This window comes from Neofelis nebulosa, chromosome 4, assembly GCF_028018385.1.
Source record: "Neofelis nebulosa isolate mNeoNeb1 chromosome 4, mNeoNeb1.pri, whole genome shotgun sequence".
In the NCBI taxonomy this organism is placed as follows: Eukaryota; Metazoa; Chordata; class Mammalia; order Carnivora; family Felidae; genus Neofelis; species Neofelis nebulosa.
Genome location: NC_080785.1, coordinates 110,168,032 through 110,311,800, shown reverse-complemented (window position 1 = coordinate 110,311,800; position 143,769 = coordinate 110,168,032). Strand labels below are relative to the sequence as shown.

The window sequence follows — 143,769 nt, the reverse complement described above, 5'->3', positions numbered from 1 at the left end:
TCTGGCCTCCATCTCTGTGCGGCTGCTCTTCTGTGCCTTTTCCCATATATACCTGCCTGGGATCATGAATGTGGATAGTCCATCTGCTTCCTTCAGCTTCAGAGTCACAACAAGACTTTTCCCCTAAGTTCCAGAAAGCAGCAATTCCACTCCTAGAAATGCACTCAAGAGAAGTGTGGGAATATACTCACTGAAAAGCAGACACTGGAATGCTTATACCAGTGCTATCCCCAATAGCCCCTGGCAGGTGCCCCTCAATGGTTTAAGTGGGTAAATAAACTGGCTTATTTACCCAGTGGAATACTATACAGTGGTGAGAATGGGCGGCATAGATTGCTCACCTGATGTTGCATGGAAGAAGCCGGACACACAGGATTATCTGCCATGTGATTCCACATGGGACATAGAGTCCCAAAGCAGGCAAAATGAACCTGTGATGCCAGAAATCAAGAAAGGGATTTTCCTTGGAGGTGGGTGGGAGACCAGGAGGGCTCTGGGGGCTTGTAATGTTTGATTTGTTGATCTGAGTGATGGTTATGTGGGAATGTTCATGTAAGACCCATCCACTTAAGGGATGTTCATTTTCTGTGTGCATATTGCGTGCCAAAAAGTGAAAAAAAGAAAAAGGTCTGTGCCCTGGGAAGGCCTCAGAGTGGGAGATGGTACCTCACAAAGATAAGCCTGCTAGTCCCTTCATGTCCTCTAATTATCCAAGTACTGGTGGGGGGCCCAGAGCGGATGCAGTCTTTCCAAGAACCACAAAGGCATTTCTCCCCTCCAGTTGTCTTTAGACCCTGGAGTTACTGGGCAGGAAGGACCACATCCTGGGAGACAGCCCTTTTGAGTTCTGGACAAAATGCTTTTGGCTGCAGTTCTGGAGGCCTCTCTGGAACCATGAGCTGTATTGTCTACAGGCAGACAGGAAAGAGAGGAGAGAACGAAGCTCAGAGTGAGGACGATGTGGTGAAGAAGTGTGTCCAGCACAAGAAAGACAGGGCTGGGAGAAGACAGGGATGTGGTTGAGAGGAGGGGGCAGCACTCTGGTCCCTCAGGCCACCCTTGACTGATGGGAGAGTGGAGACCTATCCTGGTACAGGGTAATAATCTGGGCTCTGGCAGGCGGGCGGGAGTGGCAACTGGGGGCACTGGCTGAACTCCTCCCTGGAGCCAATCCCAGGTTTCCGGGCTTCTGTGTCCCCATTTGCAGCAGGACAAAGCTTGCTGTCCTTTTTTTCTCTGGGAGGGTGGCCATGAGCAGGACTTTTGCCAAGACAGCAGGATCCTCTTACCATACAAATTAGACAAGGCAACACGGCCAAGTCCTGCTGTAAGGCTTCACAATCTCAGACCCAAGTGTGACTCCATCCTGGAAAGTTGGGGGGCTCTGTGAAGCCCCAGAGGTGTGGGAGGAAAGCTGGGGTCAGGGGTGATGGCAGGTGCCTGTGGATTCAAAGATTCCTGGTCTGTGCTGGGGGTGGCTCTGTGCACCCTCGCTTTTTCTGGTTAACTCATTTTGGATCAGATAATATGTTTACATGGTTCAAAAATCTAAATGATAAAAAAAGTTTACTGCTAAAAATTTGCTCTTCTATCTGGGTCTACCCTGCTCTTCTGTGCCCCCTGTAGGCACTTGATGAGCTCTCTGTATATCTAGTGCAAGTTTATGACTATGTGAAATGCAAGCATATAGAATATATAGTTTATTCCGTACCTTTCTCATTGTTCTTTGCCTCACTTAAAAAAAATTTAATAGCGTGTTCTAGAAGTCTCCCCCTATGCATGCATGGGGAACTTCTTTTTTTCTTTCTGAGAGCTTTGCTGTGCTCCAGCGTCTTTTTAACCAGAACCCAATTGATAGGATGTTGGTGTGCATGTGTGACATTTTGCACCAATGCAGACATGTCTGTAGGAGTCTTTCCAGCTTTTATCATCCAGACCTAATCCCGCACTGACTCCCAAGGCCCCTGTGGCTATGTACCAGCCCCAGCTATCTGGGATGTTGCCAGGACCGTAAGTCATGTGATCCTGATTTCTAAGTTTTCCTATTCTCTCTGTCTCCACCTGCATAAAACTCCAGTTTAGGGAAGATTTGACATAGCCTGACCCACTTCCATGGATGGCCCCTTTGATAGGACCCAGTGTGGGCCTCTGGTTCCTAAGGACCAAGCCATAGAAGGCTCAGAGTGATTCCTCCAGTCCTGTTGACCCCCAGGAGCTGTGAGGATCTTCTGAAAGTCTTAGGCAGTGAGCCCAAAGATGTGATGGGCCCTTGGCCTGGTGTGTTGCCCCCAAGGCCTCATGGATTGGAGTCTGGTGTGGGAGCTGGGCTGTGAGCCAGAGGCCCAGGCCAGTGTTGAGAGAGGTGGGCTAAATGAGTTCAGGAGGTGGACCTGCCCACAGGACTACAGACCTGGGGCTCTCTGGACATGAAGGAGGATTAGCGCAGGGTACCAGTGAGCCTGGGCAAGGACATGGAAGGGAGACAAAGTGACTTCTGGCTGCCAGGCCTCCATCTGAGAATGAAACCAGAGCAGGCTCCCAGGGTCAGTCAGGATGGGCACTTGGCCTTTCCCAATGGCTTCTGGAAGGTTCGTGGCTTGAGGCAGAGCATCAGAGAAGTCCAGAGCTTACTCAGGGGTCTTCTCCATGGGACAAATCATGACATTAGAGGGACTGTGCCAACAAGAAGGGGGTAATGGACATCAGGAAGATGCATGATCTCAGGTTAGTGATGATCACAGAAGGAAGGACGGTCTACTTCCTGCACTGTGCCTTGCCTTAAAGCCGAGACTGAGAATTTTGTCCCAGGCTTGTGTTGAAGCCAGGACTCCAGGCCCACATGACAGGTTAATATCCTAAGCTGGTAGGTAAGCTCTGTGTCCCAAATATGTACCTGCAACCTGAGTGTGAAGCCCATTTTCTAGTTTCACGTGAAATCCAGGTCCTAGACCCATGGTTAATGTTATTCATTATGTCCACATTCAATAAATATTGATCAAACCCTGTGGCAGACTGTGTTATTTTCACATGGGAGGGCTATGCTTCCCAGCCCCGTTGACTAGTCTTAATCAGTGAGATGCAAGTAGTAGCAGAAGCTTTAATGCCATCATGTAATTTCATTATGGCTTTCTTCTCTGCCATCAGACTGGCATGGCCTGGTAGGGGCTGCCACTTTAGCCTTGATGCTGGAGCCAAGGTGACATAGAACAGAGACCCAGCTAAGCTGAGAATGACTTAAATACAATTGAGGAATAAACCTTTGTTGTCCTAAGTTACTAGGATTTGGAGTCATTTGTTACTGCAGCATAACAGCTTCAGCTGGCCAATACAAGAACCTACTCTATGCCAAGCCACGCACTGTGCAGGGGGATATAGCCATGAACAGGACTGTGGGAACATGAGAGTCTGAGGAATAACTCTGGCATGACAGGAAAGATTGGGGAAAAGCAGGTTTATGGAAGAGATCAATAGTTCTGTTTTCAGTATACTAACTGAAGTGTCTATAAGATATCCAAGTGGAATTGCCAAGTATGTGGTTGGATGTAAGAATCTGCAGCTCAGAAGAGAGCTTTGGGATATAAACTTGGGCCTTGTTGGAACCTAGATTGTCAGGAGCCAGGCACCGTCAAGAAAGCAGGTAGCTCACACAGTCTTGAGAAAACAGAAGTGTTCTGGAGAGCAACAAAAGTATTAGTAAGGGTAAGGCAGAGAGCGTAAGAAGAGTCTTGCCCTAATGCATGGAATGGGGATTCAGGCTGCATGTTTTTTAAATTAATGAAAGAGAGATCCTTGATAATTAGAAGACTCGGGGACATCCAGGCTGGCGGCATTTAAGGTCATATCACACACACCTTAGAGCAGTATTTCCAAAACCAGATCTGCATATCACTGGTGCTACCCAAGCTGGTGTTAGGGAAGATTAAATTATATATTATATTACATTTGTTATTCTACAGTTGTGTTATTATTTTCAGGTATCTTCTATTTATGGTATTTGATAGTGGTTTTACGTTTTCAGTGATGACATACACATACTTTGTGAAAATATATTTAAACAAAGATATAATTTGATTTAAAGAACATTTTTAAGGGGTGCCTGGGTGGCTCAATTGGTTAAGCATCCAACTTCGGCTCAGGTCATGATCTCGAAGTTCTTGACTTTGAGCCCCATGTTGGGTTCTGTGCTGACAGCTCACAGCCTGGAGCCTGCTTCAGATTCTGTGTCTCCCTCTCTCTCTGCCTCTCCCCTGCTTGTGTTCAGTCTTTCTCTCTCAAAAATAAAATAAAAAATTTAAAAATTAAAAAAAAAATAAAGAACATTTTAAATTATTGTACATATAGTATACCAATATGCCACAAAAACCAAGTGAGTTGGGTTAGAGAAACCCATAAAGGTAAATCACCTGACAGATGAGAAAGGATGCTCAGCAAAGTGAAATACAAAGTGAAATAACGCGGCAGATCTCCCCACTAGGCAATAGTGCAGCTGGGGCTCAGACCAAGTCTGGCATGATGGGCCGCCCCTCTGAGGCCAGGAGGGGAGGGACTGGGCCCAGATCCCAGGGTTCCCCTCAGTGGCTGGTACTGCTCAGCCTTTCGGTCTCCATTGGCCCCGCATCCACCGAGGGGGACATCCTCCTGGCTTGTGCCCTCCTCCTGGGCAGGATAGCCCTTAGAATTCTTCAGCAGCTCATTTTCCAATGTGGCCAACAAGCACTTTGGCCTCTCTTGGAAACGTCTCTGGCCTAACTGACTCTAATTATTAGCAAAGAGCCAAATTGTGTACTTGAGTCCTCTAGTGGGGAGGTGAGCGGGGTGGTGGCTTAAAAGTCTGACTTCCAAGTAGGAAACCATGCCTTGGGAATCTTGACAGTTTAGGAAAGATTACAATCAGAATGGAGAAATGTATGAAAATGAAACCATGGCCAAATTGGTTTTTTTGTCAAAATGCCGAATGATAAAATTATTTCAAAAATAAGACCTGGCCAACATTTTATGAGAACCAGATGCCTGAGGACCTTCCAAGGGCTCTCTACAGCTCAGACCCTGGACCAGGGTTGGGCAGAGGGGCTCAACAGGGAATGGGGAAGGCCTGAACCAGCAGAGAAAATCTAGTTGGTGAACAAACACCTGCCTTCTCTTGGTGGCCTGGAGATCTGGTGAGCTGGTGGCTCTTGAGTACATGAGGCAGTATCTACAGAACCCTGGCTCAGACCTAGATTGCAGTATTCTATCTGTCATTCACTCACTGTGACATTGATTAATCATTTTCTTCTCTGCACCTCATTTTTTTCATCTGCAAAACGGGGGCAACAATCCCTGCTTCATAAGGTTGTTGTGTAAAGACAGTGGAATATTTTAGTGTCTCTGGGCCACAAGGCCTGGCATGTGTCACTCCCCAGTTTTCCAGGAGTCTTACCTTGTTGCTACCATTAACAGCTGAAACAGTATTTGGCTGATTGGAGAAAGAGTCAGATAGAAATTTGAGTAGCTCACAGAATCAAAAAGTGAAAAATCAATTTCTCAGGACACTAACAAAGGCAGTTCCCACAAAAAAAAAAAAAAAACACTTGATAACACTTTTCTCAGGGAGCAGCAATAGAGACACAGTGGGTCAGTTGTTTTCCATCTTTGCATTACCCTGCTCAAGATTCAGATTCCTTGGTGAGCCTGTTTCATTGGCTTGTGCCATGGGCCCTTGGCCAAGAAATGTTTTCACTGTTTTCTCACAATAATGGAATGCAATATGCACCTGTGTTTTCCCGAAGCAAAATTGCTGTTATTGGAAGTGAGACTGGATATGGGGAATGCCGGAGAAAGGGGTGGGGTGGAGAGGGAGTGCAACCATAAGGTCCTTCCACCGAATGTTAGACCTCTCAGCTCCATCTTCTCTTCTGAGCCACTCCCTTCATCCTGTGTCTCCTGGTCCCAGGCACTCTCTGAGGAGTGTTAAAGCTAATGCAACTACTTGATAATGTTCAGCATCAAAGACACATCTTTACATTCCCCAAATCCACTCTCTCTCTGGCTCTTCACAGCACACTTTTGAGCTGACAAGGCAGGGAATCAACCCTCCCCCTCCCCATTTTCAGAAGGCTCTGCAGAGAATCAGAAGGGAGAAGTGAGAGGGAGTGGCTGATCCCAGGTCATAAACCTGTATCACTTAATAGTAATAGTTTGTCAGTTTATTCTCTTAGGTGTTCTGTGGATATATCTGAAAATAGTTATAGTTCATTTCTTCTAATAACTAAATATTTTATTTTGTTTTTATTTCTTTACATTATGCCAAAATTTACAATAAAAATGACCACTGAAACTCCTATTTCCTAAATTTAATGAGTATGCTGATCATCTCCATTAAGCATGATGTTGGTTGATGTGTAAAGTACTTAAAATAGTATTTGGCATACAGTAAGTGCTACATAAGTGTTATAGAGTAATTATCATCATTCTTTAATATGATCACTACAAATTCTGTGCCTGTCTGCCTCACAAGCATAGGCAATATCTCCTTTACCCCTTCCTTGCCTTGGACTTGGGTGTAGCTAGAGAGTGCATTGGGTTGTAAGGCCAGATACTTACATATATAGTATAAACTCAATGAATATGCATGCCTGAATGAATCAGTTGAAGGAGTTCTAGTAACTCTTATCTGGGATATGCTGGGCATGAATACAGTAGAACAACAGGATGGTCCTTAAAGTCTGAGGTACAGATGGCCATCATCAATTCTTTCCCCTCTGCATGCATCCAATGTGCCTTACACCAAGAGGTGGACTCTTACCTTATCCCTAGAATCTGGCCTGGCCTTAATGACTGGAAGTAACTTTCTTGAACTTCTGAAGCTAGGCCAATGATAGGCCTTGCAGCTTCTCTTAATGCACTAACTCTTGGAATACTCATTCTTAGAATGTTCCCTCATGAAATTGAACTGTTATTCTGTGAGAAGCCCAAGCCATATGAAGATGCCATATGTGAGTGTTCCAGTCAAGAGCCCCAGCTCAGATTCCAAGTGACAGTTAACATTAACTTCTAGCTATGTGACAGAGCCATCTTAGGTGTCCTTCCCAGCTGAACTTTCAGATGACTTGTAGCCTGAGCCAACAACTGACTATGACCACATAAGAAACCCCAAGAAAGAACTACTGAACCCAGACAATCCACAGGGCACACACTGCTTCCCCTCTCAGGATCCAGCAGCAAACCCCCAATTCATTGACCAAAACCTGATGTCCACAGGGTGGAGAAGTATAGTCTTCCCTCAAAAAGGGTAGCAAGTATTCAGGAGCAATAGTAAGAAAATAAAGGAAAGTGGCTGGATACAAGATAAACACAACTATAAGTTGCATTTGTATATACTAGCAAGTAACCCTTTATAAAGTGAGTAAGGAACCCATTCACAGTCATAGCAACAAAAACAAAATATCTAGAAACAACAGTAATGCCTTGGATACATCTGTTTTTTGGTACAATTCCCCAGGGACACTGCAAGAGGTTTTGTAATGAGCTCATTACCAGAGATTGCATATTGGGAAATTTCCAGTGAATTTGCAAATAGGCATACTGCTTCTGCCAAATGACTAAAAATGTTCTTCTGAACTGTTAAAATTTTACTGTGTATGTGCTGAGGTTGAGATAAAATGGTAAAGTAGGGAAGCTGGTCCTATTGGACTATAATTGAGAAATTCTTTCAAGTACGTGCCAACTATAGAAAAACATGAAGTCAGCTGCAAGTGTGGGACTCATTAGGCCTGTGTGTCAGCTCCCATGAGCACAGCTGACCCTGCTGAGCCCTCTCCCTCTCTGGGTGCTCAGCCCAGATCTGGGTGGATGACCCCCCAAGAAGAGGCAAGCAGCCTTCAGGGCAGAGTTCCTGACACAAGGCTTGGCAAGTGCCTCTGATCATCCCTTCTTCCAGAAAGGGATGTTCTTTAATAAACTGTTAAATATTCTTAGATATTCTTTGATAAACCATTACATTCATAAGCAACATGGAGTAAACACCCCAAGATTCTTAACCTTTGGGGGTGAGACTGTAACTAAAGCTGCAAATCTCTCTAGAAGAAGATCCCACTGTGCATAGTACACACAAAATCCTGCATAGTACTCTAGTGGTTGCTGATTCTATGAATCTTGTCCCATAGCTACATAATGAGAAGAGCCTGTAAATTCTAGTGGTTTGTATGACAAGGGGAAGGAAGTGACAGTAGTGAGACAAAGGTGAAAGAGGAATTTTTGACATGGAAGAAGCTTAAGCATGCCTTCATGGTGTTGGGCAATAATCAGTGGAGGGTGGTGAAGTGGGGAAAAAAAAGTCAACTATGAAGGAAGGAGGCTCCTGAGGCTTCTGAGAGGATGGGATCTAGAGCCCCGGGAGCTGGGAAGCCCCTGGGAGATGGAGGACATCTCTCCTGTGGAACAAAAAGGAAGGAGAGAAGGAGGGAGTGGTGGGGCTTCCTTGGTCTAGCCATAGCTAACCTTGTGTATACACTGGCCCTCACAGGCACAGGTTCTTAGGGATGAGTGTCAGAGTGTAGGATGCCATTGCTTCACATGCCATTTACTGAGCATTTACTGTGTGCTAGGTACTATTCTAAGACATGGTCCCTGCTCTCAAAGAGTTTGGATAGGACATATAAGCGAGTAAAGTTATGTCAACAAACAGGACAATTTCAGGCACTGCTCAGTGCTGGAAGGAATGGAAAAAAAGAGGGTGGGGAAATCACTTCTAGTTAGTGCCTGGATGAAGCAAGGAGGTTGCCCAAGAGAAGAGCACCACATGGGGCAGACAGTGAGCACAAAAGCCCTGAAAGTGGTTGGGCTCTATGTCTCCAGAGACTATGAGTTCTCCTTGCTGGGTAACTCCTCCCTGACTACCATGGGCCTCATACAGAGTTGGTGCTAAGAGCCATTAATGAATAAATGAATGAAGAAAGGATGATGTGTGCTCCATGGGCCTCTGTGATCTGGGCCCTGGATACACCCTGATTCTCATTTACCCCATGTGCACCCTTGTTCACTCAGAAGCTAACGAGACATACTTCTTCCCCAGAGCCTATGTTCAGTTGGCCCTTCCCATAGATGTGCCCTTCCCCCAGGTGTATCTTTCCCCTGGGGCGTCCCCTTTCCCAGAAGCACATTGCTCCCTCACCTGCCTTAGGTCTCTGCTCAGCCATCACTCTATCATGAAGCTTCCCTCCACTCCCACCCTGTTTAAAAGGCAACCTCTCCAGTGCTCCTCTTCCTCTACATAATTTCCCCCACCTCATATACCCTGTAATCTCCATGTGTTTTTTGTTTGTTTGTTTGTTTGTTTGTTTATTGTCCATTCCCAACCATCAGGTGTAAGCGCCATGAAAGTATGGTATATTTTTAAGAACTGTTCTTTGCTGTATCCCTAGTCTGACTATCTGACACATGGCTGGTACTCAGTGCATACTTATCAAGAGAAAGAATGGATTTTGACATATCTGTCTCCCTTCCCTGACTTTGAACTTCAGGAATGATGGAAACTTGCCTTTTTATCAGAGTCAACACACAGTGGGCACTTGTTTAAATGTTGTTTGAAGTCAGTGGCCCATCTGCTGCTGCGTGGAGATACCAATAATTTCATGAAGCTTCAGAAAAACCCTTACAGGAAACTCCCTGCACCAATCGCAAAGCCTCATTCATGCCCCATTAGCAGCATTTCATTAGATGACCTCACTGGGGCTTACTCACTTTGAGCAACAAAAAATTTCACAAGCACACAGTGTCTTCTGTCATGGAACTATCATGGGGAGCTTAAAAATACAGGAAATTGGGAGCAGCCCTTCCTTGTCCAAACCCCCAGCAACAGGGAACCAAATGCTTTAATCAAGCTCATCGGTAAACCTAGAAGTAGAGAGATGTCTGTCTGTGATCTTAACCAGACCTGGTCTGACAAGGCAGCTTGCCAGAGGACTTGTGAGACCAGGAACACGGTGCCTATGTTCCTGTTTGTTTGCTGTGGGACTTTGTATGTGCAATACTAGTTGCTCCAACAAAGGCCATTGGGGCCCGCATCTGGAACTGAAACCAGAGCCTGCAATCCCTGTGTCTTCTTCCTTTCCTTCCTGACCCATGTTCCTGTTTCCTGGGCCAGCAGGGCCTGCCACGGGTGGCTCTCCTGGTCCTGCCTGGCCTGGCCCTTCTGTGGCCTATGAATGCCCCTTTCCCCTCCTGGTGTGTGGTTGCTTTCAGGGTCTGGAAGTGGGGGCCCAGCCTGGGTGCAGGCGGGGACTGCAATTAAACCACCCAGAAGGTAGGTCCTGAGGGCACAGATTCCTGTGTCCCTAGGGTCCCAGGGAGATATCCAAGGGTCTATTAATTAGTTCATTCTAAAACTTATTGAGCACTTCCTACTGCAGGCACTGTGTTGGGTGCTGGAGATATAACAGTGAGCTGGTGAACATCTATTTCTAGACTTTACAGTGTGTATGGAGACTCTTTAACTGATATGCCCACAAGTGCATGCTATTGGACAACTGAACACCTGCTCTTGCCTGCATCTCTCCTCCAGTCTATTGCCATGCCTCTCCAGGGTAGCTCTCTTGGAAGCAATGGCTCCAGGACCCTACTGCTGTGTTCTGTGACTCCATCACTCCTCTCCTGGGGGACAGGGAGCTAGAGAGTTGCATGCATGCTCTCAAATTCTTCAGTCTCCAAGTGATGTTTCTGTTCCCAGCCATTGGCTAGAAGAGTGGGGCTGACTTGGGGACGTGGGAGTTGCAAATGGGGATCTGGGGGTGGTGGTGCATAGATATTTGGAGAGTAGCAAATGTCTCAGGCACTACCTCTTCCTACAGAATAAATATTCCATAGCATGGGGGTTGGTGAGGAAGAAGGGTAGAGTTATACTTACCAGAGAAATTCTCAAAGGTGACGATGGGCTGCTCCCAAACAGTACCTGAGTCACCACGCCTGGGATGCCCTGAGGAAGAGCCCAAGGAGATAGACTGTCATTAGCCTCTGAGCCATCCACTGGTATGGCCAGCATGCTGTCCACAGACCTTCTAGCCAAGTAACTCCTTTGTGTGGGGTCAGGCCCCCCACCTGACCCCATACAACTGGCTGATTCCTTTCAGCATTCCAAGACCCCATAAATAGCAGTATATGTGGGGGGTGGGAGCCCTCAGTACCCGAGTAAGGTGTGCTTGTGCTAGACCTACCTGGGGTGAATTACTCTGCCCAGCACAGACTGTGGTGGCAATCAGCTAATGAGTGGGAATTGGGTGCATTGAGACCAGCTCTGCAAAGGGAGGGGACATGGTGCTGTGAGAGGGAGAGGTCAGAGAGGACCACTGTGACCTAAGAGTTTAACAGAAAAAGAGGGCAAGGGTAGTAGGAGAGCACACTCAAGGGACTGAGAGGAACATAAATTGAGGTTGTGTAGGCAACCAGAGCAAGTGAGTTGTTGTCGTGTCCTGGACACAGGCTCATGCAAGAGTCTTTGAATTGGGAATGTGACTGGCATGTGACTGAGAGACAAGCAGGGGACAGAAAGGAGAGAAAGCAGCAGAGCAAGCTTGCTTCTGGTTGCTTGATCCCATGGAACGTTCAGCAGTGCATCTCAGATTTGTCTTTCAGGGGAGGGGAATCAAGGGCTGCTTCATGGGACACGGAGAGCCCTCATGTCTGGATTGCCCACCAACCCTTAGCCAACTGTCTGGGAGCCCCCAGGTGGGAGGTGGGAGGTGTTGACAGCCTTTCCTGACTGCAATGCTGCCAGCACTCACAAAGAAACAAGAGGAGGCCACATCCAAATGGGCAAACATTGTGATGCTTGCTTAACAGAGCACCTTCTATTTCCTACTCTGACAAATATATTTCCAGAATGATCTGGAAGGCCAGGTTTGAGTGCAAGCTCTTAGGCACTCACAGCACCCCATGCCTTCAGGGGCCCTTAGGAGAAGCTTGGAGTTAGTTGATCTGCATGGAACTGGGCCAGTTCTGTGTGGACCTTTATTTTTACTTTCCTTTATTTTAACTTTTAAAAGAAGTTACAGAGGGTCGCCTGGGTGGCTCAGTTCATTAAGTGTCTGACTCGTGACTTCAGGGCAGGTCATGATCTCATGGTTTGTGAGATCAAGCCCAGCATTGGGCTCTGTGCTGAGTGCTGAGGGGGGAGCCTGCTTGAGATTCTCTCTCTCTCCTCTCTGTCCCTCTCCTACTCATATGTGCATGTACACGCACGCTCTCTCTCTCTCTCTCTCAAAATAAATAAACCTAAATAAATAAATAAATAAATAAATAAATAAATAAAAGAAGTTACAGAGAACTTTGGTTGAAAGACATCCTTCAAATCCTTCTTCTCATTGGAGAACCCCTTTCACTGTTTTGGACATTGAACAGCCAGGCACCCACCTGGTGAAGGCATTCTCTGTTACTAGTATTGAACATAATTTGGCTGCTTGTATTTGATAATTATGTAAGTTTACTTTGATGCATTCATTACTTTTAATTGCTGTCTCTTTATCCCAACTGTAATTAGTGAACAATACCTTAATTCTCCAATATTTTTAGAATCTTCCTTGATTACACATTGAATTGGAATGTTCTCACCATCTCGTTCCACCCCATTGTTCTGTGTGGGGTTGAATAAACCTGCCAGAATCCTAGCCCACCTTCACAGTGCCTCCAGCGCTCCAGTGGGCATTGGGGGGCTCACAGGGTCTGTCAGGGGCATGCCCCTTCTAGGCCAGATGGGGTTGCTGTGGTCTCGGCCCACTGGGCCTGGGAGAGGCCAGAACCTCTCAGAACTTTTGCATGATGGGGGTAATGTCTTCTGTGACTGGGAGAAACACCATCTTTTCATCATACCTGTCCACTTTGTTCTGCAAAAACAAAAACTCATCTTCATGCATGTGTGTTACTATAAAGGAAATTTAGTGTAGGGAACCATGCACCCCATATCTTGTGCTGGACTGGGGCAAAACGGGGGACTACTTTGGACTCGAGGAAAGGGGAAAAAGAGGGTCTTGAGGACACCTTCTGCTTAAGGGGCTACCTCTAGGGGGGGTCTCCATTCCTATATGTGGGGTAAGGAAGCACCAAAGTTAGCCTGAATCTGCCTTTGGAGATTTTCTAGTTCCTTGGTAAAAAACAGATTCAGAGATTCAGGAATGCCTCTCAGCATTCCTGCTGAGGAACTGGCAACCAGCAAGGCTATGAATAATGCCCTTGGTTGCTGTAGCAACAGAGATTTCCCAGAAGCATAATCGGCAAGAGTGAGGTCGGGTTTGCTTTGTTGTCCAAAGCAGGTAACAGAACAACCTGCTTCTGCTGCACGCCGGGTCACATCTACCTGGTGGCCTCACCTCAGCTCCTGCCTGGACTCTGTCCTTGCCTTCCCTTCATCTTCACCTGCATGTGGCATTAGATCATTTGAAAACACTGCAACCAGTGTTTTTAAACCAAGGAGTTTCTCTACTCCAGTCAAGAAAAGGCTGGGCAAATAGCCCAGAGCTCAATGCCGTGGTCAGGGATCCTGCTCTGGCACCCCAGGCAGGCGCCCTGTCCCTCCTGGTGGACAGAGAACAATGGAATTGCAGGCACAAGCTGGGATCAGGGACAGGATGTGGGCGGTCCTTTCCAAGGACATTTGTCACATCCCACCTGACCGAGTCCCACAGACACTTGAATGGCACGGGAGGAGGGAAATCCTGTATTTTACTTTTCTTGTCCCTGTAGAAGAGAGAAGTAAGAAAGAAAGCAAGTAAGAATGAGTGTTAAGTGAGCCAGCCTAGAGTTTCTGACACAATTATTAACGCTTGTTTTTATAGAAACAATACGTGGACAGAATTAAACATTCAAATTGCACTAAAAGCATGTGACTGACAAAAATGACCAGCCCATCACACCACACCTGTCCACTTGCTGGCTCGGCTTTATGGAGGCACTCACATCCCCTTCTTCAGGGGCTAGCTTTGCTCGCCCTCATGGCCCAGTGCCTAGAACAGTGTCTGCCACATGGTAGGCATTTTACAAACTATGAGTTGAATACTGAGTTGATCAAGATTTCCAAATAATATGCTTATACTATTACTACTCCATGAGACATTTTTGACATGAGCTGTTGAGAGTCTGTATGACAGATAAGGATTTAGTCCTTATCCGTGACCCCCGTTTCACTCTCTGTATTTTCCCTCTCTCTCAACCTCCACCCCCTCCCCATCTCTCCACTTGGGTTTAGAAAAATTTGGGTAAAACTAATAGTCTGTTATAAAATTAATAATTTGCTATGGCTATGGCTATGGCTATGTAATGTTATGCACTGCAGAGGCAATAGCAGTATACTGTGGGGTTTTTTTTCTGGTCCTACTTTTGTTATTCTTTTTTTTTTTTTCAACATTTTTTATTTATTTTTGGGACAGAGAGAGACAGAGCATGAACGGGGGAGGGGCAGAGAGAGAGGGAGACACAGAATCGGAAACAGGCTCCAGGCTCCGAGCCATCAGCCCAGAGCCTGACGCGGGGCTCGAACTCACGGACCGCGAGATTGTGACCTGGCTGAAGTCGGACGCTTAACCGACTGCGCCACCCAGGCGCCCCCCTTCTTTTGTTATTCTTAAAGTTGGCTTTAAAAATTTGCTTCATTGTCCATGTACAGTAGTCCCCAATTATCTGTGGTGCCGCTTTCCACAGTTTCAGTCACCTCCTGCCCCGTCAATTGTGGTTCAAGAAGGTCAGTAGTAGCCTAATGCTACATCACATGTCTATGTCATTCACCTCAGTCCATCTCACCACATGGGTATTTTATCATCTCACTTCATCACAAGAACAAGAAGAGTGAGTATGGTATAGTATAGTAAGGTATTTTGAGAGGGAGAACATATTCACATATCTTTTATTGTAGTACATTGTTATAACTGTTTTATTTTATTATTTGTTATTGTTGTCAGTCTCTTGCTGTGTCTAATTTATGAATTAAAGTTAATCATAGGCATGTATGCATAGGAAAAACAAAGTATAAAGAAGATTCGGTAATATCTGTGGTTTCAGGCATCCACTGGGGGTCTTGGAGCATATCTTCCCCTAAGCGGGGAGGTCTATACCAATCCTTATTTTTTGTTTTTAAAAAATGCCCTATTAGACCTGTCAAATGCATAAAGACATTCTTTCTAAGGTGCTTCATCCCAGCAGAGAACCTGTCAGTTTCTGTCCTGGCACCTCCAGCTCATGCTTGTTGTCCAGGCTGGCCTGCCACATTGAGACCGACTTTAACCTATTTCTTGTACTGACCCCCCCCCGCTTCTTCCTTGATGCAAATATTGCTGTTTCTTGGTTTATTCTGTGTTTTCCTAGCTTACGAACATCAGTGGCTTCTAAAAAAGAATGTGGTGTGTGTGTGTGTGTGTGTGCACGTGTAAATTTGGTACAGGTCTTCAAAAGTGCTCCTTCCACTCTCTCCATGTGTTTCACTTTGAAGAGGGAATAAAATATGACTGAAAGAAATTTCTCCTCCTTGTTTTGAGCACAATCTTGTTAATCTCGCATTGGGAAGATTACTATATTTGCTCCCCCATTTCTTCATGTCTGACCTGTTTGGAGCTGGTTTTCAGTATGTCCTCTTTTTCCTGGGTTCTGAGGTTGTACAGTGCTTTCCATCTTGATGTCCTGGTCCTTCCATTCCTACATAGCAGTTGACCTTACCTTCTGAGGGTGAGAGGAGGTGCCATGATCTGAGACTTTCTCAAGTGATTTATTCTTCATAGGAATCTTGTTTCAGAACATAAGAGACTTTCTTATTTCTTGGCTGATATTGATTTATTATTTGGAGCTTTTTTGGGTCCTCTTCAATGTCTCTAACTTCTTCAAGGTGTGTGTGTGCATGTGTGCATGTGTAAAAGACACAACACAGGCAAAAGTTTAACTTTTATACTCAAAGGGCTTCTATAAATTGACAAAAAGAAGACAAAGAGAAAAAAGTAAAATGCAGGCAAATTACAGAAGAGGCATTCAGATCACCCATAAACTGTAAAAGATGATTATTTCCTGTGGTGGCCAGAGAACTGTGATCTCAAAACCACAGTAAGATTCAAGTTTCACAAGTCTGATGAGCAAAAATGAAAAAATCAGATAACATCCAGGGCTGGCAAGTCACTGCTTCCTTACACTGGGCTGTAAGGGTGGATGAAATGTTATATTTTACAAAAGCAGATTTGGTAATATCTATGAAGGGTGCCTGGGTGGCTCAGTCAGTTAAGCAATTCAACATTTGGAAGACTAGCCTGGAGAAGAAGTTCCAGCACAGAAAGGTATTTACTACAATGCTGTTGGCTGTTGGGAGGTGGGATTACTGAACTGGGGTGATGTGTGTCAGAATGACTGAATACTCCATGACACACCCATGAGCATTCCGTAGCAAATGAGCCCATGTCCCTCAGCTGTGAGCTTGTGTATAAATGATGGTGCACAAACTCAGTGAAGTTGTCTGCAGATACACAGAGGAATACTAAAAGAAAACATTAAAAGTATTTCAGTCATCAAATTGTCAGAGGTAGTGTCACTGCAGTTATTCCTTATATGGTTGTATGGTATTGTGGAATAAAGAAGTGCTCATGACAACGGGTGTCCTTGGGAACAGGATTTTCAGCAGAGGAAGAAAGTGATACAGATGTGAGATCAAAGGGGTTCAATAAAGTGTTGCAAACCTAAATTTGAATGGAAAGTTTCCGCATAAACTTTTGATAAATTCTATCTTCTTGAAAGTATTTCCTATGACTGTGCATATTGGGCACATATTAATTTTGTAATTTGACGGGTACAGGTCTCTTGAGAAATAGTTAATTCCTGGTCTGAGGTAAGGGATGTACAGAATGAACCTGTCACATCCTCTCATGTCAGAAAGCAAGGAACTTTCAAACACTCTGGGATGGCAGAGTTTCCACTGGCTGAGACAGGACATCTGAACAATAGGAAATAATGAAAAATAGCCAACCGCAAGAATAGGAGTACAGAAAATACCCCAATTCTGTGAGGTCATAACAGTGCGTAAGAAAAATTATTGGTCACCATTAGAGATGCTAGGGAACCTCATAAAATGAAATAACAGATCCTGTCTATCAACTTTGGTGACAACTAACATAAATAAAGAGACACAATCAGATATCACACATCTCTTATGAAAGTAGCAACACTACTTAAGAAGTTTTCTCAAAAAAAAAAGTTTTCTCACCAACAAACACATGAACAAATCAAACCTGAGTCTAATAGGGGTGCCTGGTGGCTCAGTCAGTTAGGCGTCTGACTTAGGCTCAGGACATGATCTCGGGTTTGTGAATTCAAGCCCCGTGTTGGGCTCTGTGCTGACAGCTCAGAACCTGGAACATGCTTCAGGTTCTGTGTCTTCCTCTCACTCTGTCCCTTTCCCACTCTCACTCTGTCTCTTTCTCTCAAAAATAAACATTAAAAAATTTAAAAACAAAACAAAACAAAACACCTGAGTCTGATAATGCTTCTAGCTCCAGCTACAGATTTACAGCAAAGGAATGCAACCCCCAAGTCCAGCAGAAAACCCTACAGGACAATCCACTCTGTTTCTTCAACAAGTAAACTGCAAAGAATTGACAGAATGGTGTTGGAGGGAGACAAGGAGAGGAAGGGAGGAAGAAGGAGAAAGAGGGAGGGAGAGGTTGAAAGGACGAAGGGGGAAGGGAAGAGGGAGAGAGAGGCTGAAAAGGACTTAAGAGACATATCAACAAATTGCAGCATGTGAACCTGACTCAGACCTACTAAATGTACTATATGTGACAACTGGGGGAATTTTAATACATACAGGATGTTTGATTACATCAAACAATTATTGTTAAATTTTAGGTGTGATATGATGTGGCTATTTCTTAAAAAGAATTTTATCTTTCAGAGAGACATACTGAAATATTATAAATGGCATGACATGATATCTGGGTTTTGCTTCAAAGTAAGCTAATGTTGGAGAGGAGAAAATGGGCACAAATGCACAAGATTGGCCATGAACTAATAATTTTGAAGTGGGATGATGGGAACATGAGATTTTATTACACTCTTTTCTCTATGTATATGTTTAGAATGTTTCATAATAAAAATTCAACCAAAAGGAGGTAAACACATGTAACATACATTTAATAAAAATTTCTAAAGCCAATACTTTTTTAACTATTGAATCTCCTCAAAACTAAGCCTTTTAAGAGTACTTGAAAAAGCAATACAGTAAGTAGCATTCTACAATATTTTTCTACAAATTCTGAATATATACATGATGGGCTTTTAAAAACCCATCAATGTGATGCAATGTGTTCTTGTAGCTTAAAAATTTTCTAGCGACATTGCAGATTTTAAAGCTGCTGTATTTCGCTCCGATTTGAAGATGATGAGCTCTGGAAGAACCTGTTAAGGACTAGACAATGGCCCTGTAATGATAATAAAGACACTCACACAGTATCCATAAAATTGTTTCATGGGGCAAAATTCAGTTAGATTCCCTACCTGCTCACTTCTAGGGACATCTGTAATGCATTTTTTTTTTTTTAATTTTTTTTTTTTTCCAACGTTTTTTATTTATTTTTGGGACAGAGAGAGACAGAGCATGAACGGGGGAGGGGCAGAGAGAGAGGGAGACACAGAATCGGAAGCAGGCTCCAGGCTCCGAGCCATCAGCCCAGAGCCTGACGCGGGGCTCGAACTCACGGACCGCGAGATCGTGACCTGGCTGAAGTCGGACGCTTAACCGACTGCGCCACCCAGGCGCCCCATGTAATGCATTTTTTTTTAATGAGAAGAAGCATTGTAGGGGAAAGGAGAACTCTCTTAGGCTGTTGGTAGGAATGCAAACTGGTATAGCCATTCTGGAAAACAGTATGGAGGTCCTTCCAAAAGTTAAAAATAGAAAACTACACTATGTATGATCCCACAATTGCACTACTAGGTATTTGCCCAAAGGACATAAAAATATAGATTTGAAGGGGTATATGCACCTCAATGTTCATAGCAGCATTACCAATAGCCAAGCTATGGAAAGAGCCCAAGTGTCCACCAACTGATGAATGGATAGAGACGATGTGGTATGTATGTGGAATATTACTCAGTTACAAATAACAATGAAATCTTGCCATTTGCAATGACATGGAGGGAGCTAGAGTAGATTAAGTGAAATAAGTCAGTAAAAGAAAAATACTATATGATTTCACTCATATGTGGCATTTAAGATACAAAACAGATGAGGGAAGAAAAAATAAAGGTAAAAACAGAGAGGGAGGCAAACCATAAGAGACTCTTAAATACAGAGAACAAACTAGAGGGTTGATGGAGGGAAGTAGGTGGGGGATGGGCTAAATAAGTGATGGGCATTAAGGAGGGCACTTATTGGGATGAGCACTAGGTGTTATATGTAAGTGATGAATCACTAAATTCTACTCCTGAAACCAATACTACACTATACATTAACTAACTAGAATTTAAATAAATATTTGGGGGAAAAAGAAAAGGAAGAGGCATTGCAGAGTAACAAACATAGTCACATGACTTCAATGTTGTTAAATAAATGATAGTAACATTAGGTATGTCAGGGAAGTCCAAGCGGGGTGGGTGTGTGCATAGGGGGAGGGTGGAATTATTCTTTAACCACCTCCCCCCCCTTTTAAAAAATGTTTATTTATTTTTGAAAGAGAGAGGGAGACAGAGTGTGAGCAGGGGATAGGCAGAGAGAGAGGGAGACACAGAATCTGAAGCAAGCTCCAGGCTCTGAGTTGTCAGCACAGAGCCAAATGTGGGGCTCAAACTCATGGACCATGAGATCATGACCTGGGCCAAAGTCAGATGCTTAAACAACTAAGCCATCCAGGCGCCCCTCCTTCCCTTTCATCCATAAGTCACAAACTGCTGTATAAACCTTTTATAAGTTCCTTAGTATTTTTCCTGTTGATGAAGATTTGGGTTGTGTCTTTTTCTAGGCTATCATGAATAAGACTGCTGTGAACACTGTACAAGTCTTTGTGTGGATGTGTGTTTTTCTCCTCTGGGGTAAAATATCTAGGAGTGAAATGGCTGGGTGACAGGGCATGTGATTAATTTTTAATAAAATAATTTAAATAATAAAGCTAGAAAGCTATAGCAATTAAAAAGCTTGGCTGCTGTCTCAGGAACAGGCAAACATCAATTACAGGGAATACAAAAATGGGGCTCTTTCAATTGCCAACCTCAAATGGGCCCTCACTGCCATAACCCAATGATGACACTTCCTTAGAACTATGGTCGCCTAGAACCCCTCCACTTCCAGAACCACTGATTCAAGCATCCCTCTCCTCCCATTCTCTGTCCACATGTTCTCTCACTCAGTCTTTGGCTCAGCTGCTCCAGGATGACCGTTCACTGACATAAATGAGAACTCTAGTTCACTGACATTTTTAATTTCCCCTACCCACTGGCATTTTCCTTGCCCAGCTTAGCTTCTGAAGTTCATTACTGCCCTTTGTTTTTCACTGAAATCATCTGGGCAAATTTCCAGGCTTGCATGAACCCAAAGACCTGTTTCCTTTTCCTTAAGGCCTACTTTTTGAGTAGCCTGGAGCTGCTGGCTGAGTGTCTCAAAACAATACAGATTGGTCCTATTTATGAACACTAACATCAAATAAGCTGTCAGCATTCCACCATTGCCTGAACCAACCCACTTTACTGTATCCCATGTCAGCAGATAGTTTCACCTTGTTCTTTACAGAGGGAAGGAAAGCTGTGAGGTGAGATCTACCATCTTATACTAACATGAAAGTCAATTCCACCATCCATCCACCCACCCACCCATCCATTCATCCATCTATCATCTATCCATTACGTTTCCCTCCCTGCCTGTCTCCTTCCCTAGATTTCATCTACCATCCATCCATTCATTCATCCATCCATCCTGCCTGCCTGCCTGCCTTGTTTCCCTCTGGTTATAGTGTCATTGAAGGCCACTCCATGAATATGTTTTTGGGTGCCTTCTCTTCCCATCTTTTCAGGAAATTCAGGCACTACAAATTATCTTCTTTCTTTCTTTCTTTCTTTCTTTGTTTGTTTCTTTCTCTTTCTAAAATGTCTATTTATTTTGAGAGAGAGAGAGAATGAAAGAGAGAGAGAGAGAGAGAGAGAGAATGCTATCAGGGCAGGGGCAGAGAGAGAGGAAGAGAAAGAATCCAAAGCAGGATCCACACTCAGTGCAGAGACCAGTGCCGGGCTGGATCCCACAACTGTGAGATCATGACCTGAGCTGACGCCTAACCGGCTGAACTACCCAGGCGCCCCAACTCTTTCTTTCTTTTTATTCAATTTTTCCTTCTCAGCTGAATCCTTCCCCCTGGATTTTTACACTAAGTCTATCTCATGAAAAACCTTTCCCTTGACTCCAGGTCTTTGTCCATCATGCCCTGTCTCATTATCTTTCCCTTCACAGTCAAACACTTAACAAGTGCTTGTCTCCATGTCTTCACTGTACTTTCACTTTTCCTTCCCTCCATGCTGGCTCTGTTCCTGTCACCCACACAGTCCTCACTGAGGTCACCAATGATTTTCATGTTGCCAACCTAATGCATATGCTTTCTTCCTCATCCTAACTTCTCCATAGCAGTCAGTACCCTTGGCCCCCTGTGTCAGCCATGTGCCTGGTTGCTCTCAGGTCTGTTCCTTGTGTCTTTCCCCTCTGCTCCACATTATAGGTGCCCAGGCTCAGCAACCACATTTCTCAGGCTCCCTTGCCAAGTGAATGGCTTCTGGTTCATTTGGGCATTGGGAAGCCCTTGGTGGTAGATGGGAAGAGAGTGAGCCAAAGCCAGGATATTTTCCCCTTTTCTGCTTCAGGCAACATCTCCAGGAGTAGCTGTGTCTCCTCCTTGATCCAAATCTCCTTGGGAAGCCGTGCCAGTCCCAGTTTCTGAGTGGTCCTCTTTTGTTTTTTTCCTCTGCTGAGAGACTCCAACTTCAGAGGTCTGTTATATAGAGCAGAACAGGACAAGGATTTTGAGCAACCAAGCACATGGACTGACATGGGGCCAGCAGCTTTGACTATAATGGAGAGGTCAAATGGGGAGAAAGTGTGTGCGTTAAGTTTGGCAACATGAAAGGCATTGGTGACCTCATCTTTCCTTTGTCCATCCATCTGGCTTTAGAGTGGTGTCAGCTTCCTGTCTGTTGCTAACCTCTGAGTTGTCTCATCATTTCTCATTTGCACTCTTAGCCCTTTTAACACTTTTGTAACCATATATTAAGTTCCTTCATTGAACTTGGATGAGCTGTCTCCTAACTGGGTGGTATTGATGAAGTTCTGGGGTGATGGTGGGGGATCAGGAGCTGACAGCCAAGAAAAAATTCTTGAACACATCTTTGGTGCAAAAAGGTGATTTTATTAAAGCACAGGGACAGGAACTGTGGGCAGGGAGAGCTGCACTGGGGTTGTGGAGTGTAACTGGTTATATACCATGTGATGAGGGAGCTTGGGGCAAGCTGAGGACAAAGTACAAGCTAGCACCACTTCCCCAGGGGGAATTTTTGTGACATTCCTCAGGCACTCCTGGCTGCCCAAGGACAAAGGAAAGGACAGAAAACAAATGGCTAACTGGTAGAGATCACAGTCATCCAGGACATGGGTCTCCATCAGTTTACAAATGTCTTGGCAAATTACAAGAAAAAGGCAATCGTATCAATAGCCTAATCTCCAGAAAGCTGTAGACTCAGTTTCCTGGAGCCCCAACATCATCCTCCCCTCCATAGTGATGTGGGGAACAAAGGCAAGAAGGAAATTGCAGGTAAAATTAAATTTCCTTATAACCTGCAGCCCATTGACAACTATTTGAGGCTGGCAGCGTAGTTTCTCCAGGAACTCTTTACTGTCCTAATGTTAATGCTTTGCTAGAGGGAAAAAAACAACATTAGCTTGACAATAGCTAGGCTTCCATTATCCTTTGAGTCTTCTTTAGCATATGAAAATCCCATTGGAAACTTCCCCTGGACTTTACCTCCCCCAACTCCCAAGCATGTAACCAGGGTCTCCTCAGGGTACCTGGGCAGTTCTTCCTGCCCATGGGTCCTGTTCTGGTGCTTTAATAAAATCACCTTTTTGCACCAAAGATGTCTTCAATAATTCTTTCCTGATCTTCGGCTCTAGACCCCACTAACTGCACCATCATCCCAATACCTCATCACCATGGACTTGGGGGAGGTGGAATCAAAAAAGAGAAGAGTGTTAATTCTCTAGGCTATGTTGGTGGCTGGCTTTGTCCTCGCCCAACGTCACTGTTCTCAAACAGTCCTCTCTCTACAGCACCCTCCTTTGAGTACAGTAAATATTCCCTGGCCCTCTCTCTCAACTCCTTAGGGCCTAGAGGTGGTAATGATGAGGTAGCAAGAGGTAAGCTGAGGGGCAAAGCACAAACTAGCACCGCCCCCCCAAGGTGGGACATGTATGATATTCCTTGGACATTCCTGGTTACCCCAAAATGGGAAAGGGCGAAAAACAAATGGTCAAACTGATGAGTCTCTACCAGTTTACCACAAAAAGACAATCCCATCATAGCCTAAAGTCCAGGAACTCCCTTCTGTCTTAATGTGAATACTTTGCTAAAGGGAAAACAACCTTAGCTTGACAACAGCTAGGCCTCCAGTAAGTCTTTAGAATGTGAAAGTCTCTTTGGAAACTCCCTCCCGACTTTATCTACCTTGTCTCCATAAAATGCTCACCTCCCACTGCCCATGGGTCCTGTCCCCATGCGTCAATAAAATCACTTTTTTGCACCAAAGACATCTTCAAGAATTCTTTCTTGGCCATTGCCTCTGGGCCCCACTAACCCCTCGTCACCCCAAAACTTCATCAGTAACACCTCTGCTGTCACTGGCCCTGGGCACCACTCGTGCTCCCTGGGGCCAGTGCCACATTCTTCTCACCTGGTCTACCTTATAGTCTCTCCACCTCTTTCTTGAACATGGACACTGCCGCTCCTTCAGCCAGAGGCTACTTCCCAAATGGCAGGCCTGGAACCAGCATAAGCTGAGCAGTTTCAAACAAGCCCTATTTTTCCAAGGCTTTTTGATGCTGACTGGCCTTTTTTTCTGAAATTAAGATGTCAATGGAAACTGACTTAAAAAAATTAATTGTGGTAAAATAACATAAAATTTACCTTTGTAAGCATTTTTAGGTGCCCCCTTCAGTGGCGTTAAGTACACTGATGCTGTGCAATCCCCACCATCCATCTCCAGAACTCTTTATCTTCCCAAACTGAAATTCCATCTCCATTAAACTCTAACTCCTTATCCCCCTCCCCCAGCCCCTGCAATCACCGCCCTAGCCCTACTTGCTGTCTCTAGGAATCTGTTGACTCTAGAGACTTCAGATAAGTGGAATCACACAGTATTTGTCTGTTTATGTCTGGCTTAACTGGCTGCATGGTGAGTTATCTTCCTCCTTGTTCCTTAGAAACTACTCACACTCACACTTCCACCTCCACGACCCCTGTATTCATTCTTACTTTTCTCTCTAGCTGGAATCTTTCTCATCTTTTCCCTTACTTATTCATCCCAGTCTGCCCTGGCTGTACTATCACATCATTTTCCCCACTTTCATTTCTGCTGGGTTTGCACATTCATGTCCTGTACTAGGCTACAAGCACCTGAAGGAGACTGCACCTGCCTCTCCCCCATTCTCATTCATTCTTGTGCCATGAGCTCCTGGGGCTATCTTCAGGCTAGAGGCTGTCCCAGGCACTGGGATACAACTCCAAAACAACCCCAAGGTTTGATTTAACACAGGAGTCAACAAGTTCTGCTGGAGGCTGGCAAGGTCCTCATAGGAGATGGCTGTGAACCTGCTGACCAATGGCTTAGCGCCACAGAAACATGTTTTTTGTAATTCTGGGTCCTCGGATGGGCCCTAGTTCAAGACCTGGAGTGGTATTAAAGCTAACTCATACTTTTACCTCTATATGTGATATGGTCTGAATGCTTGTGCCCCCCCCTATAAATTCATATGTTGATATTCCAACCCCCAAAGGAGGTAGGATTAGAAGGTGGGGCTTTGGAGGTGATCAGGTACTGAAGGTGGAGCCCCCATGGAGGGGATTAGTGCCTTTATGAAAGAGACTCCACAGAGCTGTCTGGCCCTTCCACCAGATTGCTGAGGACACAGCAAGAAGTCCCCCAAAAGAGGGCCCTCACCTGATCATGCTGGCATGATCTCAGACTTCCAACCTCCAGAGCTGTGAGAAATAAATTTCTTTTGTTTATAAGCCATTTGGTTTGTGGCATTGTGTTATAGCAGCTGGACCAGACCAAGACAATATGTAGTCACAGGCTGCCCATTTTAAGAGGGAATATTGAGGAAAACCCTCCTGAGTTCTCAGCTCCCACTGGGAAGAGATTCTAAGGGATCAGACATCAAGTGACACTATGAGCAATTCACAAGTTCTAAGAGGAGTGTGGAGTGGTCTTACTTTGCCTCTGAGTGGGAGGCCTCAGGAGTTCAGCAAAGGGCAGAACTGGCCCAGATTTGAAAAGAAAGTTCAGGACATACACCCTGCCTGCTTTGATTTCCAAGAGGCCATAGACCTTGGTAAGTTAATGTTTCCTTTGTAACATACACACAACACTCAGTTACTGAGTTCCCAGAAGATAAGCTGAATCATCGTTACACAACCAAAAGAGAATCCATGTCTGTATCTATCTGGTCACCTATCCATGTGGCCCTGAGCCAGACTCAGCCATCTTCTAAAGTGCGCCACTGAGGGACCTGCAGAAAGCTCAGGCAGAGGATCTCTCTGTTGGGACACACTCACACCCTGGTTCCTTTTCTGAGTGAGGTCCTGTGGAAGGCTTTGGGGTACACAGATGAAGTAGACCCTGTTCCTGCCCTCAGGAGTCTTAACATTTGAAAGACAGAGAGAGAAAGAGAGACAGAGAGACAAACATAAAAGAAATTATATTAGAGTGTGATCTGGGCTATGGGAATTCCCAAGGGAGGAGGGCTGGGGAGGGCTTCCCAAAAAAGATAACGCACAGACCAATCCCCAAGGCATAAGTGGGGGCTCAGAGATGAAGTGAAGGGGCATTCTTGGTACAGTGAACAGAACTGGCAGAGGTGGGCTGAGTATGACTCATTCAGAGAGTATCAACCTTCAAGGTTACAGAAGAGCTGGCTTTGCCACTCTGGACTCAGGCCCCACTTCCCTCTCTAGTCTATGAAGGGATAGATATAGAAGTCACATACTGTCACTTCCATACCCCTTGGGTATTTCATTTGTTAGAAGCAAGTCATTGAGTCCAGCCCAGAGTCCAGGGCTCAAGGAATGGTACTCCTCCTCTTGAATGCAAGGAGTGTCAAAGAGCTTTTAAACTATCACAGTCCACCCAGTGGCCACAGGTTATTTACTGACCTCTTGTATGCAAAACATATTCACCCTTCCAAACATCCCCTACCCAAAGTCCTATCCTACTGCAGAATCAGCTCAGAGCCCAGACTCTGTGTCTAAATCAGGTCCTGATGTGGAGGAGGCTCCTGGGGCATATTTCCTTTTAAGGAGCTCCTTGAGTACAGTCACTCTCTATCTGAAGAAGTGTGGATTCAAGGGACAAGCTATCTGTGCCCCTTCCCCCCTACCCAACCCAACATACAATGGCGGAACAGGTGCAGTATGACCACCATAGACATGCTGGTTCAAAGGCGGTAGGGATGGGAGGCACACAGGCATCTCCAAGACACACACTTCTGAACCCCAGTCCGGCAAATGTTGGAAGTTCTTTGATTAGTACTCAAGCCAACTTTGGTCTGAACGTGATTCTTCATGCTCTTGGTTCCACCCTTTGGACTCTTCAGTTTGCTCTCCAAGTTGTCCTTTTCTTCATTTTTTAAATGTTTATTAGTTTTTGAGAGAGAGAGAGAGAGAGAGAGAGAGAGAGAGTGAGCATGAGTGGGGGAGGGTTAGAGGGAGAGGGACAGAAAATCCAAAGAAGGCTCTGTGCTGACTGCAGTGAGCTCGATGCTCAGACTCAGGAATCACGAGATCACCACCTGAGATCATGGGTATGATGCTCAACTAACTGAGCCACTCAGGCACCCCTCCAAGTTGTCCTTTGGTTTCCCTGAAATATAGCCTATGTTTGCATCTGTGTGCTTTCTCTGGCTGCTTCTCGCCAGTAGAATTTGAGAGGAGGGGGTTCCAGAAGTCTTTTTTTCATGTAGTACTATCTCTGATCATTTCAATCCAAGCTGACAATGCTTTGTCAATGTAATTCTTTTGAAAACTTTGTGTATCCTCTGTGAATCTTATTGAGCTTTATTTTTTTAGCCAACTGGCAGCCCCATGGGCATGTCTTCAAGATAAGCCCTTCTCCACCTTGGGCTTCTGCTGAATGGCAATGTCAAGTTTCTTGGAAGGTCCTATTGTTTAACGGAATACTCTGTAGCACCACATTTGACATTTTTGAAGACTTAACAAAGAATTTTATAGCTACCCTGTGGCTTTGAGACCATCTTTTCCTAGCATGGCCCTGCATTACATCTTTACCTAAACTGTTAATTTTGGCATCATTTGGCATCTGTGGAAGCTGGAAAATTTCAAATTCAGCAAGCTCTTGTTACTTTTTATTTAACAGTCCTTCTTTTGGCTTATTTCTCTTCCCTCACATTTTCATCTGAGCAGCAAGAAGAAACCAGGAGGCACCTTCAACATTTCACCTGGAAGGCTTAGCCAGACCATCAGTTTCCTCTGGCACATTTTCCATTTCCCATGTTACTGCAGGTGGCAGTGCTGGAAACTTTCTGCATAAACTTCCCTCCTCTCCAGCTCCATACACTGCTAAAGCTATGGGCTCTTCTCTGATTTCCTGACACTTTTTAGGGTGTCCAATCTCAAAGCCATTTATTCAGGAGTTCCTGTCACCTATCGTCTGTCTTCTCTATTCTAGCCTCAAAGTTCTGCTCATGCTAGTTTCCCATTCCAGGCTCCTGACATCCAGTCATTAATTCCACAAATTTTATTAATCCTCTTCTATACACAAGGCACTAGGTGTTGGGGAATTCCTAGTCTTTACCCTCGTGTTCTGTTGGAGAGACATGTCACTCAAATAATCCCAGAAGCCGTGATAAAACTGCAACGGAGTGGGGTGCATGAAGGAAAATCAGTGGCCCTCTGAGGTCACACAGTGAGGGGATCTGTCCTAGTGAGTGCGTGGCTAGGGAAAGCTTCCCTGAGGATGTGACATGTACATAGGGAGTGGGTTCCCTTGAGAAAGAAGATGAACAGCACATGGTGAGCTCATTAGTCAAGATGGTCAGTGTATATGAGGGACAGGAAGGAGAACTGGAGGCGGGAGTGGAAAGAACAGGAGGACCCTTCCTGAGAATCGCCTAAGGGGCTCAATAGGGACAGGTCACCTCAATCCTGGGTCTTCATCCAGGCAGGTGAGCATTAAACCATTTGACAAACATTTAACATCTACTTTGTGCTAGCACTGTGTGCTGGGGATACAACGGTGAATGCATCACACAAGTTTCCTGCCCTCAAAGGGTTGTAGTAGCAGGAGAGACAGATTAATAAGCAAATAATGAACTAGAAAATGTCACATGTACAGTAAGTGTTGTGAAGGAAATAAAACAGGGTGAAGTGATGGGGACTGGCTGAGAGACTTCCTTAGGTTGTGTGACTTGGAAAAGCTTCTCTAAGGCTCTGCATCAGATACTGGATATATCAGGTACTATGTGAAGACAGGAGGAGGTGTGCCTCTGTAGTGTTTGAGAGAGGAATATTCTGGCAGAGGCCCTGAGGCTGGAGCATGCTTGAGGTGTCCAGGCACTGAGTAGAAGTCCAGGTAACTGTAGTTCAGGTAGAGACAGCCTCAGAAGTGAGGCTGGGAAGCAGAGTCCAGTGGCAGGAGTGGCAGGAAGGACATTCTTGGCAGCTTGTTCAGGATACACTGGACATAGGCTCACAGTCAGGAAACAATGTGCAGATTTATCTTCCTCTATTCATTTGTGCAGACTTACTTTGGCCCAGAGTGGAACAGATAACCCTGCCTGAGACAGGCTTGGTCAGGTGGGGAGCTAGGGGAGGGGTCAGCGGCACCCAGACTGGGTGGAAGGGAGCATGGAGAAGAGGAGTAGCCTAGGGGGAAGCCTGGGGTGGTAGAAGGCAGGAAGGGCACAGGCAGAAACCCCAATATTCATCTGGACACACTGTCACTGTCTCCTGCAGGCGACTGCGTTTGCAGAGGGTGAGGATCTTGTTTGGCTCTGCCCAGTGGATGGCACACGGTAGGAACTTGGCACATGATTCTTGGATGAATGAATGAGTGAGTGAGCGGGTGAGAGAGTGAAATGATCTGGTTGGCGAGTTTCCTCCTACCAACTCAGCCTTGCAGCAATGCCTAACCAGGGAGAGCCTGCGCCTTTTCAGAGCTCTGTGAATTCTGAAGGGTCTATCACAAGTCTTCTCGCCTATAAATGCAAGCAAGCCCAGAGAGGGTGAGTGACACACCCTGGCCACTGTCACACAGACATTGAGAGCTCTCCCCACCCCGCCCAGGGTGACTTTATGCCCGCCCCGCGCCCCCGCCCCTCTCGCCTCCGCCCGGCGCCCCTCCCTTCCCTGGCTCTGGCCTTGCTCGAGGCCCTGGGACTGGCAGAGGCGGGTCCCACCTCTCCGCCGCCCTGGGCCGGCCTGGGCCAGCCCCTTGTCCCCCGACCGACGCTTTCAGAGGTCCCTTCTGGCCCGCGACTCCTACGCCTCCTCCCGCGCTTGGTGAGTGCCCCTGAGCCCCGACGCTCCGAGGGAGGGAGCCTGTCCCAACTCGCGACTCCAGGGACTCTGAGCTCAGGTCCCTCAACTGGGCTCCCGGTGGACGCCGGAGCCTCGCCGCAGGGACGCCGGGTCTGGAGTCCGGATCCGCGATTACCCCTGGGGCAGGTGAGCCTCCAGTCTAGCTAGGGGTCCTCAGGCTAAAGGACCATGGTATGGGGGCGGGGCTCGCCGAAGGTGGGGCCGGACCCGGCGAACAGGGTGCTTTACCGAGCCAGCACAGCTCAGTGAGTGGAAGTTATCTGACCAGCTCACAGAAGAGAAAACTGAGGCTCCGAGAGAGAAAGGGACAAGCCGAAGGTGGTGACTGGGCCGGTCCGTGGTGGAGGGGCAGTCTGCCTCCGGGGCTAAGTCCCTCACCCCATTCGGGTGTGGAAAAGATCCCCCCTGATTGGCCAAATCTGGGGGCCGTGCACAAGGACCTCTTGTGATTGGAGAGCTCCCCTGGTGTAGCGGGGCACTGACCCCTGGGCTCCAGCTTGACCCCAACCCCGGGTTCCCAGGGTGGCGCTACTTGGAACCCAGCACCCCCCCCCCCCCCCTCGCACCTGTGCAGGCCCCTCGTTTGTCACCTCCCTAGAAAAGGCAAGAATCTCCCTCAGGTGCAGATGGAGACAGAATTTAATATTCTCACACACTGGGTTAAGAGTATGGGCTTGGCGTCAGGTGACTGTTTTCTCCCCACTCCCTCACTTCTCAGTGACCTTGGGCAAGTTTCTGGAACTCTGACTCCGTTTCTTTGGCTAAAATTGGGGTGGGGGGATAAATACTAACAGTACCTTACCTGCTAAGATTGTTTCAGGATGGCATGAGTTTATGCACTAAGGCCCTAGGCCCTCTGTGAATGTTGGCCACTCTCCCCCCTATGAGGATCAACCTTCACGACAATGTTGGGAGACAATCCTGTGACATTTTGGAGACAAGAATTTAAGCCTTAGAGATGCAAGTGATTAGCTAAGGTTGAATACAGGTCTACAGGCTCAAGTGGTCTAGGGGGCCTGCCCGTGTGCCCAGGATAGTGAGAAAGCGGATGAAACATGAACCCCCGCGTACCCTGGCTGTGGAACCGACAAGCATCTGCCCTGCCAGTGGCCGAATGGAACAGACTGACTGCAGGAGAGGAATCAGCTCCCCCCCCCCCCCACCCCTGCCATCATCCCCGAAGGGCAGCTGGTGGAACAGGATGCCTTGTGGCTGTGCCCTGCAACTTGGCTGAGCCTCTGCCCTCTCCTAGAGTTGCATTCTTTTGTGGGTCTCCAGACCAAAGCAGGAAAACAGATGGCCCAGAGCTGCTGTCCCTGCCCTGGGCTGCCCCTCTTGAGCAGGATCTGATAGCTGGGTCCTGGGGAGCCAGGTCTGGGCTGGGTGCTTGGGGTGGGAGGCCTGGGAGGCTCTGACAGCTCTACAGCTGTACCCACGCACTGCCGGGAACAGGGGCGCACGCCCCTGCCAACACAGGAAGGAGGTGGAGGCTTGCAGGCTGCCCACTCAGCCAGCCCAGCTGCAGCAGCCCACGTGGGGCTCTGTACTCCCTTCCCCGGCTCCACTCCCCGCCCCCTGCGCTTCCTGATCTTTCTGCTGGCCAAAGGTCAAGATTGGCTGAGGCCCCGCCCAGCGCACCTGTCCCTGCCACACTCAGCTTCCCTGGACTGTGACCACAGCCTTCCTGGTGGCTACCCTGACCCTGCCTCCCTGCTTCCAAAGGGATCTTGTTTGTATTGCTTTCTTTTCCCACAAGTAATATGTGCTCAGTATAGAAAAAGCCAGAACATTCAGGTAAGAAAAAGATAATTACTGATAATCATTGAATATACATACCCCAAATCCAAAAAACTCTTCTCAGTAACTTTTAACATTTCTGTGGGAATCCTCCCAGGTTTTTACACTGCAGGTGCACAAACATACACACACCCACAGCACTTTTAAAAATTACAGTGGTTTGGGGCGCCTGGGTGGCGCAGTCGGTTAAGCGTCCGACTTCAGCCAGGTCACGATCTCGCGGTCCGTGAGTTCGAGCCCCGCGTCAGGCTCTGGGCTGATGGCTCGGAGCCTGGAGCCTGTTTCCGATTCTGTGTCTCCCTCTCTCTCTGCCCCTCCCCCGTTCATGCTCTGTCTCTCTCTGTCCCAAAAATAAATAAAAAACGTTGAAAAAAAAATTAAAAAAAAAAAAATTACAGTGGTTTGTCACCTGTGGGGGTGTTTTGACCTACATATTCCAGGTAGTGAAACAGCGTGTTGCCACTTCTAACTGACTGCGCTGGGTTTACCCAGTGTGAATGTATCATAATTTTACAACACTCATGCCTCTATTTGCTCATCCAAATAGAATTTAGAAGTGAAAATGCTGAGTCAGAATTTTCTAGGATTTTGGTATTTATTGCCAAATTTTCCTCCAGAGAATTGGTACCAATTTGTTGTCCCATTAGTGCTACAGGAGCGCAGCTGTTTTCTCATAATCTAGACAACAGCTGATATTTATATTGCTTAAGCCCCTTCCAATTTTAAAAGAGAAAAATAGTCCCTTGTTTTATTATGCATGAATTATTCGATTAATTGCAATTTGAACATTTTTATTTATCTATTGGCTCTAATTTTTTTTCTTTTGGCAAATTGCTTTCAGACACATGTAAAATCTTCCTGTATGAAAAGCCATCACATGCTTTCTTGTATATTTCTTCTTTAGTGTCAAGTTTCTAAGCCCCATACTTACTGGTATTTTCTTATACTTTGATGTTTTCTTCTTGTATTTGATTTTTTTAATACTTATTTTAATCCATTTGACCTGTATTTTGAAGTAAGATGTGAACGATACACCTAGATTTATTTATTTGTTTGTTTAAATTAGTTTTTAGAACAGTTTTAAGTTTATAGAAAAATTGAGCAGAGTACAAACAGCTCGCATATAGTCCCTCAGCCCCTGCCCCCTCCACTGTCACTTATTAGTAACACCTTGCATTATTAACATTAGCCTGATACATTTGTTACTCTTGATGAGTGGATACTGATACAACATTCTTTTTGTTTTTTTTTTTACTTTTACTTTTTTATTTTTTTAATGTTTATGTATTTTTGAGAGAGAATCAGAGAGAGACAGAGGTGAGTGGGGGAGGGGCAGAGAGAGAGGGAGACACAGAATCTAAAGCAGGCCCCAGGCTCTGAGCTGTCAGCACAGAGTCCAACACGGGGCTCAAACAAATGGACTGTGAGATCATGTTGGACACTTAACTGACGGAACCACCCAGAGACCCCCTGATACAATATTCTTAATTAAAGTCCATAGCTTACATCACTCTTTGTGTTGTATATTCAATGGGTTTTGACAAATGTATAAGGACCTGCATCTGACATGACAGTAGATAACTGTGAAAAAAATCTCCTGTGTTCCACCTGTTCATCCCATTCTCCCCTCCCCAAACCGTGTCAAACACTGATTCCCCCCCACCCCCACCCCATCTTCTTAGTTTTAAGACTCTCATAGTTAGAATAATACAGTATGTAGCCTTTTAAGACTGGCTTCTTTCACTTAGCAATATGCATTTATATTTCCACTGTATCTTTTCATGGCTTAATGGCTCATTTCTTCTTAGCATGGAATAAAATCCCATTGTCCAGATGTACACAGTTTATTTATCCATTCACCTACTGAAGAACATCTTGGTTGCTTCCAAGTTTAGGTAGTTATGAATAATGATGCTATAAACATCTGTGTGCAGGTTTTTGTGTGGACCTAAATTGCCAACTAATTTTGGTAAATGCCATGGAGTATGATTGCTGAATTGTATGGAGAGAATGTGTTTAGTTTTGTAAGAAACTGCAAAACAATTTTTCAAGGTGACTACCATTTTGCATTCCCACCCACAAGAATGAGAGTTCCTATTGCTCCCCATCTTCGCCAGCATTTTCATTGGTGGTGTTTTGGATTTTAGTCATTCTAATAGATTTGCAGTGGTATCTCATTATTGTTTTAATTTGCAATCCTTAGTGATATATGATGTTGAGCATCTTTTCAAATACTCATTTCCCGTCAGTATATCTTCTTTGCTGAGTCATCTGCTTAGGTCTTTCCCCCATTTTTTTATTTAAGTTGCTTTCTTATTGTTGAGTTTTAAGAATTTTTTGTATATTTTGGATACTAGTCCTTTATCAGATGTGTGTTTTGTAAATTTTTCTCCCTATCTGTGGCTTGTCTTTTGAAGAGCAGAAGTTTTCAATTCTAATAAAGTTCAGTTTATTACTTTTTTTCTTCCATGGTTTTGTTGTATTTAAAAAGACCATAGGCCATCTGGACTTTCTTCTATGTTATATTCTGTGAGTTTTATAGTTTTATCTAAATGTAGATTTTACATTGGAGCACCTGGGTGGCTTAGTCGGTTGAGTGTTCCACTTTGGCTCAGGTCATGATCTCACAGCTGGTGAGTTCGAGCCCCTCATGGAGCTCACTGCTGTCAGCACAGAGCCCACTTCAGATCTGTCCCTCTCTCTCTCTGCCCCTTCCCCACTTGTGCTTTCTCTCTCAAAAATAAATAAATAAATAAATAAATCTTTAAAAGAAAATGTAGATATTACATTTAGGTCTGTGATTGGTTTTTGAGGTTTTTTTTTTTTTTTTTTGCATGTGGAAATAGTTCAAGAATAATGTGTTGAACAGTCTATCCTTTCTCTACTGAATTGCCTTTACTGCTTTGTCAAAGATCAGTTGACTGTTTTTGTGTGAGTCTGTTTCTGGGTTCTCTATTCTGTCTATTGAAATATTTGTCTACTCTTTTGCCAGTATCACCCTGTCTTGATTTCTGTAGCTTCATAGTAAATCTTGAGGTTGGATAGTGTCAGTATTTTGACTTTGCTCCTCTCCTTCAATATTGTGTTGGATAATTCAGGTCTTTTGCCTTTAGTATAAATTTTAGAATCAGTTTGTTGATATGTGCAAAATAACTTGCTAGGATTTTCATTGAGATTGTGTTGAATCCAAAGATCAAATTGGAAAGAACTGATATCTTGACAATATTGAGTTTCCAATCCATGTATGTGCAATATCTCCATTTATTTAGGTTTTATTGGATTTCCTTCATTAGTCTTGTGGTTTTCCTTATATTGCTCTTTTACGTATTTTGTTATATTTACACATAAATAATTTCAGTTTTGGGTGATAATATAAATGGTATTGTGTTTTTAAAATTTTTTTAATGTTTGTTTATTTTGGAGAGAGAGAGAGAGAGAGAGAGAGAGAGAGCAAGCCTGGGAGGGGTGGAGAGAGAGGGAGACACAGAATCTGAAGCAGGCTCCAGACTCTGAGCCATCAGCACAGAGCCCAACATGGGACTCAAACTCAACAACCATGAGATTCTTTGACCTGAGCTGAAGTCAGGTGCTTAACTGACTGAGCCACCCAGGCACCCCTGTTTTTAATTTCAAACCCCAATTGTTTATTGACGGCATATTGACTTTTGCATATTAACCTTCTCTCTTGTAATCTTCTGATAATCATTAATTAGTTCCAAGAGTTTTTTGCTGATTTTTGGAGATTTTCTACTTGGACAATTATGTCATCTGTGAACAGTTTATTTCCCACTTTCCAATCTGTATACCTTTTATCTCCTTTTCTTGTGTTACTGCCTTGCTAGAATTTCCAGTAGGGTGTTGAATAGAAGTAATGAAAGGGAACACCCTTGACTTGTTCCTGATCTTAGTGGGAAAGTTTCTAGTTTCTCACCATTAAGTATGATGTTAGAGGGGCATCTGAGTGGCTCAGTTGGTTAAGCATCTGACTCTTGATCTCAACTCAGGTCTTGATCCCAGGGTGGTTAATTCAAGCCCCACATTGGGCTCCATGCTGAGTGTGGAGCCTACTTAAAAAAAATGTGATGTTATAATTTTTGAGTTTTTTTTTTTTGTAAATGTTCTTTACCAAGTTAACTTCCTCTCTATACCTACTTTGCTGAGAATATTTATCATGAATCGTTGTTGGATTTTGTCAAAATTGTTCTTTTAAAAACCTTTTTTGATTGATTTATTGTGTAATTTACATCAAAGTTAGTTACCTTCAGGAGTAGATTCCTTAATGCCCCCTACCCATTTACCCATCCCCCCTCCCACAACCCCTCCAGCAACCCTGTTTGTTCTCTATATTTAAGAGTCTTTTATGTTTTATTCCCCTCCCTGTTTTTATATTTTTTTGCTTCCTTTGCCTTAACTTCATCTGTTTTGTATCTTAAATTCTTCATATGAATGAAGTCATATATTTATCTTTCTCTGACTAATTTCGCTTAGCATAATACCCTCCAGTTCCATCCACGTAGTTGCAAATGGCAAGATTTCATTCTTTTTGATTGCCGAGTAATACTCCATTGTATATATATATACCACATCTTCTTTATCCATTCATCCATTGATGGACATTTGGACTCTTTCCATACTTTGCCTATTGTCAAAAGCACTGCTATAAACATTGGGGTGCATATGCCCCTTTGAAACAGCATACCTGTATCCCGTGGATAAATACCTAGTAGTGCAATTGCTGGGTTATAGGATAGTTCTGTTTTTAATTTTTGGAGGAACCTCCATATTGTTTTCCAGAGTGGCTGCACCAGTTTGCATTCCCATCAGCAGTGCAAAAGAGATCCTCTTTCTCTGCATTCTTGCCAACATCTGTTGTTGCCTGAGTTGTTAATGTTAGCCTTTCTGACAGGTGTGAGGTGTTATATCATTGTGGTTTTGATTTGTATTTCCCTGATGATGAGTGATGTTGAGCAGTTTTTCATGTGCCACTTGGCCATCTGGATGTCTTCTTTGGAGAAGTGTCTATTCATGTCTCTTGCCCATTTTTTCACTGGATCATTTGGTTTTTGGGTGTTGAGTTTGATAAGTTCTTTATAGATTTTGGATACTAACCCTTTATCTGATATGTTGTTTGCAAATATCTTCTCCCATTCCTTCGGTTGCCTTTTAGTTTTGCTGATTGTTTCCTTCACTGTGCAGAAGAGTCCCAATAGTTCATTTTTGCTTTTGTTTCCCTTGCCTCTGGAGACATGTTGAGCAAGAAGTTGCTGTGTCCAAGGTCAAAGAGGTTTTTGCCTGCTTTCTCCCCTATGATTTTGATGGCTTTCTGTCTTATGCTTAGGTCGTTCATCCATTTTGAGTTTATTTTTGTGTATGGTGTAAGAAAGTGGTCCAGGTTCATTTTTCTGCATGTCGCTGTCCAGTTTTCCCAGCACCACTTGCTGAAGAGACTGTCTTTATTCCATTGGATATTCTTTCCTGCTTTGTCAAAGATTAGTTGGCCATACGTTTGTGGGTCCATTTCTGGGTTCTCTATTCTGTTCCATTGATCTGAGTGTCTGTTCTTGTGCCAGTACCATACTGTCTTGATGATTACAACTTTGTAGCGTAGCCTGAAGTCTGGGATTGTGATGCCTCCTTCTTTGGTTTTCTTTTTCAAGATTGCTTTGGCTATTTGGGGTCTTTTCTGGTTCCATACATATTTTAGGATTATTTGCTCTAGCTCTGTGAAGAATGCTGGTGTTATTTTGATAGGGACTGCATTGAATATGTAGATTGCTTTGGGTAGTATTGACATTTAACAATATTTGTTCTTCCTATCCAGGAGCATGGAATCTTTTTCCATTTTTTGGTGTCTTCTTCAATTTCTTTCATAAGCTTTCTAGAGTTTTCAGTGTATAGATTTTTCACCTCTTTGGTTAGATTTATTCCTAGGTATTTTATGGTTTTTGGTGCAACTGTTAATGGGATCGATTCCTTGATTTCTCTTTCTGTGACTTCATTGTTGGTGTATAGGAATGCAACCGATTTCTGTGCACTGATTTTATATCCTGCAACTTTGCTGAATTCATGAATCAATTCTAGCAGTTTTTTGGTGGAATCTTTTTGGTTTTCCATATAGAGTATTATGTCATTTGTGAAGAGTGAAAATTTGACCTCCTCCTGGCCAATTTGGATGCCTTTTATTCCTTTGTGTTGTCTGATTGCAGAGGCTAAGACTTCCAATACTATGTTGAATAACAGTGGTGAGAGTGGACATCCCTGTCTTGTTCTTGACCTTAGGGGGAAAGTTGTCAGTGTTTCCCTATTGAGGATGATATTAGTGTTGGGTCGTTCATTATATGGCTTTTATGATCTCGAGGTATGCTCCTTCTATCCCTACTTTCTTGAGGGTTTTTATCAAGAAAGGATGCTGTATTTTGTCAAGTGCTTTCCCAGCATCTATTGAGAGGATCATATGGTTCTTGTCCTTTCTTTTATTGATGTGATGAATCATGTTAATTGTTTTGCAGGTATTCAACCAGCCCTGCATCCCAGGTATAAATCCCACTTGATCGTGGTGAACAATTTTTTTAATGTAATAATTTGGAGCTGTTTGGCTAATATCTTGTTGAGGATTTTTGCATCTATGTTCATCAGGGAACTTGGTCTATAGATTTCCTTTTTAGTAGGGTCTCTGTCTGGTTTTGGAATCAAGGTAATGCTGGCTTCATAGAATGAGTTTGGAAGTTTTCCTTCCATTTCTATTTTTTGGAGCAGTTTCAAGAGAATGGGTGTTAACTCTTCCTTAAATGTTTGGTAGAATTCCCCTGGAAAGCCATCTGACCCTGGACTCTTGTGTTTTGGCAGATTTTTGATTACTAATTCGATTTCCTTACTTGTTATGGGTCTGTTCTAATTTTCTATTTCTTCCTGTTTCAGTTTTGGTAGTGTATATGTTTCTAGGAATTTGTCCATTTCTTCCATATTACCCATTTTATTGGCATATAATTGGTCATAATATTCTTTTATTATTTTTTTTATTTCTGCTGTGTTGGTTGTGATCTCTCCTCTTCATTCTTCATTTTATTTATCTGGGTCCTTTCCTTTTTCTTTTTGATCAGACTGGCTAGTGGTTTATCAATTTTGTTAATTCTTTCAAAGAAGCAACTTCTGGTTTCATTGATCTGTTCTACTGTTTTTTTGGTTTCGATAGCATTAATTTCTGCTCTAATCTTTATTATTTCCTGTCTTCTGCTGGTTTTGGGTTTTATTTGCTGTTCTTTTTCCACTTCCTTAAGGTGTAAGGTTAGGTTGTGTATCTGAGATCTTCCTTCTTTAGAAAGGCCTGGATTGCTATATACTTTCCTCTTATGACTGCCTTTGCTGCGTCCCAGAGGTTTTGGGTTGTGGTGTTATCATTTTCATTGACTTCCATATACTTTTTAATTTCCTCTTTAACTGTTTGGTTAGCCCATTCATTCTTTAGTAGGATGTTCAGTCTCCAAGTATTTGTTACCTTTCCAAATTTTTTCTTGTGGTTGATTTTGAGTTTTGTAGCATTGTGGTCTGAAAATATGCACGGTATGATCTCGATCTTTTTGTACTTAATTAGGGCTGATTTGTGTCCCAGTATATGGTCTATTCTGGAGAATGTTCCATGTGCACTGGAGAAGAATGTATATTCTGCTGCTTTAGGATGAAATGTTCTGAATATATCTGTTAAGTCCATCTGGTCCAGTGTGTCATTCACAGCCATTGTTTCCTTGTTGATTTTTTGATGTGATGATCTGTCTACTGCGGTGAATGGGGTGTTGAAGCCTCCCACTATTATGGTATTACTGTTGGTGACTTTCTTTATGTTTGTGATTAATTGATGTATATATTTCGATGCTCTCACATTTGGTGCATAAATGTTTACAATTTTTAGGTCTTCTTGGTGGATGGACCCCTTGATTATGATATAATGCCCTTCTGCATCTCTTGATACAGTCTATTTTAAAGTCTAGATTGTCTGATATAAGTATGGCTACTCTGGCTTTCTTTTGTTGACCATTAGCATGATAAATGGTTCTCCATCCCCTTATTTTCAATATGAAGGTGTCTTTAGGTCTAAAGTGGGTCTCTTGTAAACAGCATATAGATGGATCTTGTTTTCTTATCCATTCTGTTACTCTCTGTCTTTTAATTAGAGCATTGAGTCCATTGACATTTAGAGTGAGTACTGAAAGATATGAATTTATTGCCATTATGATGCTTGTAGAGTTGGAGTTTCTGGTGGTGTTCTCTGGTCCTTCTTAATCTTTGTTGCTCTTGAGATATATATTTATCTTTTCTCCCCTCAGAGAGTCCCCCTTAAAATTTCTTGCAGGGCTGGTTTAGTGGTCACAAACTCCTTTAATTTTTGTTTGTCTGGGAAACTTTTTATCTCTCCTTCTATTTTGAATGACAGCCTTGCTAGATAAAGAATTCTTGGCTGCATATTTTTCTGATTCAGCACACTGAATATATCCCGCCACTCCTTTCTGGCCTGCCAAGTTTCTGTGGATAGGTCTGCTGCAAACCTGATCTGCCTTCCCTTGTAGGTTAGGGACTTTTTTTTCCCTTGCTGCTTTCATGATTCTCTCCTTACCTGAGTATTTTGTGAATTTGACTATTATATGCCTTGTTGATGGTCAGGTTTTGTTGAATCTAATGGGAGTCCTCTGTGCTTCCTGGATTTTGATGTCTGTGTCTTTCCCCAGGTTAGGAAAGTTTTCTGCTATGATTTGCTTATATAACCCTTCTACCCCTATTTCTCTCTCTTCCTCTTCTAGGACCCCTATGATTCTGATGTTATTCCTTTTTAATGAGTCACTGATTTCTCTAATTCTTAAATCATGCTCTTTTGCCTTAATCTCCCTCTTTTTTTCTGCTTCACTATTCTCTATAAGTTTGTCCTCTATATCACTGATTCTCTTTTCTGCGTCGTCCATCCTTGCCGCCGCTGCATCCATCCATGATTGCAGCTCAGTTATAGCATTTTTAATTTCATTCTGGCTATTTTTTACGTCTTTTATCCCTGCATAAAGGGATTCTAATCTATTTTCAACTCCAGCTAGTATTCTTATTATCGTGATTCTAAATTCTGGTTCAGACATCTTGCTTGTGTCTGTGTTGGTTAAATCCCTGGCTGTCATTTCTTCGTGCTTTCTTTTGCAGTGAATTCCTTTATTTTGTCATTTTGAAGGGAGAAAAGGAATTAATGAGGTAGAAAAATTAAAATTAAAAAAATTAAAATTAAAAAATTAACCCCCCCCCCCCCCCCACAAATCGAATAAATGATGCTAGATCCTAGGTGTGTTTTGGTCTGGGTGTTGAAAGTGGTTTGACAGATTAGAGAAAAAAGGGGAGGAAAAAGGGAAAAAAAAGGAAATCATTTGAGAATTTCAAAAAATGAATACACTGAAGTAGACTAAAATGAGATGATGGAAGTAAAATAAAATTTGAAAAAATATACACAGAAGTAAAGAATATAATAGAAAAAATTAAAGAAATATTTTTATTAAAAATTAAAAATAAAAATGAATTTTTTCTTTTTCTATATTCAAGAGAAAGAAAAGAAACAAAAAAAAGAAAAAGGAAAATAAAGGAAAAAAGGAAATCATTTGAAAATTTGAAAAAGTGAATACACTGTAGTAGACTAAAACAAAATGATGGAAGTAAAATAGAATTTGAAAAAATTTACATAAAGGCAAAAAATATAGTAAAAAATTAAAGAAAAATATTTTTAATAGAAATTGAAGGTAAAAATGAAGTTTTTCTCTTTCTGCTTTCAAGAAAAAGAAAAGAAACAAAAAAGAGTAAAAAAAGAAAAAGAAAAAAAGCAATTGTTTGAAAATTTGAAAAGATCAATACACTGAAGTAGACTAAAATAAAATGGAAGTAAAATAGAATTTGAAAAAATTTACACAAAAGTGAAAAATATAGTAATAAAAGTTAAAGAAAAATATTTTTAATAAAAATTTAAAATTAAAATAAATTTTTTCTCTTTCTGTATCCAAGAAAAAGAAGTGTAAAAGAGAAAAAAAAATTGAATAGATGGACCTGCTAACAGATTGAAATAGGACTGAAATTACTTTCTTTTCCCCTAAAAGTCAGTCTATGTAGTGCTTTATAGTCCATAAACTAAGCCAGCGGTGAGACTTGTGTTCCTGAAGAGTGAAGTTGGCCCAGTTGGGCAGGGCTCAGTGTAACGGCTCCGATTTCCACTAGATGGTGCTGGTAGCCTACTGGGGTGGATTGTTGTGGCGCTCATAGGTGCGTATGCGCATGGGCAGGGGTGGTGAAAATGGTTCCACCCAGCTACCCAGTCTGTTCTCCCAGATCAGCAATCACGCACCTGCCCTCTGTCTTCAGTTTTCATCCACTCCCTGCTTTTTCACTCTTTGTGACCAGGCCCCAGGCAGTACCTCTCTCCTGAGTTTTGTCTCAGATGCAGCTGCTTTCCCCAGCCCCTTACTTCCGAAAGACTGCGGCTTTGACCTGTCCTGCCCCTCTGCAGAAGGGTCTCACCAATCAATGGCCAAATGCTGGTTGCACCCAGGAACACCTGCTGGACCCTTCTGCTGCTGGTGCCCCGACACTGTGGCCAGGTGCTAGCCCACCCCAGAAAAAGTTCATGAGATAGTGTAGCAGCAGCATTTCAGGGATTATGGAAGATCACAACACACATCTGGCACTAGGCTTCACCCTTAATGACCTTGTTCCAGCACCAGCGAATGTGGCCATTTTCTGGGAACCTCTGGGACCAGGTGGCTTCAACAGTCTCTACCAAATGTCTTTCCAGCAGTGGAACCGCTTTTCCCCGTGTGGCCCAAGATCCTCCCTGATCCCACTCTGTTCCTGGGGATTTGCCCTTCCCTCCTGAGCACTGCCAGATATTGAGCTGTGGAGTTGCAGACTTTGCACTCTCCTTGTTTAGTCTTAATGGAATTTAAAACCCTCTCCTTTCTCCTTTCTCCCTTTTTAGTTTAGTCCCTACAGCTGTTTCCAATTTTCCACTTTATCTCCAGCTGCTTTTGGGGAGGGGTGCTTTTCCCATATTCTCTCCCCACTCCCCAGTCTCCATCCTCTCTCTGCTAGCAAAAGCACCTCCCTTCCTGCACCTCTTGCTCCCCAAGTTCACTTCTCTGTGCCACGTACCTACTGAATTCTGTGGTTCAGGTTGTGCAGATTGTTGTGTTAATCCTCCAGTCAGTTTTCTAAGTGTGTAGGATGATTTAGTGTTGGTCTGGCTGTATTTCATGGATGCGAGACACACAAAAAACTTCCATGCTGTTCTGCCATCTTGGCTCCTCCTCCATCCATAATTTCTTTATCCATTCATCAGTTGATGGACATTTAGGCTCTTTCCATAATTTGGCTATTGTTGAAAGTGCTGCTATAAACAACATGCTTAAACCTTGAAAACATTATGCTAAGTGGAATAAGCCAGGTACATGATTTCACTTACATGTGATACCATGTATGGGCAAATTTACAGAGACAGAAAGTAGATTGGAGGCCAACAGGGGCTTCTGGTGGCTAATGGAAAGTTACTGCTTAATGAACATAGAGTTTCTGTTTGGGGTGATGAAATAGTTGTGACACTTACACAATACTGTGAATGTAAAAGAGTTCCGAACTGCACATTCAGAAATTATTAAAATGGCAAATTCTCTATTACATATTTGTTACCATTATTACAAAACTTTTTAAGGTATAATAAACACAAAGATAGACAAACTGACAATGGAACAGAATACAGGCCCAGAGATAGATTTACTCATATGTGGTACTGGAAAAATATCTCTGGACTTCCACTTCCTGCTATACACAAAAAATTCTAGCAGAATTGCATGCAATGAAATATAAAATGTAAAACAATAAAGTTTTTTCTAATACCTCTCTTTTTAAAATTAACACTTTATTTTTTAGAGCAGTTTAAAGTTTGCTGGAAAATTAAAGGGAAGGTACAGAGATTTCTTACATCTCCACTGCCTTCTGCCACACACAGCACCCCCCCATCCCAACATCCCCCACCAGAGTGATACATTTGTTACAATTGATGAACCTACGCTCACACAGTGTCACCCAGAGTCCATAGTGTACATTGGGGTTTACTCTTGGTGTTGCATGTTATATGGGTTTGGACAAAAGCATAATATACGTACTCATCATTATGGGATCACACGGTGTTTCTGCTGCCCTGAACATCCTGTGCTCCACCAGTTCATCCCTTTCCTCTTCTCCAACTCCTGGTAGCCACTGATTTTTATTGTGTCCAATAAAAATTGGGGTTTTGCCTTTTCCAGAATATCATAAAGTTAGAGTCCTACATTATGTGGCCTTTTAAGAGTGACTTTTTTTCATTTGATAATATGCATTTAAGATTCCTCCATGTCTTTTCATGGCTTGATAGCTCGTTTCTTTTCAGTCCTATTGTCTGAATGTCCCACAGTTTATCAATCCATTCACCTACAGGAAGACACTTTGGTTGCTTCCAAGTTTTGGAAATGATGAATAAAGTTGCTATACATATCCATGTGCAGGTTTTCGTGTGTATGTAAGTTTACAACTCCTTTTGTAAAGACCAAAGAGTGTGGTTGCTAGATCATATGGTAATGGTATGTTTAGTTTTGTGAGAAACTGCCAAAATGCCTTCCAAAGTGACTGTGTCATTTTGCATTCCGTCAGCAATGTGCGAGAGTGCATCCATTGTTTACTTCACAAATCGTTCCTTCGATGTTGTATCTAAAACTCACTGTATAACCACGATGATGAAATTTTCTTCTGTGTTACCTTCTAGGAGTCAGAATTTTGCATTTCACATTTAGGTCTGTGATGTATTTTGAGTTAACATTTGAAAAGGGTGTAAGGTCTGTGCCTGGATTCACATTTTTGCATGTGGATGTCCAATTGTGCCAGCAACATTTGTTGAAAAGCTCTCTTTCCTCCATTGAGTAGACTTTGCTCCTTTGTCAAACAATAAAGATTTTAGAAGACAGAGAGAACTTCTTCATGAACTGGCAGTAGGCAACAATTTCTTAAGTAGAATACAAAACCCACTAATCATAAAGGGAAATTTTGATAAAGTGTACTATGTGAAGTTTAAGAACCTGTGTTCAGGGACGCTTGGGTGACTCAGTCAGTTAAGTGTCTGACTTCGGCTCAGGTCATGATCTTGCAGTTTGTGGGTTTGAACCCCATGTCGGGCTCTGTGCTGACAGCTCAGAGCCTGGAGCCTGCTTCAGATTCTGTGTCTCCCTATCTCTCTGCCCCTGCCCTGTTCTCTCTCTTTCTCTCAAAAATGAATACATATTTAAACAATTAAAAAATATATATCTCAGGGGACTCAACTCTCAGTGTTCCATGCCAACTTGGGAAGTTTCAAGGAGGAATCCCTAATTCTCCAATCTCCATGCAACTCACCTACTGTGGCATCTAAAATCCATCCCTTGCAGAACTTTCTCCTCTGGTCCCTTTCACAGTAGCGACTCCCTGCAGCATCCTGATACTCAGGGAGCCCCAGAGATAACCCCAAGTGGTTGAGGAGGGCAGGGTGGCCAAGGTGCTGTGCAGCTGCCCACTTGGACTAGGGTTGGCTCTCCGAGGCCAGTGAGCCCTGTCTAATGCTGCAGTCTTATTCCATCCCCAGATCCTTCTGACAGATCCCTGCTGCCATGAAGATCGCCGTGATTGGGCAGAGCCTGTTTGGCCAGGAAGTTTACTGTCACCTGCGGAAGGAGGGACATGAGGTCGTGGGCGTTTTCACTGTCCCAGACAAGGATGGAAAGGCGGATCCCCTGGGTGAGTGGGTGGCCCAAGAACAGGGAAAGGGGGTGCCTGGGCAGGCAGATAGCAATGGGTGGTGGGTGGGAGCAGAAGATTGCAGGGTCTTGTGTTGTTTGTGGGCATCCCTGGCTGGAGGCAGCTGTACATACTCCACCTTGAATCCTGCTCAGGCACCAACTGGCTGCTGGGATTTTCTGGAACAAAGTAAAAGTCCCTTCCCCACCTGATCATGGGGTGGGGGTTGTGTCCTGGAGAAGGGACATGGAGAAGCCTGGCCTGCTCCCAGGGCCCTGCTCTCTGACTATTCCAGGCTTCTCTGACCCCAGCATCAGGCTCTGAAAGGGCTGCTAGGTCAGTGTTCTCAGATATGAATGTGCACCATATCCCCGTCACTGGAGTGCCTGTTATGCCCAGTCCTGAGCCCTGCCCTGGGAGTTTGTTTAGAGAGATGGGTGGGGTCTGAGAATCTGCATTTCTAACAAGTTCCCAGGTGAGGCTGAGCCTCTGGCTCTTGGAAGAGCCAGTTTGACAATCACTAGCCTCTGGGCTGGGAACATCAGCAGCACAGCAGGAACCCAGGGGAAGAAGGAGGGGTGCTCAGCTCAAATGAAAAGACCCTCCATGGACATTCATAAGTCCTTCTTGGGCCAGATGGATGCAGAATATAAAGTGGGGCTTAAAAATGGAAGGTCAGGGGCGCCTGGATGGCTCAGTCGGTTAGGCCTCCGACTTCAGCCCGGGTCACGATCTTGCGGTCCGTGGGTTCGAGCCCCGCATCGGGCTCTGGGCTGATGGCTCAGAGCCTGGAGCCTGCTTCTGATTCTGTGTCTCCCTCTCTCTCTGCCCCTCCCCCGTTCATGCTCTGTCTCTCTCTGTCTCAAAAATAAATAAACGTTAAAAAAAATTAAAAAAAAAAAATGGAAGGCCAGATTGGGAAAGGAGCCTTGTGGGGCTGGCCAGGCACAGGGGTATGGTTCATAGAAATAATCTCTAGACTGAAAAGCGTAGGCTGACCCGTGGAACCAGCTCCAGTATCATCCTGATGCTAGCCAGTGCACACTCTTGGACTTGACCCCAGTGTGATCTGTGATACAACCTGAACTCACCACAAAATGAACCCTGATACCAGCCACTAAGTGACCACTGATACCAGTCTATGAGTCTGGACCCAGATGGAGCCTGGGTGGGGCTGCTACTTGACCCTGACCTTGGATGTCTTGCAGAAGTATTCCTTGGTCATAGCGTGGACAGCTTTTGCAAGCACAGTCCAGTCGGCTCACTTTGATCCCACATTCCCTCAACGTCCCCAAATGCAGGGCAGAGGCAGAGGGGGCTACAGAGCGGGTCAGGTCTAGTCGGGGACCAGTTATCAGGATGGATGTTCTAACAGAGAACCCAGGATAGGGATGTGTTCATTACGTGCTGAAGAGGGGCAGGCAAAAGGGAACTCCAAGCTATCAGGGTAGTGAATGCAGCTGGCAGCTGCCACTTCCCAGGCTGGGGAAGTAGAAGGAAGCTGTGGCTTCTAAATCTCGGAAGCTTGGGGCTGGAATTCAGACCCATGAGGACTGCATGGTGCTCCTAGGTGTTGGTAACTGGGCAGGTGCAGGTAGGGATGCTTGCAAGCTGAGACCCAGACTTTGGAAGGCAGACATGGTGGGAGGAAAGTGTACGTTTGGGTAATTCTGCAGATGTTGGGAAAACGGCAAATTAATCCAGCTGCTCCTCTGGGAAAGCACTGCTGCAGCTGGGGTTAAGAAGTGAGGTGGCATGGTTGGGTGGGGCTCTCAGGACAGGAACCTGACAGAAAGGAGCAAACCCCACCTCCCTCACTTTCGCCTTCCCCTCAACCTTTTAGTGTCCCTCCATCACCCCTTATTGGCAGTGCTTGACAGGGAGTATTTGACGAAGCAGGAATGCAGTTTGTAGGGTCCCAGCTGCCATCCCAGAAAGTGGTTGAAGGGTGGAGGACAGAAGCTTGGGGACAGCATGGCGAGGCTTTGGGAGGGGTGAGGAGAAGAGCTTAGCCTTCAGGGGTCAGACAGGAACCTGGGAGAGCAGGGAGCTCAGATGCCTTGGTGGTCAGCAGAAGTGAGTCCAGGCAGAGCAGCCACTGCAACCTTGCCCTTGGCCAGTGCTGTCCCCTGGGTTGTGTTCCCTCTGTGCTGCCCAGTGGAGTCCCGCTGGGCAATGGGGAAGGGCGGGAGGGACAGGCTGGGAAAGAAGATGTAGGAGTCACTTTGCTGGGAAGGCAGTGGTGGCTGTGGGTGGATGGTTGCAGGGAGGGGCCGGTTTCTCACCTGCTGTTCCACAGGCCTGGAGGCCGAGAAGGATGGAGTGCCAGTGTTCAAGTTCCCCCGCTGGCGGGTGAAAGGACAGGCTCTGCCCGATGTGGTGGCGAAATACCAGGCTTTGGGTGCCGAGCTCAACGTCCTGCCCTTCTGCAGCCAGTTCATCCCCATGGAGGTCATCAATGCCCCCTGCCACGGCTCCATCATCTACCACCCAAGTCTGCTCCCCCGGCACCGAGGGGCCTCGGCCATCAACTGGTGAGACAGGACAAAAACACCCCCATCTGCCAAGAAGTCATCCTCCCCTAGCCCACAACTTTGCTCTGGGGCCACAGAACAGGCATCATGCAGGGGCCCCTCCTGTGCTGCCAGATGGCATCCACATGGCTGACTGGTGAGATGTTCTCAGTAGTGCCAAGAGTGCCAGAGAGAATCAGGGACAGACCTTGCTAAGTGCTCTGGGTTCCTACAGTCAACTGTGAAGTACACACATCAGTGGTCCCACCCTGGCAGGCAGGGTCACTGGGACAGAATGGGTTAAGGGACTCGCCCAAGGGTACCAACCCAGGCAGTGTGACCAGAGGCCTGCTTGAACCCACACCCACTGCCAGTACACAGCAGCGTCCTACTTGGAAAGGGATAGAGATGGAGTAAAAGGTCATCTGAACAAGATGGTTTGACATGGTAAGTGCTAAGGGGACAAATGGAACCATGTGACTGATGGTGCAGTTTAACTGGGTGATCAGCAAGGGGAGGCATCTGAGCTGGGAAGAGCAGGGGTTTGTAGCCAGACTGAGATTCAGGCTCACCGACCTCAGGGTCAGGCTCCCTGACCTCCTTGGTTATGTCTCTTCACTTCTTAGACCTTAGTTTCCTTATCTGTAAAAGGGGCATATAATGCCTGTGATACCTGTTGGGGTATTATGTCACATCAAGCATATAGGGCTTTTACCACAACACCTAGCAGGTGCTAGGTGCTCCCGGATTGCCCCCTAGACTCAGGCTTTAAAACTTGTGCTCCCTAGGACCCTTATTCATGGAGACAAGAAAGGGGGTTTTACCATCTTCTGGGCAGATGACGGTCTGGACACTGGGGACCTTCTTCTCCAGAAGGAGTGTGAGATCCTCCCGGATGACACCGTGAGCACTCTATACAACCGCTTCCTCTTTCCTGAAGGCATCAAAGGGATGGTAAGGGCTGGGAAGTGGCCATGCCATATGTGGGCCTCCCCTTACTGGTATCCAGGCCCAGCCTGCCCCCCAGGCTCTTTCCCCAGTTCCAGGATTCTAGAGGGAGAGAGCTCTCAAAGAGGCAGGATTAGGGCATACAATGTATTGTTGTTAGGCAAGACTCTTGCTTACAACTGACCGAACCCAATTCGGAAAGCTTATCCACAAAGGGAACATTTTTGGCTCATTTAATATAGAAGACAAAAGACAAGGATGGTGCCAAGCATGGCTGAGTCCAGAGGTAGAAGCCATGTCTTAGGATTCTGTATCTTTGCCTTCCTTCTGATTCTACTTTTCTCTCTTTGATGAGCTTCATCTTCAGGTGGGCTGCCCTCAAATGAGAGGAAAAGTAGTCACTGATGGCTCGAGGCTTTTGCCTCTGGATTCCAAAGGAAGAAAAACCCTCTTTCTCACAAAATTCCTGAATGAAAAATCAGAGAAGCCCAACTGTAGTCATATAGGTTAAGTTGTCTGCAGGAGACAGGGTTCTGTTATCAGAGCAAGACAGACAAGGACTGATGTCAGACACAATTGTGGTTGGTACAGCAGGCAGGCCCCATGGGACCTGACCCCTTAGGGACTGGTGTGTCTGTGTGGCTGCTGGTGGTGGAGCCAAAGGAAGCCAGCCAGAGTTGACCAAAAGGCAGAGACACACATGAACTTCTGGTTGGTTCCAGCAGCAGTCAGGAGTCAAAGAGGAGGCTATCTCAGAGAGGAGAACATTCCCTGTTTGGGAGTAGCGATAAGCAGAGCAATGATGTGAGAGTGCTCACTGCTGCCCAGATGTCAGCCATCTTTTATTTTTCGTGTATGTCAAACAAGATGCCTCTTGTTTTCCCTCCCATGGAGTCCACCTGCTTACAAAAATAGTGAACAAAGTAGACTTGCTGGAGATTTGATAGGAGAGACAGAGAAGGGGCTTATCTGACATATCCCACAGGAAACAACTTTAGTGGTTTAGAGCTAGCTGTGCCATCCAATATGACACCTGCTAGTCACATGCACCTATTAAATTCACTAAATTGAATTCTAATTAAAAATTGAGGTCCTCAGTTCCCATAGCTACCTTTCAAATCCCCAGTACAGGAACTACACTGGCTGATGGCCACTGTATTGGACAGTTCTGACACAGAACATGTCCCTCAACCAGAACGTTCTGCTGGGCAGTCCTGCTTTAGATGTTTCTGACATTCTCATCACTTCTTGGTTTGGGTATCTCTGGGGGTCCCCCCAGGACCCCCTCAGGATGGACCTAGGCTCCTTGTCTCTCCTGCCCACTTCCCTGATTCCTTCTTCGACAATCTCCCCTTTTCCTTCACAGAAAAACAGCTTCCTGCTTAATCTCAGACCTCCAAACACCTCATGGGGCTCATAATCCATTCCCCTTAACAGACAGGGAAGGTTTTAGATGAAAATATGGGAATTGTGTTTGTTACATCTGTATAGGGCTTTGTAGTTTATATAATCTAAGTTCTCAGAAGGTATAAGATCTTCTATGTAATCTTCTAAAACTGTGTTTGGTAGAGATGGCAGGGTTTTGTACTCCTCCTTCAGATTGGAATTAGATTCAGACTAACTGTACCCATTCCTATCAGGGATATTCCTTGGGTACCCATGGAGTACCTGGCATGGGGCCAGGCAAGTCTGGTCAGTGTGGGGCTGAGTTCAGGTTCATGGTGAACCCAGGGCCTGGGAGTGAGGGGAGGGTTGTAATGCTGGGGATGCCAACTGACCTGGTCTCCTCAGGTGCAGGCTGTGAGGCTGATCGCCGAAGGCAAAGCCTCCAGACTCCCCCAGCCTGAGGAAGGAGCCACCTACGAGGGCATTCAGAAGAAGGAAACAGCCAAGGTGAGTGCAGAGCCCTGCCCACCCCAAAGGCTGCCTGTGCATGTGCTGGGGTGCAGAGGGTGTTCCAGGGAAACTGGGGTTTAGGCTTACTAGCCAAGCTATAATTGTTTAAGGCCTGAAGAGAGAACAGCCCACGCAGGAGAAGTGTGAGCAAAGTTCCTGTGACACCTGGACAGGCAGGCAACAGGGTGTGTTCTGGGTTGTTCTCTGTTCCCCTTTAGGAAGAATGGACAGGCAGGGTCTCCAGGGAGAAGAGCTGAGGTGGGGCAGTGTGTAAAACATCAGCCACAGTGCTGGAAGTCTCTAAGATGAGATCCGAGAAGTAATTCAGTTTCTCAGAGCTACTGCAGCTTTGGGCATGGGGAAGCTTATGGGCTGTACCTCTGATCAGGGCTTATGGGGTGCATAGGGGTCTTTGTGAGCCCTGCAAGTGAGGAGAAGCTGTTGGGGGGCCTATGGGATGAGCCTGCACTCTGCTGGGGAGTCTGTGTCAGGCCTTGGCCACCTTAACTGAGTGTTATCTTCCCCAATCATCCTCCTAAAGTTTACACAACCAGTGAAAGGCTGGGGTCAGAGAGCACCCAGAGCTGGGGTACCAGAGAGAGGCCTGTTCCAGCTCAGGGACTCAGACCAGTGCTCAACAGGAAGCCAGATGTCCCAGCTCATTCCCCAGGGCTCCTCTCAGTCAGGGTTCATCAGGGTGCAGGACAGGTTGGGGAGGGTGGGAAGTGGGAGGTTGGAGGGTGGTGGGGAAGGGAAGGAGAGAACAAGTGTGTTGTCTGGATGGCCAAGGAGTGGGGAAGAGACTGGCTGAGCACACATGTCCTGCCCAACAGATCAACTGGGAGCAGTCAGCAGAGGCGATTCATAACTGGATCCGAGGGAACGACAAGGTGCCAGGCGCCTGGACAGAGGCCTGTGGGCAGGTGTGTTTGTACTTGGCTAAGATTGGGTTGGATGCACTCGTGTGCCCTACTATCAAAATATGTCTGAACTGGCTGTCAAAGAGTCACTGCCTACACCCCCAAACCCACCCAAGTGCCCCCAGTCACCTCAGTCCCTCTCCTAAGACCATTAGATCCGTCCACCATCTGGTGGCTGAAGGATAAAGTTCCAGCACAGCTCAAGGCCTCTGGATCCCTGCAACAGCTCTGGGTTCAAGCTATGTTGGTTGTAAAATATTTTGACTCCCACCCATGGGCTTGCAGAGATCCTAAGTCCAGCTGTGACCTTGACTTGGTCCCAGTGGGGCAGAGTACCATGCTCAGGCTAGGGCTTGGGCAGTGGGCAGTCCAGATACTGCAGATGGTGAGCCCTGGCACTCACAAGCTCTCAAGAGGTATGGGGATTTGGCAGGACCGTCATTGGGAACAATCTGCTCCCCACAGAGGGCAGTCTTGTTCTCCACAAAGCCTCAGACTGTCCAAACCCCTGACTGCTGACTAACTCCCCAGACTCCATCCATGAGTCTCTCTGCTCCCCCCATCACCACAAGATTCTATGCAATGTGACCAGTGCTTAGTGGCATCCCCAGGGTACTCTGTGATGCCTTGGGCAGATTTTCTCCTAGTGTGTGTCCACCTGAGGTCTGAGGCCAGCGGCCAATACATAGGATCCTAGGGACACATAGAACTTGAGGGCTCCCTGAGGACTCTGAGGCTCTTCCAGGTCTTGTTTGTGCTACTGGAGGCAGAGTCCTAGGGGTCGCCTAGGACTAGTCTTGTGTTGTGGCTGCCCTAGCTGCCTCTCTCCTCCCCCTAGCCATGCCCAGCTCCCTTTCATCCCCTTAGCCCTGTTCAACCTTGCCTGGAATGCCAGCAGTGGGGGCCTCTTTCATCTATCATCTTTTGGTTTTCCTGTCCTCAACAGAAGCTGACTTTCTTCAACTCAACACTAAACACTGAAGGCCTGGTGCCCGAGGGAGAAGCCTTGCCTATCCCAGGAGCCCATCAGCCGGGGATAGTAACCAAAGCGGGACTCATTCTTTTCGGGAATGATGACAGAATGGTAATGGTTCTGCTATGGGTCACATGTCTGTACTTTAGGCTCCAGGCGACACACACATGTCCAGGTGCTCAGCCCTGGCAGTTAGACCCCAGGCTACTCTGGAGAAAACATGGTAAAGTGAGACCGCAGGCTCCAGGAAAACCCCCGGAAAACCCCTTGCTTGCACCCAACCCACTTCCCTGTTCGGGGAAGGCTGGCCCCTTGCTCTTTGTGACCAGGTCCCCCAGCCAGAGTTGGGTGCCTTGTGAGAGTATCAGAATCAGGGAGAGGCTCTGTGCTGGGAGCCCTGAATTTGCAACCTCCTTTCAGTCCAGCAGAGTGTCCAGGTGCCGCTGGGTGTGGTGACTGAATCTCTGTGCCTCAGTTTCCTTCTTTCTGAACAGGGACATCATCATGAGAACCTCTGGAACCATGCCAGGCATACAACATGCCCTGACTCATGTTAGCAGACTCCACGACTCTGAGTAACAGCTACTATTTATGCAGTGCCTTCTGTGTGCCTTGGCACTATTTTAAAACAATTTAGATCTATTAAATTTGATTTTCCTAACAACTATATGAGATATGTATTAATATTATACCCATTTGCCAGCAGAGAAAACTGAAGCAAAGAGGTTTAAATAACCCTCCCAACATCACCAAGTTAATTTGTGGCAGAGTGGGGATTCAAGCCTTAAAATTCTGGCTCTGATGCCCAGGTTAATACTCCCTCTGTACAGTGGTTGGGCAGGTCTGGACTTTAAGATACTGGGGGCAGGGAAGGAGTACAAGCAGGGGTCTCCAAACACTGTGGAGATTTCAACAAATCTCATGGATATGGAATCATTGGCTGCATCAGTGTGTATAGACCAGATAGAATGTGGAACAGCTTTGCTGGGGATGGATGCGAGCTCACTCTGGGTGCCTATCTTGCTGTGTCTCGCCATTGGAGGGCCTGAGGATGCCATTAATGTCTGCAATGTATAGTGAGTGGCTGTTTTAGGTATTCGTGATGGATACATGCAGTTGAAAGATGCTATCTATCTTGGGTCAAGTTCCTTTGAAGCAGTGTCTGAGACAGGAGTTCTTGTGCATGTGACTTATTGAGGGAGTACTCTTGGAAAATCCCATACAATGTAGGGCTAGACTGGGGCAGAGGACAGTGCTAAGCAAAGATATAAGGGTTCTGGAGTCTGCCATCTTCTGTCTGATCCCAGGCACTGCAGTGTGAATTGCATCTGCTGATTATGCCCCCGCATACTCACATCGTTAAGTCCTCGGTTTCTGCTGCCCCTGGAGAAGGAGGGTGGCAATGAGGCATCAGCCCTGGGCCTCTCTATGCATGGCTGCACTTATCCGCCAAAAGCCATGGAGGAGGAAGGTACATGTAGATTGCTAATGACCTATACTGCAGCAGCTGGAGGATGGGAACACGGGCTAGGAGGAGCTCTGGGTAGGGGGCAACAACTGTGCCCTCTGTGATGTCCACAGGGACAGCAAAGCAAAGGAAGTAGCCTTGGCGGAACCCTTGGTTGAAGTATCTTTCAGGAACTTTTAGCTGGGTCTAGCTGGGCTTTAGCTCACAGAAAGCTCCAGAATATCTTCAAAAGTCAAGAGGGTGGAGGCCAAGCAGGGAATCTGGCTTCAGTTATGTCAGGGCATATAGAGAGTGCACCATTCTTATAATTTTTTTTTAATTTTTAATATTTATTTATTTATTATTTTATTTATTTATTATATATAATTTATTGTCAAATTGGTTTCCATACAACACCCAGTGCTCATCCCAACTAAAATTTTTTTTTAACGTTTATTTATTTTTGAGAGAGAGAGACAGACAGACAGAGTGTGAGTGGGGGAGGGCAGAGAGAGAAGGAGACACAGAATCCGAAGCAGGCTCCAGGCTCTGAGCTGTCAGCACAGAGCCCGACACAGGGCTCCAGCTCACAAACCAGGAGATCATGACCTGAGCTGAAGTCGGACGTGTAACATACTGAGCCACCCAGGCGCCCCTACCATTCTTGTAAACCACTCTTGTCAAACACAGACATCCGCGGGGCATCTGATGATCTTCACCAGAGCTTTCCATGGGGTTTCTAGGAGCTGGGCTACTGGGTGATAACTTTTCTTTTCTTTTTTTTATGTTTATTTATTTTTGAGAGAGAGAGAGCGCACAAGTAGGGAAGGGGCAGAGAGAGGGGGGGGGGGGAGACACAGAATCTGAAGCAGGCTCCAGGCTCCAAGCTGTCAGCTCAGAGCCCAATGTGGGGCCCGAACTCACAAATCATAAGATCATGACCTGAGCTGGAGTTGGATGCTTAACTGACAGCCACCCAGGCACCCCTAGTTGTTTTCTTGATTCATTTTCTGAGTAGTGCCTGAATTACTTTTGTCTAATAAGTAGGCATTTTTATGGAAATAATAAAATCATTACACTTAAAAAGAAGTGAGAAGGGGGGTGGGTGACGGAGAAGTGAGCTCTACAGTTTCCTCTGTGTTCCTGGAAGAGCAGTGTCTCCACTGTGAACGTCCCTCCTCATTAATCTTGTACCTTTCTTGTGGTGAGGGTTGGAGACGAAGTGTGTGGGGAGCCCAGCACAGTGCTCCCTGTGGAATTGCTCTCTTCCCTGCCATGCAGACAACCACAGGTACTGTGAAGCCTTCTTTTTGCAGCTTCTGGTGAAGAACATCCAGCTGGAGGATGGAAGGATGATCCCAGCCTCACGCTTCTTCAGCGGAGCAGACAGCAGTGTCCTTGAGCTGACAGAGGCAGAACTGGTCATGGCAGAGACTGTGCGGGTAAAAGCCCCCTTCAGGGATTCTGTCTGGTTTTGCAGATTGTGCACTGCATCTGTGTTTTTTGACTCACACTCCCTGGAGTTGGATGTGCACACCCTCTGTAGATGTATGTGCTGACCCTGGGCACTGTGTTGGTTCTATCATGTCTTGGGACTTTCTGATGCCCCCTTGCTCTTTTCCTCTGTCACTGGGACACTGGGATTTGGCCAGCTGGGTCTGACTCTTCTAGGGACTCACTGTCAAGAGTGGACAGATGAAGAAGCCCCTGGAATAGGTGGAAAAGGTTGGTGCCAAATCCATGGCCCTTTGATGAGAATGTGTGCAGTGTAACCTTCCAGAAAATCTCCCTGAGAGGGAGCATCCTGCACTGTGACCAGCCCGGGTGTCATAGTCAGGCAGACCTGGACTCCAGTCCAGCCGTCATGGATGATGCAGGATAGCACTTCACTCTCTGAGACTCAATCCCTTCCACTGCAAGCCCAGTCAGTGGTCACCTCCCAGACTTGTTCCTGGTCCTTCCTGCTCCCTCTGCCCACTTCCTTCTCCCTGGAAGGCATAGTATGGATGGTATTTAACCTTTATGAATGAAGGCTGTGGATGAATTTTCAAGCATTCACTCATTCAACCATGTAATCAATGACTTAAGAAATACATATGAGCTCCTATCAAATGCTGAGTGCTAAGCCAGCACTTCTCATGAAGTGTCCCTTTCCATGGGGAAAACAGCCACTGAACAGCCAAACAAATGAACAGATAATTTCAGGCCAATAACAGGTTGATGGGAACAAGGTCCTTGGAGGCTGGGGGACAACTTTAGAAGGAATAACCAGGGCAGGCTTCCTTGGGCAGGAGAAGGGGAGGGTTTGACCTGAGACCTGAGTGGAGAGAATTCTGGGGGAAGGAGGGCTGGATAAGAGGACATGGGCCAGTCGGGAGCCACAGTGGTGACTGTGGGTGTTGATGACAAGTGCTAAAGACAGGACCCAGCAGGGAAGGGACACGAGAAGCTTACTCTGCTCCAGAGGGCACCAAGCACTTCCTCAGTAGAAAGCTGAACTTTCTGAATGTCTGTAAAAGAGAGAGAGAGAGAGAGAGAGAGAGAGAGAGAGAGAGAGAGAGAAGCCTGTTCATTCAAAAATATTTTGGAGGAGCTGCTCTGGCCCCAGCCCCGTACTTGCCCTGGAGTTACAGGGCCAGCTGGACAAACTAGCCTTCTGGGGCTTACAGCTGAGTGGCCCTTGGGGTGAGATAAGGTTGTGTGTGTGTAGAGCTAGGCCTGAGTCAAATGCTGTTGTGACTGTGTCCTTCATCTGTGCACTTGAATAAACTGCATATCCATGGGTGTTGTGAGTGGTAGAGGAGAGGACACACATGGAAACAGGAAGTTTAACAGCACCTATAAGGACCTCAGTAAACGTGGGCAGGGAGCCTAAGGGTCATCAAAAGAAGCACATGCTTGCAGAGTGTGTACACTGTGCAGCAGTGTTCCAATCACTTCAGGAACAGTAGTGTGTTTAATTACTGTAACAACTATGAAGTAGGTGTTTCTATTACTTTCAGCTCCCAGCAGAGGAGCCCAAGGCCCAAGGTGTGGTCACAAGAGATGAGCACAGGCCTAGGCATGGAGCCCAGCTGGTGGGCCTGAATTCCTGGCCTCCACCACTATAATGCTATGCCACATGGCCTCTTGGTCATCCTTGGCATCATTATTATTACACCTGTTGGTCCTAGCTGGACTGGCCCTTTCAGAATGCATGGTCTGGAGGTGACTGGGGTGGAGCAGAAATGGCTGGGGAGGAGATGCCAGTGTCGGACTCTGGTGTTGGTGGAGAGAGCCTGGCAACGGAACAAAATTTGCATTGTTGTGGTCTTTCTGTACAACAGGTACTCTGCCTGCCTCGTGTGAGGAATTATCAGCCATTATCAGATCCTTTCACAGATGAGGAAACAGAGGCACTGAGAGACTCTCTGCATCTCCATGGCTTGTCAGGAGCCAAGCTATGGTGTGAACAGGCCATGTGGGTTTAGGGTCCACTGCCTTTCAGAGGTTCCACACACATCTGATGAGGGCCGGTGCATCCCATAGGCATCATGCTGGTGTCCACATACCAGCAGGTGACCTGTGGCCCTAGGCCACCTGAGTCTGAAGAGCAGGCAGAGCAGTCAGTGAAGGGTTCAGGGAAGAGGGGCCATGGCAGTTGGTCCTGGAGGATGCTTAGGATTTAAACATGAGCTGGAGGTCCAGAGAAGGACCTCACTGGTAGGCAAGGGCCCAGGCAGAGGTGTGGAGGACAGGCAGTAGTCAAGTGGGGACAGGGAATGGCTTAGCATGGCTGCTGATGGTCACAATGAGGATGGGAAGAGCAAAACCATGACACCTTTCAAAGAACAAAAGAAGGAGCCAGGGAGAGGTTGGGCCAGGTCCTAATTGGGCCTGACCACTTCCGTCTGGCCCAGTGACCATCCAAACACTGTCTGAAGCTCAGGCAGAGTGTGAGGCATCTTGATGCTCCTGTCCTCATAGGCCTGACTGGGAGCTCACCCAGAGAATAATTGTCCCATCCTGATCCACTGGACGGCCTTCTTAGAATTCTGGATGGTGTTGCCCACTCACACTGGCCTTTCCACACTCACCCACAAGGCTGGCTGGTGGACACTGCTGACTTTTGCAGGCCGTGGGACAGATGAGCACAGAACCAGCTGGCCTGTCTGTGAGAAAAAGACCCAGGCCTCCTGAACCCCATCAAAGTACCTTGTTTTCACCCTCAGAACTCCCACCCACTTTTCTTTCCTTTCTACACTGCAACACACCCAAACACCAGGATCACTCTGGGAACCTCACCCGGATGAGAGCACCAAGGTGAGGCTGGGTGTGAAGGGGGCTGGGGAGCAGCTGGTGCACAGCCAAGCCCTGAGCTCTGCATGTATACTCTTCCTGCTGCACTGAAATGGTGTAGGGATCCCAAAGGAGCTGAGGACAGCTGAACTCCCTGGGCTCCTACTTCCCCAAGGGCACAGTCACCCCAGGAGCCTGGGAGCAGCAGCACCGTGGAGTGGACAGAGCCCAGCCTGGCAGCAGGTGGGGCAAGCCCACAGCAGGGGCTGCTCTCACCCAGAAGACACATGCCCCCGGTTCCCCAGGGAGCCCTGTTCTCACCATGCCTGTTTTTCAGAGTGCCTGGAAACGGATTCTCCCCAGTGTCCTAGAGGTGGAAGACTCCACTGATTTCTTCAAGTCAGGGGCTGCATCGGTGGATGTTGTGAGGTAAGGCTGGGATTGGAGAGGTCTGGCCCCAGGTGTCAATGGCCATGTCACAAGCAATGCCAAGACTCAGTAGCAGGAAACAACCATCATTTCTTATGCTTTGGATCATTCAGGTCAGGGATTCATAAAAGACCTGCATGTGCAGGCCTCAGGGGATCATCTTGAATGGCAGTGGGTGAGTGGGCTGGTAGCAGCTGGAAGAGACAGGCAGGGATATCTTCCTCCAAGCTAGTCTCTCTGTCATGCGTGGTGCATGGGCCTGGAGGGCTGGTGGCTGCTGAGGTGTTACTGCCAACCAGGTACCTATGTGTTGAGGCCCCAAAGTGACTGCTTTGGGATTTGGACTTGTAAGTGGTGGCTTGTGGCTCTGAGAGTGCTGATGCCAGGAAACAAGGTAGATGTGGACCCAGCCTGGGGGACGCATGACATCAATGCCATTGACCTGATTGTTTTCAGCAGTCACAAGCCTGACCAGATTTGAGGGCAAGGGCTGGGCACTGAGACCCAGGCCTCAGTGGGAGGAGGATCAAAGACTGTGTGGCTCTGTTTTAAAACTGCTACAAGCCCCAACTCCCTCCAGTGAAAGCCAAGGTGTGTAGGGAAAGAAAACGGGCAGCTAGAGATCACCGCAGAGTAGGTTACCCATTCTTCAACCTCATATGTATTGTCCTGCTTTCCATTTAACAGCAGTAAGTTCTAATTTGTATAAAGGGAAGAATGTGGATATGGTAGAACATCTTTGCAAGCAACAGTAACTTAGTTCAGTCTGGTTTAAACAAAAAAGAACAACCAAGTCAAACGTTCCATGGTAGCTTTCTTTAGGCAGGGCTGGTTACTCCAAACACTCAAATTACATCGTTAACATTGTCATTGTCTGTTGCTTCATTTCGGGGGAGGATTTCTCCTCATAGTGACACATTGCCTGCACAGTAGTTCTTTTCTAATTTGTGTTATCAGCATTCCCAGTGAAAAGGTGGTTGTTCTCATGGCAGTCTCCACGTAAGTCCTAGACTTGAATTTGACAGGAGCTGGTGGAGTCATGTGCCCCAATAAGAACCAATCGCTGGCCAGGAGCAGGCATGCTCTGATTGGCCAAAGCTGGGTCATGTGCCTACCTCTGGCGTCAAGGGTTGAAAGGACTACATTCAACCCACATCTCTGGAAAGGGAGGAGAAAGTTGTTTCCTTGGAAAGTGTCAGTGCTATTGGTAGAGGCAGGAGAAGTGGGTGCTGTGAAGGCAGAAGCAGAGATGTATACCACATGTGGGGAGAGGATTCTTGTACTTGAAGAAGGTGCAAAGGAAACTCTGTGGAGCTCACTCAAGTAGAGAAAAATTCACATGGGAAATTAAGCAAAGCTGTGATATTGACAAGGTGTGCAGGAGAATGTCAGAGAAACACTCAACAGCCCTCTGCATTTTGGTTCCCTCGGTAAGGCTGTAGAGTGAGCAGTGCTGATCAGAGGAGGCACTGATAAGGGAAAGGGACCCAGGATGAAAAAGGATGTGTGAACTCTAGTCCCCCTGAACACAAGGGAAGACTTACATGTTTCCAAGACCTTTGGGGCAAAAACAGGGAGGAGACTAACCTCTGCACTATGGGGTGAGCCAAGAATGCAGCTGCTGTCTGACTCAATTGAAAAGTCCACCCAAGGCTGAATTGAGTATTGCCCAGTCATCCTGACAACAGGCCTCTCCTTTATTTTAAAATTGTTTTTAAAAAACATCATGTAAATAGTATTTGAGAAGGAGTTGCATGCCATCCACCTAGGGAAGGTTTTGGGGAGGGTTTGATTCAGAAGAGCAACTGTGAGATAATGAGAATTGGGGGTACATATTTTACCTGTTAATTTTTGCAGTGTATCAAAGCTTCCCAAAACATAGTGGCTTAAAACACCACTACTTTTTAGGTTCGTGGTTCTGTGGGTCAACAGTTTGGGCTGGGCTCAATTGATTTGGGCCACACTGATGTCAGCTGGAGTCACGTATTTTCAGTCAGTTACCAGGTCAGCTGGAGGGCTGGCTGGTCCAGGATGGCCAGTGCCATCAGAGGTCCAGTGCAGGTTTGTTCATATGGTCATGGTAGGGGCCTAGGAAGCAGAAGGTTCAAGTGAGCACATCATATCCACTACATGTATCAGCCAAATCAAGTCATGGAGTTGACCCTATTAAGGAAATGGACACCATCTCCCAATGGCAGGTGCTGCAGTCACATCTCAAGGCTGGGACTACAGAAGGGGGGTGGGAAGTCTTGTGGACAGTTTTTCAACCTACCACACATATAAAAGCTGAATTGAGCCTCTGTGCTTGGAAACCTTGGGCACTACAGGTGTCTTATACCTCACTCTGACTTGTGTGGGTGGTGAGTATGAATTATAAAATCAATGGTTTTTATTATGCTCAGAAGAAGAATCAGACATCTGAGAAAATGATGTCCTGAGGACAGCCCAGGGCTGTCTAGAGCTTCTGAACTGAGGTTGATGGAGGATGAAGATAAAGCTGACTTTTTGTTTTGAGAATACTTCAGACCATATATCCTTTTGTTTTTATTATGATAAAAAACATATGAATTCTACATTCTTAACAAATTTAAAAAAATTTTTTTAATGCTTATTTATATTTGAAAGAGATTGAGACAGAGACAGAGCTTGGGCAGGGGAGGGGAAGAGAGACAGACACAGAATCCAAATCAGGCCCCAAGCTGTGAGCTGTCAGCACAGAACCCGATGTGGGGCTCAAACTCACCAGCAGTGAGTTCATGACCTGAACCAAACTCGGATGCTTAACGGACTGAGCCACCTAGGCACCCCACAATTTTTTTTGATAAGAGCTGAGGGAGGAGACAGACTAATAATCAGCCAAAGAGTCGTTTTTTTTTAAATATGAAATTTATTGTCACATTGGTTTCCATACAACACCCAGTGCTCATCCCAAAAGGTGCCCTCCTCAGTGCTCATCAACCACTTTCACCTCCCTTCTACCCCCCAAAACCCTCAGTTTATTCTAAGTTCTTAAGAGTCTTTGATGGTTTGCCTCCTTCCCTCTCTATAACCTTTTCCCCTTCCCCTCCCCCATGGTGTTCTGTTAAGTTTCTCAGGATCCACGTAGGAGTGAAAACATATGGTATCTTTCTCTGTATGACTTACTTCACTTAGCCTAACACTCTCCAGTTCCATCCATGTTGCTACAAAGGGCCATATTTCATTCTTTCTCGTTGCCAAGTAGTATTCCATTATGTATATATAAACCACATTTTCTTTGGTGGACATTTAGGCTCTTTCCATAATTTGACTATTGTTGAAAGTGCTGCTGTAAACATTGGGGTACAAGTGCCCCTATGCATCAGCACTCCTGTATCCCTTGGGTAAATTCCTAGCAGTGCTATTGCTGGGTCATAGGGTAGATCTATTTTTAATTTTTTGAGGAACTTCCACACTGCTTTCCAGAGTGGCTGCATCAGTTTGCAATCTCACCAACAGTGCAAGAGGGTTCCCGTTTCTCCACATCCTCTCCAGCATCTATAGTCTCCTGATTTGTTCATTTTAGCCACTCTGATTGGGGTGACGTGGTATCTCAGTGTGGTTTATATTTGTATTTCCCTGATGAGGAGTGACATTGAGCGTCTTTTCATGTGCCTGTTGGCCATCAGGATGTCTTCTTTAGAGAAGTGACTATTCATGTCCTCTGCCCATTTCTTCACTGGATTATTTGTTTTTCAGGTGTGGAGTTTGGTGAGCTCTTTATAGATTTTGGATACTAGCTCTTTGTCCAATATGTCATTTGCAAATATCTTTTCCCATTTCTTGGTTGGCTTTTAGTTTTGTTGATTGTTTCCTTTGCAGTGCACAAGCGTTTTATCTTCATGAGGTCCCAATAGTTCACTTTTGCTTTTAATTCTCTTGCCTTTGGAGATGTGTCGAGTAAGAAATTGCCACAGCTGAGGTCAGAGAGGGTTTTTCCTGCTCTCTCCTCTAGGGTTTTGATGGTTTCCTGTCTCACATTCAGCTCCTTCATCCATTTTGAGTTTATTTTTGTGAATGGTGTAAGACAGTAGTCTAGTTTCATTCTTCTGCATGTGGCTGTCCAGTTCTCCTAGTACCACTTGTTAAAGAGACTGTTTTTTTCCCTTGGATATTCTTTCCTGCTTTGTCAAAGATTAGTTGGCCATACTTTTGTGGGTCCAATTCTGGAGTCTGTCTTCTATTCCATTGGTCTATGTGTCTGTTTTTGTGCCAATACCATGCTGCCTTGATGATTACAGCTTTGTAGTAGAGGCTAAAGTCTGGGATTGTGATGCCTCCCACTTTGGTCCTCTTCTTCAATATTACTTTGGCTATTCAGGGCCTTTTGTGGTTCTATACAATTTTTAGGATGGCTTGTTCTAGGTTTCAGAAGAATGCTGGTGCAATTTTGATTGGGATTGCATTGAATGTGTAGATTGCTTTGGGTAGCATTGACATTTTAACAATGTATTCTTCCAATCCATGAGTGCAGAATGTTTTTCCATTTCTTTGTATCTTCTTCAATTTCCTTCATAAGCTTTCTATAGTTTTCAGCATACAGATCTTTTACATCTTTGGTTAGGTTTATTCCTAGGTATTTTGTGATTCCTGGTGCAGTTGTGAATGGGATAAGTTTCTTTTATTCTCTTTCTGGTGCTTCATTGTTAGTGTATAAGAATGCAACTGATTTCTGTACATTAATTTTGTGTCCTGCGACTTTGCTGAATTCATGTATCAGTTCTAGCAGACTTTTGGTGGAGCCTATTGGGTTTTCCATGTATGATATCATGTCATCTGCAAAAAGTGAAAGCTTGAGTTCATCCATGCCAATTTTGATGCCTTTGATTTCCTTTTGTTGTCTGATTGCTGATGCCAGAACTTCCAATACTATGTTAAACAACAGCGGTGAGAGTGGACATTCCTGTCGTGTTCCTGATTTCAGGGGGAAAGCTCTCAGTTTTTCTCCATTGAGGATGATATTAGCTGTGGGCTTTTCATAAATGGCTTTTATGATGTTTAAGTATGTTCCTTCTAACCCGACTTTCTCGAGGGTCTTTATTAAGAAAGGATGCTGAATTTTGTCAAATGCTTTTTCTGCATCGATTGACAGGATTGACATGTTGTTATCTTTTCTTTTATTAATGTGATGTATCACATTGATTGATTTGTAAATATTGAACCAGGCCTGCAGCCCAGGAATGAATCCCACTTGATCATGGTGAATAATTCTTTTTTTACACTGTTGAATTTGATTTGCTAGTATTTTGTTGAGAACTTTGCATCCATATTCATTAGGCATATTGGCCTGTACTTCTCTTTTTTTTGCTGGGTCTTTGTCTGGTTTGGGAATCAAAGTAATGCTGGCTTCATAGAATGAGTCTGGAAGTTTTCTTTCCCTTTCTATTTTTGGGAACAGCTTGAGAAGGATAGGTATTATTTCTGCTTTAAATGTATGGCAGAATCCCCCAGAGAAGCCATCTGGTCTTAGACTCTTATTTATTGGGAGATTTGTGATAACTGATTCAATTTCTTCGCTGGTTATGGGTGTGTTCAAATATTCTGTTTCTTCCTTTTTGAGTTTTGGAAGTGTGTGGGTGCTTAGGAATTTGTCCATTTCTTCCAGGTTGTCCAGTTTGTTGGCATATAATTTTTCATAGTATTCCCTGATAATTGCTTGTATTTCTGAGGGATTGGTTGTCATAATTCCATTTTCCTTCATGACTTTATCTATTTGGGTCTTATCCCTTTTCTTTTTGAGAAGCCTGGCTAGAGGTTTATCAATTTTGTTTATTTTTTCAAAAGCCCGACTCTTGGTTTCATTGATCTGCTCTACAGTTTTTTTAGATTCTCTGTTGTTTATTTCTGTTCTGATCTTTATTATTTCTCTTCTTCTGCTGGTTTTGGGGTGTCTTTGCTGTTCTGCTTCTAGTTCCTTTAGGTATGCTGTTAGATTTTGCATTTGGGATTTTTCTTGTTTGTTGAGATAGTCCTGGATTGCAATGTATTTTCCTCTCCAGACTGCCTTTGCTGCATCCCAAAGCGTTTGGATTGTTGTCTTTTCATTTTCATTTGTTTCCATATAGTTTTTAATTTCTTCTCTAATTTCCTGGTTGACCATTCTTTCTTTCTTTCTTTTTTGAACTCTCGAGGGTTTTTATTAAGAAACGTTGCTGAATTTTGTCAAAGGCCTTTTCTGCATCGATTGACAGGATCATATGGTTCTTATCTTTTCTTTACTTAATGTGATCTGTCACATTGATTGATTTGCGAATGTTGAACCAGCCCTGCAGCCCAGGAATGAATCCCACTTGATCATGGTGAATAATTCTTTTTATATGCTGTTGAATTCGATTTGCTAGTATCTTACTGAGAATTTTTGCATCCATATTCATCAAGGATATTGGCTTGCAGTTCTCTTTTTTTACTGGGTCTCTGTCTGGTTTAGGAATCAAAGTAACACTGGCTTCATAGAATGAGTCTGGAAGTTTTCCTTCCCTATTTCTTGGAATAGCTTGAGAAGGATAGGTATTATCTCTGCTTTAAACGTCTGGTAGAACTCCCCTGGGAAGCCATCTGGTCCTGGACTCTTATTTGTTGGGAGATTTTTGATGACTGATTCAATTTCTTTGCTGGTTATGGGTCTGTTCGAGCTTTCTATTTCCTCCTGATTGAGTTTTGGAAGTGTGTGGGTGTTTAGGAATTTGTCCATTTCTTCCAGGTTGTCCAGTTTGTTGGCATACAATTTTTCATAGTATTCCCTGATCATTGCTTGTATCTCTGAAGGATTGGTTGTCTCAATTCCATTTTCATTCATGATTTTATCTATTTGGGTCATCTCCCTTTTCTTTCTGAGAAGCCTGGCTAGAGATTTATCAATTTTGTTTATGTTTTCAAAAAACCAACTCTTGGTTTCGTTGATCTGCTCTACAGTTTTTTTTAGATTCTATATTGTTTATTTCTGCTCTGATCTTTATCATTTCTCTTCTTCTGCTGGGATTAGGCTATCCTTGCTGTTCTGCTTCTATTTCCTTTAGGTGTGCTGTTAGATTTTGTATTTGGGATTTTTCTTGTTTCTTGAGATAGGCCTGGATTGCAATGTATTTTCCTCTCAGGACTGCCTTCGCTGCATCCCAAAGTGGTTGGATTGTTGTATTCTCATTTTCGTTTGTTTCCATATATTTTTAAATTTCTTCTCTAATTGCCTGGTTGACCCACTCATTCTTTAGTACGGTGTTCTTTAACCTCCATGCTTTTGGAGGTTTTCGAGACTTTTTCCTGTGGTTGATTTCAAGCTTCATAGCATTGTGGTCTGAAGGTATGCATGGTATGATTTCAATTCTTGTATACTTATGAAGGGCTGTTTGGTGACCCAGTATGTGATTTATCTTGGAGAACGTTCCATGTGCACTCGAGAAGAAAGTATATTCCGTTGCTTTGGGATGCAGAGTTCTAAATATATCTGTCAAGTCCATCTGATCCAATGTATCATTCAGGGCCCTTGTTTCTTTATTGACCGTGTGTCTAGATGATCTATCCATTTCTGTAAGTGGAGTGTTAAAGTCCCCTGCAATTATCACATTCTTATCAATAAGGTTGCTTATATTTATGAGTAATTGTTTTATATATTTGGGGACTTCCGTATTCGGTGCATAAACATTTATAATTGTTAGCTCTTCCTGCTGGATAGACCCTGTGATTATTATATTATGCCCTTCTTCATCTCTTGTTACAGCCTTTAATTGAAAGTCTAGTTTGTCTGATATAAATATGGCTACTCCAGCTTTCTTTTGATTTCCAGTGGCATGGTAAATAGTTCTCCATCCCCTCACTCTCAATCTGAAGGTGTCCTGAGGTCTAAAATGAGTCTCTTGTAGACAGCAAATAGATGGGTCTTGTTTTTTTACCCATTCTGATACCCTATGTCTTTTGGTTGGCGCATTTAGTCCATTTACATTCAGTGTTATTATAGAAACATATGGATTTAGAGTTATTGTGATGTCTGTAGGTTTCATGCTTGTAGCAATGTCTCTGGTACTTTGTCTCACAGGATCCCCCTTAGGATCTCTTGTAGGGCTGGTTTAGTGGTGCGAATTCCTTCAGTTTTTGTTTGTTTGGGAAAACCTTTATCTCTCCTTCTATTCTGAATGACAGACTTGCTGGATAAAGGATTCTTGGCTGCATATTTTTTTCTGTTCATCACATTGAAGATCTCCTGCCATTCCTTTCTGACCTGCCAAGTTTCAGTAGAGAGATCGGTCACAAGTGTTATAGGTCTCCCTTTATATGTTAGAGCACGTTTATTTCTAGCTGCTTTCAGAATTTTCTCTTTATCCTTGTATTTTGCCAGTTTCACTATGATATGTCCTGCAGATCAATTCAAGTTATGTCTGAACGAGTTCTCTTTGCCTCTTGGATTTCAATGCCTGTTTCCTTCCCCAGATCAGGGAAGTTCTCAGCTATTATTTCTTCAAGTACACCTTAAGCACCTTTTTTTCTCTCTTCTTCCTCTTGAATACCAATTATACGTATATTATTTCTCTTTAGTGCATCACTTAGTTCTCTAATTTTCACCTCATACTCCTGGATTTTTTTATCTCTCTTTTTCTCAGCTTCTTTTTCCATAATTTTGTCTTCTAGTTCATGTATTCTCTCCTCTGCCTCTTCAATCCGAGCTGTGGTTGTCTCCATTTTATTTTGCAGCTCATTGATAGCATTTTTTAGCTCCTCCTGGCTGTTCCTTAGTCCCTTGATCTCTGTAGCAATAGATTCTCTGCTCTCCTTTATACTGTTTTCAAGCCTAGCGATTAATTTTGACTCTTATTCTAAATTCACTTTCTGTTATATTGTTTAAATCATTTTTGATCAGTTTGTTAGCTGTTGTTATTTCCTGGAGATCCTTTGAGGGAAATTCTTCTGTTTGGTCATTTTGGATAGTCCCTGGAGTGGTGAGGACCTGCAGGGCACCTCCCCTGTGCTGTCCTGAATAACTTGCGTTGGTGGGCGGGGCCGCAGTCAGACCTGATGTCTGCTCCCAGCCCACCGCTGGGGCCACAGTCAGACTGGAGTGTGCTTTCTCTTCCCTTTTTTAGGGGCGGGATTCTTTGTGGGGTGGCATGGCCCATCTGGGCTACTTGCACACTGCCAGTCTTGTAGGGTGGGGATCTGGCCTATTAGCTGGGGTGGATCAGCATGGTGCACGGGGGCGTGAGGGGCAGGCTCAGCTCGCTTCTCCTTCCATGATCCGCTTTGGGAGGGGCCCTGTGGCAGCCGGAGGGAGTCAGACCCTCCTCTGGAGGGGTGGATCCACAGAAGCACAGCGTTGGGTGCGTGGTGCAAGCAAGTTCCCTGGCAGGAACTCGTTCCCTTTGGGATTTTGGCTGAGGGATGGGCGAGGGAGATGGTGCTGGTGAGCGCCTTTGTTCCCCGCCAAGCTGAGCTCTGTCCTCCAGGGCTCAACAACTCTCCCTTCTGTTGTCCTCCAGCCCTCCTGTTCTCCGAGAAGAGCTGTTAGCTTATAACCTTCCAGATGTCAAGTCCCGCTTGCTGTCTGAACACACTCCATCCGGCCCCTCTGCTTTTGCCAGCCAGACTCGGGGGCTCTGTTTGGCTGGCGGGCCGCCCCTCTGCCCTGGCTCCCTCCCGCCAATCCGTGTAGTGCGCACTGCCTCGCCGCCCTTCCTACCCTCTTCTGTGGGCCTCTCATCTGTGCTTGGCTCTGGAGACTCCATTCTGCTAGTCTTCTGACAGTTTTCTGGGTTATTTAGGCAGGTGTAGGTGGAATCTAAGTGATCAGTAGGACGTGCAGTGAGCCCAGCGTCCTCCTACACCGCCATCTTCCCTCGATGTCTAGTAATTCTATTTCTTCTGTTTTGTTAATGTTTGCTTTATAAATTTAAGTGGTCTGATGTTGATTCATATATATTTATAATTATTATATCTTCCTGGTGAATTGGGCCTTCTATCATTATATAATGTCCCTCCTTTTCTCTTGTGACAGTTTTTGCCTTAAAATTGATTCTGTTAATACAAGTATAGCCACCTTTGCTCTCCTTTAGTTACCATTTTCACAGACTACCTTTTTTCCATTCTTTCACTTTCAGCCTATGTGTGTCCTTGAACATGAAGTGAGTCTCTTCTAGACAGCATATTGTTGTATCTTGTTTTATCTTTTTTTAAAATCCATTCAGCCACTCTATCTTTTGATTAGGAAGTTTAATCCATTTTCACTTGAGGTAATTATTGATAGGGAAGGACTACTATTACCATTTTCATTAATTTTTTTTAATGTTTCTTTATTTTTGAGAAAGAGAGACAGAGCATGAGTGGAGGAGGAGCAGAGAGAAAGAGGGAGACACAGAATCTGAAGCAGCTCCAGGCTCTGAGCTGTCAGCACATAGCCCAATGTGGGGCTTGAACCCACAAGTTGTGAGATCATGATCTGAGCTGAAGTCGGACACTTAACTGACTGAGCCACCCAGGCGCTCCTAATATTACCATTTTTAAGAATTGATTTATGTCTTGTAGCTCTTTTGTCTCTTTTGTCATCTCTTCTTGTGTTTTATTGATTTTTTTTTGTAGCGAAATGCTTTGATTTTTCTCATTTTCTTTTGTGTATCTTCCATAAGTATTTTCTTTGGTTACCATGGGGTTTATATAAAACATTCTATTTTAAGCTGATAACAACTTAAGTTTAATTTTATACAAAAATTCCACTATTTTACCTCTCCCCCTCACACTTCGTTATTGATATTATAACTTACATCTTTTTATATTGTGTCCATTAACATATAGTTTTAAAAAATTATTTTGTCCTTTAATTTCTGTTCCAGAATTTAAAGTTGTTTATGTACTGTTACAGTATTACAGTGTTCTGTATTTGTCCATATACTTACCTTTACCAGTGAGCTTTATATCTCCATATGCTTTCATGTTGTTCTTTAGCATCTTTTAATTTCACCTGGAAGGACTCCCTTTAGCATTTCTTGTTACGAAGGTATCTTGGTGATGCACTTCCTTAGCTTTTGTTTTTTAGGGAAATATCTCTTCTTAATGTTTAAGGGACAGTTTTTGTGGATTTAGTATTCTTGGTTGGCAGTTTCTTTTTTTTTAGTACTTTGAAAGAAATACTCCTTGCTGTCTTGCAATGTTCTTGCTAGAAATCTACTGAGACTGTTATGGAGGTCCCCTCATATGTAACAAATTGCTTTTTTATTTCTGCTTTTCAAATTTTCTCTTTGGATTTGAGTTTTGACAATTTGATTATAAAGCTTTGTGTGGACTTCATTTAGTTCATCTTTTTTTTTTAATTTATTTTTAGAATGTACATCCAAGTTAGTTGGCATATAGTGCAACAGTGATTTCAGGAATAGAATCCTTAATGCCCCTTACCCATTTAGCCCATCCCTCCTCTCACAACTCCTCCAGTAACCCTCTGTTCTCCATATTTAAGAGTCTCTTATGTTTTGTCCCCCTTCCTGTTTTTTTTTTTTTTTCAACATTTTTTATTTATTTTTGGGACAGAGAGAGACAGAGCATGAACGGGGGAGGGGCAGAGAGAGAGGGAGACACAGAATCGGAAACAAGCTCCAGGCTCCGAGCCATCAGCCCAGAGCCTGACGCGGGGCTCGAACTCACGGACCGCGAGATCGTGACCTGGCTGAAGTCGGACGCCCAACCGACTGCGCCACCCAGGCGCCCCTCCCCCTTCCTGTTTTTATATTATTTTTGTTTCCCTTCCCTTATGTTCATCTGTTTTGTATCTTAAAGCCCCCATATGAGGGAAGTCCTATGATATTTGTTTTTCTCTGACTAATTTCACTTATCATAATATCCTCTACTTCCCTCCATGTAGTTGCAAATGGTTAAGATTTCATTCTTTTTGATTGCCAAGTAATACTCCATTGTATATATATACCACATCTTCTTTATCCATTCATCCATTGATGGACATTTGGGCTCTCTCCATACTTTGGCTCTTATTGGTAGTCCATTTAGTTCATCTTATTTGGAAATTATTTGGATTTAAATATGTCTGAATCTTTCCCTAGATTTGGGACATTTCTGGCCATTATTATTATTTTTTAAATGTTTATTTAGACAGAGGGAGACAAAGCATGAACAGGGGAGGGATAGAGAGAGAGGAAGACACAGAATCTAAAGCAGGCTCCAGGCTCTGAGCTGTCAGCACAGAGCCAGATGTGGGGCTTGAACTCGTCAACAACGAGATCATGACCTGAGCTGAATTTGGACACTCAACCGACAGAGCCACCCAGGCATCACTGGCCATTATTTTTTTAAAAATAACCTTTCTTCCCTTTCTCTCTTTCTTCTTCTGAAATTCTCACAATGTATATATTGGTCCATTGATGGTCTCCCATAAGCTTTTTAGTCTTTCTTCTCCCTTTTTATAATTTTTCTTTTTGCTTCACAGGCTTCATCATTTCAGATGACTTGTCTACAAGTTCACAGATTCTTTCTTCTGCTTGATCGAGTCTTTTGTTGAACGCTTCTGGTGAATTGTTCACTTTAGTCATTGCATTCTTCAGCCCCCAAATTTCTGCTTGGTTCTTTTTTTATATTTTCTATCTCTTTGTGGAATTCTCATTTTATTCATATATCATCTTCCTGAGTTTGTTGAGCATCTTAATGATGGTTATTGTGAATTCATTGTCAGGTAATTCATACATCTGTTTCTTCAGGGCCAATTTATGGAGTTTTATTTTATTCCTTCGATGGGGTGATTTCTTCATGTTTCTTGTAACTTTGGGTTTGTATTTGTGCATTTGAAAAAATAACCACCCCTCCAAGTCTTTACAGACTGACTTTGTACAGGGAAAGATCTTTACCCATAAGCCCGGCAAGAGATCCTGGAGGCCTCTCAAACATTTTCTGTGGATGTGTCTTCTTTGGACTTGTACATGTAAATTTCTAATTTGAGGAACTTGCTGAGTGTTTCTTGGTTTGTTTGTTCAGGAGCTCATAATCTTTTGCTCCCTCTGGTGTCTGTCTGTTGTATCACAAGTTCTATGAAGTAGAATGATGCCCAGCTCTTTTCTTGTTCCTAACAGACTTCAGGCATCTAGAGTATTTTGGGTCCTGTCACTACCCTAAGTCAGACTAGACAGAGACCAGCCCATTGAGTAACCCCCCAAAGTTGGAATACTGGATGCATATTCCACATTCCACTCTTCTCATCCCCCTTGAGGGAGGAGAGGCTGCTGAGCTGTGTTAGCCTTTGGCTCCTGTACCATGGCTCCTGTGGAGCAGCAGCACATCGCCCAGATGTTTTGTTTTCCAATGGTTGCCAGGCATCTGGAATATGCCAGGTCCCATCTGTACTCTGAGACTGGTAAGACAGAAACCAGACCCTTGAGCAGCCCTTCTGAAAGATCAGAACATTGGACATGTGGTCCATGCTTGTCTTTCCCTCCCCAGTACGAAGCTGGGAGCTTGGAATTTCCTCCCAATCACATAGTGCTGTACCAGGGGACAGACAGTATGGCAAGAGGGTGCCACAAATTTCCTAATGGCTTCAATTCAGCTGGTTTTACACTTGTCAGAGGTATAGGAGCCTTTTAACTGGTTTTCTCTGGATTTCTCACAAAGGGGATTGGCTCATGTATTATTGAGTTAGTGTTTTTTTGGGAGGAAGAAGGATCTGGGTCTTTCTATTCTGTCATTTTCTTGATGTTACTTCAAGAGCATTAAGAACTCTGATTCTTTACCTTTGTTTCTGCTTCCAACTTTTCCATCCACACACAGATCCTCTTGTTGGGGACAGAGACCCAACTAATGAGTCAGATTCTCCTAATGCTCAACTAATGACCTTATTCTGAACTAGCTGAGTTTGGTCTGTGATTCTGGGATTGAATACTGGGAAATATCCTAATTCAAAAATAAGAAGAAGGGACAGGATGAGGCAGAGGAGGAGGAGAAAGAGAGGAAAGAGGACAGAGAAGAGAAAGAGGAAAAGAAAGAGAAGAATGAAAAGGAGACAAAGTATTTTATTCAATTTGTGGACCAAGGAGCTTGTGGGACTCTTTGTCATGCTTCTTAAATACAGCATTAAGAACAGAGGCAATAACAACAACAGCAACGACAACAACAACACAACAAAAAATCAGAAGCAACAAACTTAAGCTCTTCCTCATTTCTTCCTTGAGCAGTGTCTCTAGGCAGGCAGCTTAGGAGATGTCAGAGACCCAGTGTGTTAGCCAAGGCCCCACAGGACACAGATGGCACAATATAGATGGACAACTGAGGAGAGTTTAATGAGGGGTCTATATACAAGGGTTGGGACAGGGAGGATCAATAAAGAATGTCATGGCACCTTGAGACTCACAAGAGTTGGGAGGCTGAGCCTACAGAGGCAAGAAGAAGGAACCTGGCAGTTTGCAGCTTTAGAGAGGGTTTCATGATAGGAGCTGTGACCATTGGAATACAAACACAGTCCTCCCAACCTGTGGGCCAGCAGTGAGGAAGCAAGAGGATAAATACTGTAATCTCTTTCTTCTTAACCTCCAGTCTCCTACCAAAATCTTCTATTGGCCAAATAAAACCAGAGGTCCAAAGGCGAGTGACTTTACAGTATAAATGACTTTAATATAGTCCACGAAATCTAGCCTGCTAGGACACAAGATAGAGAAGAATGAAAAGGGATTCTGGAGAAGTAGAGGGAAAACACACATCTCACTGTGAGAGCTGGACTGCAACAGGCTTATGAAAAAAAATACCTTGGCTTTCTTACATCCAAAATGCAGAATTAAGAATTAAAGATCCACCACAGAATGAATAATACTACCGAAAGCATATACAATAATAGAGAGATACCAGCATCTGCCCAAAGCTCACTTGTGTGTTCTTGGCTCTGTCCTTTACACTAGGCTATTCAACACTGCTACATATGTGTGCTATACAGCCAACTGATACCTCTTAGGAATGCAGTAAAGCTGGGAGGATGGGAACACACTGGCTGAAAAATCAGGGTGTAAAGGCCCTTTGTGGAGCTGGACTCTTGTCACCTTGAAACCAGATGAAATATATCAAAAACAAATGTAAGGTCCTCTTTGGAGCTCAGAAAACTCAAATACCTGCTAGAAGTGGAGGATGGAGGTTGTGGCTCAGAATTTGTGTTAATGAGAACCACAATGTGAGGTCATGTATTCATTAGTGGCATCAACAAATTGAGCACTTAGTAGGCATTGTGCTGGAGTTATGATTTTAGTAGGGGACAAAACAGATATAATTCCGAGACTGTAAGTGCTTTGGGGAAGACAAAGTAAACATACAATTAAAATTACACTAGTCTCTCATTCAAGTACTAACCAGGCCTGACCCTGCTTATCTTCCAAGATCATATAAGATCAGATGTGATCAAGGTGGTATGCACCGCCTGGGTTCCATTTTCAGTAACAGCTCCTGTGGAAGTGCAGAGTATCTTGGGGAAGCCATCCCTCACCATCCTTGTCTCCCCAAGGCTGACCAAGGTGGCCAAGCTTTTTTTTCAGGAAGTCCACTCTCCCATTCATGACTACAGTGTTGGAGTCCCCAGAATTCTCAGAATCTCCTCAGGCTACCAGTAGCATAATGATATGTGACTTGGCTCTGGAAACCATTAGGAAGCAGCTGTGTGGCCAGCTTGGCAATGCCTACACTGGGCTCCAGTCCTGAGTGGCCACCACCAGCCACCAGGCTTCAGGAAGCACATGGCTCATCAGAGCCCCTTTGCTTCCCTCCCTTCAGATAGGCAGGCTGCAGCAAGCAAAAGCAGTTGGGATCTTTTATATCGAAACAGCAAAACACCAAAAAGGAAGTTGAGAGAACCCCACTCTTTACTATCCAAGCCACACACAAGCCTTCCTGACATTCTGTAAGCATGTGTGCCTTGTACCAAGTGGAAAATAAACTCTAAGTAGCCAGTAAGTAATAATAATAATAATAATAATAATAAAAAATAAAAGTAATAAAACTACATTTAACTATTATTTATGAATTGTCCCATTTACTCATCACAAAGTAGTAGAGAACTATTATTTTTCATAAACTTTTTATTTTATAATAGTTTTAGATTTCCAAAACTTTGTGAAGATAATACAGAGCATTCCCACATACTCCATATCTAGTCACCTCATTATTAACATCCTTCATTAGTATGGTACATTTGTCACAATCAGGGATCCAATATTGCTACATTATTGATCATTAAAATTCATCTACTTTATTTGGATTTCCTTATTTTTCTGTGTAATGTCTCTGTGTACTGTCCCAGTACCCCATTGGGATGCCACATTACATTTAGTCATTAGGTCTCCTCTAGACTGTGATAATTTCTCAGACTTGCTTTGATTTTGATGATGTTAACAATTTTTAGGAATACTGGTCAGGTATTTTGTAATCTGTCCCTCAGTGGGACTCCTATGATTCAGGTGTTATTCCTTTTTAATAAATGAGTTCTCTAATTCTTGTACCACGCTCTTTCCCTTAGTTTCCATCTTTTTTTCTGTTTCATTATTCTCCATAATTTTGTCTTCTATATCACTGATTCACTGTTCTGCTTCGTCCAACCTTGCTGCTGTGGCATCCATTCAAAATTGTATCTTGTGGGGCACTTGGGTGGCTCAGTTGGTTGAGCGTCCAACTTCGGCTCAGGTCATGATCTCACAGTTCTTTGGATTCTCTGTCTCCCTCTCTCTATGCCCCTCCCCTGCCCTGGCTCTCTCTCTCTCTCTCTCTCTCCCTCTCTCTCTCTCTCTGCAAAAAATAAACATTGAAAAAAAATTTTTAATTAAAAAAAAAGATTGCATCTCAGCTATAGCATTTTTTATTTCATCCTGACTAGATTTTACTTCTTTTATCTCCACAGAAAGGGATTCTATGCTTTTTTCAACCCCCGCTAGTATTCTTGCTATGATGGTTCTAAATTCTATTTCAGACATCTTGCTTGTATCTGTGTTGATTTAAAACCCTGACTGTCAATTCTTCCTGTTATTTTTTTTGGGGGGGTGTGGTGAATTCCTTTGTTTTGTCATTTGGATAAATAAAAATAATTTATAAAATAAAGATTAAAAACTAAGAAATTAAAACAACAGAAAAAATTTTAAAAAGGGAGTTAGATCCTAGGTGTGTTTGGTCTGATTGTTGAAAGGAGTTTGGTAGGATAGAAAAGAAAGAGAAAGAAAAGAAAAAATGTAAGAAAAAGTTTAAAAACTTTAAAAATTATCGCAATAAAATAGAATTAAATGAAATAAAGAAAGCGAAATATAATAAATTTACCAAAAAAAGTAGCAAAAAGAATTAAAATTTTTTCAAAAAAGAAAAATAAAGACAAAATTTTCTCTTTCTCTATACAAGAAAAGAAAGGAGAAAAAGAGGAATAAAAAACAATTTAAACAAAAGCAAAAAACAAAAACAAAAACAAAAAAACAAACCCTGAATAGATGAACCAGCAAACAGAATGAAAGCTGAATGGAATTACATCCAGTTTCCCCAGAACTGAAACTATGAAGCACGCGATAGTTCATACACTAAGCAGGTGGAGAGACTTGTGGTGGTCCTCTAGGGTGTGTGCGTGGTGGGCGCAGCTGGGCAGGGCTTGGTGTTACAGCTCTGTTCTCCACTAGATGGTGCTGCTTAGCTTCCTGGGGTGGATGGCTCTGGTGTGTGAGCATGTGTATGAGCCTGTGTGGGAGAGGTGAAAATGGTGTCACCCAGTTTTCTAGTTTCTGGCACAGGAACTCTGCTCTCACTGACCTGCAATCCAGCACCCCTCTTTTTGTCTTAGGCTTCTGTCCATGTCCCACTTCTACAATGTCCATGTTCAAGCCATCAACCTGTGAGGCAGCACCTCCCTCCCAAATTTTATCTCAGATGAGGCTATGTTTCCAAATCCATCATTTCTGAGAACCCTGCAGCTTGGACCCAGTTTGACCCTCTGGGGGAGGGTCTTGCTGAGCAATGGCTGAGTGCTGGCTTGCCCATGAAAAAAGTTCGTGGGATCACACAGCAGCAAAGGTTTGGAGATTATGGCAAATCACAATACACAGCTGGTGCCAGGTTTTACCACACTCTGGTGTCTTTGTTTTAATATCAGCAAATGTGGCTGTTCTCTGGGGTCTGCTGGAACCTTTGCCTATGGAGAGTCAATATGGCTTCTACAAAATGACCTCCATGCAGGGGAAGGGCTCTTTCCCATGTGGTCCATGGGCCCCTTGGACCTCGCAGCCTGCTTCTGGGGTCTCACCTTGTTTCCTCACCAGAACACCACTGGGTATTGAGCTCCAGAATTTCAGACTCTGCACTCCCCTATTTATAGAGTCCTAATGGTATTGAAACCCTCTTCTTTCTCACTGTCAGTGGTTTTGGGAAACAGATTCTTATTCAGTCCCTTGTGACTGTTTCCACTCTTTCTCTTTCTCTCCAGCACTTTGGCAGGGAGTGCTTTGCCTGTACTCTCCCATTATACCACACTCTCCCCCTACCCTTCTCTGTCTTCTCTCTGCAGAAACAGCTCCCTACCCTCCATGGCTTCTCTCTCTTTCAGTTCACCTCTCTGGAGTGTGTACCTGCTGAATTCTGAGTTTCAAGTTATGCAGATTGTTGTGTTAATCCTCAGATCAATTTCCTAGGTGTGCAAAATGATTTGGAGCTGATCTAGCTGCATTTCAGAAGCTGAGAACTTCCATGGTGCTCAGCCATCTTGGCCCCCTTTAAAACTGTCCTTCAGTGGAGATTTATCTGATGTTTTCCCTCATAATTAGTAAGGGGTATAGGTTTGAGGAAATACAGAGATAAAGTGGCATTTTCCTCACATATAAAGGGAGCATGCTATCAACATGACGTATCACTGCTGATGTTGACCATAATCACCTGGCTGAGTTCATACTTGTCGGGTGTCTGTATTGTGAACTTACTCTTTTCCTCCCATTTCCTTATTGTATTCTTTGGAAGGAAGCTACTATATGCAGCCCGTGTTTAAGGCTCCTGAAAACAAGAGTATTTACCTAAATTATTTAAAATTCTTCTGCATGGAGAGTTGTCTCTCTTCCCCCATTTATTTATTTATTCAGTCATTTATTTATAACAGTATGGAGTTAGAGATATTTTTCTTATCCTTGGGTTAAATCCAATACTAATTTATTTTTTCCCTCAGATTGTTTAAGCTTTGTCTATTGAAAACTCTTTCAGTTGTATCTTGTATACATTTGACATGCCCCCATCCTTTTACAAACTCTTCCTTACTTTGTGGCACTACAAGATGTTCTTGTATATTCCCTGCCACAGCCCTGGAATCAGGCATTTCTCCTAGGATTCTTGTTTCCTTTTATTGGAGAATGGAATTAGAAACCAAGATATGGGTGCTAAGTGTGCTCATTTTCACTCGTGTGTTATTGCTTCTTGGCTCTCCCAGCTGACAGAGCAGAAAATATATCTATACCTATCATTCTCTCTATATATGCATGTATATCTACATATCTATATTTATGTATCTGTATTCCCCCCCTCTATATCTAGTATATATCTGTGTCTATAAACAGAGGTTGTCAGGGTCTCCAAGACAAAGCAAGTAATGTCAAAAAATTTCCTCAATTTTTGTTTTTCTGAGAAAGTCTTTCTTTTTCTTTCACTTAAAAACATTTTTTAAAGTTTATTTATTTTGAGAGGGAGAGAGAGCAAGAGCAGGTGAGAAGCAGAGAGGGAGAGAGAGAATTGCAAAGCAGGCTCCACGCTGACAATAGAGAGCCCATTGTGGGGCTCAGTCTTACCAACCATGAGATCATGACCTGAGCCAAGAGTCAGATGCTTAACTGACTGAGCCACCCAAGTGCCCCTTATTTCACTTTTTAAGAATAATTTTGCTGCCAGGGTGCCTGGTGACTCAGTCAGCTAAGCGCCCAAATCTTGATTTTGGTTCAGATTATGATTTCATGGTTTCATGAGACTGAGCCCCACGTCTGGCTTTGCACCGATAGTGCAGAGCCTGCTTAGGATTCTCTCTCTCCCTCTCTCTCTCTGCCTCTCCCCTGCTCATGCATGTGTACTCTTTCTCTCTAAATAAATAAATAAATAAATAAATATTTAAAAAACAAAAGAATAATCTTGCTGGGTACAGAATTCTATGTTGACTTCTTTTAATACTCTAGATAGTTCACTCCATTCTCTTCTTACTGGCATGGTTTCTGAAGAGAAGCCCAATGTAAATATCATTCTTGTTCTTCTATAAGTAAGACTCTCATTCCTCTGATTTCTTACAAGATTTTCTCTTTATCTTTGATTTTCTACAGTTTGAATAGGGTGGGCTTATGTAGATATATAGTTTTTTAAAAAAAAATACTACTTTGTGTTCTTTGAGCTTCCTGTATCTGTGATTTAATGTCTCTCTAGTTTTGGAAAATTCTCAGCAATTATTACTTCAAACATTTCTTTGATTCCTTTCTCACTTTTCCTTCCAATATTCCAATTATGTTTATGTTATTCCTTTAGTAATTGTCTCACAGTTTTGGACATTCTGCTCTTTTGCATTCCTTCTTCTTTTTGCGTTTTGGTTTTAGAAGTTCCTATTGACTTGTCTTCACACTTACTGATTCTTTTCTTTCTTGTGTTCAATCTACTGGTGAACCCCTCAAAGGCATTGCTCATTTATTACTGTGCTTATTTCTAGCATTTCCTTTTAATTCTTTCTTAAAGTCTCCATATCTCTGCTTATGTTACTATTCCTTTCTTACATGTTGTCCACTTTTCCCATTAAAGCCCTTATCATATTGAACATATTTATCTTTAACTCCCCAGTATAATAATTCCCAAATCTCTGCCGTATTTGAGTCTGGGTCTCATCCTTTCTTGGTCCCTTCTGACTGCTTATTTTTACTTTTAGTATGCCTTGTAATTTTCTGTTGAAAGGTGGACATACTATATTGAGTAATGGAAATGAGTAGATAGGCCTTTACTGTGAGGTTTTATGTTTATCTTGTTAGGGGTTAGGCTGTGTTATAGTTGTAGGTGTCAAAGAATAGAACTTCTAGCATCTTTGTGTGTTCTCTCTTGTCTTTGGGTTTTCCTAGAGACTAAAGAGAATCTGCCTTCTTTTCACAACAACCCCCTATTATTTTGCAGGAGCACTCTTGATACAAAGTTAAGATGTGGTATGAAAGGAAGCCTTAGATAGTTTTATGATTAGGTCTCAGTCTTTTAGTGAGCCTGTCTCCCTGTGATATGACCTTCACAAGTATCTTTCAGTCTTTCTGTACTCTGGTGTTGCAGGAAAGGTAGAGAGGGCCAGAGTGGGTATTACCCTTCCCTCAGGTTGGTTAACTTCTAATAAAACAGTTTCTCTTGAGGGTAGGCCTTGTTAAGAGCGGAATGCTGTGGGGGTATTTCAAAATGACTACTTTCCCCTCCTCCTGCCAGAAGCACTAAGGGATTTGCCTCCGATCTTCCCCTGAGAACCTGATGTGTGACTCCTAGAGGTAAAACTCACAAAATCATGGGGTCCCTCATAAGACCAGACCCCCAAGAATTTTTAATTCTCAACTAGTTCTCTATTTAGTTTTATTTATTTCTCAACAATTTTAATTCTCAATTAGTTCACATGGTGCTTCCAGCAATTTTAAAGTGTTCCCGTCAGCAGCTTCTACTTGTGCATTTCTGCTCAAGCAAGCTGTGTTTTTCTGCCTCTCCAGTGTTGGGGGCAGCACTCTGCCCTGTGACCTCAATTCTCTTGTGGATCTAAGAAGAGTTTTGATTTACAGTTTTTTCTTCTTGTGAGAATGGGAGTGAGGACCTCCAAACTCTTTACATGCTGGACCAAAATCTGGAAGGCTAGCAATCAATCGCCTCTAGATCATGAAAACAACGTGGCTGGGGCGCCTGGGTGGCTCAGTCGGTTAAGCGTCTGACTTCAGCTCAGGTCACGATCTCGCGGTCCGTGAGTTCAAGCCCCGCGTCGGGCTCTGGGCTGATGGCTCAGAGCCTGGAGCCTGCTTCCGATTCTGTGTCTCCCTCTCTCTCTGCCCCTCCCCCGTTCATGCTCTGTCTCTCTCTGTCTCAAAAATAATAAAATAAACATTAAAAAAAATTAAAAAACAAAACAAACAAACAAAAAAAAACAACGTGGCTTATGCCCAGCACTTGCCTTGCTTTGGGGAGTCCTTTTGGTAAGTGCAAAGCATTGGGTGTCTAGATGGCTAGCGTTAAGGAAATACCTTAGGTGCTGATTCTCTGGAGACACGGTGTAAAGACCTGTATTGTCACAATTCATTGCTGGAAGAAATAAGCGTGTCCTTTGTGACTCCACTGGGAGACAGTCCTTGGCACCTTGCATCTGGCTTCCTCCTGGCTTTGATCATATGCCTTCTTTTGCTAGTTTTCCCTTATTTCCTTTCCTTGTAATAAATCTTAGTGAGAAGTATGATTACATAGTGAGTTCTGTGAGCTGTCTTGGTGGATCAGTGGGACTGGGTATGAAAAAAACAAAACAAAACAAAACATAGGAAAACAAACATGTTGGGATTTTAATAGAGGTGTCATTGAAACTGAAGATCACTTTGGGTAGTGATTCATCTGAACAATATTAAATCTTCTAATTCATGAAAATGGATATTTTTTTCATTTTATTCAGGCCCTTTAAAATTTTTTTTTAATTTTTTTTAACGTTTATTTATTTTTGAGATAGAGAGAGACAGAGCATGAATGGGGGAGGGTCAGAGAGAGGGAGACACAGAATCTGAAACAGGCTCCAGGCTCTGAGCTGTCAGCACATAGCCCAACGCGGGGCTCGAACTCACAGACCGCGAGATCATGACCTGAGCCGAAGTCGGCCGCCCAACCGACTGAGCCACCCAGGTGCCCCTAAAATTTCTTTCTTATAGTTCTCAGTGCACAACTCTGTTTTCTCCTGAGTTACTTTATTGCTATTATATTCCCCTTGATGCTATTATAAATGAAATTGTTTCCTTAATTTCTTCTTTGTAGTGTTCAGTGCTAATGTATAGAAATGCAACTGATTTTCATGTATTGCTTTTATACCCTGCAACATTGCTGAGTTTGCTTATTGGCTCCAATGTATGTCAAGTTTTTTTTAAAAATTATAATATGTCAGGGGTTTTTTTTGGTGTGAAATCTTTGCAAGTGTGTGTTCTGATAAAACTTTATTTATAAAAACAGGCTGAGGCTAACTGATTTCTGCTTTAAACCAAAAACCTGGGGGTAATTTGCTGTGACCATGCACAGAGACGCTGAGGACGCAACCTAGTTGTGCTTATTATGTGAGGAAATAAGTCCTTTCTTCCTCCTTTACTGCCTTTTCTTGCTTCATAGCTTAAAAGCAGTTTTATTAATTTTTCTTTATTTAATAAAAATGTAAATATTTAAGGTATACAATAGTATGCTCTGATATATATAGTGAAATGATCATTACAATCAAACTAATTAACATATCCATCTCACATAGTCACTTTTATTTTTTGGCAGTGAGAGCATCTGAGAATTACTTTTTTCTTTAATTTTTTTAAAACATTTATTTATTTTTTTGGGGCGCCTGGGTGGCGCAGTCGGTTAAGCGTCCGACTTCAGCCAGGTCACGATCTCGCGGTCCGTGAGTTCGAGCCCCGCATCAGGCTCTGGGCTGATGGCTCGGAGCCTGGAGCCTGTTTCTGATTCTGTGTCTCCCTCTCTCTCTGCCCCTCCCCCGTTCATGCTCTGTCTCTCTCTGTCCCAAAAATAAATAAAAAACGTTAAAAAAAAACAACAAAAAAACCCATTTATTTATTTTTGAGAGACAGAAAGAGACAGAGCATTGAGCAGGAGAGGGGTAGAGGGAGAGAGAGAGATGAACCCAAAGCAAGCTCTAGGCTCTGAGCTGTCAGCACAGAACCTGACATGTGACTTGAACCCACAAACTGTGAGATCATGACCTGAGCTGAAGTCGGACACTTAACCAACTGAGCCACCCAGGGGCCCCTGAGAGCTACTCTTTTACCAAATTTCTAGTACACAGTACAATATTATTAACTATAGTCAACTTGATGTGCATTAGATCTCTAGAACTTGTTCACCCTGTATAACTGAAACCTTGCCCCCTTGGCCATAAGGTAAACCATCCTTGCAACTGAGAATTCCACTTATTCATAGTGAATTCAGCTTACTAGTATTTTGTTGAGGATTTTTGCATTTTTATTCATAAAGAATATTGGCCTGAAATTTCCTTTTCTTGTAGTGTCTTTTTCTGGCTTTGGTATCAGGGTATTTTTGGCCTCATCAAATTAGTCAGGAAGTGTTCCTTCTTCAATCCTTCTGGTGGGGGGGGGGGATGATTTTGAGAAGGATTGGTGAAGCCATTCAGCCCTGGGATTTCTTTTTTGGGTGGTTTTGTGATTATTGATTTAATTTCTTTAGTAGTTATGGGTCTATTCAGATTTTCTACTTCATGAGTTAGTTTATGTAGATTGCATGTTTCTAGCAATTTGTCCATTTAATCTAGGTAATCAAATTTTTTTTGCTGTATAATTTATCACAGTATTCTCTTACCCTTTTAATTTCTGTAAAATTGGCATAAGCACTTTCATTTCTGATTCTGGTAATTTAAGTCTTTTTCTATTTTTCTTTTTCTTGGTCAGTCAGATTTGTCAATTTTGTTGATTTTTGATTTTCTGTATTGTCCTTTTATTCTCTAGTTTATCTATATCTGCTCTAATCGTTATTATTTCCTTCCTTCTACTTGCTTTGAGTTTAGGTTACTCTTTTAAAAAATTCCTTAAGATGTACAATTAAGGTATTGACTTGAGATCTTTTTCAATGTATGCATTTACAGTTACAGATTTCTCTGTCTGTACTACCTTTGTTCCAATCCATAAGTTTTGGCATGTTGTGTTTTTGTTTTTCTTTGACTAAAGGTATTTTCATTTTCTTTGTGATTTCTTCTTTCACCCATTGGTTGTTTAAGGGCATGCCATTCAATTTCCACATATTTGTAAATTTTCCAATTTTTCTTCTGCTACTGATTTCTAGTTGCATTCCACTGTGATCAGAAAAGATGTTTTATGAGATTTAAATCTTTTAACATTTATTAAGACTTATTGTGTATCCTGGGGAACCTGGTGGTTCAGTTGGTTAGGCATCCCACTTTGGCTCAGGTCATGATCTCTCAGTTGGTGGGTTTGAGCACCACACCGGGCTCTGTGCTGACAGCTCAGAGCCTGGAGCCTTCTTCAGATACTGTGTTTCCCTCTCTCTGTGCCCCTCCCCTGTTTCACTCTGTCTCACTCTCACACACACACACACACACACACACACACACACACAAATAAACATTAAGGAAAAAACAACAAAAAGACTTATTGTGTAGCCTAACAAATAGTCTTTCCTGGAGAATATCCCATGTGTACTTGAGAAGAATGTGCATTCTGCTCTTCTTGGGTAGAGTATTCTGTATATGTCCGTTCTGTATGTATATAATTGGTTTATAGTGTCGTTTAATTATTGAAAGATGGGCATTTTAGTCTCCAACTACTATTGTAGAAAATTCTATTTTTCCTTTCTGTTTTTGCTATAAATATTTTGGGGGTTGTGTTGTTGGTGCCTGTATGTTTATAATTGTTATATCCTCTTGCTGTGTTGAACCTTTTATTAATAGTCTCTGTTTCACATAACCCGTTTTTATATACAGTCTATTTTTTTCTGACAGTAATATAGCAACCCAGCTGCCTTTTGGTTAGTCTTTGCATGAGATACCTTTTCCATCTTTTTGCTTTGAATTTTTTGTGTGTACTTACATCTAAAGTGAATATCTAGCAGCATCTGGATGGATGATGTATTTTATCCAACTTTTCAATGTATGTTTTTAATAGGAGAGTTATTTTCATTTAACCAGATTACTGATAAAGAAGGATTTACTTCTCTTTACCTATTTGTTTTGGGTATGTCTTTTATGCTTTTTGTTTCTCAGTTTCTTTATTACTGCCCTCCCTTTTCTGCGTAGTGTACCACTTTGATTCCCTTTTTAACAGTTATTTCTTAACTACCTTAGAGATTACAATTAACATATTACAGTGTAATTTAAATAATATCAAGTTAGTTTCAATAGTATATACTCTAATCCTATATATCTCTGTTCCTACCCCAACTATTATTGTCACAGATGACATCTCTATGCACTGTATAGCCATTAATATTGACTTAAAATGATTGTGTTCTGCATTTGGCTATTATATAGGAAAAAGAGAGAAGTTGCAAACCATACCAAAAGTACAGTAATACTGGCTTTCATATTTACCCATGTGGTTATCTTTACCAGTGTTCTTTACTTTTTTCTTATTACTTTGAGTTACTCTTTAGTGTCCTTTCATTTCAGCCTGAAAGGTTCTCTTTAGTGTTTCTTTTTTAAATTAACTTTTTAAAAGTTTTTAAAAATTTATTTGTTTATTTTTTTAACAGGAAGTTTAAAAAAAATTTTTTTAATATGAAAAATTATGGAACGCTTCACAAATTTGCATGTGATCCTTACACAGGGCCATGCTAATCTTCTCTGTATCATTCCAATTTTAGGATATGTGCTACTGAAGCAAGCACTAAAATTTATTTTTGAGAGATAGTGAGAGTGGGGGAGGGACAGAGAGAGAGAGGGGGGAAAGAGAGAATCCCAAGCAGGCTCCACACAGTCAATGCAGAGCCCAACGTGGGCTCAAATCCACAAGCCATGAGATCCTGACCTGAGCCAAAGTTGGCGCTCAACTGACTGAGCCACTCAGGCTCCCCAAGGGGAATCAACTTTTAATTTTAGGGAGGATCCTTTGTAGGTGATGAGTTCGTTTTCTCTTACTATTTTCCAAATTCCTTATTTGTCTTTGGGTTTCAACAAATTGACTGTAATGTGTTGTGGCATAAATCTCTTTGAGTTTATCCTCCTTGGAATTGATTGATCTTCTTGGATGTATATATTCATGTGTTTCCTCAGACTTGAGAACTTTTGGGACATTATTTCTTCAAATATTTTTTCAGCCCTTCCTATCTCTCTTCTTTGGAACTCCTAAAATGAGAATGTTGATGAGTTTGATGATGTCCCACAGACTCTATTCATTTTTATTCATTCTTTTTTCCTTCTTTTCTTCATACTGGATAATTTCAAGTTCAGCAATCCTTTCTTCTGTTTGGTCAAATCTGATGTTGAACCTCCCTAGTGAGTTTTTTATTTTAGTTATTGTATTCGTCAGCTTGAGAATTTGTTTGGTTTATTATTAAAATTTCTATGTCTTTTTTGATATTCTCATTTTTTCTTACATCATTTTCCTTATTCCCTTTACTGTTTCTCCAGGGTTTCCTTTAAATCATTGTACATCTTTTTTTTTTTTTTCTGAGCTCTTTCTTTTCATTCTTTTTATTTTTTTTTATTTTTATTTTTTTTATTATTTATTTATTTATTTATTTATTTTTTAATATATGAAATTTACTGTCAAATTGGTTTCCATACAACACCCAGTGCTCATCCCAAAAGGTGCCCTCCTCAATACCCATCACCCACCCTGCCCTCCCTCCCACCCCCCATCAACCCTCAGTTTGTTCTCAGTTTTTAACAGTCTCTTATGCTTTGGCTCTCTCCCACTCTAACCTCTTTTTTTTTTTTTTTTCCCTTCCCCTCCCCCATGGGTTTCTGTTACGTTTCTCAGGATCCACATAAGAGTGAAACCATATGGTATCTGTCTTTCTCTGTATGGCTTATTTCACTTAGCATCACACTCTCCAGTTCCATCCACGTTGCTACAAAAGGCCATATTTCATTCTTTCTCATTGCCACATAGTATTCCATTGTGTATATAAACCACAATTTCTTTATCCATTCATCAGTTGATGGACATTTAGGCTCTTTCCATAATTTGGCGATTGTTGAGAGTGCTGCTATAAACATTGGGGTACAAGTGCCCCTATGCATCAGTACTCCTGTATCCCTTGGATAAATTCCTAGCAGTGCTATTGCTGGGTCATAGGGTAGGTCTATTTTTAATTTTCTGAGGAACCTCCACACTGCTTTCCAGAGCGGCTGCACCAATTTGCATTCCCACCAACAGTGCAAGAGGGTTCCCGTCTCTCCACATCCTCTCCAGCATCTATAGTCTCCTGATTTCTTCATTTTGGCCACTCTGACTGGCGTGAGGTGGTATCTGAGTGTGGTTTTGATTTGTATTTCCCTGATGAGGAGCGACGTTGAACATCTTTTCATGTGCCTGTTGGCCATCCGGATGTCTTCTTTAGAGAAGTGTCTATTCATGTTTTCTGCCCATTTCTTCACTGGGTTATTTGTTTTTCAGGTGTGGAGTTTGATGAGCTCTTTATAGATTTTGGATACTAGCCCTTTGTCCGATGTGTCATTTGCAAATATCTTTTCCCATTCCGTTGGTTGCCTTTTAGTTTTGTTGGTTGTTTCCTTTGCTGTGCAGAAGCTTTTTATCTTCATAAGGTCCCAGTAATTCACTTTTGCTTTTAATTCCCTTGCCTTTGGGGATGTGCCGAGTAAGAGATTGCTACGGCTGAGGTCAGAGAGGTCTTTTCCTGCTTTCTCCTCTAAGGTTTTGATGGTTTCCTGTCTCACATTCAGGTCCTTTATCCATTTTGAGTTTATTTTTGTGAATGGTGTGAGAAAGCGGTCTAGTTTCAACCTTCTGCATGTTGCTGTCCAGTTCTCCCAGCACCATTTGTTAAAGAGACTGTCTTTTTTCCATTGGATGTTCTTTCCTGCTTTGTCAAAAATGAGTTGGCCATACGTTTGTGGGTCTAGTTCTGGGGTTTCTATTCGATTCCATTGGTCTATGTGTCTGTTTTTATGCCAATACCATGCTGTCTTGATGATGACAGCTTTGTAGTAGAGGCTAAAGTCTGGGATTGTGATGCCTCCTGCTTTGGTCTTCTTCTTCAAAATTACTTTGGCTATTCAGGGCCTTTTGTGGTTCCATATGAATTTTAGGATTGCTTGTTCTAGTATCGAGAAGAATGCTGGTGCAATTTTGATTGGGATTGCATTGAATGTGTAGATAGCTTTGGGTAGTATTGACATTTTGACAATATTTATTCTTCCAATCCATGAGCAGGGAATGTCTTTCCATTTCTTTATATCTTCTTCAATTACCTGCATAAGCTTTCTATAGTTTTCAGCATACAGATCTTTTACATCTTTGGTTAGATTTATTCCTAGGTATTTTATGCTTCTTGGTGCAATTGTGAATGGGATCAGTTTCTTTATTTGTCTTTCTGTTGCTTCATTGTTAGTGTATAAGAATGCAACTGATTTCTGTACATTGATTTTGTATCCTGCAACTTTGCTGAATTCATGTATCAGTTCTAGCAGACTTTTGGTGGAGTCTATCGGATTTTCCATGTATAATATCATGTCATCTGCAAAAAGCGAAAGCTTGACTTCATCTTTGCCAATTTGGATGCCTTTGATTTCCTTTTGTTGTCTGATTGCTGATGCTAGAACTTCCAGCACTATATTAAACAGCAGCGGTGAGAGTGGGCATCCCTGTCGTGTTCCTGATCTCAGGGGAAAAGCTCTCAGTTTTTCCCCATTGAGGATGATGTTAGCTGTGGGCTTTTCATAAATGGCTTTTATGATCTTTAAGTATGTTCCTTCTATCCCGACTTTCTCAAGGGTTTTTATTAAGAAAGGGTGCTGGATTTTGTCAAAGGCCTTTTCTGCATCGATTGACAGGATCATATGGTTCTTCTCTTTTTTTTTGTTAATGTGATGTATCACGTTGATCGATTTGCGAATGTTGAACCAGCCCTGCATCCCAGGAATGAATCCCACTGGATCATGGTGAATAATTCTTTTTATATGCTGTTGAATTCGATTTGCTAGTATCTTATTGAGAATTTTTGCATCCATATTCATCAGGGATATTGGCCTGTAGTTCTCTTTTTTTACTGGGTCTCTGTCTGGTTTAGGAATCAAAGTAACACTGGCTTCATAGAATGAGTCTGGAAGTTTTCCTTCCCTTTCTATTTCTTGGAATAGCTTGAGAAGGATAGGTATTATCTCTGCTTTAAACGTCTGGTAGAACTCCCCTGGGAAGCCATCTGGTCCTGGACTCTTATTTGTTGGGAGATTTTTGATAACCGATTCAATTTCTTCGCTGGTTATGGGTCTGTTCAAGCTTTCTATTTCCTCCTGATTGAGTTTTGGAAGAGTGTGGGTGTTTAGGAATTTGTCCATTTCTTCCAGGTTGTCCAATTTGTTGGCATATAATTTTTCATAGTATTCCCTGATAATTGCTGGTATCTCTGAGGGATTGGTTGTAATAATTCCATTTTCATTCATGATTTTATCTATTTGGGTCATCTCCCTTTTCTTTTTGAGAAGCCTGGCTAGAGGTTTGTCAATTTTGTTTATTTTTTCAAAAAACCAACTCTTGGTTTCGTTGATCTGCTCTACAGTTTTTTTAGATTCTATATTGTTTATTTCTGCTCTTATCTTTATGATTTCTCTTCTTCTGCTGGGTTTAGGCTGCCTTTGCTGTTCTGCTTCTATTTCCTTTAGGTGTGCTGTTAGATTTTGTATTTGGGATTTTTCTTGTTTCTTGAGATAGGCCTGGATTGCAATGTATTTTCCTCTCAGGACTGCCTTCGCTGCGTCCCAAAGCGTTTGGATTGTTGTATTTTCATTTTCGTTTGTTTCCATATATTTTTTAATTTCTTCTCGAATTGCCTGGTTGACCCACTCATTCGTTAGTAGGGTGTTCTTTAACCTCCATGCTTTTGGAGGTTTTCCAGACTTTTTCCTGTGGTTGATTTCAAGCTTCATAGCATTGTGGTCTGAAAGTATGCATGGTATAATTTCAATTCTTTAAACTTATGAAGGGCTGTTTTGTGACCCAGTATATGATCTATCTTGGAGAATGTTCCATGTGCACTCGAGAAGAAAGTATATTCTGTTGCTTTGGGATGCAGAGTTCTAAATATATCTGTCAAGTCCATCTGATCCAATGTATCATTCAGGGCCCTTGTTTCTTTATTGACTGTGTGTCTAGATGATCTATCCATTTCTGTAAGTGGTGTGTTAAAGTCCCCTGCAATGACCACATTCTTATCAATAAGGTTGCTTATGTTTATGAGTAACTGTTTTATATATCTGGGGGCTCCGGTATTTGGCGCATAGACATTTATAATTGTTAGCTCTTCCTGATGGATAGACCCTGTAATTATTATATAATGCCCTTCTTCATCTCTTGTTACAGCCTTTAATTTAAAGTCTAGTTTGTCTGATATAAGTATGGCTACTCCAGCTTTCTTTTGGCTTCCAGTAGCATGATAAATAGTTCTCCATCCCCTCACTCTCAATCTAAAGGTGTCCTCAGATCTAAAATGAGTCTCTTGTAGACAGCAAATAGATGGGTCTTGTTTTTTTATCCATTCTGATACCCTATGTCTTTTGGTTGGTGCATTTAATCCATTTACATTCAGTGTTATTATAGAAAGATACGGGTTTAGAGTCATTGTGATGTCTGTATGTTTTATGCTTGTAGTGATGTCTCTGGTACTTTGTCTCACAGGATCCCCCTTAGGATCTCTTGTAGGGCTGGTTTCGTGGTGACAAATTCCTTCAGTTTTTGTTTGTTTGGGAAGACCTTTATCTCTCCTTCTATTCTAAATGACAGACTTGCTGGATAAAGGATTCTCGGCTGCATATTTTTTCTGTTTAGCACACTGAAGATATCGTGCCAAGCCTTTCTGGCCTGCCAAGTTTCAAAGGAGAGATCAGTCACGAGTCTTATAGGTCTCCCTTTATATGTGAGGGCACGTTTATCCCTTGCTGCTTTCAGAATTTTCTCTTTATCCTTGTATTTTGCCAGTTTCACTATGATATGTCGTGCAGAAGATCGATTCAAGTTACGTCTGAAGGGAGTTCTCTGTGCCTCTTGGATTTCAATGCCTTTTTCCTTCCCCAGTTCCGGGAAGTTCTCAGCTATAATTTCTTCAAGTACCCCTTCAGCACCTTTCCCTTTCTCTTCCTCCTCTGGGATACCAATTATGCGTATATTATTTCTTTTTAGTGTATCACTTAGTTCTCTAATTTTCCCCTCATACTCCTGGATTTTTTTATCTCTATTTCTTTCAGCTTCCTCTTTCTCCATAACTTTATCTTCTAGTTCACCTATTCTCTCCTCTGCCTCTTCAATCCGAGCTGTCGTGGTTTCCATTTTGTTTTGCATTTCGTTTAAAGCGTTTTTCAGCTCCTCGTGACTGTTCCTTAGTCCCTTGATCTCTGTAGCAAGAGATTCTCTGCTGTCCTGTATACTGTTTTCAAGCCCAGCGATTAATTTTATGACTATTATTCTAAATTCACTTTCTGTTATATTATTTAAATCCTTTTTGATCAGTTCATTAGCTGTTGTTATTTCCTGGAGATTCTTCTGAGGGGAATTCTTCCGTTTGGTCATTTTGGACAGTCCCTGGAGTGGTGAGGACCCACAGGGCACTTCCCCCATGCTGTGGTGTATAACTGGAGTTGGTGGGCGGGGCCGCAGTCCGACCTGATGTCTGCCCCCAGCCCACCGCTGGGGCCACAGTCAGACTGGTGTGTGCCTTCTCTTCCCCTCTCCTAGGGGCGGGATTCACTGTGGGGTGGTGTGGCCCGTCTGGTCTACTTGCACACTGCCAGGCTTGTGGTGCTGGGGAGCTGGCGTATTAGCTGGGGTGGGTAGGCAAGGTGCACGGGGGCGGGAGGGGCAGGCTTAGCTCGCTTCTCCTTAGGTGATCCACTTCAGGAGGGGCCCTGTGGCAGCGGGAGGGAGTCAGATCCGCTGCCGGAGGTTTGGCTCCGCAGAAGCACAGAGTTGGGTGTTTGCGCGGAGCAAGCAAGTTCCCTGGCAGGAACTGGTTCTCTTTGGGATTTTGGCTGGGGGATGGGCGGGGGAGATGGCGCTGGCGAGCGCCTTTGTTCCCCGCCAAGCTGAGCTCTGCCATCCGGGGGCTCAGCAGCTCTCCCTCCCTTTGTCCTCCAGCCTTCCCGCTTTCTCAGCAGAGCTGTTAACTTCTGACCTCCCAGACGCTAAGTCGCGCTTGCTGTCGGAACACAGTCCGTCCGGCCCCTCCGCTTTTGCCAGCCCGACTTGGGGGCTCTGCTTGGCCGGCGAGCCACCCCTCCGCCCCGGCTCCCTCCCGCCAGTCCGTGGAGCGCGCACCGCCTCGCCGCCCTTCCTACCCTCTTCCGTGGGCCTCTCGTCTGCGCTTGGCTCCGGAGACTCCGTTCTGCTAATCCTCTGGCGGTTTTCTGGGTTCTTTAGGCAGGTGTAGGTGGAATCTAAGTGATCAGCAGGACGCGCGGTGAGCCCAGCGTCCTCCTACGCCGCCATCTTCCGGACTATTCTCATTGTACATCTTTAAGACAGTTGATTAAATATCTTTGACTAATAATTTTAATATCTGGTTTTACTAAGGATGATTGCTTCCAAATTCCTTTATTTTTACTGCAAATCAGCTATATTTGCCTGTTTCTTTGTATGTTTTACTATTTTTTGTTCAAAACTGGACATTTTGAGTGTTATGTTGTATAATTCTGAGAATGTATCCTCTCAGTCCTCAGTAATTGCTAAGTCTTGCTTGTGGAGGGTTTCATTTATCCATTTGTGACTTTTCCCAACTTTTTTTCTTTTGTAAAGTGTGTAGTCCTTGTTGTACGTAGTAATTGAAGTTTCTGTTTTGTTATCTCTGTGATCAGCCAGTGGCCTAGCAAGGATTTTCTTAAATGTCTGACTCCCAAAAGAGGGGGGAAAGTACTGCCTTTTAAAATCTCCTGGAAGTTGCTTCAGCCTTTGGGGGTTAAAACTGCAGCTGCCAGTCTTTGTGCTGGCCCCTCAGTGATCAAAAGGAACATCAGCACTCAGAACATACAATCTACATGTAGGGAGGAGAAGGTCCTTACTGCCCACCCTGGCTCCAGAAAGCTGCACCAGGAACAAGTTCAGCTTCCCCCACTGCCTCCTACAGGAGGGATGGGGAGTAACACCTCATGAAATGCTGAAATTTGCTGACATTTACCAACCTCTTCATCATCTTCTTCCCTCGGTGTTGTAAATGTTTGCCTGACTCTAGAGTTCCAGAATATTTGATTCAGACAATTCTGCCAGCTTAGAAGCTGTTTAGGTGGAGGAATGGATCTTTGGAGCTTCCTACTCTACCGTTTTCTGTCTATATGTAGGTTTTTATTTCTCTTGAGTAAATATCTGAGAGTAAAATGGGAAGAATATGTTTAATTTTTAAGAAACTGCCAAACTGCTCTCCAGCATGGTTTCCAAAGTACCATTTTAAACAATCCCACTAGCAGTGTATGAGAGCTCAGTTGCTCTGCATCTTTCCCAGTGATATGTATGGTCAGACTTTAATTTTAGATATTCTGGTAAGTGTGTAGACATATCCCATTGTCATTTTAATTTGCATTTCCCTAATGATGGGAAATTGTGATGTTGAACGTACTTTCATATGCTTTTTTCCATCTGCATTTCTTCTTTGGTGAAGCATCTGTTCAATCTTTTGCCCATTTTTACTTGGATTGTTTCTTTTTTTGTTAGTATTGAAATATGAGAGTTCTTTATATATTCTGAATGAAAGTCCTTTATCAGATATTATTTGGAAATATTTTCCCCCAATCTGTGGTTTGCCTTTTCATTATTTTTAGTATTATTATTATTTTTTTTTTTTAGAGAGTGAGAAAGCAGGGGAGAGAGGCAGAGGGGGAGAAAGAGAGACAGAGGGTCTTAAGCAGGCTCCACACTCAGTGCAGAGCTCGATGTGGGGTTCTATGCCACAGCCCTGGGATCATGACCTGAGCCGAAATCAAGAGTTGGACGCTTAACTGCCTGAGCTGCCCAGGCGCCCCAACCTTTTCATTATTTTAACATATCTTTCAGTGACTATTATTAATCTCGTATTGATTATTATCAACATGTAGATTGTCTCATTTGCTTATCAGAAAATAGTAGAAGAGGTATTATTCCAGTTTTGCTGGTGAAGAAACTAAGGCTCAGAGGAGTTTTCCACTTGTGCAAGGTCACATATTAGTAAGTGGTGGAGCCACAACTTGAAACTAGGGCCTTCTGAATCCATGGATTGGGCTCTTAGCCCCAGTTCTAGCTTAACACCCACACTTTGGCTGTTGATATGAACTTCCCTTCTGGGTAAATGTTTGGCACCATAACCTCTGCCACTAGAATGAGGCAGGTCTGCCAAGCCTCTTTCCATGCTCCCGCTTTTCCATCTTCTTTTCTCCAGGCTGGTTGAGGAAGTGAAGGAGCTGTGTGATGGACTGGAATTAGAAAATGAAGATGTTTACATGGCAACCACCTTTGGGGACTTCATCCAACTATTAGTGAAGAAGCTACGAGGGGACAACAAAGAGAGCGAGTGCATCATTGACTATGTGAGTCCTGGGCCCCTCCACGTGGGCTTGGCTCTGCAGACTTCTCAAACACTCACATCCGTGGATCCACAATGACACATGGGGAAAACCTGGACATCCCAGAAACCAGAGCACTCAAGAGCCCAGCTTCAGTGTCCCAAACTCTCCCTGGTAACCCTGATAGCCTGAGGCTGCCAGTCCAGTTAGCCCAGTGCAACAGAGGAAATTGTTGTCTATGGGACAAATTCTGACACCCAAAGATATGAGAGTAGGATATTAAGAAGTGGCTTTTACAGAGTACTTCTCACCCTCTTTCTCCTTTTGTGGTTTTTCCCAGTAGTTGCCTCCTTGCTGCTGTGGCCCTGGCCCCTACCAGATCACCCTTCCAGGACTCTAGTTCTGCTGGGGGACCCTAGACCCTAGTTCTGGTACCACCACTTCCTCCATTTGTCCTTCTAATCTAGTAATGGCAGGTGCTTGCTGCTGTTATCAATCTCTGGGTTGACTCATGGCCTCTCAGCTCTTTCATCACCTGTGCAACCAACTGCATGCATTAAATTCCTTTTGTTGAAATGCCAAAAGAGAGAGAAGAAGGGAGGGAGGGAGGAAGCTAGACAGGAAGAGAGGGAGAGAAAGAGACAGAGAATGAAGAATTGGGAACTTTTTCTCAATAAGGGAAACAAGTGATCCTATACATTCAATTTGTATATATGGAAGTGTGATGATGTAATTGCAAATTTATTTTTAAATTTTTAAATGTTTTATTCATTTTTGAGAGAGAGAAAGAGAGTGTGTGTGTGTGTGTAAGTGGTGAGGGACAGAGAGGCAGGGGGCAGAGTATCTGAAGTGGGCTCTGTGTTGACCATAGAGAGCCCAATGCAGGGCTTGAACTCATGAATCTTGAGATCACCCAAGCACCCCTGCTAGCTTATTTTTAAAAGAAACTCTTGAAAAATCATCCTGAGGTGTCTTGGTAGGCTACGAGCTCCCACAGGAATTATTGGGATAGTTTGGAACAAAAGCTGATGAAGAAATTGTAGGCAGCCAGGATGGATACCAGGTTGGCCTTAGGATTGCAGACAGATGACTGGTGAACAGATTTCAGGAGAAGAATGGTGTCCCAGAGGATGCCATTTGGGATGGAATTTCAGGTCTACAGGGAAGTGAGCGATGGGGTTGGTGTCATGTCTGGTGACTCACAAGCATCTGTCTGCCAACTGGCACTTCCTACTTGCAGAGGCCTAGCAACCAGCCTGAGATCACACAGCAAGTAAATGGCAGGACAGGGGTTGCAGCCCAAGAAGCCTGACCTCAGATTCTGTGCTCTTCATCGCTTCTTATTGTTCAGCTGCCACCACTGCCCACATAATAGCTCCCTGAGCCAAGGAAGGCAGCAGAACTGGATTTGGCTCAGAGACCTGAGAAGGCCAAGGGGCCTAGAGCCTTGGCCCCTTGGCTATCTGTGTGTGTGTGTGCATGAGTGTGCACAAGTGTGCATGAGTGCACACGCATGTGTGTGCATGAGTGGTTATCTATCCATCTCTGAGTGTTTTCTATGTCCTTCTGTGGGTCTGTATCTGCCACTGATGCACATTGTGAAGGATCCACACTGCAGTGAATCCCTGTAAAACTTCCTTTCCCAGGTGGAAAAGGCGGTGAACAAGCTCACCCTCCAAATGCCCCACCAACTCTTCATTGGGGGACTGTTTGTGGATGCTGAGGGTGCCAAGACCTATGAGACCATCAACCCAACAGACGGAAGTGTGAGTGCAGGCTTAGCACCCCCTTCTGCTCTCCTTCCACCTGCCCCCTCCTTGGCCTTTTCTTCTCTCTCATCTACTCCCTCACCTGGTGTCTGGGGATCCCTGCTTAGGGGGCCTCTATTTGCACACAGAATGGTTGTAGTCAGTTTCCAGTCCTCCCTACAGGAATGGCCCAGAGGGGAGCTAGACCAGGAAGGCAGGAGGATTCCAAAGGTCTGGAGACTGCTTCAGAGATGGACCAGAGCTAAAATCCCCCATGGAAGAAATGAAGCCATTCCCTCCCCCTCCACGCATCAACAACCTCAGCATGGGCCTTACCCTCTTGAATATGTGTACACCCCACTGTTGGGAATTCTTCCTTGAATCCCATGTTTGTCAGACTTTCTTGACTGTGACCCTTTTATGTCATGACCCAGTATGTGCATATTGTATTCTCACATACACACCTACCTGAAACAACACTTACTCCTACAGGTGCATACTCAGTTTTCCATTCTGCCCTACCTATGGCATCCCTCAGGGCCTGCGGAAAGCACATAGCACACTCAACTGGGTCACTTAAAGGAGTTTAAAGAAAATAATTGACAAAGGGGTGTACTGGCTGTGGGGACACAAACAAGGGGATACAGTACCCTCGGGCAGAAACATGAGCTGTTACCACCTTGAGGCCTATTTGGGGAATCCCAGAAGGGAAACTGTCTGGACAGGGTTGCCTGGGTGCTGGGCCCTTGGGCAGGGAGGGTGTACCATGCCTTTGGTAACAAGAAGGGTGCTGGCCTTGCACCTCCCACTTCTCTCTCCTCCTGGCTTTCCTTTGGCCATGCCCAGGTGTCAGGAGGTGTGGGCACCTGCACTGTAGTGCAAGTGGGCACTGTCAGGACACAGAGCAAGGATGGGGGACAGGAATGGTCCTGTCACCTTCAACATCTAGACTATTTCACTTAAGAAATAGACTTTCTGCCTAGAACTTACCAAATTCATGGGCTTCTGCTCTTGGTTTGACAATGCTAAGCTGATCCTCAGCCTCATAGCTGCAGCCTGAGTCTGTTACTCTGTTTGGGCTCTGTGGGCAAGTGAAAAGAAGGGTCCTGGTATGTAGAAACATGAGCAAACCTCTTTGAAGGTCCCTAGCTTTCCTCATTGTGCACACCCTTCCAGGGCCTTCCTGTTTGCCTACTGTCCCCACTGAGCCATCCCAGGTAGCCAGGGGAGCGGCGGCATGGGGCATCTGTGTACGCGGAGTCCAGGGAGGGCTTCATGGCTCTGCTCCACCATAGGTCATCTGCCAGGTGTCCCTGGCCCAGGTTAACGATGTTGACAAGGCAGTGGCTGCCGCTAAGGATGCCTTTGAGAATGGATTGTGGGGGAAGATCAGTGCACGGGATCGAGGCCGGCTCCTGTACAGGTGAGAACCCCACGAACGCCTGTCAGCTACTTCACCTTATGTTTGGGTTGGAACTGCATGCTCGGGTATTGCCAGGAGGAAGTTGGGGTCCCAAACAGGTTGTGTGACCAAGGCCTGAGACTCAGAAAAGCTTCTCAGAGGAAGTGACTTGAGATACAGGAAGAATTTCACCAGACACAAGTAGCCTTAAGGGAAAAGTGTCCTCAGTGGAGGGAACAGTGTGATTGAAGATAAGGAGGCACAAAAGTGAAAGTGCTGATAAGATGGGAGTGGCAAACTGGCAAAGTTAATGGATGGTCCTGGGCAGTCTCAGACATGTACAACACTTCTCTGAGTGGACTGGACCAGAGGAGGGATCACAGCTACTTTATGCAGAAGCCAGCAAGGGAAGGATGGGGTCTGTTCTTCCTGCTGGTCCTTGCTCAGATCTCCCTGACTGCTGGAATCTCACATTTTCCTTTTTTTTCTAAAACCAGGGAAGAAGGGGCTCTCTCCCCTTAGCTTCATCAGAAGTATTAGGGAAGGACGTAGAGTTTATCCACTTATGACCATGGGGTGGGAGTGTGGCCTGGAAGAGAGATACTACTCCCCTAGAAATAGGTGGTCCCAATGGGGGAAGAGCAGTTGCCCCCCCCCCAAAGAAGTGGGGTGATGGTTACAGAAAGGAGGGTGCTGCACAGATGAACTAAGCAGTGTCGAAAAGCCTAGTGAACAAGCCAGTTTCAGGAACCTGACTTTTATGCTCTGGGTCCTGGGGAAGCTGTCAAGCATAGAGTCTGGTCATGATGTGGTCCAAATGTACTTGTCATCTGGTGGGAGAGAGGCTCCATCTTGGCCTTGCAGTTAGAATGTCATTTTCTTTCCTATTCAGAGGCCAGAAACACCAGGACAGCCTCCACCACAGGAAACCAGAGAGAGAGGGGCCTGTCTAGTTTCAAAATGGAATAGAGATGGTATGGGTTGGAGCAGGCAAGGGTGCACCCAGCCTGCTCTAACTCAATTTAGTTTCAAGACCCCTTGAAGAGCCTATCAATTTTAGGAAGCCATTGCCTAGTGACCTAGTGACCCCAGATTAGGCAAAACTGAAACATGCAAGCCCAGGCTGGTGATGCTGAGAGAGGAGCCTTCTGGCCCTGAAGCAGACTCCAGAGGTAGATGTTTGCTGACCCAAGAGTGTTTCCCTTGAGCAGTTCTGCTGCCATCTAGTGGCATGTGTCATAATAACACCACCAGCAACATGATAGTGAAGGGTTGGGTGCCTGAACAGCTCTAAGTAGAGACCTGGACTGCTTTGACAGACATCTCAAGCCCAGACCTGAGAACTCCTAGGAACCTGGTCCTGCCTCATGCAACCTCCCAGTCCCCATGGTGGAGGTTCGCCCATTGCTGGCTCAGCAGCCCCCTGATTCAATGAGGAAAATAGACCACCATGGATACATATTATGGAATGCAGAATACATTATAGGGTTCAGACATTATGCAATTGTGGGAGAAGCTGGGAAGAAAGATTTAGAAAAGAGAGTTAAAGAAAGTCACTAGATGGGCCCCAAGAACCACTGAGGGACAAGATAGAGCCTCTTAGGGACCTAGAGAGCCAGTGTCCCCAGCTGCCAGAGAGGGACCACCAGGAGCTGGTGGCAGAGTCTGTAGGAAGCTGTCACCTTTTGTTCGGACACTTCCTTAGGTCCACAGACAAGAATCTGGTGGTGGACCAGGCTGCTGGGAGTGAGGCTGAGCCTGTGTGGCACCCCACACTTGCCTTTCCTCATGGCTGTCCTGAGGACCTCTGGGGTGACTTTGGTTGCTTCACTGCCTTCCCCCCTCCCGCCCCCCCCCGTACTTTCTGGGGACAGGATGCTGGAGGCAGAGGTACAGCTCAGCAAAGTTGACAGTGAACAATCCCACTCAGTTCTCACTGAGCTTTCCAAATGGCGTGCTTAGGTGATAGTTACTTTAGGGTTTTATAACATGGCCACATCACATGCAGGTGACCTTGTCTGGTAGAATTGGAGGGGTTTGGGGCTGATCAAGGGAAAAGATAGGACTATGAGTAGTAGAAACACACAACAAGCTTCAGGAGGCGTCACCCCCATAGTGGGAGACCCTCCAGAGACTATAGTGGGGGGTCTCTACTCAGAATGGGAAGAGTGCAAAGCAACTCTTGGAGGTTGGGGGATCAGAGGGGGGCAGGCTCCCGTGTCTTGGCAATGTTGCTCAGCAGCAGAGCAGGGATCTTTGGGTCAGAGGGCTGGGAAGGCAACAGCTGTAAGTGCATAGTCCATCTCTCCAATGATAATAGCTGTCAAGTGGGATTCCCAGGGGATGTAAAGCAAGACTTTAAATAGCTAAAAGTCTGCTTGTTTGGGCTATGTTTAAAATAATTGGATACATAAATGTGTATCCAGCAAGCTTTTAAGCTGACAGGTCTCACCCTGCAATGAAGAACCTAGGGGCCAATACACAGAGACCATCTTTGGCTTATTTATTTTTTTTAAGTTTTTTAATGTTTATTTTTGAGAAAGAGAAAGAGACAAGCAAGGGAGGTGCAGAGAGAGAGGGAGACAGAATCCGAAGCAGGCTCCAGGCTCTGAACTGTCAGCACAGAGCCCAATGTGGGGCTTGAACTCGTAAACCTCGAGATCATGACCTGAACCAAAGTTGGGTGCTTAACCAACTGAGCCACCCAGGTGCCCCTGGCTTATTTATAATATAGATTTATACCTGTGACACATCTCTTTTTATAGTTGATAGAACTATCAACTATGCCACAACATGGTGTTTCATTATTTGGTCTATAATGCTTCTCAAAAAGTTATTTACACCTTTGCTGTTCTTAACTAGAGAAGTACCTGGGTGTGTCACTGTGTCTGAAGTAACCATGTGGCTATGCCACTAAATTGCTCATGTCTGTTCAGCCCACAGTTTCACTCACAAGCCTTATGCTACATACTGACTGTGTGCCCAGTGGGTGTAGGAGGTCCAGTAGGGAGCAGGAGACCAAATCCTGTCCCAGGCCTCAGGGAGAGGCAAATAGTCCTGGAATACTCAACTAAGTGGATAACTGTAACAGTCATGCAAGGTTTGAAGAAAGGTAGAGGTTGCTATCAGGACACTGGAGGGATATGTTATTGGTGTAGAGAGGGCAGGAATTAGGGTTGGCTTCCCAGGGAGAGTGTGTACTTGGGGTGTTTAGGCCATGCCATGGCTGAATTCAGAGAGGAGCTGGTCAGCAGTCTTTTGTCCCAGACTTATCTCTGGGCCAGAGCTCCCCCATGTACAAGTTTGAGAGCCACTCTGGGTCTGTGGCCTCCACCTTCCTCTAGGCACCCTGTTCCCTGGGCACTCTGCTTTTGGGGCTCCTTTATATCAGAGAAGGGGGCACAGTCCTAATTCCCAGGCTGCCCATAGCAGCACACTCACCAGAATCACAGGAGGGCAACTGGATTTCAGAGAGCTAACAAGGAGAGCTGTGTAGATGAACCTTCCCTTGAATCTCTCCCATCATCTCCCCTCCCCCTCCCCACAGATACCATCCTTGGGGGCACACTCCACTGGATCAGCTGGTGCTTGAAGCTGGACATGCTTTCCCCTCGTCAAAGTTGTCCAGAGACAGGGTGACCTTTTTGGATGGTGACCTCCTTACTGCAGAGGCAGAGGGACTGCTTTTGCAGAATCATGTGTGTTATTATAAAGTAGTTAATGCATCCATATTTTATGAAGGAAGAAAGGAAAAGAGAGGAGAGGAGAGAGGGACAGAAGGGCATCATCCTCATGCCCATCCAGCAAAGTAAACCTTGCTGTCCCATCTCACAGATCAGAAAACCGAGGTCAGCACATCTGAGTGTGACAGAGCTGGGAGTGCAGGGCAGAGGCCCTTGTTCATTGAAGAAGGGCCTCAAAAGAATAAGCAAGGCTGGTCCTGACCTGAGCCCATCTCCCTCCCCTACTCCACCCCTTGCCCAGGTTGGCAGACCTCATGGAACAGCACCAGGAAGAGCTGGCCACCATCGAGGCTCTGGATGCGGGCGCTGTCTACACACTGGCCCTGAAGACCCACGTGGGCATGTCCATCCAGACCTTCCGCTACTTTGCTGGCTGGTGTGACAAAATTCAGGTGGGGCTGAGGCTCTTACCCACCAAGTGAGAGCTCACGCAGGCAAGCTGGGCTCAGCAGGAAACTCTAGAGCAGTGTGTTAGCCTACATACTGCATAAAAAATGACCCAGTTTATTGGTTTAAAACAACCCATCAGCTTACATTTCTGCAGATGGGAAGTTCAGGCAGGCTTGGCTGGGTTCCATGCTAGGATTTCACAAGATCAGTGTCTAGGCTGGGCTTTATCTGGAGCTCTGGGGAGACCCTGCCTGCAGGCCTGTTCAGGTGTTGGCAGAACTCAACTCCTGTTGTTGCAGGACCGAAGGTCCAGGTCCTTGCCGGCTTCTGGCCGAAGCTACTGCAGGCCTCACTCTGGCCCTTGCCACCGCCCACCCCCCCCCTTGCCTTTCTCAGACTTGGCATCCCTCTCTCTTAAACTGGAGAAAACTCTGCCTTTATGGAGGTTCCCGAGGTCATGCTGGGGCCATCTGCATCATCTGACCTGCATCAGGTCAACTGTGCCATTCCACATCTTTGCAGAAGGGGTAGCTCACCGTCTCCTGGATCCCAGGGATCAGGATGTGACCTTGGAAGCCATTTCCAGTGGTTTGCCCACCAGAGGCAGGGATGGGTCAACCCTTCCCCAGAGATATCCATTACCAAAAGGTTCATTGGGGTCTCTGCCAGAAATGGGCTCCACGCCTCCTATCCTCTCCATGGGGCTGAGAGGTGCAGGTATGATGGCAAGCCCAACTTCTGCTCCTCCTTCTACTGTTGCATCACTGTTGGCTGGAGCCAGTCCCCACCTGGGGCCTCCTGGGCCGGCACAGTCTCCAGAGACAACTTGGCCCCCCACCTCCTCCCTTGTCTGCCCCAGTGTCAAAGCCAGAGGCCTTACCTGTACCAGGACCAGTTTCTTGTCTGAGGATTCTGCCAGTCTCAGTGCAGCAGGCACCTTGCCCCTGATGGCTGCCTGCTCCACCTGTACCTGAAGTCCTCAGATACCCCTGTTGTACATAATCTGGAAGGTTTGTGTCTCCTGCCTGTCTCAGTCATGGGGGTTTCAGGATGCAGACAAGACCCTGTTCCTTTCTGAGCCCCAAGCACAGTCTGGCTGCCCAGGGGGAAGGGGGAAGGAAACAATGGAGCCCCCTATCAGTGACTCCCCTTGTTTGTTCCAGGGCTCCACCATCCCCATCAACCAAGCCAGACCAAACCGCAACCTGACCTTGACCAGGAAGGAGCCTATTGGGTGAGTCACAGCGTTGGTCGAAGACTCGCCACACACTAGGCACTTTTTGCGCAATTTGTAGTGTGAGCGCTCATCCCCTTTTTACACATCTATTGAATGCTATTTATTCCCTAATTACTACATGCCATACATTTCAGGTGCTGGATATACAACAATGATCGAAATTGATGAGAATGCCTGTCCTCAGGGGACTTATATTCTAGCAAATAAAACAGCTTTCATGTCTAAAGTAGCTGCTTTGTGCCAAGCACTGTTTCAGAGGCCTTATAAGTATAATTTTACTTAATCCCCACAATAGCCCTGTATCAGTCAGGGTCATAGTGGGAAATAGAGGGTACACCTGAAAAATTTTATCTGCAAAGAGTATAATAATGAATATGCATAAAAATTAAGAACTACACAGAACCAAGGAGCAGGGTAAAATAATAGAGAAATAGACAAGGATAGGAACCAGTGCTCAACAGGAGACAGACACCTGCCCAGTTAACATAGAAAAGACTAGGAATTGGGGAAATTATGTTAAACCCAGACGTGAGGGGCCTTGCCTCACCATCAGATGGTCCAAAGGCCTAGGGAGAGAGAAGCCTCCTCACACTGCCTTTTGGGGTGGGGGGGGGAGGCGGGCAGAGGATCCACCTTTGTGAAAGGCAACGTGGCAGTGCCTATTCAGTCCCCAAATGTACCCCGTCACAGGCATAACTATGGTGGCTCACTGACACAGGTGCACAAGGAGACAAGCCCAAGAGCACTCACAGCAGCTGTGCTGGGGCCTTGACAACAAAACCCAGCACAACCCATGCTGAACACTGCAGCCTCCTAACCAGGGCATGGCTTATGGCAGTGTGAAGGCATGGGACAGAGCTATGGGGACCACATGGAACAGCTCCAGGAAAAACTTGTGTGAGGGAAGCGCACTGAGGAATGCCCTCTAGAATCATCTAAAGTGCATCAGAGGCCCAGTGTGGTCAGCACCCAGCAGGCATTCCCACCTACCCTGTGCCCCTTACAAACGTGGGGCCTCTGGGATCCACCAGTAGGGACCTCACATCCCTGTGGATGGTAGTCAAGGGCACTCAGCTTCCTTGGGAATGTGGGGGTATGTCAGAAGGAGAATGTGTTCAGATGTCATTTGCATCAACAGAAATGTGTACAGATGAACACACCAGGTCCTGAAGGACAGGCCTGCTGGTGAGGGCAGCCCCTGTTGGGAGAGTGGGCTGTGGATATAGGAAAACCCTGTCCTGTAGCCCCCAGAGACAGGGGGCAGCCTGGGAGGGAAGTGGCACTGAGGGCTGGGGTTCCCACCCAGCCTTTCCCCCAGAGGACACAATATGTAGACGGTGTTCCAGGACAGGCCCCCACAAGGAACTCCCCTGCCCAGGTGTCAGAGTGTAGAGTGAGAGCCCTGCATAGCCCATGTGCTTGGAGCCCCTTACTTGGGCGCAGGCCTGAGAAGCGCTGGGCAGGGGGACCATGGCCCACCTGGCTGCCAGTCACAGGAATTTGCATGGTCACTGCTCTTCCAGATGCCTCCTGAGGAGTCTGTCCCCATCAGACTGAGGAGGACACTAATGCAGAGCCTCCCAGGGAGTTGGGGGACTGGGAAAGTTGTCCCTATATGGGCGGGTTTATGCGTCTGCTAGAGCTGCCATAACAAAGTACTGAAACTAAGAGACTCAAGCAGCACACATTTGTTGCTTCAGCATTCTGGGGCTGGAAGTTCTAGATTCAGGTGTCAGAGTGTTGGTTTCTTCTGAGGGTATGAGGGAGAATCTGCTCCAGTCATCTCCCCCAGCTTCTGGTGGCTTACTGGCAGTCTTGGGTGTTCCCCAATCTCTGCCCTCATGTTCATTTGGTGTCCTCCTTGTGCATGTCTGTCTGTTCACATGGCTCTGTTTTTTGAAGAACATCAGTCCTATTGGGTTAGGTACACATCCTATTTCAGTATGACCTCATCTTACCTAATTACATCTGGGATGGCCCAATTTCCAAATAAGGACGTTCTGGAGTTAGGATTTCAACTGCGAGTTTTGGGGAGTACAGTTCAGCCATGACAGTGGGACTTCCTGATGTCCATTCTCCTTTGGAGCCCCCACAACCCTGATAACCTCACCCTCTTCCCTGGACAACTCACCGTGCTCCCTCCACCTTCTCATCCTGTTGGGTCTGCTGGGTGTACATGGGGTGGGGAGTGGCTCTCCAAACCCCTGAGTGCACCCTGTTGTTCCCAGGATGGTGTGCTGGTCCCCAGAATGTCCTGACCTCAGCCTTCACACACGCTCTTCCCCTTCCTGGGTTCAGCTAAGTCCTCTTTTGGGAAACATTCTGTGGTGATGATGATCATGAATATGATGAAGAAAACAAGTTAGGTAGCCTGAGCAGTTCTGTGTGGACCGGCTCATTAATTGTCGACACTGATGAAGACAGTGCCCTGGGTTTTACAGGAGTCAGGGAAATACAGGGCCTCATGCCTGCTGGGACCACATGTGTCATCATTAGGCCCCCCAGGACCATGAGGGGCTTCCCTTTGATGGAGTCTCTGCTCACCCAGAGGCTTTCTCTGGGACCAAGGGGCACACTGATGCTGGGTACCATCTCTTAATGCAAAGCAGACAAGCCTTATTAGGCCTCCTCAGCTGACTGCTTCCTTCTCTCCATGGGACTTCACCCTGGCCTCACACCCAAGAGGACCGTCACTGACTTCCTCCTGTCCCACCCGTGTGATCCCACTTCTCTTCCATACTCTCTCTGCCCACCTGGGTGGTCCCTGGCCTTCTCCCTGGCCCTGCCTTCTGTCAACTCCTGCACTGCCTGGTGTCATGCCCTACTGGACTATCCTTAGACAGGTCTGACAGTTCCGATGAGAAACCATGTTCCCTAGCATTTTGCCATGCCAGGAAGAGGGGCTATTGCCACGCTGGACATACTGCCCCATCAGGGGCTGGAAGGCCAGGGGTGAGCTCTCTCAGGGGGACCTTGGGCACCATATCAAGATGCTTGGAGTGGAACGGGTGTCAGGCTTGGGGAGAGGAAGCAGTTGGCAGGTGAAGTCTGGTGCCCAGGATGAGTGGAGAGATGAAGACACACTTCTTTGTACCATAGGGTCTGTGGCATCGTCATCCCCTGGAACTACCCCCTGATGATGCTCTCCTGGAAGACAGCTGCCTGCCTGGCTGCTGGGAACACAGTGGTGATCAAGCCTGCCCAGGTGGGTCTGGGTGTGTTCCAGGTGGGGCCTATGGGCTGTAGAGGAGGAAACAGGTGCCCTGTTGGGCCCTTTGACCACCTGGGACTGGTTCCTCCTCAAGGGAGGAAAGGTACTACTGATGAGGGCTGGCCTTCCATGGGCCCGGCTCACAGCAGCAGAGGCAGCAGGCAGCAAGGGTCAATGTGGGCTGTAGGCAGAGTCTGTTCATTCGACCATGGGGTGGCTGAGTCAGGTTAGCCGTGTGTGTACCTGCAGCTGCTTGGTGAGCAGAGTTATTTTCCCACAGATACCAGCCCTCTGGATTTGGGGGAGCAGAAACCCTATTTGGTCCCTTGTCCAGGCCCCATGCTCTGAGACAGCTTTGGTTGCTTATTTGGCTTCAGAGACTGAAAGTCCTGGAGGGAGCAAGGGAGTGGTGGGATTTGTGCACCTGCACCCTCCCCCCCCCCACCCCTGCCAGCCCTTCACACGGAAGCTGCACAGGTCAGGGTCACTCAGGCAGGCTGGAAGGGCCTGAGCAGGGTCCCCTGGGGACGAGGAACCCCTTGCACGAGCCTCAGCTTCTTCACCTGTATACTGAAAGTAACAGCCTGTCCCCTGCCTGCCCCCAGGGGTGTTAGGAACTGAAGGCAAGATGCTCCATCATGTGGCTCTGGACAGCGTACCCAGGTCTCCTGGCTACTTTGGGGAAACTTGGCTCCAAGAAAGTTATAATTTAAAACCCATCAATAGCGACAGCTAGCATTTATAGTATTCACCCTGAGGCAGCATTTTAGTCCATAACAAATTACATGAAAATTAAAAATTTGTACACATTTGCTTGTTTGAGCATGACAACAACCTTCTGAGATGACCCATAACCTCTCACATTACTGGGGGCTTGTTGTGCACAGATCCAGGCAATTGTCCCTGGAAGACCCGGTAACAGGCCTGTGCCCTCCCAGCGCCAGCACCCCACAGATTTGGAGGCTCAGCCTAAGGCCAGGTGGTAGGTGGGACACAACCCAAACTTTACAAGGAAAATTACCTGGGCCAGAAGAGGAACCACTGCTAGCAGGCCAGGGGAGAGGAATGGCCTTCAGCCACGACATGGTAATTAGAATCTCACACCCACCAGGGAGTTCTGGGCACTGCCTGGCACTGAGGTGCTTCCAGGCAGTCCTGGGACACTGCACTCTTTGAGTGAAGAAGGTATGAATGTTCAGGAAGGGGCCAGGCCTGGCCACAGGACTGGAGCCTGCCAGGAGAAGGCACTAGAAGACACAGGAGGTAGCAGGCCTTACTCCCCACTTTCCACTGAAGCTCTGGGGGAAGCTGGCTGGGTTGGCAGTACCCACTATGATGGGGCTTACCCTGGAGGGTCCTCCTGCCATGACTGCTCCTCCCTGCTTGCTACCTTGGCTGCTGGGAGAAGAAGGCCGAGCCCCACTTCCTGGCCCTTCCTGACCCAGTCTTCTTCCCTCCCTCCCCAGGTGACTCCACTCACAGCCTTGAAGTTTGCAGAGTTGACCTTGAAGGCTGGCATTCCCAAGGGCGTGGTCAACATCCTCCCTGGATCTGGTAAGGGATGTGGACAGGGGCATCTGGAGGTGCCAGGGCTCCAGGAAGTCAGAGATGCACTTGGTCAGAACAGGGCTTGCTGCATGATGTGCTCTAGTAGGGAAGAGTGATTGCTGGCCCAGTGATCCAGTGGGGGTGGCCAGCCTGTTGGGGAGATGGCTCTCTCCCACCGTGGGAGGGACCCAGACCTGGAAGGGTTCTAGCTTTCAAATGTTTCCCCGGATGTTTTCCATTTTTTGCGTGTTGTATATACAGGCTCTGGAATAAATTACATATCTTGGGAATTATTATATTTAAGAGACTTTATCTGTAGAACATTCTAGACTTAGAGCATTTAGGGAGGTATTACATGAATTGCTTGTTTAGTTTCTTCTGTGGTTAGTGGTCTAGTTTATTGGAAATGTCCCTTCTGGCACACACTTAAAATACATTGGCATAGAGTCGTATTAATAATTTCTTATAACTAATTCCTTTTTTTATTCTCCCTTTGGTTGTTATAATATCCCCTTATACTTTTCACTTTTTCTTTCTCTTTTAAAATTGATTAAATTTGTGAAAAGTTCTTGTTCCTGTACTCCCCTCAAAAAACAAACAAAATAGCTCTTGAATTTCCTTACCCATCCCATTACTATTCTGTCATTTTTTTCTGCTTTTATCATTTTTATTTTCTTCTCTGTCCTCCTGTGTGCTTTTTTTTTGGTAACTTTTTGAGTTGAAAGTTTAATTCATTTATTTTTTTTGTCATTTAAAGGAAAGCATTTAAATAGAACTTTGACAACACCTCATACTTTTTTATTAATATTTTCATTATTATAAATGTCTCTATTTATTTCCTTAATAGTTTTTGTCTTAAAGTTTGCTTCATCTGATATTAGCATAACTACTCTAGCTTTCATGTGGTTCTTGTCTGCATGATGTATTTTTTTCATCCCTTTACTTGCAACATATTTATATCTGATGTCTCCTTGGACAGCATATATGTGGATCTTGTTCTGATCCATTTTGACAGTCTTTGCCTTTCTGACTGGATTGTTTAATCCATTCACATGTACTGTGATTATTGACATAGTGGATTTGTGTCTGCCATTTTACTTTTTGCTTTCTGTGTTTCCTGTCTTTTGTTTCTATGTCTCTTTTATGGCTTTCTTTACATTAGTGAATATTTTCTAGTGTAACATTTTAATTCTTTTAATGATTTTTTTCACAATAGAACTCTTAGTTATTTTCCTAGTTGGTTTCTCTAGGATTTTATCAGAAAATACTTCAGATTTATGCTAATTTAACTCCAGGGAAATATACAAATACTATTCCTAATTGCTCTATTACGTCTGTGCTGTTATGCCACATATTTTTGTGCACACATCACATTGATATACATTATAAACCCAATAGTATGCTGCTATAATTTTATGTCTATGAGAGAAGTTAAAGAGAAAGGGAAGCAAATATATAATTACGTAGTTTGCTATATTAACCTTATTTACATTTCTGGTTCTTTTCATTTGTTCCTCTTGTTGAGTTACTCTGGTATCTCTTCCTTACTCCTTTTCAGTTTTGCTCCCACCTACCTCTTTTCTGCTATTATTGTCAAATATATTTCATTTATATTTGTTGTAAATCCAACAATACAATTATATACACATTGTTTTTATACAACTGCTTTTTAAATCAGTTAAGAAAAGAAAGAAAATATACATTTAAGCTGTTTTTTATAATTATATAATTACCTTTCCTGGTGGTCTCTGATGGATTACTGTCTGAGTCACTTGCTTTCAGCTTGAAGAACTTCCTTCAGTATTGCTCACAAGGTGGGTCTGCTAGCAACAAATTATCAAAGTTTTTGTTTATCTGGACATGTTTTTATTTTTTGCTTTTATTTTTTGAAAGATAACTTTGCTAAATATGAGATTCTTGGTTGACAGTTTTGTTCTTTCAGTGTTTGGAATGTATCATCCCACTACCTTCTGGCCTCTGTTGTTTCTGATGAACAATCAGTTGTTTCTGTTAATCTTATTGGGGTTCCTTTATAAATGATTAATCATTTTTCTCTTGATACTCCCAAAATTTTCTTCTGTATTTGTTTTTCACTATTTTTACTAAGATGTGTTTGAGAGTGGATCTCCTTACGGTTATTCTACATTAAGCTTCATGGATTGAGCTATTTACTGAACTTCATGGATTTTTAGACTAATGTTTTTCCATCAAATTTGGGAAGTATTCAGCTGTTATTTATTTTAACATTTTTCTCTGCTCCTTTCTGTTTTTCTCTCTTTCTGTAACTCCCATTATGCATATGTTGGCGTGTTTAATGGTAACCCATTCCTTTCTGAGGCTCTTTTCATTTAAAGAAATTATTTTTCTCATTTTTAGGTTGCATAATGTCTATCTTAAAGTTCACTGATTCTTTCTTCTGCCAGTTCAAACCTACTGTTGAGCCACTCTACTGATACTTTTATTTCAGTTACTGTACTTTGTAGTTCAAGAATTTCTAGCTGGTTCTTAAAAATTTTATTATTGGGGGAGGGGCCAACATGGTGGAGAAGTAGGCCGAATCCATACTTCCCACGTCTCTCAAACAAAGAAGTGTAGAAGCCGAAGGACTTTGAAAACACCAGAGCCTGGGAGGAAAATAGACTGAAACTACAAGGAAGAAAATGGGAAAGCTAGAAAAAAGATAGATGGGCATGGAGGGGAGGGACCCCCTTCTGTGCAGAGACAAAGGGAAGAGAAAGAGCGGCTAGGGAAGTGCAAGACTGTATCTAGACAGGAGAAAGACCTCGGACTGAGACTGAGAAGGATTCGATCTCTAATTGTGGGGCTTTCTTCCAACTGGAGCCGGCTCCCTGCTCGCGCATCTGGGGAGGAGGGGAGCCAGGCCTGGGTGCTGTGGTAGGTCAGAGGCTCAGTCTGCAGTTGGAAAAAGTGGTTCCTCCCTAGAGGGTTGTGTGATAATACAGAACCTGCCTGCGTCCGCCACCCCTGGGCACAGTGGCTGGGCCAAGCGTGCAGTCTGCAGGAGGAAAAGGTGGCCATCTCCCTGGAGTGCTGTGGGAAAAGACAAAGGCTGCTTGCGTCTGCCACCCCAGGGGGCTCCTGGTGAGGTCAGCAGCTCTCAGTCCGCAGTAGGAGAAGGTGGTCCTCCCTGAAATGCAGTGGCACAGACAAAGCCAGCCAGGACCACATATCAGACCACACTGAGAGGCACTTCCCCAGTGCCAGAGTGCATGGAGCGGGACTTTGAATGCTAGCCAAGTGCAGGGTCAGGGGAGTTGGAGGAGCGAGAAGGACCACCCCATCTGCACTCTTGTCACAGTGAGGACAACTCAAACTGACTCCATTGGGTCGGCTCCATGGAGAAGAGACTGGGGAATCACCATTTCCCCCCGACACCAACACCACCACCAAGGCTGGGCCTCAGGGATCACTCCCGGGGTCCTTAGTGGAGGTGGGTCCTGATTACACCAAACCACGCTCCTTTTCACTGGGTAACTGTATTCACTGGAGCTGCACGGATCCTACAAACAGCTACTCCTGACAAGCAATGCATTACCTGGATTAACTCTAGGTCCACTCTGGATATATAGATATATTCTCCTCCCCCACCATTTCTCTTCCTTATCTCTTCCCTCCCCTAGGCTGGTTACTCTGGTTATTAGTCTGTCTAAACAGACATATTTAATCCATTGTCTTGATACATGTTCTACACCTGCTTCTTTACACTCCCTTCTCCCTCTCTGGAATAATTAAGCCATAAGTTTCTCTGTCTGGGTAACTTTATCCTCGTTTTGTTTTCCTTGCCTCATTCTTTATGTTCCCTTCTCTCTGGATTAAGCCTTTTAGTCTCTCTGCCTAATCAATGTTTATTCCTCCCCCCCCACCCCCACCCCGCTCCTGTTGTTTCTCCCTTTGTATGTGCTCTTCCATCAGCACCACCTCCATCCTCTCCTTTACTTGTAGTTGGTGTTTTGGGTTTTTTTTCTTTTTTGTCTTTAGTTTTTTGTTTTTGTTTATTTGTTTGTTTATGTTATTTGTTTGTGTATTTGCATGTTTTTGTCTCCTGTTTGTCTATCTGTTTTCCTTTACAGGGCTACTCCAAGGAACAAATCAAAGCACACCTGGTGGAGGGTCCATATTATCACTATGAATAGGGTAATAAAACAACAAAAGTCACAACAACAGAGAGCAAGTAACAATCCCTGAAAAAACTGAAGGGCCAGGCCCTGGACAGTGTATAACCTTCATTTAAAATAACAGTGCTCTCAGGTGTAGAGCACACAAGCTTTTAAAATACATCAGGGGCAGAAAACTAGCCAAAATGATGACACAGAAGAATGCTTCTCAAAAGAAACTCCAGGAAGTAGTGACAGCTAATGAATTGATCAAAGCCAATTTAAGCAATATAATGGAACAAGATTTTAGAATAATAGTCATAAACTTAATCACTGGGCTTGAAAAAAGCATAAAGGACAGCAGAGAATCTATTGCTACAGAGATTAAGGGACGAAAAAATAGTCATGATGAATTAAAAAATGCTATAAATGAGGTGCAAAATAAAACGGAGACAGCCATAGTGCAGATTGAAGAGGCAGAGGGGAGAATAGGTGAATTAGAAGATAAAATTATGGAAAAAGACGAAGCTGAGAAAAAGAGATAAAAAACCCAGGAGTACAAGGGGAGAATTAGAGAACTAAGTGATGCAATCACATGGAACAATATCCATATCATAAGAATTCCAGAAGAAGAATAAGAGAGAAAGAGGCTGAAGGTGTACTTGAACATATCATAGCTGAGAACTTCCCTGATCTGGGGAAGGAAACAGGCATTGAAATCCAAGAGGCACAGAGAACTCCCTTCAGACATAACTTGAATTGCATGACATATCATAGTGAAACTGGAAAAACACAAGGATAAAGAGAGAATTCTGAAAGCAGCTAGGGATAAAGGGGCCCTAACAGGTAAAGGTAGACACATAAGGGTAGTAGCAGACTTATCTAATGAAACTTGACAGGCCAGAAAGGAATGGCAGGAAATCTTCAATGTGATGAACAGGAAAAATATGCAGCCAAGAATCCTTTATCCAGCAAGTCTGTCATTCAGAATAGAAGGAGGGATAAAGGTTTTTCCCAAACAAAGAAAAATGGAAGGAATTCATCACCACTAAAGCAGCCCTACAAGAGATCCCAAGGGGGATTCTGTAAGTGAAATGTTGCAAGGACCACAAAGTACCAGAGACACCACTACAAGCATGAAGCCTACAAACATCACAATGACTCTAAACCCATATCTTTCAATAATAACACTGAATGTAAATGGACTAAATGCTCCAACCAAAAGACATAGGGTATCAGAATGGATTAAAAAAACCCCACAAGACCTATATATTTGCTGTCTACAAGAGACTCATTTTAGACCTGAGGACACCTTCAGATTGAAAGTGAGGGGATGGAGAACTATATTACACTACTGGAAGTCAAAAGAAAGCTGGAGTGGCCATACTTGTATCAGACAAAGTAGACTTTAAATTAAAGGTTGTAACAAGAGATGAAGAAGGGCATTATATAATAATTACACGGTCTATCCATCAGGAAGATCTAACAATTATAAATGTCTATGCACCGAATTCGGTAGCACCCAAATATATAAAAAATTAATCACAAACATAAGCAACCTTATTGATAAGAATGTGGTAATTGAAGGAGACTTTAATACTCCACTTACAACAATGGATAGAACATCTAGACAGAGAATCAATAAAGAAACAAAGACCCTGAATGATATATTGGATCATATGGACTTGACAGATATATTTAGAACTCTGCATCCCAAAGCAGCAGAATATACTTTCTTCTCAATTGCACACGGAGCATTCTCCAAGATAGATGGCATACTGGGTCACAAAACAGCCCTTACCAAGTATAAAAGAATTGAGATCATACCATGCACACTTTCAGACCACAATGCTATGAAGCTTGAAATCGACCACAGGAAAGAGTCTCGAAAACCTCCAAAAGCATGGGGGTAAAAGAACACCCTACTAAAGAAAGAATGGGTCAACCAGGAAATTAGAGAAGAAATTAAAAACTACATGGAAACAAATGAAAATGAAAAGACAACAATCCAAACACTTTGGGATGCAGTGAAGGCAATCCTGAGAGGAAAATACATTGTAATCCAGGCCTATCTCAACAAACAAGAAAAATCCCAAATACAAAATCTAACAGCACACCTAAAAGAACTAGAAGCAGAACAGCAAAGACACCCCAAACCCATCAAAGAGAGATAATAAAGATCAGAGCAGAAATAAACAAGAATCTAAAAAACAGTAGAGCAGATCAATGAAACCAAGAGTTGGTTTTTGAAAACATAAACAAAATTGACAAACCTGTGCCAGGCCTCTTGAAAAGAAAAGGGAGGGGCGCCTGGGTGGCGCAGTCGGTTAAGCGTCCGACTTCAGCCAGGTCACGATCTCGCGGTCCGTGAGTTCGAGCCCCGCGTCAGGCTCTGGGCTGATGGCTCGGAGCCTGGAGCCTGTTTCCGATTCTGTGTCTCCCTCTCTCTCTGCCCCTCCCCCGTTCATGCTCTGTCTCTGTCTGTCCCAAAAATAAATTAAAAAAAAACATTAAAAAAAAAAAAAATTAAAAAAAAAAAAAAAGAAAAGGGAGAGGACCCATATAGATAAAGTCATGAAGGAAAATGGAATTATGACAACCAATCCCTCAGAAATACAAGGAATTATCAGGGAATACTATGAAAAATTATATGCCAACAAACTGGAAACCTGGAAGAAATGGACAAATTCCTAAACACCCACACACTTCCAAAACTCAAGCAGGAAGAAATAGAATATTTGAACAGACCCATAACCAGTGAAAAAATTGAATCAGTTATCACAAATCTCCCAATAAATAAGAGTCTAAGACCAGATGGCTTCTCTGGGGGATTCTGCCATACATTTAAAGCAGAAATAATACCTATCCTTCTCAAGCTGTTCCCAAAAATAGAAAGGGAAAGAAAACTTCCAGACTCATTCTATGAAGCCAGCATTACTTTGATTCCCAAACCAGACAAAGACCCAGCAAAAAAAGAGAACTACAGATCAATATCCCTGATGAATACGGATGCAAAAATTCTCAACAAAATACTAGCAAATTGAATTCAACAGTGTAAAAAAAGAATTATTCACCATGATCAAGTGGGATTCATTCCTGGGATACAGGGCTGGTTCAATATTTGCAAATCAATCAATGTGATACATCACATTAATAAAAGAAAAGATAACAACATGTCAATCCTGTCAATCGATGCAGAAAAAGCATTTGACAAAATTCAGCATCCTTTCTTAATAAAGACCCTCGAGAAAGTCGGGTTAGAAGGAACATACTTAAACATCATAAAAGCTATTTATGAAAAGCCCACAGCTAATATCATCCTCAATAGGGAAAAAACTGAGAGCTTTTTCCCTGAGATCAGGAACACGACAGGGATGTCCACTCTCACTGCTGTTGTTTAACATAGTATTGGAAGTTCTAGCATCAGCAATCAGACAACAAAAGGAAATCAAAGGCATCAAAATTGGCATGGATGAACTCAAGCTTTCACTTTTTGCAGATGACATGATATTATACATGGAAAACCCGATAGACTCCACCAAGAGTCTGCTAGAACTGATACATGAATTCAGCAAAGTCACAGAACACAAAATTAATGTACAGAAATCAGTTGCATTCTTATACACTAACAATGAAGCACCAGAAAGAGAATAAAAGAAACTTATCCTATTCACAACTGCACCAAGAATCACAAACTACCTAGGAATAAACCTAACCAAAGATGTAAAAGATCTGTATGCTGAAAACTATAGAAAGCTTATGAAGGAAATTGAAGAACATACAAAGAAATGGAAAAACATTCTGCGCTCATGGATTGGAAGAATACATTGTTAAAATGTCAATGCTACCCAAAGCAATCTACACATTCAATGCAATCCCAATCAAAATTGCACCAGCATTCTTCTGAAACCTAGAACAAGCCATCCTAAAAATTGTATAGAACCACAAAAGGCCCCGAATAGCCAAAGTAATATTGAAGAAGAGGACCAAAGTGGGAGGCATCACAATCCCAGACTTTAGCCTCTACTACAAAGCTGTAATCATCAAGACAGCATGGTATTGGCACAAAAACAGACACATAGACCAATGGAATAGAAGACAGACTCCAGAATTGGACCCACAAAAGTATGGCCAACTAATCTTTGACAAAGCAGGAAAGAATATCCAAGGGAAAAAAGACAGTCTCTTTAACAAGTGGTGCTGGGAGAACTGGACAGCCACATGCAGAAGAATGAAACTAGACCACTTTCTCACACCATTCACAAAAATAAACTCGAAATGGATGAAGGAGCTGAATGTGAGACAGGAAACCATCAAAACCCTAGAGGAGAGAGCAGGAAAAACCCTCTCTGACCTCAGCTGTGGCAATTTCTTACTCGACACATCTCCAAAGGCAAGAGAATTAAAAGCAAAAGTGAACTATTGGGACCTCATGAAGATAAAACGCTTCTGCACTGCAAAGGAAACAATCAACAAAACTAAAAGCCAACAGAGGAATGGGAAAAGATATTTGCAAATGACATATTGGACAAAGGGCTAGTATCCAAAATCTATAAAGAGCTCACCAAACTCCACACCTGAAAAACAAATAATCCAGTGAAGAAATGGGCAGAGGACATGAATAGACACTTCTCTAAAGAAGACATCCAGATGGCCAACAGGCACATGAAAAGATGCTCAACGTCGCTCCTCATCAGGGAAATACAAATCAAAACCACACTGAGATACCACGTCACCCCAATCAGAGTGGCTAAAATGAACAAATCAGGAGACTATAGATTCTGGAGAGGATGTGGAGAAATGGGAACCCTCTTGCACTGTTGGTGGGAATGCAAACTGGTGCAGCCACTCTAGAAAACAGTGTGGAGGTTCCTCAAAAAATTAAAAATAGATCTACCCTATGACCCAGCAATAGCACTGCTAGGAATTTACCCAAGGGATGCAGGAGTACTGATGCATAGGGGCACTTGTACCCCAATGTTTACAGCAGCACTTTCAACAATAGTCAAATTATGGAAAGAGCGTAAATGTCCATCAACTGACTAACGGATAAAGAAAATGTGGTTTATATATACAATGGGATACTACTTGGCAATGAGAAAGAATGAAATATGGCCTTTTGTAGCAATGTGGTTGGAACTGGAGACTGTTATGCTAAGTGAAGTGAGTCATACAGAGAAAGACAGATACCATGTTTTCACTCTTATGTGGATCCTAAGAAACTTCACAGAAGACCATGGGGGAGGGAAGGGGGAACAAAATTTACAGAGAGGGAAGGCGGCAAACCATAAGAGACTCTTAAATACTGAGAACAAACTGAAGGTTGATGGTGGGTGGGGGAGAGGGAAAATGGATGATGGACATTGAGGAGGGCACCTGTTGGGATGAGCACTGGGTGTTGTATGGAAACCAATTTGACAATGAATTACATATAAAAATATTTTGTTATTGATATTGTCTACTAGATGAAGACAAGTGTGGTCTTTATGCATGGTTTCCTTTAGTTCTTTGAACATATATATAATGGCTGCTTTGACATCTTTGTTGAGTATGACGTCTGGGCCCTCTCAGCTTCTATTGCCTGCTTATTTTTCTCTATCCTGTGATAGGTTATGCTTTCCTATTTCTTTGCATGCATCATAGCTGCGTTAAAAGCTGGCACAATTTAGGTAATATCTTCTTCCCTTTGCAAAGTGTGTTTTCATTATTTGCTTGTTTATGTCTTTAATGACTTGGCCAGGCTATTTGAGTGACGTCTATTTGCCCTGTGGTGTGTAGCCAGTGATGGCACTCGTCAGGGACACAGCCTTGAGCATGGGATGATAGCAGTTTTAGCAGGGCTCTCTATGACTCTCTTTTCCCCTGTTCTCTGTGTTGCTATCTGCCCTTTTGGTGTCATACTCAGCAGTTCAGCTCCACTAACTAGTCTGGTTGCTCTTTTGTTTTCAACAATGGCCTGGGACATCAATTGCTCCATGATAGGATCCAATTAAATTTGGACCCCTTTGCAGGGGTAGTTTTTGAGACCAGACTTTGAGGTTTGTTTCTACCCAGAGGGCTCTCCCCTGGTTCTCTCTGGTAAACTAACTGACCTATGCTTACCTTAATGCTGTCATAGAGCTATCAGCCTTCTCTTAAGGGCTCATCCCCAAAATCTCCGTTGTTTTTGAGAATGCCCTTAAAATTCAACCTCACCACATAGTTTCAAATAAAGTCAGTATTTTTTAGGAGCTCTCGGTTCTTACAGAAATCTTCTCCCCCTGCCCCAAATCTCTGAACCTCTGGCACAAGTGATGGGTCCTATGAGGGAGCTGGGATTAGGCAGATGAGGCCCCCTGGTCTCAGCCTGCCACGCCTGGGTTAGAGCCTTCTCTAGTCCCTGGAGTAGGGACTAGGTGGAAGCCATAGTCAGCAAGAATTTAGCCTCTAAAACACAGAGTTGGGGGCGCCTGGATGCCTCAGTCGTTTATGCATCCAACTTCAGTTCAGGTCATGATCTCACGGTCTGTGGGTTCAAGCCCCGCGTAGGACTCTCTGCTGACAGCTCAGAGCTTGGATCCTGGAACCTGCTTCGTGTTCTGTGTCTCCCTCTCTCTCTACCTGCCCCTCCCCTGCTCATACTCTGTTTCTCTCTCTGTCTCGCAAAAATAAATTTTAAAAAATGTTAAAAAAAAATTAAAAGAGTTGGAGGAGGTGAAAAATGGTGAGATATTATATCCCTGGAGTGGGAAATGGAGGAGAGGAACCCTGCCTTCGTGGCCACACCTGTCTGGGGTAGAGTTTCCATCACCTGGAGGGAGAGAATGGTTCATGGCTTGGCTACCACAGACTCTCACTGTTCTTACTGAGATTTGGTAAATTTACTTGAATAAATGTTTCTTCATTTGCTTAAATGGAAGTTTAGGAAAACGTTCAGAGATTGTATATGGTTGGTTTTTTTTTTTGTAAATCATTTTCACCAGTTATGGTTATTTCCCTGGGAATTGTCATACTAATCTTTAGCAGTGACTCCAACCTCATGCTTTTTGAATTTATTGTGTTCATATTTTTATTATTCTTAAATAACATACAACTGTAGTTTTGACATCTTCTTTGACTCAGTAATACTTAAAAAAATCCAATTGTTTTTTCTTTCTAAAATTCTGTTTCTATGTTTTTAGTTTTATTATGTCATGATCAGAGAATATGGCCTTTGCATGTTTGCTAGTGCTGCCATAACAAAATACCACAAACTAGGTAGCTTAAGCAACAGAATCATACTGACCAAGTAGACTAGAAATCAGAGAGGAAGGTGTCACTAAGGCGATGCTCCCTCTAATGGCTCTAGAGATGATCCTTCTTTGCCTTTTCCTAGCTTTAGAAGCATCACTGATTTCTGCTCTGATCTTGACATGGTACTTTGTCTCTATATGTGTCTGTATTCAAGTCTCCCTCCCACTTTTTTTTAAGATTTATTTATTTATTTGGAGATAAGAGAGAGAGAGAGCACGCCAGCAGGGGAGGAACAGAGACAAAGGGAGAGAGAATCCTAAGCAGGCTCTACACAGTCAGCGCAGAGGCCGATGTAGGGCTCACACCCACAAATCATGAGATCACGCCCTGAATGGTAACCAAAAGTCAGATGCTCAACTGGCTGAGCCACCCAGGCACCTCTCAAATTGTGTCAGAGGATACCATTGACCTAATAAATCCATTACTGGGTTAAGGCCAACCCTAATGATGTTATTTTAACTAATTACATCTGTAACAACACTATTCCCAAATAAAGTCACATTCTGAGGATATCAACATATGAATGGGGGAAGACACAATCCAACCCACAATAGCCTGTAAACATTCTGCTTTCTAAAATGGAGAATTTCTGGGACACCTGGCTGGCTCAGTCAGTGGAGTGAGAGACTCTTGGTCTCAGGGTTGTGAGTTCAAGCCTCACATTTGGTGTAGATATTACTTAAAAACAAAATCTTTAAAATAGAAATTTTCTTTTTTTTTGATGTCCTTTTTTTAAACGTTTATTTATTTTTGAGAGAAAGAGCTCAAGCAGGGGAGGGGCAGAGAGAGAGAGAGACACAGACACAGAATCCAAAGCAGGCTCCAGACTCTGAGCTGTCAGCACAAAGCCCAATGCAGGGCTCAAACCAACAAGTTGTGAGATCATGACTTAAGCCAAAGTCAGACATTTAATCGACTGAACCACCCAGGTGACCTTAAAATGGAGAATTTCTTTGTGGTCTGACATATGACACATTCTTGTGAATATTTCTTGAACAGCCTGAAACATGATGATGATGATGATGATATACACTTTATTTTTCAGAGCAGTTTAAGGTTTACAGAAAAATGGAGTAAAAAGTACAGAGAGTTCCCATATACCTCATATCCCCATGTGTGTACAGCCTCCCTCACTATCGACATCGCACAACAGAGTGGTACATATGTTACAATTGACAAACTTACACTGACACATCATTATCACCCAAAGTCCATAGTTTTCATCAGGATTCATGCTTGGTGTTGTACATTCTATGACTAATGTGTTATGACATGCCTCCACCATTGTGGTATCATATGGAATAGTGTCACTGCCCTAGGACTTCCCTGTGCTTCACCTACTTTGCCTCCCTCCCTCCAACCCCTGGCAATCTTTCACTGTCTCCATAGCTATGCCTTTTCCAGTACATCATATAGTCAGACTCATATAGTATACAGTCTTTTCAGAGTGGCTTCTTTCACTTAGTAATATGTATTTAAGTTTCTTCCACATCTTCTCATGGCTTGATAGCTCATTTCTTTTTGGTGCTGAATAATATTCCATTGTCTGGATGTGCCACAGATTATTTATCTATTCACCTACTGAAGGACATCTCAGTATCTTCCATGTTTTGGTAGCTATGAATAAAGCTGCCATAAACATCTATGTGTAGTGTTTTCTGTAGACATAAGCCTTCAACTCACTTGGTAAATACCAAGGACTGTGATTGGTGGATCATATGCTAAGGTTATGTTTACTTTTGTAAGAAATGACCAAACTGCCTCACAAAGCAATTGACCCACTTTGCATTCCTACCAGTAATGAATGAGAGTTCCTCTTTCTCCACATCCTCTCTAGCATTTGGTGCTGTCAGTGTATTGGATTTTGGCCATTCTAATAATTGTGTAGTTGTGTCTCATTGTTGTTTTAATTTGCAATCCCTAATGACATATATTGAGCATCTCTACATATAACTTATCTGCCATCAGTATATCTTCTTGATGTGGTGTGTGTACAGACACTGCCTGTGCAATTTTTTCATTGGGTGGTTTACTTTCTTAGTGTTGATTCTTTTTTTGAGATCTTTATATATATATTTTTTTAATGTTTATTTATTTTTGAGAGAGAGAGAGAGACAGAGAGAGAGGGAGACACAGAATCTGAAGCAGGCTTCAGGTTCTGAGCTGTCAGGACAGAGCCTGATGTGGGGCTCAAAACTCACAACCATGAGATCATGACCTGAGCCAAAGTTGGACACTCAACCAACTGAACCACACAGGCGCCTCGAGATCTTTGTATATTTTGGATAGCAGTCCTTTATCAGATGTGTCTTTTGCAAATATTTTCTTTCCCAAACAGTTATTTTCTTTTTAACAAGAATTGTGGAATGGAATTAGTTTCTTAACTATATGTAGAGGATGAGAGTGTCCCACTTCAAACCAACTGAACCAGAATCTTCACAGGTGCACCTGGGCATATGCAGTTTTACAAGCTCAGAGGCAGGGGAGCCATGGAAATGAAGGGGTGACTGGGTGGAGGAGACCAGGAATAGGCAGTTGATAAGGTGGGGAAGGGAAGTATCAAGACTGACTCCCAGTTCATGGCTTGAACAACTGGTTGCAAAGAGAGGTTGTTTACTGACATGGAGAACCTGGAGAAGGAACACGTCTGGGGAAAGATTAAGAGTTCAGTGTCAAATATGTTGAATATGAGAGGCTGCAAGGCATCCAAGTGGAGATGCCGAGCAGTCAGAGGAATCATAAATGGATCTGGATTGCAGGCAGATTTAGAGGATGATGTGTCTGAAGATGACATTTGAAGAGGTGAGCCAGGGTGAGGTCAAGCTGAGGAGACAGTGTGCGTTGAAGAAAGGAGAAGATGGCCTTATTTTAACTTACCTCTTTAAAGACCCTGTCTCCAACACAGTCAGATCTGAGGTACTAGAGGTTGACATAATGAATTTTTAGGGCATGCAATTCTGCCCACAGCAGAGAGGGAATAGGCCCTGGGCATGGAGGGTACTAAGTACTTGGGGTGCACAGCCCAGAGGCCTGGCCTAAAGAGGCACGTGCGAGGGGTGGCAGAGTTTGTACCTCACCCTCAGCACCTGCTGGCTGCCCTGACTCCCTCACTGACTCCAACCTGCAGGCTCGCTGGTTGGCCAGAGACTCTCAGACCATCCCGATGTGCGGAAAATTGGGTTCACAGGTTCCACAGAGGTGGGAAAACACATCATGAAAAGGTAGGTGTTGGGGATACCCCTAGCCACAGTGTGAAGATGTGGACAGTGCTGTGTGTGAGCTTGAGGCAGGTCCGGGCCCAGTGTCTGAGTTTCTGACCAGCCCCTGTGGAGGCCAGTGCAGCTGCTCCACGGAGCACACTCATACCTGGGGCTGCTGGAGGCTCCATGCGATTTGGGGCCCTGAGCATGCATGGCCACTTGGGACAGAGCTGCTCTGAATTGAGATGGGCTTCAAGTGTCAAAGGCCCCCTGGATTTTGAAAACTTAGTGCCCAAAGTAGCTGATTAATAACTTTATATTGATGGCAGTTTGAAATAATTTATGAATTGGGTTAAATAAAATACATTTAAATTAATTTCATTGGTTTATTCTTAGTGTTTCTTTTAAAGCTAAAAGGAATTTACTTTTGTTTTTTAGTGGTTAGTAAAAAAAAATTCTCTTACATTTGTGGCTGGTCTTTGAGGCTTTTGTTCTATTCTATTGGACAGCCCTGTTCTAGAACATCCTTTCGTCTCTTTTTCCTGGGACTTGCCTCAAACCACCTGGGTTTCTATTCCCTGGCTCTGTTAATAATTCATGATAGGACCAGGGCCAAGCCCTGACCCTCCGGGCTTCAATTTCCCCACCAGTTGAGTTTGCATGCTCCGAGGTGCTGGTTTGTGCAGACAACAAGCTTGGGGCTACAGACAGGGCTGGACTGCAGGACAGTACCTCATAGCCCTGGCTGTCCCAAGACAAACACTGGATGCCCCAGCACCACCCCACTGAAGCTGAATTCTGGGGATGGGTTTCAGGCATGTGTACTTGAGTAATAGTTACAAATAGAGAGGAGCTGGAGTTTCTGTTGGACATAGTGATGCCTTTCTCTGAGGTCACATGAACACCCACCACTGCCTGTGCTATAAGACTCGTGTGTGAGACCTTCCAGAGCAGTCCAACTACGACATGACAATTACACGGGAGAAAGGCTTCTCTTGTGTTAAAACACCACCTTATTGTAGCCCCCAGTGCAGAGCAGTGTTCTTTTTCCCTGGGACACTTCTGTAGCCCATGACCCTGCTTTCCAGGGGCCTCTTTGTGCCCCCACAAGATGGGGTTCTCACCCCTTGGCCCCACACATGCCCTTTGTGGGACAGGGTGCATCCTGGGCCCTGGTGCCTTCCTTAAGTGGGCACCATGTTTATGAGGATCACAGCAGCTTTATATGGCATATTTTTCTGGGCCAGGAGCCACAGCCAATGTGGCTGGTAGAGTGTATCTTTAGGGTCAGTGGAGGCTGACATCACAGCCTGTGAATGGGTCCAGGAAGAGCAACTCTGAAGTGTTTTATTTATTTATTTTTTCAACATTTTTTATTTATTTTTGGGACAGAGAGAGACAGAGCATGAACGGGGGAGGGGCAGAGAGAGAGGGAGACACAGAATCGGAAACAGGCTCCAGGCTCCGAGCCATCAGCCCAGAGCCTGACGCGGGGCTCGAACTCACAGACCGCGAGATCGTGACCTGGCTGAAGTCGGACGCTTAACCGACTGCGCCACCCAGGCGCCCCTCTGAAGTGTTTTGAGTGCAGCAGAGCAAGCCTCAGCATTGAAGACAGGGAGGCTGGTGGTGGTTCAGGACTGATAGTTGGGGTGCAGACGGACGGATGAGGGAGTGGGGGCAGGGGCTAACTACAAGTAGTCACAGCAGTTGATTTACAAGTAAATCATCTGGTCTTCCCAATGCTGTGTAGGCAATAGTCCTATGTAAGCACATATGTGCTAGGGTGAGTGAGGGCTCAGTAAATGTCAGCTCTGAGGACTTCAGGGCAGGAGGGCTTGGGTGGGTGTCCTGTGGCTCTGGGACTGCCATCACCTGAGGACATTCCAAGAATACCCTGAGGCTGGCGCCTGAGATGAGAGCCTTCTTCCTGGGTAAGTCCTGAGCAAGGAGACCCCCCCACCACTCCCACCCTGTGCCATGCTTGTGTTTCACTGGCCCACTCCTGTGAGTGTCCCTTTGAGGACAGTGTCAGTAAGTCCACTTTGTGCCCACTGATATAGCATTCGATGGACCCCCACCTTCTCTCTGTTTGCACCTGTCACTAAACATCCAAGGGGACAAAGGCCCTATGACACTGTAGCCACGCCAATGGGGGAATGGTTCTGTGTTTGGTTTATTCATTGGATAAACACAGCTGCATGACCAGACACATGCCTGTCCACCCTGGTGGGGCTTATTCTCTGATGGGCAGGGTCAGACACAAATACTCCACACAGCAAAGCACATCAGGCACGGAGCTCAGGAGCATGCAATTTATAGGGAGCAACCAGGGCAGGCAACCCAGCAAGGGGACATTGGAGCAGAGGCCAGAAGAAAGTGATGAACGAAGTTCAAGGATATGTGAAACAGGAAGGGTCCTGAGGGGCTGTGAGAGCAAAGACCCCGCTGTGGGTGTAGCCTGGGTGCGGAGAAGGAGGAAGGCAGTGGTGTGGAGAGAGGAGTGAGGCAGGGAGAGCAGATGAGTGTGGGAGTGGGGAGAAGCCCCCTCTGACCCTCTGCTTGCTCTTTGAGTACAGCATGCTTTGGAGCTTCCCTCGGCTCCTCCACCTGGAGCCCCTGTGTCCCCATCTCCCAGGGACTCAGCCCTACCAACCTATGTCCCTTTCAGCTGCGCCCTGAGTAACGTGAAGAAGGTCTCCCTGGAGCTGGGCGGGAAGTCGCCCCTCATCATCTTTGCTGACTGTGACCTCAGCAAGGCTGTGCAGATGGTGAGGGCCGGCCTGAAGGGGGTGGGGGGCGGACATGGGGTGCCCATCGCTGATTCCACAAACTCACAAAATTGGCCTAGACTGGCAGGAAGGGGCCTAGGGGACAAAGAATTCCATATGCCTTCCAGAAAAACAAACTTCCCAAGATGTTTCATAACTGTCAGGATTTGAGATCAGCTTCACAGAATGGGAAATGTTAGCCATGTTCCCATCTGTTCTGGTCAGCATAAAACCCTTTCCTTTTTGCTATGTCTGTTTGCCCAGTTCCACCACTGACTCATTGGGCAGCCTCAGGCAAGTTACTTAACTTTTCTGGCCCTTGCATTCTCACCTGTATCATGGGGAGAATACACCTATGGTTGTTACAGCGATTCAACATGCTATTAAGTCTGAAGGGCTTAGAAGATGTAGCAGGTGCTGTGTGTCAGTTGTCCTTATGTTCGTATTGTCACTCATTGTTATGCCTCAGTCCCCCTCTCCACACTTTGGGAGCAAGCCAGTAAGGCCATGTTCAACCATGTGCCCAAATATGCCCCATTCTAAGTCTCAAGGTGTCTTGAAGCACAATGTGACACCCAGCATGGACAGGAAAGAGAGTACAGCCTCAGGGAAACTGAGGGAGACAAGTACATCAGCCCAAGGGTCTTGACCCTGGTGCCAAGGCCACTGCTGCAGGGCCAGCGGCTCAGGCCATGTCATTGGGCAGTGCAATCCCAGCTGCCATGAGAGCTGAGCTTGACCCAGAGCAGTCAGGCTCACCCTCCTCCCCTGGTCCCCCACATAGGGCTCTCCAGGTCCAAAATACAGGCTCCCTTGAGCCACTGAGGACAGTCATTCTGGACCCCTGCCAGGAGTTCTCTCAGGCCTGAGCTGGCCCCTTGTCCCTCAAAGACATGGGGCTGCTGCCTGCTCCAAGCTAACAGACCCTCCAGGCTCAGCCCCAAGAGGGTGAGTTCTGATCCCTCCTATATCACCCCAGGGAGCATGCCTGCATACAGGGTCTCCAGGCTCACTCCCCAACTCCCACTTTTTCTCCACTCTCTGCAGTGTGGACACAGGTGTCCCCAGGGGATAGGACTCATCTCTCCTCTTGAGGTGACTGAGGAATGAGTGGAGCCTGTATGCCCAGCACTGGCTGGGTCTGGCCCACCATCCATCAAAGGTCAAGACATACACATTCTTCCTCTTCCTTATAGGAAGGGGTTACCTGGGGCCGATGGGATGTGGGGGGATGGTGCCTTGGGAGAGGTTGTAAGCCAGCATCTTTATCCATTCTCTGAAGGGGATGAGCTCTGTCTTCTTCAACAAAGGTGAGAACTGCATTGCGGCGGGCCGGCTCTTCATAGAGGACTCGATCCACGACCACTTTGTGCAGAAGGTGGTAAGTTATGCTGAAGAGTCCTCACCAGGAAGACTTGGGCTGCAGGGGGTTGGGGACAGGGAGACAGGGCTGGGCCAGGTGGAGTCGGGCACTGTTCATCTGAGCAAGGAAACCCTCAGGCAAAGCTGTATCATTTTTACTGGTTTTTATTGTTTCAGCAAGAAATAGCAACCCTGCAGCTCACACTGACATAACCAGAAAGGGCCTCTGCTAGGGCACGTCTGCAGCAGTGAAGCCTGAGCACCTGAATTCAGGTGCATGTGGCTCACTAAGGATGAGCTCTCAGGTGAAGACTAAGAGGTGAGAGGGACTAGGAGAGGACAGAGACAGGACATGGTCTCAAGTGACATCCAGCCCTAGCCTGACCCACACATAGGAGCTCTGGAGCAAGAAGGACAGCTCTTAGGTGTACCCCTGGGTCAAGGGGCCAGGCGTTGATCCCCTCTCAACAGTTGTTGGCTGTGAGTGTCCATGGACTAGAGGAGTTCTCCCTGGGACCTGGGACCATCAGCAACCACTTCTCACAGCTGCTGTGGGATGGGTGCCCACAGGGGCATGGCACTGATAGCATAGAACCAGAGGGAAAGTCACCCTGTCCCCACTGACTCTCTTAGAAAAGGCTGTGGGGGAGGATGTTGGTTGGCATGACTGGGTCCCAGGTCCATCTCTGGTCCATTTAGTGATTGCAGGACCCACAGGGCTCTGGTTGGCTCAGCTTCAGCCAAGAGCCCTTCCCCACATCCTGGAAAGGAGAGTCTGATCACAGTGGGTAAGGGAGGGGATGCTGGAACACAACCCCTGTGTGCAGGTTTAAACACACTGTATGAAGCCAGGAAAAAAGAGAAAGCAGGACTGAGACAAGGCAGGACAGGTGTTTGGAAGGAGTTCTGGAGAAGGTCTTTTGTTTTAGAGAGAGAGAGAGAGTGCATGTGCACTTGAGTGGGGGAGGCACAGACAGAGAGAGAGAATCCCAAGCAGGCTCCATGCTGTCAGTGTAAAGCCCAACATGGGGCTCGATCCCACAAACAGCGAGATCACTACCTGGTTCGAAACTGAAAGTTGGACACTTAACCCACTGAACCACCCAGGTGTCCCTGGAGAGGGTCTTGCATAATGGGTAAAAATATGAAAGGCAGGGAGGAAAGGAGCAGACCTTCTAGAAAAGGGAGTGTAACAGCTTTTTCCATGTCATATGCTAGTCCCCAAACTTAGTGGCTTTGGTAAATGCTGTTTGTGCAGTCATAGTCCTGTGGGTTGGCACCGTGGGCACCAACCCAGGTTCACCTGAGGTTGGCTCGTGCATCTGCGGCCAGCAGGAGCACTGGTGGCTGCACTGGGGAGGTTCATCTTTGTCCTTGTGTTGCTTCCTCTCACAGTGTGTGCTCAGGCACATGCAGGGCCAGTGGCAGGATTCCCAAGAGTGAGAGCAGGAGTTGAGAGCCCTCTTGGATCTCTCAAAGGTTGCTCATGCCACATTCTACCTGCCAAAGCAAGTCACAGGCCACCCCAGTTTCAAAGGGTGGGAAACCAGCTCCACCTCGATGGGAAGTGCATACAGTGGTGTCCACTTGTATAACCCACTGTAGTTTAGGAGCTGGGAAGCCTGGCTGAGCAAGTCCTTTGCTGTGACACGCCCAGCACAGGAATAGCTGAACCTGGGACACGGATGGAGAATCATGATGGAGGGGGCGGCTCACTGAGCGGATGTGGTTATGGGGAGCACAACCCTTCTGGAGACTGCAGGGAAGTCATGAAACTCCCACAGAGTGAGGCAGGGGACAGAATCCCAGGATAACTCTCAGGATCATCTCAGTTCCCAAATACAGCAAGGGAGAAGTGCACCCAGGACGGTCAGCACCATTGCTCTTGGAGTCCTAGGGAGATTGGGTGGAGGGTGGCCAAGTGAGAGCAGAGAAGGGGAGCAAAGCAGGAGATGGGAACCCCCTTCAGCACAGAGAAGGGGTTCTTGGTGAAAGGGCAGAGGGTGTTTCTTGGGGACTTGAGTGTCTGCTGCATCTGATTAGGCCTGTCTGGAATGTGTGCGCAGAGCCTGAATGGAGGGGTGAGACAGCCCTCGCCTCAGAGGTAGAGGAGATGGCCAGTCAGGCCTGACCTTGATGCAGCCACAGGGAGGGTGTAGATGACCTTGTTTGAGTTTAGGAAACCAAGGAAGGAGCCTTGAGAGAGAAAAATGGAAGGGGTGGATCCTAGCCTGGAGCCCAGAAGTTCTGATGTCTACATCCCACTGGTTATGCCATCTGAGTTCTTTTTCATAGCACAGCATCCCATACTCAGAGGCTTTTATGACTCTCTGCATTCAGCCCCAGAATCCAGCAGACACCATCTGGCACATCCTTTGTGGAGACCCAGACCTGCGTCTCCAGGCAGCAAAGACTTTTGTGTTGGCTGAGGCAACAGGGAAGGCTTCCTGGAAGGAGGAGGCCCTGAAGCTGGGCCCTGAAGCAGGCAGAAGTGGGAGCAGGAGTGGGTGGACTCAAGGCCCAGGCCCCTCTGCTCTACTCTTACCACCGGGCCATTGCAGCAGGACTGGTGTTTCCTGGCCCCATCCCCATCCCCATCCCATGTTCTGGAGTCCCCAGACAAATGTTCTTTCAGCTTCTCGGCCTGTGAAGCTGGGCACAGGACCAGTGTAGAGACACACTCTGTTGACACCACCCCCAGCCCCATGTCCGGCTCTCACCCATATCCCTGGACACCTCTGTTTTCCCAGCTCATCTGATGCTACGCTCAGGTCTCCTTGCACATAGGATACATCTTGGGTTTCAGCTTGGAAGGCAGGTTTGGAACCAGAATATGGAACATCCTGAGGGTGTGTGGAATTTCTTCAGGGGCCAGTGGCTGGAGGCCAAATGCAAAAATGTCAGTGGGTCAGGTTTGGAGCATTGCCAGGAACTTGGGCACCTGAGCAGGACCTGACTGGGAGAACTTTCCACAGGTAGAAGAGGTGAAGAGGATGAAGATTGGTAACCCTTTAGATCGGGACACCAACCATGGGCCGCAGAACCACCAAGCCCACCTACGGAAGCTAATAGAGTACTGCCAGCGTGGCGTGGAGGAAGGGGCCACGTTGGTCTGTGGTGGGAGTCAAGTCCTTCGGCCAGGTCAGTCAGAGCACTCCACTTGGGTGAACTGAAGGGCCAGTAGCATGGCCTCTGGTTTCCTGTCTACTTCTAATTGGAGGTATGTGAAGGCCATGGTTAGGCTCCCAGGCCTCAGGGCCCATCTGTGACACTGGATGCCATGGCCTTGACTATCTGGACACCTGCCAGACCAGGCGTGGTACTGGCAAGGTGAAGACAGCAAAGCTGAAATCCAGTCAGTGCTGGTTTAATGTGTATCATAGTGGACTTTGATTTGCCATAAACCTCTCCACATCTGTGAAATTCTCTCCTCCTGTGGATTCCAAGGCACTGGCTTTCATGGCTTTCTATCTTTGGCATTACTTCTCAGTGGCCACACTTCACTGAACCTCCCTCACCACCTGTCCCTTAAATGGAGGTATGCTCAAGTCTCTCCTGAGCTTGGAGTGTTGCTTATGGCAGACACTTTCCCTGGAGGATCTCACCCCCTGCAGTGGCTCGTACCCTCCCAAATATCTGTCTCCAAGCTCCTCCTCATCCAGAAATCCTGCCCACCTGGACACCTCCACCTGTATGTCCACGGCCCCTTTGAACTGAATGGGTACCGAATCCGTCACATCTGAGTTCCCCCAGCCCCAACCTGACCCAAGCATACACCTGCCTCTCTGGAATCTTCCATCTGATCAAGTCACTGGAGCCAGAGGAGCAGGAGCTGCAGCATGGACTATTTGAACTGCTTCCTTGTTAGACTGCCTGCTACATGGGGAAAGACACTGTGTCTGTCTCTGTCTACACCATTAGGTCCTTCATGCCAGCACTGAGACTCATATGAAACCTGAGTTAATTTCATGGAATGAAGGAGGGAAGGAAACAATGAATATTAGACTCCTCTCTTTTCTTGATCCCCTACTCTAAATTAACTGCCTGATTCTATTAAATTAAAAATCTTTCTTGCCTGCCCTGCATCCCTCCTACCATCCTGCCAACTCTCCACAGCTTGTCCTGCCTGGACCATCATGTCTGCTTCCTGAGGAACCTCTTGAGCCATGCTAACCCTTCACTCATGTAGCTGCCAGAAGTCTGCTTATATCTTCCCCAACATTGGAGCAATTTCTACAGGGACCCATCCCCCTGCAGTGACAAGCTCAATCTCCTCACTTCATACACAGGGTCTTCCATGATCTGTTTCTAACTTGCTCGCCCATGACACATGCTCCAACCATTTTTTATTCTCTCTGAATACATCTCACCTTTTCTTGCTCCCTGTGCATTTGCTGCTCCTCTGATGAGCAACCAGCTCCTGTTTCACCACCTGGTGAATTCACCAACCAGCTCAAATAACAGCCAGACCCAGACCATATGTTCTCCTGTGTCACAGCTGCTCCCTGGCATCTTCTACAGTGACAATTGTATAGCCACTGACTGCCACTCTCTGCAGAGTTCAGAGGCTGATTGGAGAGAGTGAACTGAAGGCATGGTTTGCAGAGCAGTGAGGGGAGGGAGTGCATTACCTCGAAACCAGGAACAGTGGGGAGCCACCATCACCACCCCCTGGCCTGAGGGCCAAGAGGAGGGCATAGAATTCCTGGTATCTGGTGAGGGGTAGAGCTATGAGGTACAAACTCTACTAGAAGCCAGAAGATGAGGGAGCGTGGCCATACAGTCCCCCTCATGGGGCCCAGAAGGGCAGAGAAGAATATGAACGAACAGGAAAGGGACAGAGCCTGGCCAGCCCAGAGCCTCCAGCACCTGATGGGCAACAGTTTGTTTGCAGATTGAGTGAATACAGGCCACACCACATGAGCCAATATGTGTTCATACCTAACTTTTAAAAAAAGTATTTATTTATTTTTGAGAAAGAGAGAGAGGGAGAGAGAGACAGTGTGAGTGGGGGAGGGGCAGAGAGAGAGGAGACATGGAATCCGAAGCAGGCTCCAGGCTCTGAGCTGTCAGCACAGAGCCCGACACGGGGCTCGAATTCACGAACCACGACATCATGACCTGAGCCAAAGTTGGATGCCTAACCGACTGAGCCATCTAGGCACCCCTCATACCTAACTTTGGTTTTAAAAATTGTAATTAATGTTACAATATGATTTACAAATGTGTGAAAAATATGGAATATTTTATTTATGTTACTTTTAATTTTTTTTTAATTTTTTTTAACGTTTATTTATTTTTGAGACAGAGAGAGACAGAGCATGAATGGGGGAGGGCCAGAGAGAGAGGGAGACACAGAATCTGAAACAGGCTCCAGGCTCTGAGCGGTCAGCACAGAGTCCGACGCGGGGCTCGAACTCACGGACCGTGAGATCGTGACCTGAGCCGAAGTCGGCTGCTTAACCGACTGAGCCACCCTGGCGCCCCTTAAGTTACTTTTAAAGTTAATTTCTTTTTGTTTTTCAAAAAACCAGAAAGAGAAAATTTCACATCTCTCAATTTTCCCTAGTGAGGCTAAATGAAATCTCAGTCAGGTAGGGTCTCAGGGCCCCTGCACTCTGTTTCTAGAGGAGAAATAGAGGAAGCATTTCTGCGGTCAGAGGTGGTTCCACCTAGAACCAGGGCCTGTAGGGGCAGCAGTCTGGATGGGAGTAGGTGGTGGGCATGTGTTGACAGGAGAGCAGGAGCCACTTGCCTCTGTGCCTGGGGCATCAGCACCCACACTGAGGTGTCTGGAAGGAGATGGGAAGCAGTTCTGGGAGATCCTATCAGAACTCGTGTGCGACCTCCCCCTACTCAACCTACTCCACAGGGACTGATGGAGAGCCACCTGAAGGGCTATACTAGGTACAGAATCGCTGTTCTATCACAGACCAACACTGAGCATTAGCCTCATTTTCCTCAGCAACGTTTAGTTGAAAGAGTTGTGATAATCCCATGGACTCATATTCCTGAGGCAGGAAAGGCACCCACAGCATGTGGTCTTCACCACACAGGTGTCACAAATTGCAGTGCCAGAGTGGGAATGTGTGCATGGTGGCCAACAGGACCAGGTCTGGCCTGGGAGAGGACCACCCACCTACACACCACGGACCTCTGTCTCCCCCTTAGGTTTCTTCTTCGAGCCAACTGTTTTCACGGATGTGGAGGACCACATGTTCATAGCCAAGGAGGAGTCCTTTGGGCCCATCATGATCATCTCTCGGTTTGCTAATGGGTAGTGTGCCCTGCTTATGTCTCTTGAGAACCGGATCCTCTTCCATGCTTTACTGGGTTCTTCCCTTGAGCTCTGTGGGTGGCGGGTGTGGCCAGAAGGAGAATTCAGGTGGGGTGGAGGCTAAGGATGAAGCCTAACCTAGTCTTCCCAGTCCTTGTCAACCACTGAAGTTAGGAGAGTCCCAGGAGGTCCAGGAGGGCTGGGTCCAACTGAGAGCATCCACTTCATCTCTCTGATGCCTCTCACAGCCTGCTGGTCCTGTTCCCATTATCCACTGCTGTGTAAGAAACCATCCCAAACCCCAGTGGCTTGGAATAACAAGTTACTTATTTCACTTGTGAATCTTCAATTTGGTCAGCATTCGATGGGACTGGCCATCTCTACCTCCATGTCAGGGTCTCCCCTTAGGCTTTCCGTGGCATGGCAGTTGCTGCTTGGCACCTCACTCACCCAAAGAGGGACAGTGGAAGATGTAAGCCTCCTCAAGAACCATCAGTCAGCCTCAGGCACCCCGGAACTTCACTTTCCCCTCTCCTATTGGTCCAGCAAGTCATCAAGGCCAGGAGAGGAATAGGGACTGGCCATAATTGCTTTACCACAGGTTCTTTTCCTATTATATTTCAAAGTAGCACCTCTGAGCAGATTCTAGAATGGCACCTCATCCTCAATACACCATACTTCCAGCTGTCAAAAAATTATCAAAATTATCTTCACATGCTGTGTTAGAATGAGACACTTTTCTGCCATCTACCAAGCAAATATTGTGCTGAATCTTCAAGCCTATAATGTCTGTGGTGGGGACACCCCCATGGCAGCTCCATGAGGAATGCCGGACAGGTGTTCCTTTCCATGTGGGTGTGGCTTGAGCCTGTCCCGCTCTCTGGGCTCCTATCCCCTGGTCTATAAAGTGAGGGATTCACCCATGATGACCAGAATGGTCTGACTTTGCCTCCTGCCTGTCATTCTTTCCTCTTCTCTCAGCTGCCCTATCTCCTCCATACTTGCTGTCGGCCCAGCATGATTTCTCAGAGGGTCCTGCATGATGGGAAGCTTGGAGTGGTGGCACCTCCCCTCAGAGGAGGGGGGTAGGTCTCCCTGCATCCCATGCCTCGGGTGGCCCCATGACCCTCCTCACAGAGTTCTTCCTGGGTTTTCCCCACAGTGACGTGGACACCGTGCTGTCTCGGGCCAATGCGACAGAATTTGGCCTGGCTTCTGGCGTCTTCACCAGGGACATCAACAAGGCCCTGTATGTTAGCGACAAGCTGGGGGCAGGCACCGTGTTTGTCAACACATACAACAAGACCGACGTGGCCGCTCCCTTCGGAGGGTTCAAGCAGTCCGGCTTTGGCAAAGACCTTGGTAACCTAATCCTGAACACCTGTAAGGCCTCTTGGCCCCCGCCCGCCCAGTCCTGGGGGCCAGGGGTGTAGCACTGACAACATGGCTGCCAGTGCTCACCTCTTACCAAGAGGGGACAAGCGATAATTCAGGCGGTATGCAAGATCCTGCTAGAAAGTGAGGATTGCAGGAAGCAGACAAGACAGAGTGATCTGGCCAGGGAGACTGGGAAGGTGACTTTAACGGGGACCAGGGTGGGCCTTTCCCAGGAGGAGGTGTCTGCACTGAGACACCAGTGTCTGGAAGAGGCAGAATAAAGACCTGAGGGTGTGTGCTCCTGGCAGAAGGGACAGCAGGTCTTGAGAGACCAGCTTTGGTCTTGGAGCTGCAGAGAAGGGCCTCAGTTCAGGGACAGGAGGACCGGAGGAGAAGATGCTAGGGAGGCTGGCAGGGACCAGAGAGCAGTGTCCTGGTGGCCATGGTCAGAGCTTCATCCACAGAAATAGGGGAAGCCATGGAGGCTGAGTATGGAGGCCTATGGGGTGGTGTGAGTCCCCAGTGTAGAGACAATGTCACCCAAGTGAGTAGCCACATACAACCCGCCTGGCCTGCCAGGAGAAGTGGAGATCTGGTCTGGCACTCCTCTTTCCCTGGGCTGTTGCATGATTTAGGATGAGTGCCACTCTCCCCATCCTGGTACTATGGAGTCTAGCAGTTGAAGACTGGTTCCAGTTGGGGATTCTACCTCTGAGGCCCAGCCGTGGTGAGGGGGGCAAGGCATGGGAGAGCAGCTGTCTCCCAACACTCCATCCCTGAACCCAGCTCAGGATCCTCAGGGAGGTGGTTGCTATTTTGTTTTCTCTCCCCCCCCCCTCCACCCATCCTTCACATGCTGTGGGAACCCCCAAAGGTGCTGGTTAAAGGGACCCCAACAACACCCCCCAAAGCCTGGTACCACACTGTGCACACAGAGGTGGGGCTCGTTCACATGCACGTGCACAGGTGTGATGTTGGACAGTCCTGCTCTGTTTGTCCTTGTCTGCCACCTCTTCCCACCTCCTCTTCTTGGTGCCCTCCATGGAAATATGCAAGGGCTATTGTCATCCAGGAGACTGTGGGTGCCAAGTCCCCAGGGTCTAATCTCTGGCACTTAAGGCTATGCCCCCCGAGCTCCGCAAGCTCATCCTCTCTGCTGCCACCTCATCCCCAGTGTCCTGTGCACATAAACCAGGCATCCCCAATAGCCCATTGAGGCTGAGCCAAGAGAACTCAGCAGGCCCTGTCTGGTGAAGTGTGGCTCCTGGAGCTAACCTTAGTGGGTGGGGGAGATGTCAGGCAACCACAGACCCAACATACTGGTCATGGGGCCAGACATACAGCTGCAGAACACAGCCAGCTTCTGGGTGCCTGTGAGTTCCCTTTCTTAGTAACGGCATGACCTGGAATTAGCTGGGGGGCAGCAGTGGGGACAGGCACCTCTGGTTAGTAAGGGCCCCAAAAGAGCCTCTTGGCTGCCCTCTGGCTGATGGGGCTGCCATCCCTCGAGAGGAGGTAGTCAGAGGAGGGAAGTTTCTGGAACATTTGCCCCAGATTGGTCTGTATTCTGATACCTGTGGTGGAATCCTCACCTCCCCCTATCCACCCAACTGATTCCTGACCCCCCAGGGCCTCAGCTTCTCATCTGTAACTGGGGCTGAGCCTAAGCTGACCCCACATGGTTGCTGCATGGATCTGTGTGACAACAGGGGTGCAGTGCTCAGAACAGTGTCAGGCCTGCTGTAGGGGCTGCTGTGAGGATGTTTCCCAATGGCACATGGTGTCTTGCAGGAGAGGAGGCCCTGAACGAGTACCTGCGGGTCAAGACAGTTACTTTTGAGTACTGAAGAAAGATATCCTGAGAGAATGCCCCGCTCTCTACGATGTGTCCTCGCCTTGCACAACCGGGCCTGCCCTCTCAAGGGGAGGCCTAGGCTGCTCCCCCAGAGGTCTCATGCTCTCACCCCCTCCCGAGTGCACAGCACCCCACTTGAGACACTGTTGGAAACCTTCCTGTCCACACTCTCTGTCTCTGCTGGGACAGCCCCACCCTTGCCCAATCACAGTGCCCTTTGTTTGGGTGAGAAATTGGCCCCAAGGCAAATAAAGGTTCTGACCAGTGGCAGCAGGACTTCCGTGTCTCTCCACTCCCTCTGTGGGTACCCCTGGTGACCCTGCAAGTCCTGGCACTTGAGTGGCATTGCCCAAGGAAGGTGTCCTGGGGAGAGGTGCAGGAGTAAAAAATGTTCATCAGCTTCAGCCTGAGAAGATGGGTGCTGAGATGAAGCTAGGAGTGTGAGATATTTGTGGTGTGATACCTGGGAAATGCAGAGCAGAGGAAGAAGGATGGGCAGCAGAAGCGTCGTGCCAGGATGCAGCTGTCTCCCTGTGTTGCAGCAGCCTCCCTGGATGGGACAGGCCCTGTCCCGCCTGCCCAGCCCTCCACTTTGTTCACTCTTTCTCCTATCACCCTGCAGGACTCTGGGGCCCTCCCTTCTGCACTCCCACTCCTGAGGGCACAAACATTACACCCTCACTTACCTGCTGTTGCCCCAGTTTACCCCACATAGCACTCTGCTCGGCATCCCACCCCTCCACCCCTACCCAGCTCTGCCCGTCTGAAATTCCCCTCCTCCCCCTGCAAGTCCTGGCCATGCTGGGTGTGTCCTGGCCCAGCCTCTGCTCATCTGGGAACATCTTCAGTCCTCCTCCTTTAGCCAAGTCTGTACCCCAGGACCTATGAAATCTGTCTCCCTCCCGCAATGGGAGGTCCCTATGCCTGGCTACCTTCCATGATGGCTTCTCTTCCTTTCAGGACACACTTTTACAGAAGCCCCGTCCAGACTACCCTGGTAACAGTGAGTGGTAATAGTAGTGAGAAGCAGTAGTTCACTGAGTAGTACTAACTGGAGGCATGGAGGTTCCAGGCCCTCACTATGTGTTTATCTCATTTAATCCTTCCATTAGCCCAACTGCTTTTGTCCCCATTTATAAACAAGGAAATTGAGGCAGAGACATTTACCTGCCCAAGGTTACAAGACCACTTGAAATTGCATTCCCTCTAGTTTCTGAGTGAGAAGGACTCTGAAGCCCTTTCTGCCTACAGAGCAATTCACCCCTCTGAGAGCCCCTCAGTATTGAGTTCCTGACTCCCTCCATTGCTGGGGGTCAGGCCCACTTGGATTTGCTCTTTGACAGGGCTTAGCTGCTGTGGTTTGGGGGGAGCAAGCTAATCCACTGGCTACTGCTCCCGTCTTGGGGTGGGGGTCCTCTACCTCCCCATGTCCGCTGTAGCCCAAGCAGGAAGTGGGCTCTTCTATCAACCCCCCATGTACCACTGCCAGGAGGCTGTAACTTCTCATGAGGGCTTCTTAGAGGGTCATGAAGAACTGACAACTTTTACTCCATGAGCCAACTCAGAACCCCGAAGCCCAGACCCATAGCCCTGAAGCATAGGCCCCATGGGAGGCACTTGTACCCATTTCCCACCTGGCTGCTTGCAGCAGGGCCAGCTCACCCCACCACCAGAACTGTGGTCTCAATGCTCGTGCCCACAGAAGGGAAGAAATGTGTTGTTCACCTCAGCCTAAGCCTCTTGGACCCTGTTTCCTCCCTGGGAATTGATCGTGATGATAGATGTCAGAGAACCACTTCTCTGAGAGAAGACCTTCTCCCCCACCCGCTTATTTTAAGTTCATTTATTTTGAGAGAGGGGGCATGAGTGTGTGAGTGGGGAAGGGGCAGAGAGAGAAGGGATCTTAAACAGAGACAGAGAACCCTAAGCAGGCTACACGCAGAGCCCAATGTAGGTTTCCATCCCACAAATTGTTGGATCATGAGCTAAAATCAAGAGTCAGATGTTCAACTGGTCTAGCCATTTAAGCATGCTGAGAAGAATTTTCCTGTCCCAAAGGGGTGCAGGTCTGCCTTAACACACATCCAACAAGATGAGTCCCTTATCTTCCTCTTTCCCAGGTCCCCTTTGTTTCACCTCAAACAGCCCCAGGGCCAAGGGGGTCCAACTAATGCACCCAGAAGCCTGCCCAGTGTCTGGCGGGGTCAGCCTTGTCTTCCCTGCAAACAGCTCTTCACAGTAGAAGAGCAGGAAACATTTGGAGCGCAGGCTGATCCAAACCCAAATTGAGCCCAGAAACCTTCTTCTCCCCTCTTTAGACACACACACAGAGCTTGGTTTCAGCCAGGTTGCCCCACTACACTTCCATCTTGACACCTCTGGTTTGAATGTGCACAGCTGGGCTCCTACCTTTTTCACCTTCTCCTCTCTTCAAGAATTCTTCTGAAACTATAAGGTAAGTACTTGAGAAAAACTACCCTGCTTTCCCTTCCTATGTACTTCTTTCCTATTGTGTCTCCTTTACATTTACATAGAACACTTCACTTCTGATGCTTCTGGTCACCAAATGTGGGGAGTGTTTCCCACATCAAGCAATTCTCTGTGACACCAGCTGCGTGTCCTACAATTTAACTCAACTGTCGACACTATCCATCACAGACAGTGTCAGATCCCACAGGTTAAGAACTCAACTCCAAAATACTGTTCCAACCTACTTTAGATGTCAGTCACAAGTAGTAGGTGTCCAGGTTACCCACAACTTGTATCTGATTTGGCTATAAATCGGAGGTTCCCATGAGTCCCACTTTGAGTTACATTAATTTTCTAGAGCAGCTCACAGAACTCGGGAAACACATTTGCCACTTTAATAAGGATATGATAAAGGATACAGATGAATAGCCAGATGAAGAGATGCATAGGGTGAGGTCTGGGAGGGTCCTGAGCATGGGAGTTTCTGTATCTGTGGAGTTGGGGTGAGCCACAGTGCCCTCTCACGCACAGTGTGGATGTCTTTACCAGGACTGGAAGCTCTCCAAAACCCATACTGCTGGGATTTTTATGGCCGCTTCCTCACATAGTCATGACTCATTGTTAACTCCATTTCTAGCCACTCTCCCCTCTCTGGAGATTGGTTTGGTGGGGCAGGAGGGGGTGAAAATGCCAAGTTTCTAATCATGACTTGGTCTTTTTGGTGATTGGCTGCCATCTGGGAGCCCACCCAGAGTCACCTCAATAGAATAAAAGATGCTCCTATGCCCTTCTCACGGGCAATTACAAGGGTTTGGGGAGCACTGTGTCAGGGTCAGAGACAAATATTAGCATTCTTATCACTTAGGAAATTACAAGGGTGTCAGGAGCTCTGTGCCAGGAACCATGGACAGAGACCAGTACACATTTTCTATTATCTCACAGTAAGAATGGTAAGACTATCGGTTTATGCATTTCCATTCCTTTATCCCCTTCTTTCTTGAGTTCTAGAACCCCAAAGTTTGCATGGGTCCATGGCTGACCTGAAGAAAGACAGAATTCCCAACCTCCTTTGCAGTTAGGTCTTGGTCATAGAACCAAGTCCAGTGGACAGAATGTGAGTAGAAGTGCTCACTCCAGAGACGTGCCCCTTAAAGCAGGGAGTCATGCTGTTGCTCTCCCTCTTTTCCTTCCCTTGGACTGGCTGGAAGCAGACCCAGGAAAGAGGGTGGTGGGCATTTTCAGACCATGCGGATATGGCACTACCTTTGGAGGCGGACGGAGCTGCACACAGTGGCAGACATCTGAATCCCCAACATCATGGAGGTGAATATGATCCAAGGTGACCTGCCAGCAGTCATTGGTACATGGGAGAAATAAACTTGTCTTTTTGTAATTTTAAATGCATTTATCTTTCCATGTTAAAGGCATTTAAGAAATATAATGAACAAAATGAAAATATGCATGTGTGAATAGGGCCAAGGAGGAACACAGCACAAAGATAAAATCAGGAGTGTGGTTAGTATCAAAACTGTGTTCTGTGAAATTTTATACCATTCTAAAGTTGGAGCACGATTTAGCTCAGAGCTTTCTAGCTGACAAGAGTGTGAGGGAACCTAATCTGTGGCCTAATTCACAGTGTCCATGTGGCAGAAGAAACAAACTAGTTTTTCTGGAGTAGAGAAAGAAATCCATTTTTTATGTCCTCCTGAAAATAATATGTTTTCTCATGTGATGACCACTGCCTTATACTATTTTATAGTAGGGCGTTATGCTGCAGATGGCTGTTTCTTATGACCTTCCCCAAGGTAGCTGAGCACACGATGACTTACTGGAGGCACAAGCGACCCCCCTGGTAGCATGAAACACTACATATTCGTCCAACTACAGTGGGGTGGGGTGGGGAGGAGGACAGACCTTGGAGCCCACTGTAGCATTCTGTTGATCTGTCTTGATCCAAACATGATGAGCCAGAGGAAATGGAATTCACCAGGAGCCATTTCAGGCAGTGCCTTCTGTCATGCAGAAAAATGTTCTGACTAGGTAAAAGGGGGCTGGTGGGGATGTTCAGGATCAGAAAATGGCCACAGGCTTGCTCTATGTAGTACAGGGAAGATTTTTGAAGTGTGTGTAGGAATGAGGTGGCGAAGGAAGGAGGTAGACTTGGCAGGCGGGGGGAAAGGCGGGGAAGGTGATCCCTTGGTGGCCAAGGCAAAACGTCGAGATATATCGGGGAATAGGTGGTGGAAATTCCTTTCCCTTCTCCCTCCAAGGTCAACAATTCCTCACTATTCCTGTGCTTTCCTGTGAACTTGCTCCTCTTGGGGAAACCCCAAAGAAGAGATGGTCTGTGTGCCCAAGGGGATACAGGCAGAGCAGAGTGCAAGAGCAAAGAACGTTCCAGAGAACATCTGGTTATGTGAGTAAAAACTTAGGCACAAGGTTGTGTTGCATATCCATTGGTAATCCTCCAAAAGTGCCACTTCTTCCAAGGGAATGTGTAAGGTGCATTGGGCAGTGAGTCCCTGGCAGGCACTATAACCACAACCCTAGTGTTGTGGAGTCCACTGAGCTGGACCAAGGAGTGAAGTGTCCTTATAAACTGCATTTCAAATGGGTAAAGGAGTTTACAATAAATATATTAAGGGCATGAGGACACGCATCTCTCTACAAAGAGTATCACATTGAAAGCTTTCCTTCTGTCTAGTAAACAGTCTTGCCCAGAATACCCATGTGAGACCAATTCACTTGGAAACACAGTCTTGGTACATAGTAAACATTTGATAAGTACCTAGGAATGAATGACTTGGTAAACGTGTCTCATCCTGGCCTTACATGAGTTACTGAACTTGCTCTGTGCTTCAATACCCTCATCTGTAAAACCTCACAGTGTTTTGAAAATAGCCTAACAGTGAGGACAAGATAAATGTTAGCTTCCATATGATTCATGGAGTGGATTAAATCAATTGCAAGGTCTAGGTTATATTAAACTTGTATTTGTTCATTGAATAAGTGTTGAGTTCTAACTGAAAACAATGGAGGCAGAACACACAGCTTGTTTACTTCACTATTCCCAGTGCTTAGGACAGGCTTCATGTATAATAGGTGCTCAATAAATGTTTATTGACCAAATGAATAAATCTGTATGCTGATCATTCTAAATTCTCACTGCATTGGGTTATCTTGTGGAAAAAAAGATACATGACTACAATTCTTTTAAGAGGTAGTAAAGAACCTGACCAGATTTGCTCACTTTTGGAAAAACATGGAAGATTCAACAAGGAGTTACTTCTGTATCATTGATGATTGGCTAGCTTCACAACTCAATGAACTTGTTTCTTACTTATGCTCTGTGTCCATCATGGATGGTCAGGGACTCTGTTCCAGGGCTCCTTGGTCTAAGACATTGACATGTGCCATGGCCAAGGGGGAAACACCCTGGTGAGTCTGTGTCAGCACTTAGATGCTCTCCACTGAAAGTAACACATCACTTCTGCTCCTAACCAACTGGCTCAGGCTAGCCACAGTGACCCATCCAACCCAGGGAACAGGAAGTTCAGTCTCCATGTGTCCAGAAGTGGGAAAACTGAGGATCAGTGGGCAGGATGAATCACTACCTCCAACAAGGCTCTCAGCTCAGACAAGGAAAGTTGTTTCTTTATTAAGAAATAGATAATTTTCATATCTATGTTCCAGTGCATAGGAAAAGATGAAAGTTTTATCATTCTTTCTGTAGAACTATCATGTCTTTAGTGTCCAAATATGACAATGACAGCATAAAACCAAATGAATAGAACAATCATAAAAATGGCAACATAGTTAATGTTTGCAATAACATGCTCATAAATTGAATTCATCTCTACAGAGAGAATAATTTCATTATAACCAAACTCTAGCATCCTAGGAATACAAGGATGGCTGAAAGGAAAATAGAATCCCCTCCACTGACAATGAAAGGGCATTTTCATGTACCTGTGTTCAAATCTACATTCTGCCATTAATAACTCTGACTTGGAGAAGTATATAACCTCTCCAATCCTTAGTTTTTCACATCTGTAGAGTGCAATCTTCACCGTCCTTGCTTCCCAGGGTAATTGTGAGGCTAAGACAATGAATATGAAGTGTTATTCAGCACCTTCTTGTGTGTGATGTCAGTGCTCAGTGCCAGCTGATTCTATTACTATTATTATCATGGCATTGAGTCAATAGCTGATTCAGAACTTATGTATCTCTTTACTCCACAAACATATATTGAGCACCTGTTATGTGCCACTTTCCAAGAGGAAGTTTCTGCCCTCATGAAGCGTACATTTTAGTGGGCAAAAACTGAGGAAACCAACAAGCAAATGAGTCTAGTGTATACCATGGAGAAAAAATATGGAGAAAAAATACACTAGTGAGAGAATTGCGAATGCTGTCTGTGGGCGAGGGTGGGATGGGTGAGGCACTATTTGTACAGGGTGCTCAGGAAAGATCCTTCTGGTAAGGTGGGATCTGAGCAGAAATCCGCAGGAAATGGGAATGAGGTAGGACACCATTCAATATGTGGTGCTGTTCCATCAGGAAATGGAGTTTAGGGGCACCCGGCTGGCTCAGTCAGTTGGGCACCCAGCTTCAGCTCAGGTCATGATCACACAGTTTGTGAGTTCAAGCCCCGAGTCAGGTTCTGTGTTAACAGCTCAGAGCCCAGAGCCTGCTTCAGATTCTGTGTCTCCCTCTCGCTCTGCCCCTCCCATGCTCATGCTCTGTCTCTCAATAATAAATAAATGTTAAATTTTTTTTTTTATTTTAAAGATATGCAGCTTTCAGTCCCTCTCTGCTTGGAGCTACCTCCCCCCCTATGAACAAGCTTGAGCCGGACTGGTAGAGATTAAGAGACATGTGGCCCAGCACTGGTCTGCATCTTACAGATGAGGAGGCAGGCTTTCCTTAGGCTCTTGTGTCTGGTGAGTGGCTGACTTCTAGTCCTTTCCCCTTTGCCACCTGCTCTTCAAAGTGAAATCAACAAAACTTGTGGGACTATTTTTAGTGGCAGATGCAGTGACCTTAGCCCTCCTTCTGGGGCCTTGAGGCTTCTTCCCAGTAGCCTAGGGGTTGTTTTTGAGGTTCCTATGACCCTTGAGGTGTCAGCAGCTTCGTGTGCTATCCTCCTTCGTGGGGCTATTCCCTCCTGTGTCCCCAGGCTGTCAGGGGCCTGGATGTGAGCCCAGTTGCTGTGACATTCCTACCCGGAGGGAAAACCAGCAGCTTCACTGAGGCCCACCTGAGTCCATGCCCCTACTGGGGCACTGTAAGTCTGCTTGCATGAATCTCAACAAAGACAAGAACGTCCCTGGCTGTTAAGCCATTTTGGGGGTGGAGAAGACTCCTCGGGTCTGCTGTAGGGAGGTTTTCTAACAGAGGCATGATCATCCCTCACATTGTAAGTCCAGCACTGCCAGACACTCTCTAGGGGCAAGTCTCAGTTTCCTCATTGGAAAATGGGAATGGTAATGTCTGTTCTGCCTGCCCCCAGGTCTGTCACAATGATTCAATGATATCATGGATGTAAGCATGTGTTGGAAAGTTCTAGTAAAGCGCAAGGTACTGTTTCCATTATAGCATGAACAGTGTTTTTAAGTTTTTTAA

At 45.1% G+C, this 143,769-nt stretch overlaps 1 protein-coding gene, 1 long non-coding RNA gene and 1 other non-coding gene across 6 annotated transcripts; 1 reads left to right on the top strand and 2 right to left on the bottom strand.

Moving 5' to 3' along the window:
• Positions 1-4,232: 4,232 nt before the first annotated feature.
• On the bottom strand, positions 4,233-11,487 carry LOC131508443 (uncharacterized). The gene is made up of 3 exons (XR_009260020.1): positions 11,190-11,487; positions 10,883-10,951; positions 4,233-4,270 (listed from the first exon to the last, which is right to left on the bottom strand). It is a non-coding gene; the product is annotated as an uncharacterized LOC131508443 (long non-coding RNA).
• An 18,126-nt stretch (positions 11,488-29,613) lies between these two features.
• On the top strand, positions 29,614-135,951 carry ALDH1L1 (aldehyde dehydrogenase 1 family member L1). Of its 4 annotated transcripts, none has more exons than XM_058725743.1 (23): positions 29,614-29,915; positions 45,241-45,392; positions 47,692-47,926; positions 48,694-48,859; positions 50,645-50,746; positions 51,583-51,672; positions 52,616-52,753; positions 55,406-55,531; positions 58,705-58,796; positions 94,044-94,191; positions 95,814-95,933; positions 97,211-97,338; positions 101,302-101,452; positions 102,614-102,684; positions 105,787-105,892; positions 107,365-107,452; positions 121,961-122,054; positions 124,705-124,804; positions 126,087-126,185; positions 129,142-129,307; positions 132,338-132,431; positions 133,606-133,805; positions 135,612-135,951. In XM_058725743.1, the coding sequence occupies exons 2-23, from the start codon at positions 45,266-45,268 to the stop codon at positions 135,665-135,667; spliced, it is 2,697 nt and encodes an 898-aa protein (XP_058581726.1). In that variant the 5' UTR covers positions 29,614-29,915; positions 45,241-45,265; the 3' UTR covers positions 135,668-135,951. The 4 variants fall into 4 exon arrangements, with proteins under 4 accessions (XP_058581726.1, XP_058581723.1, XP_058581724.1 ...); XM_058725740.1 differs by having other exon boundaries at positions 29,615-29,915; positions 132,338-132,443; XM_058725741.1 differs by having other exon boundaries at positions 29,616-29,750; positions 132,338-132,443.
• On the bottom strand, positions 85,250-85,355 carry LOC131511177 (U6 spliceosomal RNA). The gene has a single exon (XR_009261382.1). It is a non-coding gene; the product is annotated as a U6 spliceosomal RNA (small nuclear RNA).
• Positions 135,952-143,769: the final 7,818 nt, after the last annotated feature.

Excerpts from the sequence above, each read along its gene's own strand:
- ALDH1L1 (XM_058725740.1), top strand. The coding sequence starts at position 45,266 with ATGAAGATCGCCGTGATTGGGCAGAGCCTGTTTGGCCAGGAAGTTTAC. Across the intron at positions 47,927-48,693 it reads GGGGCCTCGGCCATCAACTG|GACCCTTATTCATGGAGACA; the intron begins GTGAGACAGGAC and ends TGTGCTCCCTAG. Across the intron at positions 122,055-124,704 it reads GGAAAACACATCATGAAAAG|CTGCGCCCTGAGTAACGTGA; the intron begins GTAGGTGTTGGG and ends TGTCCCTTTCAG.